General features: G+C 34.3%; 3 protein-coding genes, 1 long non-coding RNA gene and 5 other non-coding genes across 10 annotated transcripts; 5 read left to right on the plus strand and 4 right to left on the minus strand.

Annotated features, from left to right (window-relative positions):
• Positions 1 to 43,295: 43,295 nt before the first annotated feature.
• Trnap-agg lies at positions 43,296 to 43,367 on the plus strand. The gene has a single exon. It is a non-coding gene; the product is annotated as a tRNA-Pro (tRNA).
• A 4,048-nt stretch (positions 43,368 to 47,415) lies between these two features.
• Positions 47,416 to 47,487, minus strand: Trnap-cgg. The gene has a single exon. It is a non-coding gene; the product is annotated as a tRNA-Pro (tRNA).
• Positions 47,488 to 47,643: 156 nt separating this feature from the next.
• Positions 47,644 to 47,715, minus strand: Trnap-agg. Its single transcript has one exon. It is a non-coding gene; the product is annotated as a tRNA-Pro (tRNA).
• A 156-nt stretch (positions 47,716 to 47,871) lies between these two features.
• Positions 47,872 to 47,943, minus strand: Trnap-agg. Its single transcript has one exon. It is a non-coding gene; the product is annotated as a tRNA-Pro (tRNA).
• A 223-nt stretch (positions 47,944 to 48,166) lies between these two features.
• Trnap-agg lies at positions 48,167 to 48,238 on the plus strand. The gene has a single exon. It is a non-coding gene; the product is annotated as a tRNA-Pro (tRNA).
• A 535-nt stretch (positions 48,239 to 48,773) lies between these two features.
• LOC6643500 (protein outspread) lies at positions 48,774 to 104,020 on the minus strand. Of its 2 annotated transcripts, XM_023176476.2 has the most exons (11): positions 103,993 to 104,020; positions 98,021 to 98,101; positions 63,200 to 63,265; positions 61,305 to 61,893; positions 52,103 to 54,816; positions 51,912 to 52,046; positions 51,707 to 51,846; positions 51,499 to 51,648; positions 51,307 to 51,418; positions 50,811 to 51,138; positions 48,774 to 49,465 (listed from the first exon to the last, which is right to left on the minus strand). In XM_023176476.2, exons 1-11 carry the CDS (start codon positions 104,008 to 104,010, stop codon positions 49,278 to 49,280), a joined length of 4,521 nt encoding a protein of 1,506 aa, XP_023032244.1. In that variant the 5' UTR covers positions 104,011 to 104,020; the 3' UTR covers positions 48,774 to 49,277. The 2 variants fall into 2 exon arrangements, with proteins under 2 accessions (XP_023032244.1, XP_002066455.3); XM_002066419.3 differs by lacking the exon at positions 50,811 to 51,138 and having other exon boundaries at positions 49,402 to 49,465.
• LOC6643501 (alcohol dehydrogenase) lies at positions 68,658 to 70,633 on the plus strand. Its single transcript, XM_015178175.3, has 3 exons — positions 68,658 to 68,757; positions 69,537 to 69,641; positions 69,709 to 70,633. Exons 2-3 carry the CDS (start codon positions 69,549 to 69,551, stop codon positions 70,378 to 70,380), a joined length of 765 nt encoding a protein of 254 aa, XP_015033661.1. The 5' UTR covers positions 68,658 to 68,757; positions 69,537 to 69,548; the 3' UTR covers positions 70,381 to 70,633.
• On the plus strand, positions 70,701 to 73,076 carry LOC6643502 (alcohol dehydrogenase-related 31 kDa protein). The gene is made up of 3 exons (XM_002066421.3): positions 70,701 to 70,910; positions 71,921 to 72,325; positions 72,386 to 73,076. The coding sequence occupies exons 1-3, from the start codon at positions 70,815 to 70,817 to the stop codon at positions 72,704 to 72,706; spliced, it is 822 nt and encodes a 273-aa protein (XP_002066457.1). The 5' UTR covers positions 70,701 to 70,814; the 3' UTR covers positions 72,707 to 73,076.
• A 31,280-nt stretch (positions 104,021 to 135,300) lies between the features above and the next one.
• LOC124460406 lies at positions 135,301 to 141,141 on the plus strand. Its single transcript, XR_006954319.1, has 2 exons — positions 135,301 to 135,506; positions 140,527 to 141,141. It is a non-coding gene; the product is annotated as an uncharacterized LOC124460406 (long non-coding RNA).
• Positions 141,142 to 144,179: the final 3,038 nt, after the last annotated feature.

Here is a 144,179-nt window from a genome sequence, read left to right on the forward strand (position 1 = left end):
CTACTAGAGAGAATGGTAATGGAATGAGAATCCACAGCCGTACAACTTCTCTTCAGCCTTCTCTTCAACCTTCTTCTAGTCTCTGTTCTGATTGGAAAATCAAGTGTGCTGCAGAATTGTTGCTGTTGTTTGCCAGCGTTTTAATGGCCTGAACTTGATGGCTGCAGCGCTCCGCTAATTGCGAATGCTTGACGCATGTTGCAGGCACTCAGCCCAGACACAGACATGGACACGAAGCGAGTCAAGTCAAGTCTTTTGCTTAGACAGCTCAACGCTCCTTCAAGTTGAAGTCTTCTGCTTGGCGCGCTGCGTGATTTTTAATTAGTTTTCTTAGAAATTAAATTGTTAATTTGATCGACGCATTTTCTGCACTGCTTTGGGGGCTTTTTCTCTTGCTGCTGCTGCTGCTGCTGCTAAGTGGCCTGTTGCTGCCAATGTTGTTGCTGTTGATGTGTGTTGCTGTTGTTGTTGCTGTTTGTCTGCTCATTAATGCCAATTCTGGCGCGCCATAGTTGACGCCTGCCGTTGTTGCAGTTGAGTTTTCCCCTTTTTAACCCCTTCCCAACACACTTCATCTTTCTCTCTTTCTCTCTGTGTCTTTCTCTTGTTGGTCACGGTCATCGGTTTTAAGACACGTTGTGCATTTGCGACTGTCGTTGACTGTAAGTGAGTAAGTAAGTATTTATACGGATCTCACTAAACAAGAAAAACTTTATCATCCGTAAAAGATCATAAAATCTATTGTTAACGTCAAGTTGTAAATTTAACTAGGTTACCAAGATCAGGAATAATTATTTAAACAAGTTGGAGATGCAAATCTTAATGAATTTTCGAAACTAGGCTAACACTTTGGCTGAATTCTTAAACACATCATGATTTAAAATTAGAGTTGACTACCTATTTAAAAAGAGAACAGCAAACCAAAAGCGCATATGTTCTGCAAGTCAGTTCTGGGAAATTATTTATTTCCTTTAACGAATGGATTTTCCAAATGAAAATTAGGATTATAAAAAGTTTTTATTGAAAAAATATACCTGGCAACAAAAGCAAACGGAAATGGTAATGGCGATTTGTATAAATTTTCTTGAGCAATAAAATTTTTTAAGTCCAATTAAACTTAAAAAATTATATAAATTTTAATTTGATGTTGCAATTAAGGAAACTTTTGATCTTTTGCTTATTTACTGAAACATTTACTTTAAACACTTTTCTGACAAATTCTTTATTGTTTTCAGTAAATGCTATTTGTTTGGGTTTTAGTTCATAATTTTAATTTATTTTGATGAGTTTGTTTTTAAAGTGATAAAGGTTAAATTTAATTCAATAAGGTGAGTAATGTAGAGTTAAGAGGGAATACATACATACATATGTCTACCTGATCCACATGAAGCCATCAAAAGCCATGTTCTTATATCCATGCCAGGCCAAATAAGTCGTGTCTGAAATAAGTTAAGTTACAAGTCTATAGGAAACTAAAGTTCAAAGAGGTTTCCGCTGCTTAATGTATCATTTAATACTATTTATTAAATTATTTAAAATTTTTTAGTTCCTTTTTTTCTCCATCAATTTTGTAGACTCTCAAGCCCAGACATAATTTTAGTCAAATGGATTTCTGAAGTTGTCCACATTAATGACTTTAGCTATCTTTTGGTGTTATTTTCTTTGAATTCAATATAGTGTACCAAGGGTTAAAATACGCTTTTGCCATTTCATGTATGAACAAAAGGCTTAATGCAGACCAAGCTAAAAGAAAGGGGAGCTTGTCAAAGAGAAAGCCCTCGCCATTTCACTAATCAAATTATATTGGTTTTAGGCTTGCCATATAGTGGCTTGCCAATATGCACTTTATAGTCAGGCTGAAAAACCATTAGGCCGCATTCTAAGAGACGTGGCCACTAATGTCAGACCATGTACTAAAATATTTCTATAAAAGGACTTAAAAGGATTTGACAGAGTTGTTGATAAGACTAATTTTTTGACAATTTCATTTAAATTCAACCCTTGTGCACTTTGCCTGCACTCAGTCAGTCAATCAATCAATCAATCAAGCTGACAACCTCAATTTGATTATCTCCGCCTCTTGCAGTTCCTGCGTTGCATGGTGCATGGGGCACGTTGCATGGTACTTGGGTGCATGCCGCATGTTGGTGGTGGTGGTGCAACCGTCGCACTCAGTGGCAATTAAGCCAAAAATGTATAAAAGAAAATGCCAATTAACCTTTACATGCCATGCATGGCCACGTAGCTCAACTGCAGGTCGAGGGACTCCGCCTCTTTGGCTCACTACAGCCACTAGCCAACGCCACTTGCCATTGCTTCCCCATCCCCCCCGCCCATACTCTCATCCCCCGATGTGTGAGAGTGTTTCCAGGGGCCAAAAAGATAAAATAATTACCCAGACGCATAACTCGAAAGTAAAATATAAATTTAATTTATGCATGCACACACAGGCGAAAAAGGCGATTGTCGAGTCGAGTTGAGTTGAGCTGAGGCCCGGTGGGCCAATGCAATTTATCTCACGCGGATCGGCCAAGAGCTTTCCATATCTATCTCTGTTGCTCTCTACTAGTTCGATATGCCAGATACACATACATTGTGTGGTGTGTGTGTGTGTGTGTGTGTAGAGGGAGAGAGGGGAGACATAGCCCTAAATATGAAATAATTTATGATGCGACATTTTCATCAGCAATTCGTTAAAATTCATGCATGCATGCATTTTTTAAGCAGTATTGCAACCCGCCTGCGCCTTCTTCGTCTCCTCCGCCCCTCAATCCTCATCCTTCTGCTCCCCTCTTTTGGCGCTGCTTTTTATAAATTTATTAAGCCGTGTGTGTGGAAGGAAAAAAATATATAAAAAGGGGTCTCCCTGCACAGACAAAGCCAGGCGACGACAACACGAATCGCATGTAAAATTCTTATTTTAATCGATGCAAATATGCAACAACAGCAACGAGAATAAATGTTGATGACGCTGCTGCATGCAGCCACTCCAATTTTATATGACACAATGAGTTGGTTGACGTGGGGCCAGAAGGGGCGTCGATTGGCCTTGCCTGTGTGAGAGTCGTTTGGGGAGGCATCATAAAAATACATACAAGAAGGAGGAAAAAAACAAAACAACAACAAACGAACGAAACGAAACCCGGCCATCGCGATAATAAATCAATTTTCACAATAAACAGTTGTGCGGTGGCAGCAGGCGCAACATCAGGCCAAAGCAGAGCCACAGTGGTAAAATCTATGCAGAAAAATGTGGCAAAAATTATATGAACATGCATATATACATGCATATCAATCTACCAAGTTTTTATTCTTTTAAAGACTTGAATTCGTTGCAATTGAATTTTTGTGCCCCCATAAGTATGCAACTATAATTTATGGTGTGGGTGGAAATCCAAAACAATGCAACTTTAAAGCGAATTAAGGATTGGAGAAGAATCAAAAGGGACTTTAGTTTTATGGCAACTGATTTGATTTGAATAGCTTTAATATAAGTTAAATATGCTCTGAATACATACATATGTTAAATAAAAAGAATATTGGCTGATTTTCGTATAATATTTAGTAATTTTATTGATAAGCTATTATTCAACCCAAGAAATACAAATATAATAACTTATATTGGTTATTGTCTCGACATATTTATATTATGAATTATCTCACTCAACATAAGTGATTAAATGATAAGAATATAATTCTAAAAAGGGTCGTAAAAAATTCTAAAATAAGTCGCATACAATTCAAAGTAAGACACAAAAGAGAATCACGCACATTCAAAAAATTACTCACTTACGATACAAAATATTATGCTAACCAACTCATCATGTGGCTTATTTCTCACATTTTAGCATGGGATATAGTGTAATTATATATTTAGTTGCTTTAAGAATCTAGAGAGAATGTTTTGTTTTATTTTAATGGGGTAGAGTTAGCTAGGAGTAGTTCAATAAACAATGGAAAAATATGAAAAATAAAAAGCACTATAACTAATCATTAGTCAGTAGTTTATGGCTTTATTGTTGGCATATCTAAATATTTATTACGATTTACGATTTATTAATTATTGGAATATAGATTTTTAAAATCATTTAATCAAACTATACAGCAGAAACCGCAGCCATTCTTGCAACTTGTCTATGTGCAAACAATCAAAAAGGTAAATTTACCATTTATTCAGATTGCCTCTCCGCCTTAGCTATATTGAACACCAACAAATAGAATGTTTGTCAAAATAAATGACCAACAACTAACTAGGAAACAAAAATATAACCCATAGCCATAGCCTAACGTCCATCTATATATGTAAATCTCCTCCTCCAATATGTACGAACTGTCAATATTTTACATATATTCATTAATTGTTCACAACAAGAAAGATTAAAATTCCTCAAAACAATAATTTAAGAAATAAACTCATTCCGAAACATATAAAAAGCCATTAAATTTGTAAACGCTACAAAAATCTACCACCTAATATAGTAATATGTACAAATTCTAATAATGACACCTAGTTTAACTGAATTTTAAATATTTAAAATATAAATTTGCGCGAAATTATTATTTTGTGTTAATTAGTTAATACTACTCACACATTTCTTTTCACTTAAATGAATCTTTGCGTATGAAAATAAGCATAATCATTTGGTTTCATCTTGGAAAAATCACACTATATATAAGAAAATATCATATTTCATTTATAATATAGGTAAATCCATCTTTTATGTGAATGTTACTCCAATTAATTAACTAATTTAACTAATTAAAACAAGTTAAAGAGAAACCTAGAGTAAGCCTATAAGTTTCAGAGGAAGGTCCACAGTTTTAAGTCATCAGCGTGTTCTTAATGTTACAAACAGATTTTTTATTCTAGCCCCATTACAGACAACTATCTTAAAAATAAGATAAATTGTTTTTAAGACATTTAATAAAAGCAAACTAAATACAAGAAAAAATATTTCGGTAGAGATAAACAAGCATAGAGCTCTTCAAAAAAAAAACCTAGAGATCTATTAAACTTTGTTTGCATAATTTTGATAACTTTTTAAATGGGTTTTGACAGTTTTGGGGTATAAATCTTACTTGCCCACTTTTGTCCCACTGTGACTGAATGGCTCAATGACTGCGATGGGCTCCTTCAACAAGACTTGTCCGGGAGTCGAATGCAGAGCTAAGAGAGGGGTATAATACGTCTCACACTCATTCATGTCTTGGCAGCGACATAATAAATTAACTGCACTGCAATTATTTTCGCATTTTCGTAAAGTGAATAAGAATTATAAAATTATGTGGAATTCATGAAAAACGAGGGCAGTGTGAGATGCGGCGCGAAAGTGAGAGCAAACAAATATATATATAAGGGATTTGCATTATAACAGCAACAGCTGACGCTTGACCCCTGATTGGATCTCACCTTGAATGAAAGAGAGAGAGTAAGAGAGAGGGAGAGTGAGAGAAAGACCCCAAAAACATGGCATATTGTTGCTAGCAGTGAATCAAAATATCAAATTAACTGTCGTGTCTGTATCAAATAAATCAAAATAAAGTCCCCTTCCCATGCCAACGAAAATGTGTCTGCCATCCCTGGGCATAACCCAACACAATCAGCTCAAACTGGTGACGCTTCCCTTATGAAAATTTCATCTACATATATGTATGTATGTGCAGACCTTCGGTTTGATGATGGGTGAGTTAAAATTTATGATAGGCTGGATGAAATTTACTCGATTTTATGAATGAGCATTATCAACAACATCGCTGTGCAGGGAAATGGAAAGAGAGTGAGACACAGAGAGAGAGAGAGAGAGGGAGAGGTGTATGTATCTCGTCAACGCATTTTGCGGTGATTATTCAATGTCAGAACTTAATGTCTCCAAATTGCAGTTGCCGGTTCCCGTGGCCCGTTTGTTAGCGGTCAGCCATGAAATTGAATGTCAGCAGCAAGTGAAAGACTTCCCTCACAGATGTTGCATAGTTTTAGGCCCCCTACCCCTTTCTCTCTCCCTCTCTCTCTCTCGCTCAATCCTCTACTCGCCACCCAAACAAACAACTTTCCATTACAAAGAAAATGCAAAAAATGCAGCCGGCAATTTTGTGTACAACAACAACACAAAACAAAAAGCAAAAGCTAACTCCAACTGCAACTCATTTGCAAGCAGCTGCCATGGGGCATGTCCAGTTAGCCAAAAAAAAAAAAAGCCAAAAACCAAAATAAAAAAAGAGGTAAGAGAAGCTTGTTACCATAAAATTGGTGTAAACGAATTGCAGTCATCGTTGCCGCCGTCGTTGGCGTCGTCGTTGCCGTCATTCAGGCGGCTTGGCAGGCGGCAAAGTCCAAATCGGAAGAGGTAACAGAGAGGAGGGGAGAGGGGGCGAAACAGAGCCCCATCTCCCCTCGCGTCATTGTGAAATGTCTGTAATTTGGACAATTTGATGAATGGTTATTTGCCACGAGATGGCAAAGTGGTCATTATTCTTTATCTCCTTCACTCTATGTCTGTGTTTTTTTTTTGCTTTTCTTCTGCTTTTTGCACTCTTTGTCGTACTTTTTTTTCTCTTTTTTTTTTGGATTGATTGTTGCAACGTTTTACTTACATTGCACATTTTCGGTGAGTTCACTGGGCACTTCTGCCTTTTGGGTTTAAAGGGCATAACAATGCACAAACAGGTCAGATGGTTATAATTTCTGATATCAGATTCCTCGAAAATGATAAAGGATCAAAAAATAAATCAAATTATAATTGGGGGATTATTAAATAATTGACAACAATTTAGATTTAATTTCTGATACGAAATATTCCTTTGTTATTGAGTGAAGAATTAGTCAGTCCGCTTCTTGGATGATATAATCCTCTTCTTAGGCTATATCACTTATTTAAATATTCATCATCTACAGAATCCATTTTGTTTGTTTTTCAGTTTTTGGTAGATAGCTTAGAAGGCAAAACTTTTCAATCGAATCAACCAAAATGAATGCATTTTTCTGCTGGTTAATTCCTACTACTTATGCCTAATAATTTAATTTTGTGTAACTATATTAATTTTTAATATAAATATAGAAATCTATTCATTATATATAACCCATACATACATGTTTTTTTGTTGAGTGACCTTTTCCAAATTATGTGAGATGAAGTGGAACAGGCTCGTGGTTAATTTTTAAAGTTATCTGATTAGAAAACATCTAAAAAAAAACTCCAAATATTTCTTTTAGTTTTTTTCGATACATTTCGTCTTCAGGGCGAATAGATCTACACGTCTGCACCTTATGATGTGGAGTTAAATATAGTAAATTTAAAAATATTAATGTTTATTCGACATGGAATGGGAATAAAATATTAGTTAGTTATTTAAATCCATTAAGTAGACAATCTGAAAATATTCAAAGTGGCGCAAATTTATTCGACTTGGCGTACCTAAAACAGACATATAAAATGTTAGTTATTAAAAATTTTTTATCAGTTTTTCTGATTGCTGGTTTTAAAGCATATTACAATTGGATTAGTTAAAAATATCAAATGTTATAAGTGGTTATCTGAATGTTATTTGATAAACTCTTGATGTTTATCTCAAGTTATACAATTTTAAAGAAAGAGTGAAGTTCATGTGATCCAATTAAAACATGAAAAAAACTTAGCCCGAAAAAAAAAATTCAAATTTATTTTTGTTTGTTTTTTAACTCGTTACAGAATATGGAGAATTAGTCTTTGTTTTTATATTTTATATACCAATTCTATACTAATTCTGTACAGCAATTTTCATTTTAGGAGCCCTTCCAATAAAAATGTTTAAGGATCGTTACAAGTCTCTTCATTAGTGTCAGGCTTGGGATCCTTCCCGATGAGAAAAGGTTGAACTTGTGTTTCATTAGATTTACTCATAAATGTAATTTTATTTGTCTATTAAATTTTCTTTTCATTAGGCAACACTAGATATATGTTATTCCATTCAACTCTTTTTGGAATGTTTTTAAGTAAAAGCATTTAATGTTTTTGCTTTATGGCCCAAATGAACTGGAAAAGGCAATTGCTTTGCGGTTCATGACCATTGCGGTGTTTGCGCGTTTCCATAATTCAATGAATTTTTTAGAGGCGTTCACCTGGCGAGTTGGCGTATAATATTGTCATTATGTGGAATGAGATGGGGAAAAGAGCCACCGAGTCAGCAGCCAACATTCGTGACCCGTTATCATTTAGCCTAAAATTGCAGTCCACAAATACCAACACACACACACTAACACACTTGGTAATTTCACAAACTGTGTGTGCGGTCAACTAGAAGCCATCTGTTTCGACTAAAGGAGAAGAGCTAGCTAAAGGAAACTTCTCGCTCTTTATGTGGCCCTCCTCCTTTAACCCTTGGGGCCAAAATGCGTTCCACATGGCGGCAGGCCTAATTACATTTCTCTGGCCGAATGGCAAATGGCGAATGGCGTGATTGCACACGCAAATGCTCTTGGGCCGGGAGTACATACATCCATCCATCCATTTTGTCCATCCACTCGTCCGTACGTCTTGTGTCGTTCCCCACCTTTTTGGCTTGGTTGTTTATATGCGTAGCAAATAGATTTATGCGCTCGTATTTTACACGCTTAATTCCTAAAAGCAAAACCCCGCAGCAACAGCAACACCAACATCAACAACAACAACAACAACACCAACAACAACGGCATCAACATCGTCAGCAGCTGAAACACTTGCTGCACTAGCCGCATTGAGCTCTCCTGCCTGCATCTGCCCTCGGAGCACTTCCTGTGCGTCTGATTGTGCTCGTCTCGTCTCCATTGCAATGGGTCGACGGAGAGCGTACGTGAGATTCGCAACCAACGACCAACTCGTGCAAGTACTTAAATTACAAAATGAGTTATGCCCTCGCAAATATTTAACAAATGTCGAGAAAAAAAAGGAAGGAAAATATACCAAGCGAATGACAGCCGTTAAAACAAAGCACCAACAAGAGGAATACAAAGCAACATTTCAGTTGAATAAAATGCAGCTGGGAATACCCTATAGCAATTTATATCTACACAACAGAACTAAATTTTTGGTACAACAAATTAACCCATGGACATTTACCAATTACGAAAGAAACTATAAAATACCCATAATGATATTTAATCTATATACATATGTATTAAAGTTTTTTTTGCAGACTGTTTACAAAATATTTTGATTTTCACATGTTATGAAATCTATAACTTTTTAGGAACTATCAATATTATTTTAATACTTTGGCCCTTGAAGTAATTCAACATTAAATCACAATTTGTCAACAGGAAACGTTTTCTTAAACATAATATTTGTTAATTATAAGCTCTCCCCATGAAGGAACATGATCTAGATAATCAAAGGGATAATTCAAAGGGAGCCTCTTTTCAGTTTGAGGAATTATTCAGGCTGACTACCTACTAAACAAACTCGGAAAAGTAAAAAGTGATGCAAAATATCAATATTACCAGGGGTGTCCCAGACACAACCACCTGAATCAGTCTATGGAGTTCTCAATATCCATTTGAAGTTAACAAGACAAAATGGCCACCACAATAATGAAACACAAAACAAAAAAAATTGAACTAGGATTGTATCCTTCATCTGTTTATTGCCTACTTTAGGTAACTAATTTTTCTCATACTAATTTTTAAAAACACATTGTCACATTTTCGCTCCTTGCCAGACAGTCGTGTGTGATCATCTTATGAAAAAAACTGCAATATATTCATTAAAGATCACAATATAAAATTCAATTTCGATTTCGTTTTATTCTTGCTTAAAATGAGCCTTGGTATTTTTACTCTTTTTTTATTTTTCTAATTTGGCTCTCACAAAAAGACAATTATAATAATTATCAACGCACGGGACTCTCTTATTATTTTCAATTTTATATTTGATAATTTCATTATTATCAGTTATGTCGTCTCTTCTGCTTTCACTAAAAGTTTAATTTTAAAATATTCGTAATAACTTTTAAGTAACCAAAGTAGCTTCCTAGCCTTTTATACCCCACTCATAAATGGGTACTGACTGGTCAAAAATTTGCAATTCTTATAGCTTCAATAAACAAAAAAGGGCAACGAGAAAAGAACGAGCGAACATTTTGAGAGTTTGAGTCATGACCAGCACTTAGTCTCCTGCCACCATACAAGTTGCCCCTGCCATTATTCCTTTAATCACCCTTCCTCAGTTAACTCCCCTTGCCATATTTTACCCTTACCCTTTGCCCATGTTGTTGCTGTTGTTCTTTAATTTTCAGAAACGCTCATTAATCAAATTTTTGTTTTATTTGCATTTGCCTTTTGCTCTCCCAAAAACGATTCGCGAGTTTTATAAATGGCCTACGAAATGGCCTAGACATGTCATTTCCCCACCTCTTGGCCTCCCTCCTATTTGCTCACCATACTGCCTTAATGTTCGCTTAATTTATTTGTAAATATTAACGCATAAATTGCTTATGGAAAATGTTTTTCGTTATTATTTATTTTTCGCTTTTTTCATGAAATTTTGTAGGCTTTTGGGCATTTATCAATATTTTATTGGCACAGCTATAAGGCAATTAATTATCGTTGTTAACCTGTTGTTGTTTTTTTTTTTTTTTGCGAAGGGGGTTTTTATATGTAAAGTGAATTGTTGGAGGAAAATTAATTATATCACAATTTTTGAGGCCCATTGTAATTGCAAAGAGAGACAGAGAACGAGAGATGACAGCTGAAAACAGATTTTCTCTTTGAACATGGAAAATTCTCAACCGCTACAATGACAACAAGAGCAACAACTACTAAAAATGGATGATGATGCCTGCCCATGACAAGTGCACTCGAATGAGTTTCATCAGCAAGAAAGACTATCCAAACCAAATGTCCATATTCCAAAGGCTAGCAGATGGACCAGGAGATAGAGTTCTATCAGTGGAAGTGAAAATCGAATACCCTACTCACAATTCACAGAACAGAAAGATACTAACACGATGCACTCCAAATCAGAAGTATTTTGAAATTAATATATGAGAGTTTTAAGTTTTAACAGAGTTTAAATATAAGTAAAACGTGGCATAAAGTCACTTTGTTCCTCTCATTACCAAATAGAAATGATTCGGCCAATGTTTTCGATTAGTTTTATCTATCAATAAGATAAAGAAATAACAAAACTTAATCGTTCTTATTAACCCCTCAAATAGTTAATATTTCTATCAAAATGGCTTTATTTTGATAAATCATACAAATATCTTTTAAGTTAGTTTCCTTTAAGTTTCGCTGATTACAATCATTTCTGTCCAGGATATAAAGCAAAGAGCAGTCCATAGAAAAAACAGTATATCCCATTTAAAATCCCAAAAAATATTTTGTATAATAGAATTCATTAAGTCTCACCTAGATTCATTAGGTCTCACCTGGAAAAGTATCTTATAGATTTCATCACATAAAAGTATCTAAAAAGGATTTATAGAATAAACTCCACGATGTAGTACATAGCGACAGACAGAAACTTTAAATTTCACACATTTATATATAATTAAAATAATTTGTTTAAAACATAATTAAAATAATGCTTTCTTTTCAGCTAAAATTTCAATTGAAAAGAAACATTTGAAAGTCGCCTAAATATTTTTTCTTTACACATCTGAAAGAGTATCCAAATTATTTAAACTCCTGGCTGAATAAATGGCAGTCAGCCTGACTGAGTGACTGACCAACTGAGTGACAGATGCTTGGCAACCAAACATTATATGTGGCTGAAGCTATGCATTCGTTCATTTTGGGAGTCACCTCCGCCTACATAATTCGGACACATGAAAATGACATGACTCTGGACCTCTTTTGTCCCCAGTCTCCCAGTTCTAGCATCTGCCTTACTGTGTGTGTGTGTGTGTGTGTGTGCGAGGGAACAACTCATGCTGAAAAATCCTGTTGACGAGGATAAAATGCAAAACGCAATCCAAGAGGCAACAACACCAAAACGTAGGAGTAGAATATGATAGTAGAGCAACAAAGTGAAGTTGAGTGGGATTAGGGGAAGCGGCAGTGGAAGGAGTGTGCAAGTTAAGTGAAGTGTAGACACACTGTCAGAGGCCTTTCGGGCTTTAGGCCAAGTTTATTCTTGTACTATAAGGCCTCACGAATTGTTTTCTGGTCAAATCTGTCACTCGGCCTGTCCAACTGTCACTGTAGGAAACTGTAGCTGAGAGCAGAGACTCTGGCACAAAGCAAAAGGAAAGGACATGACAGGAAAGTCCTTTCTGAGACCACAGGCAGAAGTTTTTGAATTAGATTGATGATTGTTTGGGCCGAGAATAATCCAGAGAAGAAGTGTGTGCCCGCTTGAGGGGCACAAAACAGAATTATGACTTCTATATATATATCCATATGAATGCATGAGAGGGCATGAATGTAACAAAGAGTATGAAATATTAGTTCTTCCTGATTAAATAACTATTCGAAAGTAATATTTCAGTCCAAAGATTGTGAAGTTGGTAAATGAAACCACTTGCAATATGAGGCCCTAGGGTTACGTGAAGCATTTTTTTTTCTTCTTTTTTTGTAGGCTGAGAAAAGAAACCCCCGCGGCTTATGCTTATAACCGATTACACACAAAGATATTTGCCGACTCTCTGGAATTGCCTCATGCTGATTTCAATTTCTCGCAACGCAACATGAAACGCTACAAAATAATAATGATGACGAGCCGATTGGGTCTGGGTTTTTGGTCTTGGTTTGTTGATTCCAAGTTTTGTGCATTTCTTGACGTATTTTTCTCCTTCTTTTTACTGTCGGCCTCTTTCTTTTTAGGATTTCTTTATTATCGATTGAACGACCGACCAACCGACCAACCGATCGCATGTGGCTGAACAGAAACCGTTGCGTTGATTTCATTTTCAATTCATTCATGAAAAATCCAATCGTCGTTGTCGACTAATTCAAGTTGAAATGTGTGAACAACACACAAAACTGCCTGAGAGAGTCGCAACTCATGGGATGTTGGATATTGGGTCTCTCTGGTCTCTTTGGGACTAATGATTAATGTATGAACATATTGAATGGAGTCTCTTCTGGAAATTCAGTAGCCATGCTGGGCTGTCGATCGCACTGAGTGTCATTAGGGTTGACTTGAGCGCAGCTGGAACTATTGTGAGTGTATTCCTTGTGACTCCTAACTAAGTAGAACTCAAACTGTCAAATCGGTTTTTGCCATTTGGCATAACTCAATACGAAAGAGTACAGCTCCAATTTCAGTTGAGAGTTTTTTTTTAGTTCCTGCTTTCGGTGAATTAAGTCAATTTCAAAAAACATTCATGCATCATGCATGATCATCATCCACATCATCATCATCATCATCATGATCATTGGAATTGGAAACGGAATCGATCTTTGCTGACGGGGCGTAAATAAATCCAATTTGTTGCGCGCGTGAGCGTTTGACTTTAGCTACACCTCTTGCCCCATCGACACCACCTACTCCTCTCTCTCCTTCCTCTTTGTCTCCATTTGGATGCTTCATCACTCATACTTATATCGTTTACGCTTTCCGGTTGCCACAACATGTCAATCATTGTGCCTTGTGACAGCAAACCAAAACGCATTTTCCATTGTTCACTTTTGAAGTTTGTTTTCAGCTTTCTATCTGTAAGTCATTATGTGCAATTCGTTTTGCAGCTTTGGCTGATGATTTTATAATGGGATTTGTGTTAAATGTATACAAGATCATTATAGAATATCGCCAAGAGCATTAAATTTAAAGTCACAGAACAATTTCTCATGGCAATACCAAGAAAACTATTTCAAATTTTTAAATGGAAACGTTTGTTTACAGATTTGATTGTGATGTCATCCAGGTCTTCAATCTATAGAATTAACCAGTCGAGTGTTCAAATATTCAACTGAAAGGGTTAGTTTAAGATTCTACAAAATTTAAGAGTGTTAAAATTATTCACTTAGTTGATTTCCTATCAAAATTAAAGTTGTTAGTTGTTGTTTAAATAGCTAAGAGTTACTCAGATTGGATTTAAAGGAAAAAAAGTACTTTAAGCCAACTTTTCAAAAATTTTGTCATTACCATAACTGAATTGAATCAACGGGATAAAATGTTAATAAGATTTAAGTTCGACTAATTGGAAAAAAAAGAACCCCAGGTTTTGACTTCCTAGCAAATTTTGATACCTATCTTGATCTTTATTTCCAAGGATTTGATCCTTATTATTAAATAGGCTTTAATTTATGCCTTTGTACAACAAAATTTCTATAAAAAACTTTTAAAATTTAAAAATCTGATTTCATCCAAATAATTTCAATGGCAAATATTTCGTATATATATATTCATAATTTACCCAAAACAATATTCAATCACGCCCTGGCGAGCAGTTAGACACTGGTGCTCGATTGCTCGATTTCATTGGGGACTCATTTTGATATATAATATTTTAATTAAAATGTAAATCGAAATGATTAAGTGTTTCCAATTTATATATAATTTTTCATAAAGCACTGAAAATTCGTCGGTAGAATACAAAAGAGGAATAATTAATTACACACTGCCCCGAGCTGGAGCTCGAGCACGAAACGAAATGAAACAGAGCTAATGACAAACGTAGTGAAGGGCACAATCGGGGCGATCCATGGCAAAGAATGGCAAAGGGAGGGGGTATGGAAGTAGGCTGAATGAAATGAGAAACGATGTTTGGGAGCAGCAGCTGATTAATGATGGCCAGAGAGGCAATGGCAGAGACAGAGGCAGTAAAATCGAGTAGGAGACCTGAAACTGATGAAATGAGCACAACAACAACAACATCATCATCATCATCATCGTCATCGTCATCGTTATGAACATCGTTGTCATCGTCATTCTCATCATGATAAATATAATCATGATAATGAGCATTATATGATAAATCAGTAAAGAGATGATGGGGTATTGAAGAGTATGGGCGAGGGGAGGCAGGAACCATAATGAACGCTCTGTTGAAATTTCTGTGGCACAATAATAAATTAATATAAATGATACTTAATTTTATGATTAATGATATTGATGAGTTACCAGAGTCAGAGTCAGAGCCAGTCCCAGACCCAGAGCCCGAGAGCCATGGCCAGTTATTTCTCTCTCTTCACTTACCGCTGGCCATTGCCCATTCGGACTTCCCTCATAGAGGAGGCGAAAGGGTCGAAAAAGAGAAAAATTTTCATAAATTTATCAACGATAAATCAGTTGAAATTGCGGGACCAACCCTGCGCTCTCTTGTGCCGTGAATAATGTCCAATAAATAAAAAATAAATAATACATAATTACATTTCTTTCTTCTTTTTTTTTCTGTGTCTTCTTTTTTCCATTTTCGATTATTGGGCTCGGCTGCCGCCTTTTTTTTTTTTTTTGCCCGAAATTGATGAGTTCTACCCACTTCCACTGACGCCATTGACGCCTTTTGATCCATGGACATGCAAACAGCGTGGTGGAAGGGAGGGGAAGTTGCTCCCCTCTGCATGTTGTCTGACAAATGATGAGCACAATTTTCTTTTTCGGAAGAGATACATTTCAAAATGATTGAAATGTGTAATTAATTTACTTTTGTTCTTTTCATTTTTATGATTTTCATGCGCCTTGAGCACTTTTTTTTCTTTTAAGCCATTTGGGACAATTTGCCTTGGTTCTACATATTTTTTTTTATGTTTCCCCCTTGATAATGAAAACAATTTGTCAAAATTATCTTCACAAAAAGCGGGTAATTTTGAAAAATAAATTGAAGTATAATTTAAGTTGAGCAAGTTAAGTTTACAATATAGGAAGATCTTATAGATCTTCTATAGTAATTTTTAGTTTAGATTAGTTTGTATTAGAGTTTTTGGTTTTCAGAATTCTATGTTCTTCAAGTTATTACCAAAGTTACTCTATTGATCTTTCGAACATTAAATACTTTGTTCTATCTACGAATAAAATAAGTTTTCTTCCAAAAAACCAAAATATTGACTTAAAATGACTGATTGGTATGCCTATGCAAATATAAAAATCTCTAATTAAAAGATTTTAAATTTTGAGACGTGTTCTTAACTAATAAGTGCACGCCGATTCTGACTGCATACTCGGTTTTTGCCAATCAGGATATCTGGGATTGGAGAATAGGCACCCAAATGTATACTATAGAAAGTTGAAAATTGTTTTTCTACTCTTTTAACAGATTTTTGAATTTGCTGTTCAAGAAAAATAGTATTATTAGAATAGTAGAATATTCCAATAATTCTTTAAAATTATAAAGATGCAAATTTCCTATAGTATACTTTTTGGTTCTAGTCTTACTGATGTTAGAACCATATCCAAAGTGTAAGATATTATGCATTATAACAAAGGAACCCCTTTTTGACATTTTGTAAATTGCTAATAAATCATACCTAATATATTAATAGATTAAAATAATTATGTTTTTAGTATAATAATTTGTTTATATTTACCATAAAATATTGCAAATGAGGTCATTTTGAATAATTCTAACAAATTTTCGACGAATTGATGTGATGGACAAAAACTAAGTATAGAGGGCCATAATCAGCACCCCCAAATTACTATAAGATACCTATTGAACTTAAAACACTTTTTCATGACCTCAAAAATAAAAGCCTGTGTAATTAATTCACTAATCATAATTGTAAAAGAGCATTAAAAAGTATTTGACTTGTACAAAGTAATATTAGAAAAGTTTTCGTTTGCAAAACAAACTGCTCAGTTTCATTGGCATTTGAAAGGGTAAGGATTCAATGAGTTTCTGGGTCCACAAATCATCGTTGGAGAGTCCAAGTCCTTAAGGAGTAAAAATGACAAAGTTTCAAGCAAACTGAAACTCCACTTTATTACCATTTCCATCAGGATGAGTTGTCAGAGAACTCCATGGTCATGTCATGGCTACTGTTTTAGCCCTTTTCGGTCTTTCTCTTTCTCTCTATTACTGGGGAAAAAATATTGGCTAACATAAATCTTGGCGGCAAGTAGTAAATTTTCATTTTCACACCTTTCAACACTTTTCACGCTAACACAACCAGAAGGAACATTTTGCTGTCAAAAATAAAAAGCAAACTATATGGAAAGGGTCTGACCTAACCTCGACTTGCAACCAAACCTCCTTTCAATTTCTTTTTCTCTTCTTTCTCTCTCTCGCTCTCTCTTTCTGTTTCTCTGACAGGCAACACAAATACTGTCATATGCAGTGTGGAGAAGGCTGGGATGGGGGAAGCAAAATAAAAAAAAGAGAAGAGAGAGGAGAAACGGAGAAATGAGGAAAAAGAGGAGCCTTGGCAAAAGCAAAGCAGACAAAGTGCCTCTGAGCGTAAATAAATTGGAAATGTCCTTTGCCCTGGCACTGACTGGCGTTAGCCTTCCTCTTCTGAAAAGTGCAAGACAGAGAGTGAGCGAGAGAGAGAGTGAGAGAGAGGGAAGAGAGCCAGCGAGCGGGCAAAGGTCCTTGCATTGCAATGCGTCGCTTGTGCCTCAACGGACAATTGGACGAGCATGGGGCAAAGGATGAGAGGAATGGAAACGAGATGGCGATGCTTCCATTTTAATATTAATTTTACCCCAAAGCAGCAGACGGGACCCCGGACACTGAAAAGTTATTGCCTGTACTGTGGAGCTGGCAGAAGGCATCAGGCAGAAGCTGTAGCCGAAGCCGAAGCCGAACCCAAAGCTGAAGCAGTAATCATGGGGCAAGGTCCTGCCACTGCAGTATCTCTTCAGTTTTACCGCTTCGCTTTTACCCACTTACCCTGCTCCTGCCGTTGTCAGTTGAAGCAATTTATGTCAGTGCATATCCGACAGCCTGGCAGTTGCAAGCCATGTGCGGATCCCGATGTGCCACCCATCCACTTGCTATCTCTCTCTCACTCTCTGTGCGCTCCTTAAAAGCCCAACACCAAAGTGTCCTTGTTGGCAAGACCAACACAGCAAGAACAACAACAACAATGCAGCCTGCACCTATCAAGTTATCAAGCTGGCAAAAGTTGCCTGCCCACTGCACCTCAGAGCAATCCGTTTCAGCGTGTTTTCCAGTGATGACACGATCACGAAAAATCGGTAAGCCGTAAATACATCTACTGAGTGAAAATGATTCAAGATCAAGGATCTGATTTCATAGTAGACAAACTTATCTTTTGTTTTCATTAAATTAAAGAAAGAAAAAATAATTTAATTTTATCATTTTACTGACTTTGATTTTTTATCCACAGAAACTTTATTTTTAATAAAGCAAAATAAGGATTTTATTTAATATTTTGCCTATGCTATAAAAACTTTTTAGACAAATCAAATTTATTACATATTTAATGAATTATGTTGAAACTTTTTAAGCTGGAAAATGGTATAAAGCAAGTAAATAAAGGGACTTTTCGTATAGGCTTTTCCCCTCTTTTTTCTACTTATGTATTTTTTAAAATTTGGCAATATTTTTAGTCAAAACTCATAGATTAAGGATTCTAAAATTTAGAACATCGTTAACTGATTATTTATTTGATTTATGGACCAAAATTAACACTTATCGCTTTATCAGTTTATTGGCAATTCTTCAGAGAATAGTCAGAATTAAATCTAATTTTTTAGTTTAACTTAATTTCAACACTTTGATTGATTTAATTTGATTGATAAATAAATTTTATTTTGTTATATTTTTGAAAGTGGTTTCAAATTCATTTCAGTTAGAAATTCGATCTTGTTATTTGTACTTCCTATTAAGAAAATTGATTCTTCTTAAATTTTATTTTTTATAAATTTCTGTTAAGTGCATCCTTTAACTAGCTGTAAAATCGAAACTATTGAATTTCATTCGACTACCCATGATGATTTTTAGTGAGCTTATACAAAAGTTCACTCACGTTCGAATTGCATCTCTGAGAGAGCTGAACCCACTCCGGGCATACTCATCGTTCTTGTTGTTATCCTGGCAACGACATCGAGCAGGCCAAAGTTTAGTACAACCTTTGATTTATATTTCCCTCCTCTCGTTCGTCTCTCTCATTCTGTTTATGGCTATCTCTGTCTGTCTCATTTCGCAGCAGCCGAAAGGAATTGCTCTATTTTCAGCAAGCATATCCCCGGCCCCCAATGCCCCGGTACAACCCTCAACCCCTCAGCAATCTTTTGGTCCAGAACACCGGAAGGCGAAAGGAAAATATTTATTAGTTTGTTAAATTGTGAATTGGCCAAAAGCAAGCGTTGTTCCGAGTTCTCGCATTTCGATTTGTGTCTGAGTTTTGCCTTTTATATTGGCAAGGGATTGTGAGGTTGGACTAAGGGTGGTGATGGAGGGTGAAGGGGGGCTGAAGGTGGGACTCCGCCATTGCATTTTGTTTAAACATTTTTTTTTTTTTAGTTCCATTGTCCCCTTTGACTTTTGGCTAGCTCGTACATCGTTTGTCGTAACGACTTCTGAACAGAATGAATGAGCATCGTGTCTGCAGGCTAAGGACCAAAGGATTCCATTATTATTTTTCATTGGCATGCACTTTGACACCCAATAGTTGTACATTAAAATGGCGCCTAGGTTAGCCATTCGGCTAACCTATAGAAAGGAGCATCGAAATAATAGCAAAGAGAAACAACAAGATTTCTTTGATCCTTGCTGGGTGAAATAATTCAATTACATTGAATGAAAATAAAATGCTGATATTAAAATCTGTCCATAAAAATTTAGAAATTTATCAAAATGTTTGTTAACATTTCTGTATATTTTAGTCTCCAATCAGATTATATTTTAACATAAATTTTTAGAATTCACAGAATCAAGATCATAATCTGATATCGAAAGCTAAAACTAGTTGAGAATTGCATCCAAATGATACATCTGTGAAATATATTTTCTACTTTAAAATTAATTTTACAGTTTTTTATTTTCGTATATTGTAAATTTCGGACTATATTTTAAGGTATAAAATTGTTAAAAAAACGAAGGATTAGCTATTAGTATGAAAACAGAGACATTTTGCTTCTGTCTAGACGTAAAAACTTATGTGGACCTTAAAATTTATTGAGTCATATGTACTTAAATTGATTAGACTTTCCTTAACTAAATCATTTGTTTTGCTTTCTTAGAGACTAGGAAATAAAGTTATATTGCCAAGACGATATTGGCTTAAAAGGCGTCAACTTTTCATTCCGTCACTACTTCAAATAGTCAATACATCAACTTAATGAAGAGTTCATATTTCAATACTTATAAGTATAATTTATTTCTATTGTTGATGGGAAGGCAAAGACAGAGATAAAGCAGCAACCTTACTTCTAAAATATCTGCTAGACTTTGTTTAGTTTCCCTGCTGAACAAAAGTTCCTTTATCTTGGAAATCCTTCAATTAATGTGTCACCTACATCATATTTTACGACACGAACTGAGTTCATGTAACCTGCACAAGATCATAAATAACGACGCCAACCAAAAATAAAGTAAAGAAAACGAAACAAAAAGAAAATTTGTTGTCATACCATAATAGAAAATTGCGCTAAATGCCAAGTGCACACCCCAAAAAAAAAAGACGAATAAATGGGATAAATGAGAAAAAATCTACAACAGAACCGCAGAGAACAGGAACCACTTGTTTTATAGCCAGCAATATTTTTGCATCTAGACGGAGCACCAAGGAGCAGGAGCAAAGGGAGAATGAGTTGGATAGACGCCACCACCGACTCAGCACTCCCGAACGACCAGAGACCAACACCGACACCGACAACGCCGACAAAAAGACGTTAATCACGTTGAGTTATGTGACATTCTTATATCTCTGCGCCACCAAAGTGTCACGTACGCATTTGTTCCAAGCCAACTGGTTCGAGTTTCTGTTAGCCAGCGGGTTAGTGGCAACAAGAAGGTGGAGAAATGGGTGGAGGAGTGGGTGGAGGCTGTTGCTGTTATTTGCTGCAATTTTTTGCAGTTTTCTTTTCTTTTCCATCCAAGCTGAGTCGTCGTCTGACTGTCTGTCTGTCTCTCCATCTCCATCCGCCTACTGTGGGGTATTTTCCTTCTCTCTTTTTTTATCGTTCAACTCCAGCTTGCAGAAGCTTCTCTCGTCCTCTTCATGGCTCCACATATGCCACATACTCCAGCTCCAACTACGAACTTTTCTTTCCAGTTTTGAAAAGTATTTTTTTTTGTTTTTCTTATTTTTTGTCGAAACACAAAAGAGATTTTTATTTTTTTGTTTTTGTTTTCTGTTGCTTTTGTCATGTGCTCGCTTTTGTTGTTAGGGCATTGTCAACACTCGTCGTCTTTGGTTCTTGTTTTGAGGCTGTTTTTGGGTGCAAATTGCACTTCTGTTGGAACAAAACGCTAGAAAACAATGCCAAAAGCAAAACATTTTTCCACTAGACTCGTACATACACACATGTATATATATGAGGAGGGCTGGGACTGGAGGGCTGACATCAGAGACCAGGACCTTCCTTTTCATTTTGCTTAACTTTTCACTTTTTGCAACTTGTTCTGCTGTCTGGCGTTGACAGTTTGACTTATGCCATCTGGAAATTAGTATTTTTACTAGTCTGCAGTTGATTCGTCTACAAATGAGATTGTCAGTCGTTATTTTAACACTGAATAGTAATCCCACGAAAAGACAACACATATATCTATTGATGGGAAATGAAACAAGACCAAAAATTCTGATGTCCTGATAGACAAACTTATCTTTGGTTTTCATTGAATTTAAAGGAAATACATACATTTTATTTATTCTTAAATAATTATTTTACTCATATTAAGATTATTCCTTGACTTAAACTTGTCTTGTCTAATGTGTTGAATTTTTCATCAAATGCTGTCAAATATCTCACATGTATAAAATAAAAATTTATAATGTGGAAGAGTGTGAAATATTTAATAAATATAATAATTAATTTCAATTAGGTCCATTAGGTTCAGTAATTAAAATTTCATTTTTAACTTCATAAGAACTGCTTAAGGAAATCTTAACTGTCAAAATTTGACTTATTGCTTTCTATAAACCATGTTTTAGAGGTTGATAAGGGAATTGCACTTAAGAAACAAGAAGAATTATTAAGAATTATCCTTAAAGAAGGGACTAAAAAAATAAACTGATCATTCGCCGTTCATTATTATGCTCATGAGTCGTTTTACTGAACAAATTTTTATAAACATTACAAATTATAAAAGAGAATATAATTATCTCCTCACCTAATTTTGGAATAGGAATATGAATTAGTAGTTGCTTTTTTTTATACTTTTATTCTTACTTTAGCTACTTGTTTATTCAGTTATTTATTGGGTTGAGCGATTGGGAATTTTAACAACTAAACAGACTTCCAACTTTTGTTAAAATTGATTTTGAAAATAAATCTAATAAATCCTCTCTAAAGTATGCAAATGCCTTCGAAATGTAATTGTTTTCACAAAGTTCACATCATAAATCAAAAATTTGCAAATGTTGGAGTAATATCATTTATATTAACTGAAAATCTCATTGTACTCCCTCTATATCGATTTGCACACATAAATTGTTTAGCACAACAACTGTCACTCGGTGTGTCATCGATTGGCATGCTTAGTTGACACTTTGCCCAGTGGCAACACCGGGGCAGGACCACGACTAGTACCAGGCCAAAGACGAGGGGGAAGGGTAGAGGCAGGCCCAGAAGCAGAGGCGATAGAAACCAAGTGAAGGGGCAAACAAGCAAATCTTTCTTCAAGCATCCCTGACACGCACATGATAAATTATTATGTGGAAACTTGGCGATGAAAGGCAATGAAGTTGAACGAGAGTAGGAGCAGAGCCAAGTAGAGGGAGAGAAGTTAGATTGCCAACAACTCCCATGGACTAGAACATGCACTTCGCACTCTGCACTTTGCACTTTGGCACAATTTATATTTAAAAGGCAAAAGGACAGGCAAAGGATGGCAAGGATTGCTGCCAGTGGGCGGACAACATCGAGAAGAAGAAAAATGTCCTGTAGTTTTCAAGTGCGACGCGTAAGTGGAGCGGTAAACAAGTGACCCTAACCACCAGCCACTAGCCACCAGTACAACGCCCATAACACGCCCACACCCACACCGACACCCAACCCCACCAAGTTTGCTGCAGTTGCTCAACGGGCGGGCGCCATTTACCAAGTGTCAAAAGCAAAGCTAAAGCTATTGTCGACATGACTTTGGACAACAACAACAACAAGAACTAAAAGCAAAAGGAGTATCGTATGGTAGAGGAAGAGTAACAGGAGCCGCAGCAGCTCACCCAAAACTGAAATGCTTTGTTGGCAATTGCTGAGGAGTTGCCCAAGAAGAATTACCCGAAGAAGGAGCGGAGAAAGTATAGAACCCAAAAACCCAAGTCCAAGTCCTTGGTGACTGGCTGGCAAAGCAGCAGCAGCAGCAGCAGCAGCATGTGTCAACTTCTTTTGCAGACCGGCAAAAGGATTTTACTCTCGAGACACTAAAGAAAAGACGGCAGCAGAGCGAGGGGACAGTCAGGAGTTGAAGGGGATCCATTGGAAAAGTGGGTGACAAGTAACCGGAAAATGTATTTTATTGTTTGCATCCGGACATTTCGTTTTTCCGACCTCTGCCTCCGTCTCCGTCTTCTGACACTAAATTTGTCGAGTAATTGATGATATTGCACTTTTTTTTGCGCCTCAACTCAATGGAATCGAGAGCTAAAGCTGAGAGTAAGGCATTATTGTGGTAATGCCAGCAAAAGGAAAGAACACAAACAACCAGTCTGCGACTGGACCAAAGCAAAGTGCATTGAAGTTGACATCAAGTTGAACTAGTTCATATTTAGAACTTGCAAAACAAATTTTGAATCATTTTTATGATCTAGTCTCCATATTAAAAGTTTGTCCCAGAAAAATTCATTCATTAATAGAAAATCTATCCCTCTAGGCTAGACTAATTTAATTTACAAAACTCATTAGTTTTTGTCTTTGTCAGTTAATTAGTTTAAATAAATGTGAGCTGTCATATCAATATCGATAAACTCAATTGTAATTTGTATTATTCCAAGTAGTTAATGATGAAATCAGCTAATGATGATGGTCAGAGACAAAATCAAATATTTGTAGCCCCCGGATCTTCGTCGAAATATACAAGGTGATTTTTGCTAGTGTTATGATGTCTTGTTTATTTATAATCAAAACTGAGACTTACAATTAGACGACAAATTTACCCCCTTCGTACAAAGTTAAGTAAATCTATTACCAAATCTGGGTTTTAGCCGGCTTGAGGTCAATAAATCTTACTAATTTATAAGATTTTAAATCAAAAGCAGCACAAAAGGTGAGCAGGTTGCCTGTATAGCTGTTTCAAGAGTCACCAAGTCTATCATCAGCAGACTTCGCTAAAGAATCCACAGCTGTAATAGCCACACCAAATCTTCAACGCTAAAAGTTGTTGGGAATTCAAACTATATGAAGCGAAAAACAAATGGCAAAGATTGCAACTGCAGATTCCACCTTTTTATGTGCAAACATAAAAAGTATTTTCTGGTTTTTAAACAGACTTCATCCTAACTATGTATTATGCGATTCTCCTGTTATATAAAACCATTATTAAAATTTATTATAATACCTAAAGAGTGACTTTGTTTATCTCTTGAAGTTGTGAGTTTAGTGACTTAATTCATCAAATTTCACATATTTTAATAAATTATGATTTAATATTTATGAGAATTTATGTGATATCATAAGTAAAGTTGCATTGGAAATCCTAATGTTTCACTTTCTGCCACTTACTCTCTCTCCCTCTCTCGCTCTCTCTGTTTTTCCCTCTGACGGGCTATTTGAGGCATGCTTACTTGATAGATTGTCTAAATGTGCTGCGTATGAATGAATGACTGAATGAATGAATGAGCCAGAATGCTGATGCTGATGTTGCTGTTGCTACGTTGTGCCTGATGCTTCTCTGAGATTGATGGCCAAAATGGCTGTTGAAACAACGAGAATGACGACGAGGACGACTAACACAAGGATGAGAATGAGGACTGCCGCTCAATGAAGAAAAATAATCACCAACATCATTTATTTTCCGTTTTGCCTGCCGCCGCCGTACAGCACACATCAATCTTTTGCAACAACCAAAAGCAACAGCCATCCCAACTATCGACCATGACCATACCGAGCCATGCCCACATCGAGAACAGTAGAGAAGAAGACGCAAAAGGTGGAGGAGGAATCATGGTTTCGGTGGGGGGAAGCCAAAGTGATGTATACTTTTTGAGCTTGACAGCTCCTGACATGACTGGGGCAGAGAGAGAGAGGATGGAGACACGGACGGGAGGAGCAGCTTTAGCGCAGCTCTGGCTGACAGACGACTTTTGACGTTTGCCTGCAATTAACGATGCCTTCACAGTGTTGAAAAATGACTGCAGCTGCAGGTGAAAATGGCACAAGAGAGTGTTGGTTAATGACATGACAACAGTTGGACACAAGTCTTTGCCCCCCAGGTAACCTACCGCCTACATTCTCCTAAAAACTAACCCGCCAACCCCAGCCCCACTTGTTCTTCACGAGTCATTTAAATCATTAATTCCAATGACGACCCCACACATACACACCCACACACACACGCATCACATCAGTCATCAGTCAGTGAGAGCAAGAAGGTAAGTTTGAGGCTAGTAGTGGAAATTAGGGGGCAAAATGTTTCGTCCTCGTTTGCTGAGACTAATTTGTGGCTCTCAACTGGGACGCCCACTAAGTCAGTTGATACACTGTAAAAAAATCTATCTGACGACTGCAACTGATCCAAAATTATACCAAATACACTTATATGTAATTCCCAACTGGTTTTCGCCAATTTAGATTTATATTTTTGAAAGAAGAAGATGAAATTAGTTTGGATTCTTGTATCCACATCGCCATTTTTCATTATGTAATGCAATTGCTTTCATTTAATTTTTAAACAAAATACTTTGCATTATCCAAGAAAAAATTTCTGTCAGTGTATTTCGGTTTTTAGGAGCCATTTTGATCCTTTGCTGAGGCAGCTCGTTATGTGACTGTGACTTGGGTTTTTGTAGCCAAGTCACTTGAAAAGTCATTAATCATTTTGGTGGGGGTGCGTCGCCTCCCACTTTTTTTGGGGGCGGAGCCGCGATACTGGAAGCCGAGTGAGCCTTGAGTGAGAATCTGTAGCTGCGGCTGTTCGAATTGGAAGTTGAATTTTTGGGCAACTCGCAAAGCTGCAAAAATCCATCACGCACACAAAACGATGGGGCACTCAACTCACATCAACAATCAGCAAACAGGCAACATCAATGTCAACGTCAGGCTCTCCTCTGGCAACTGGCAACTGGCAGGATGCGGCGGACAAGGCGAAAACGACGCAGACGTCTGACAGGCGGAAGAAAAGCCACCCATCAAGTGTGTGGTGCTCTAGCTGTGGCTGATGGCTGTTGGCTGTTGGCTGATGTCTGATGGGTGAAGAGATGAGTGAGCGGAGTCAGTGAATGGAAAGTGCTTTGTGATTAGAGGAGCCAAAGCATATGCTTTTTAATTTGCATGTCAAGTTGTCCCTAGATGGTCGGTTTAGATTAAATGTACAAGAAGTTGTTAACCGAAAGAAAGATTACACTAAAAAAGTTGATAATAGAATGTTAATGCAAGCTGGTTGATAAAAAGTTTTGGTCTAATGTGAAATAATATTTATATAAGTTGAGCATAGTAATTGTACTATAGAAGAATTCTTTAGTTAATCTAAGTTTCTAGTATAAAATACAATCTGCATTAAAAAACGCATTCTGTGTACTTCTTTATTTGACATTATGGTCCAGTCAGACACTTCTTCGGTATTTCTAATTAATAAGTAAAGATTTTTACCAACAATTTTTCTACATTTAAATAATTTGATTTAAAGTTTATTACTGCAAACTTAAAGTAATGATAGTTCCGATTTGTTTTATTAAGATTTACTATTATTCCGTATTTCGTGTTAATTTTCTTAATTTAAGAATTATCAGTTATTTGCTATGAAGATTTGAAATTTTGAATTGGTTACACGTTCGCGCAAAAGTATGCAACGCTTTTTGGTGAATACTTGCTGTTATTTAACAGTGCTCGAAAAAGTTGCTGTTAAATTAACAGTTTTCGAAAAAGTTGCTAATAAATTAACAGTGTTCGAAAAAGCTTCTTTTAAATGAGCTTTTCAATCGGATTTTCTAGCCGTTAGTTAATCGAAAGAAGCTTAATTCAAACGTCAGAAAAAAACTCACATCATCGCAATTCTAGAAATTTTTTTGAATAAATTTATTGAAAAGGGAACCAATTTGAATTTCTTGAAGAATAAATAGCCGCATAAAATCTTATCTACGATAACAATACAATGTTTAATTCACTTACGAATACATATTTTAATGGTTGTTGTGTTTTTTGAGGTGGTAACGTAATACTACAAAATTATATATCGTTTGAGATCGATTAATCTTATTTTCATAGACAATCATTATTGTAGCTTTAATATTTTCGACAAGTCTTTGACCATTTTTATGAAATTTTCTTTGGTCCGTTTAAAATAAAGCAATTGGACAAATAAATTCTCAATTATTGAAGTAATTTTTTTTAAAGATAATCTCTTTTTACAATGAAATTGCTTAGACAAAGTAACTTTATAAGGTAATTCGCTTGTATTTACTCATTATACTCATATTCATAATAAGATATTTGAACAAAAATTTTGTGCCGGGCCTCGTGCTTTTAGACCAAAATAGCTGTTTCGATCATTTATTTATTGCTCATTTATTCACCAAAATACATTTCAAGCTAAATTTATTGCAATAAATTCTGAAAAAACTTGAAAACACTTGTACCAAACAAGTACCAACTCTGCAATTTACCAAATATTAGCCGATTTTCAGTGATATCTCTCTTTAATGTAATAAGATTCAATTTTTTATCATTATGTCATGCACATTATGAAGTTATTATTTCAAGGGAAGAAAAAAATGTTAAAGTATTTCATAATATTTCACTAACCCTTAATTTTATTAAGCTATAATTTAATTAATTAATGGAGTATTCAAACAATTTTTGTCTTCATTTTTAAGTTAAAAATCTCGAAACTTTTTTGATCAGTTTTTCCAAAGTATTGTGATCTATACATAAAATTTTTTTAGAAAAATGAAATGTAAATTTTAATTTTAGTTGCGATTTAATTGAGTTATTTTTTTTAATACCAGTTAAAATTTCGTATATTTTTTTATACCAGTTAAAATTTTGTAAAGTTCTGTATCAGTCAGGCAAAAATTTCGACAATACAGTCTGTAAAAACGAAATATTGCTTATAGAGTTTTGTATTTTTGTAAGTATTTTATATTTTAATCTATTTTCATTCATTTCCAACGGAAAGTGATCTTTAAATTTGGATTAAAGACCCACAACGTATATTTTGGTTTTTGGATTTGATACTTATGCCAAGTTGGGTCTTAGACACAATCCGAAAAATTGATATAACTATAACTAACCGATTTTTTTTAAACCAATACTAACTTCAGCCATAAATATTTTACAACCAAATTAATTTATTTATACCCTTTTTGTTTACGCTACTTAAACTGAACTTGATAAAAAGCTACAAAAAAAAAAACTAATATTTTTCAATAAATGAAAATATTAATATTAATTTTGCATAATGAATATTTATCTTAGAGTCTTAACCGACTGAATGTAGTAAATAACTTCTCGTCTAGTTTAACTACCGATTTATGGTCCAAGATTCCTTGCTTGGAGGGTGGGCAGAGGGTAGTTGGAAATCTGAAACGCATGCAAGTACGTAAGTTAAGTATGCCAACTTGGCGATCTATTAGAAGATATGCTAAAAGCCTGGACCAAAGTAAGTAGCCACTCTCTTTGCCATCAACTGGGAATTGCCTTCAATCCTCCTTCGCTCGTTCACTCCTCTTGCCGCAATCTCTTCACATCTCTGTGGCAAACACTTGAGTTAATGACACTCGTCTTAGACAGAGAAAGAGAGAGAGAGAGTGTGTCTGCTCCTTGGTCCAGTGTTAATTTGCGGTCATTAACCAAGTTCTTTGGAAGACTGAAACTCTGAAACTCCTTCGCGGCGGTGTTCAATCAATTTGCGTCTTGTACGCTCACCTTGGCAAACTTCTTTCATTTGTTGTAAGTAAAAGGCTTTCCACACACACTGACACAATGGATTGTTAGTTCACAATGGGCTTTTGTTAACGGTTAAATTACACTTGATGCCTGCCAGTTACCTGTGTGTGTTGCCTGTAGTCTCTTTGGCTAATGATGCGTTTGCAAGAATATAAATGCTAATTCATTTGCACTTTGCCTGATTTATTTATGTAAAATTGAAGACGTTAAACCAAAAGGGGCAAGGGCATAATCATAAATTATGAGCGAAAGAATAAGCTGAAATGGGTCAGGCAGGTGTTTGGGTAGGGGTTATGAGGGGGACGTTATCAGTTAAATTAAAAATCACCACGATGATATATTAAGTGAGTCTTTAGTGGCTGCTAAAAAGGAACCGATACGCCCATTTTCACACTTGGCCTAACCCAATTTTCAAATAATGAAAAACAAGCATAAAAACTGCCAAGTGCGAGGGCGGTTCGGTTTTGGGGGGGTGTGTGGGGTTCCAACTGCGTGCGAATCGAATTTCCTTTTCCTTCAATGACCAACTCCAACTCCAAACACCTGCCGAGTGAGGCCAACAAATTTCACTTATTGCCAATTTGCTGCCAATGAAATAAAATACTTTTTTTTCTCAGATGTTGTTGTTGTTGTTGATGCCCATAGCCAAAAACCTGACCAGGACAGCGACTGACTTCATCCAATCCGCACAGCAGCAGCAGCAGCAGCAGCAGCAGCAGTGGCAGTGGCAGTTGCATGGGGCACAGTACCGGGAATGGGGAGCGGGGGCACCACGACGATGTAGACTGGGCAATAAATAAATTGCAAAATTTATTTGGCGGCATTTTATGCGTTGCTGCCTCTTTTTCCTTCATCTTCTTACTCGGTTTATTTTTTTCTCTTGTGCTGCATCGACAGCATTTTCCATATTGATTTATTTGCATCGATTGGGTTATGGCAATTGAGAAGGGGTGGCGGGATGACGAGCGGGAGGGGGATTGCTTTAGAAAATATCAATAAAAAAATAAATAAATATTCTAGGTTATGGCCCATGTTAGAGATGAGCCGAAACAAATCTCAGCTTAAATGCGACTCTCAGTGCACGAGTTGTTTCGAAATGAGAAAAACCCGAAAGAAGAGACAAATTAGATCTAGGGCTGTGAAATGGGGGTTGACTTTGCCCCTTAAAGTAGGCAAAGTGATATCAAAGTTTGTAAATTATCTATAAACAATGACTATTTCCTTTAGCTCAAGGCCCAGTAGCTATAGCTAGTAAGAAGATTGACTGTAATTTAGAATCACTTCCCAATAACATTATAAGTAAATTAGTAAATATTTCCGAAATTTCGTTTCGGTGTTTGAAAAAGGACAATTTTGAACTGCTTACTGCATAATTTAGGGTGAAAAGTTTCAATTATTTCATAGTCCTTGGTCTGCTACATTATATTTCCAATAAATATCATAATGGCCTTAAAGATCAATCCTTAGATCAATTTTTAAAGTTTTTTACTTACTTTTAATGAAGTTCTTAAGTAGAAAATTTGTTTACTGCAAATTTAAAACTTTATCCTTGAACAAATCATTTTTTTTCGAATATACTTTTCCCGTGTTCATATTTTTGAACTAAGAATCTAGGGAAGATTTATTTCAGTTTTCAAAACTACATTTTCAATCATTAATTTGGAATACTGTTTTTTTAGTAATCAAATTAAATGGGATTAGTTTCGACTATTTTTTCAATATTCCAAGAAGTTTCATAACAAACTTTCAAAACGTTGGTTATAACAATAATTTTTTTTTTTTGCTTCCATAAGTAGTAAATATTTTATGTTAAACAACATATTTCCATGTTTCTTAAACCTTAAAATAAGTCTGAGAATCCTTGGAACACATGAGCTCAGCAAGTGTTGCTATTTTTAAGTTCCCAGGTGCATATCCAAATCCAATCTTGACTTTAAACATAAGATACAAAAGGTCTAATCCAGAATTAAAATATTGAAACCTTGAATCGTTTCAAACCTCACTGTGAAATTTGTACAAGTCTAAACTTTCATAGATTTAGTCACACTTTTATTCAAAGAATCACAGATTTTGCTGCTGTGGTCAAGTTCACCTGTCAACGCTTGGCCAAAAGTCTTTGGCTTTTCGCCCATCTGCAGCACTCAGCGGCAAGTCTTTTTGGCCTTACTGACTGAAAACAGCTTCCAGCTGGCTTTTCTGCGAATCTCTCCCCACCAGTGGCGCATCGGGCATTGAGGCTTTCGGGCATTTTCAATTGATTTTCGAATTTATCAAACAGGAAGCATCTTTTGACCATACGCAAAATGCACATGCAGAACTTGTTTTATGGAAGTAAACGTGTCCATTTAACGGCATTTCCACATACTGCATACATATTTACTTATATATGTATGTATGGATATGCATAAGACAATCTGAAGTCAAGTCGGCAATAGGCATAGTAGTGATAGATGTGACGAGTTTTAGCTTTTCTTGCCATTAGATGACAATTTGTCAATTGCTCGCCCCGCTTGACTGGGCTAATTTAACTGTTGCCTTAATTAGTAAGAATAAATTTGTTTTTCTGTTTGTAAGAGAGAGGGGAGGAGAAATGCATTTGATTTGATTAAGTGAGTGTCATTAGGCTTGAAAGAGGATGGATTAAATTCAATTGCTTTCTCAAATTCCTTTTCACTTGCTCTTCCCGCCATATTCTCTCTGGTCTGTCTTGCTTTGCAAGTTAACCAATTATTGTAAAAAAAAAAATACATACATACAATACATTCCATTTTCCTTTTTGCCAAATTGCTTGTGTGTAGGCTTAACCAATTGTATACCCTATTTAAACCCACAAGCTAATCGGATATATAGAGTTCTTTATAAAAGACTCAAGACTTTTTTAGGTGCTCTATTAGTTGATTCTCTGTCCAATCTTCTCAGGGGTTATGACACCAAAAAAAGACGATCAACGACTAACAATATATGGAAAGGCTACTGACAGTCGTTGAAAGGGTATTTAAAAGTCGTAACAACAAGTTGTCATATGAAATTCGTTGCTTTGTTCTTCCATCTATTCCTATAATTACCACAAATATCGTATAACAAGCAACAGCAAAAAATGTAACAAAAAAAAAAGGAGAAAAAAACTAAACTGGGTCACTTCACTAGCATTATTGGTTTAGTGGATCAACGACAACAACGACGACGACGACGACTACGCAAAAGGCAATTTGAGTTGCAGAAGAAAAGACCGAAATACTCCCCAGCAACAACATTTATTAGATCAATGTCTTGGCAACCCACAAGAGAGTCAGCAAGATGCATTAAATTGCAGAGGCTGCAGCCTACTCAACAAAAACAAAAAAAAAAACAAGAAAAAACTACAAAAAAATAGAGGCAAAATCAAACGAATGACTAGCATGGGGCCAATATATAATAATGGTTAGACGCCCAGGCAGCAGCAGGAGCAACATCTCTAATAACAGCAGCAACAAACTGCCCATTAACTTAGCAGAGACGATCCAAAACAGAATTCTCTGTGGCTGCTTGCAACAATTTAAATAGAATTCGCCAACATCAATAAGGAAATCGAATTGAATTTGTTGATTTTGCTGCCGTTGCTGCTGCTGTTTTGGTCGTTGCATGTTCATGTTAAAACGAAAGTGGAAATTGTTTATACCCTTTGTTGCAAATGTTGTGGCAATTGTTTAAATGAATTGATTAACTTCATTTAGAGACTTTGTTTTTATTTAAAGGGTATGGCCAATCCGGCAAAAGGCAGACACAAATACACAGACAGACAGACATACACTTGTTTGCTGTTTATTAGAAAATTGTAAAAGCAACTTGTTGCTGTTGTTGTTAACCACATGAGCAACATTTTGCAGCAGTAGCAGTAAACACAACACAAAGTTTCTCTGGCGGCATCAATATTGTTGTTGTTGTTGTTGTTGTTATTGGCCTGGCTACTGGCAACTGGCCTTGCCTTGTCCTGGCCTACCATGTTGCAGTTGTAGTTGTCAGTTGGTTGCTGGAAGTTGTTGTTCCGCCTATTGCTGCCTGCCTCTGCATATTAATTTATGTTTGGCTTGAAGAATTTCTAAAGCCGCCCCAGACCACACCCATCTATCGACTTTTCGACTTGGTTTTAGGTTTTTACATTTTCGGTTTTTGTTTTTTTGGTTTGCCTGACAGGCGAAAAAGGCCCAAAATTCAATTAAAAATATTATGGCCCCAACTACTGCTTATTAGAGTTTGGGTTTTTTTTTCGGTTTATGGCATTTGATTTGCGGTTTCTTCTTAAGCAGAGTAGAGAATCGATTGTGTGATCGACTGATTGATGTTTATCTAAATGGGTTTTCTTTGTTCTAGTCTGGTAGCTACTGATCAATGATTATACAGAATTCTTGGCTCAAGTCAGGAAGTTATGAAACGAACAGCACTGCTTATTATTATGTATTAAAAATTTGTTTAGAAATTATAAACTTATAATTTTAAGCAGAGATCCCTTAGGTCATAGAGCTTATTTTCCAATCGATAATTAAATAATTTCAACCATTTTCTGCGTTAGAAACCTTCAATTAGGGTAGGATAATTTTCGAATGCGAAACGTTTTTCTAATAGCCAGTGTACATAATTTTTAAATTAAGTAGGAAGTGGACCTGTCAGATAGTTAAATTTAATACTTATTACGCACTTGTTTTTTTAACTGCTTGATTGTGTTGGTATCTTACAGATAAATGATCTGTTCTGATTTGTTGTTTATATTGAATGAAGAATAAATTCGTTAAGAAAAGTAATGCATTATGTATTATATACACATGTAGTTAAAGACAAATTTTTCATTTATACAAAGTAGTACTTTTAATTTTAAGAATCTTCTTATATATTTATGACATTTTTATATTTTTAGAGTCGTATATTACCTCCATATTTTCTTGTATTCGAAAGATTTTAAAACTTTCCAGAATAGTTTCAAAAATCCATTAGCAGTGGAAAATATATTTTTATATATTTTTATTCTAAGTTTGTTTTCATACCGTTATGACCACGCAAATAAGAAAGGAAATCGTTCGCAGCCAAGAAAGTATCACATCCAAAAAGCTTTTTATTTTACTGGATAAGTCAAAAAACAGTGAAAACGCCACTGAATATGACTGTTCAAAAAAATCCACACCATTTTAACCAGAAGAGTTCGAAGGTCACAAGTAAACTATAGCCAATGCCATCCTTTCGTCTCAGAACAAATTTAATAAGTTCGAATCAAGTTACAAAAAATATAAAATAAGCCCTTAAGATTTTTGCATAGAGCTTAGAGATGCTCTGACGAGTTAAGACACCCGAAATGACTGTATGACTGGCTATATTGATTAAACTATATTGGTTACCATTGACTGGTTCAAAATGTTTCTTGCCAATACGAAAGGCGACCCATTTAGCTAAAGGTTTCTATACATTTACCATGTCAAGGGCTATGACATTATCTTGACATTGAGTTGATAAAATGTTAAAATTTGTAAGCTCAAATATGTTGCTCAAAAGGGAACCTTTTTAAGGGTGAAATTTAAAGAGAAATTGATAATCAATCATTAAGTACTAATAGGAATGTTTCATAGTTTAAGTATGTACAGTGCCGGATTAGACCAGTAATAAAAATCAATCAAAATCTATATTGCCTTTTTTTGGTCAATCGCTCGTTTTTTAGACCCAAAAGTTCTAGAAGTGATATATCAATTTACTCGTAATTTAGCCTATTTTAAAATGGCATCAAATACTTGTAGCAAAATCATAGAAATCATCACAATTTTTTGCAAAAATTAGCAAAATATTTAGTTCCTGAGATCAAGCAGATTAAAAATAATTATTCTAACTTGAAAATATAGACATGATTTTTGCAAGCTTCAAGAACTTCAGTTTTTTTGGAAAAATGTTGTGTTTGTTGTCAATTATTTTCTCGTTTCAAAAATAAGTTGATAATTTTAATTTTAAAATTAAATTAAAAGGTATTCAAAGGTTTAAAAGGGCAAAGTTACAGATTTTTAAAATTAAAAGTTTTCGGTTCTAAAGAATTTTTCCAATAAAATTTTTACCAAGTTACCTATTTTGCTCGGACTTGTATTTTGGTAAAAAAAAATAGCAATAATTATACCTTTAAATAATACAAAACTTTATATTAATATACATAGGTAATCCCTCACTGAGGATGTACGTACATACATAGGTAGATATCTTAGAAAAATGCATTAAAAGCATAAAATATATTTTTAAAAGATAAATTGGTTAAAGTGCTCTAAAATAATAATAAATATGTTTCTACTTTGTGACACTTGAGTCATAATTTGAATAATTTTTTTTTACCAATTTGATAACTGAAAAAAGTTGCAAATATGTGATTTAGATTTTGCTAAAATATCAAAAATTTCTATTGTACAGTAGAAACTGATGACAAAATTTTAAATTTTTTTGGCTAAAGTACCATAGGTCATTTCCATTCCCAAACTTGAGACACAATGAAAAACTCATAATCATGCAGATGATCTTGACCATCTTCAATACCCTTGGGGTATTGCCAATAAGATGCGTGTTGAAAAGAAAATCTTCTAAATATTCTATACTCTTACCAGAGAAATCTATGTCGCAGAGTTGTAAAATTTAAATTCGAAAGAGTCATTAGTTATTAATTTTACATAACTCTTCGATAATTTATTTTAACAAGATGGGTACAACTTTGTTGGCAAGATTCCATATACTTATTACTATAGAGTATATAAGTATACGAAATCAGCGCCAACAGTGTACAAATTTATGACTTCACAGTTTCCCCCACACACGCACACACACACACACACACTTACATTTGTCGAACCGGTAAGATGCCGAAAACCAAAGTTGAGGACCTTTTTTTTTTCTTTTGTCCCAACTACCGCACAATTTACGATCAGTTCATTTTCATTTAGGTGGCCCATTGTCCCGGCCAATGTTTATGCAATGTTTCTTACCCGTGTTTTTTTTTTTTTGGTTTCCTTTGCTTATCAAACCAACTGGGAATTTGTATCGGCAACGCCTTCGCCTTTCTTTGTGGGCGTCTGAGAAAGATTTCAGCCTCTCTCTCTCTCTCTATTTGTATCTGTATTTTCTTTTTTTTGGACACCATTCTTTTATCCTAGCCAAATATGTGCTAGGAGAGATGAGAAAAAAACGTGAGGCGAACAAATTGTTATAACCTTAAATAGAAAGAAATACAGATTTTGCTACCAAAACAACGAAAACTGGCTGCGTTTTAAGGCAAGAAAAGATTCTCCTCCTATTTATTCCCATTCGAATTCCCAGAGGGTTGAGCTTAGGTCAATTTTGTCTATGTTGCCATCGCGAGGTCCCCAGGAGCATTTAAAAATCAATTTTGGGCTCACATTTATGTTTCACACGACCAGCTGGCAAAGAGGGATAAACAACAGAGAGAGAGAGAGAGAGCGAGAGAGAGAAAGAGAGGCTCAGCCAAGGATCCCCCAGATGATTATCGCAGTCTTTAGTTCAGTTTTGGCTTTGCTTGGATTTGCTTTGCTTTGCAGTTTTGCTGTGTGACTTTCAATTTCCACACAAGAGACAAAATATCTATGTCACCAGGTCTCCATGTCTCTCTCACTCTACCAGCTAACTGAAAACCGAATTACAATTACCAATTGTTTATTTGTTCTTATAAACCAGACAGCACAAATAGTGTTTCTCCTTCTCGACTTTGCCAACTTTTCCACCGCCTTCATCAATTCGCAGTTATCTTGATCTTGAGGGGAACAAAAACTTTCCTTCCTTTTGGCTTCAAGAGACAGACAGCTTTTAATTTCACTAATGACAATTAATGATCGTACACGTTTATGAAAATGGAAAATCCCCATGTTATTTTCCACTGTCATGGCCAAAATGATGTGAAATTGAAGACGACTTGTCAATTGTTTGTGTAAAATCCATCAGTTAGCTTAACTTCCAGTGTTAATATAAAATGTAGGGTATCTATTGCAAGGCCAATACAACAAAATTCATACCTTACTTATGTGAACTTTACTGAAACTTATTTTATATACAGTCAGAAAATACTAGAAGTCTATTTTTACTGCCAAAAACACGAAGTTATCCTCGGCTTTGTCTTTTAACTAGTTGTTAACAATAAACTTAATTAACACACTTATCATTTATATAAAAAAGTTAGTTAACTGCTGCTAATTATATTAAATTCTTTCAAATAAAGGAGTTAATTTCAGTGATAATAGAAAATTTGTATTAACCAATATCGTTTAATAAAAAAAGTTACCAAAACAGTTTTTCTAATCAAATTTTTTTATATTTTTACCAGAGTAGATAAGGGTATTAAGTCTAAGAAAACTTCTTGAATAATTGTTTAAAATATAATATAAACGATTTCTTTTTAATTGCCTATAAAACTTCTAACTACAAAAATATCATTATTATTTTAATTTAGTTCATTTTGAATTTTTAATTGCAAAAAACATAAATAACATGAAATTCTGATTTATATTTTATTAACAAAGTAGCAATCAATAACAATTAATATTTAGTTATAAAAATAAAACGTAATTGTTACGTTTCCTGATAAGAATAATAGGAAAATTTTAAATAATTTATAATATTTCACTCAAGTTCAAGGCTGATTAAAATTAATAAACTTATCAATATATAATCAAAATCGTCTCAAAACGGTGCATAACGTAGTTACTTTTTCTTATATCTTATATCTGCTTAATGTTACGCATACGTCTAGGTTGCTATAAGACCATAATACAATGTTAAAAACATTTTCAAAGTAAGGTTTTAGATTTTAGTAGAAGAATTCTACAAACTATTAAAAGTTTCTTTTAATTTTGTAAAGTTTTTCCTTAAAGTAAGGTCTAAATGATATTGTTCATTATCACCTTGGAAAACTTTCTAAAGCTTCGAAAACGCAGAAAATATTTATCTGTGTTATTGTAAATTTGTCGCAAACTTATCAGAAAATTGTTGATACTATCTGTGTGTTTGCAGAGTATAAAAAAGTTGTTTCCACACATTTTTATTTGTTCGCCTGGCACTCGTAAATCCCAAGGCCTAAAGAAAACAAACATGGAAAAAAAAACTTTTCTCGCGACCAGCCCAACAAAATGCAGCAACTGCTGCAGCAACTAGAAAAGTATGCCAGCAACGAAGATTTTGTATTGCTGCTGCCGTTGCACAGTTGCACAGAAGTTGTCATCGTCAATTAGTTTAAAGGCAGTATAAATTTATGTTAACAGCCACCAAAACATAATATCCCCTTGGGAGAGATGGCCGACAAGGAGTAGGAGGAGGAGGCGGAGGTGAAGAAATGGCAGAAGCGAAAACGAAACAATTTTCCCTTTTCAACAACAAACTCAAACCAAAGGCCTGAAGAGAAGAGAAGGCGACCAAAAGGCGACTGTTTCTGCCACATTGGCATTGTTTTTAAAGACTGTGCGCTCGTTCAATTTTCGTGGCCGTTATAACAGATATCCAAAGAAGAGATCCCCAATTCACAATCCCGAACCCCAATCCCAGTTCCCAGTCGCAGTCGCAGTCCCAGTTCGAACATTATGCCTCAATGAAGCTGCTGGCCAAGTGGGTCGTGGCTTTGTCTCCTGCTCGTGTGCCTTTCAGCCAGCCTTTGATGTTGTCGCTGTTTTGTTAGAACGAAAAGATGCATCCAACCAAATGCAACCAACCAGTGGAGGAAGAAAGAAGGCATCTTTGGCGTTATTTAATGTAATCGATCGTGATGGGTTTGTTCTAATTTGCGGTGATTTTGTTTTTGGCGCTTGTTAAGCTGCAAACTGCATCACAAAACACCAGAGAGGAATTTAAACCTTTTTCAAAGATTTACTGTTTCATATGTGGTATTTTATTACAATTTATGACTTTTTATTTATCACAGATAGGGCTTGATAAATGTTTCGCATGTAAGATTTATATATTTTTTATCAAATTTAAAAATGAAATGACAAAACAGAATATTAACTTGGCCTAAAGAAAAATATGCAATTTTGGGATAACATTTAGCGAACTGAGTCTAGTCACTTACTTTCAGGACAAAGACTTCATTGTTACCTTATAGATTCAATATGATCACTCAAGGACTAAATAATAATGATTAGAGTGCTGAATATCTCAGTTGAATTCTAAATTGTTTGACTAACAGTAGTAGTTGACTGATTTAATTGTATCCTAATCTCGTAAGCATAACTAGATGAAGATGTCAAAATATATTTCAAAATTTTAGATATTAAATTTTTTAGATTTAAAATTTTTTTTTTTAAGATTGGCTGTAATAAACAATCACTGCCCAATCACATTATAAATAAATAAATAATAATATTTCCAAATTTTGAATTCTGTATGACATACAACTTATGCTAATGATTTTTAAACTTTTGCAAACTATATATAGTTATTACAAAATCGCTCTAAGTGGGACTTCAAAAGGATGGCTGTTTCATAATTTCATTCCATTCATAAGTTTTATACACATTTATGCCTTATTTATTCTGATTTTGCACTAATTACATTTAAACCTTGTAAAAATCGAGAAATCGCATATCTTTTTTAGATGGTTTGGTTAAAAAACAAAAATAAAATTATTATTTATAGAGTAGAAAAGAAAATTATAGTCACTAAGTTGAAAGATCAAACGTAAGCAGAACATATTCCAATGCCTAATTAAAGCTGACGCCATTTTTCTCGGATATCTATTGCCTTCGATTTAGGAAGATTAACCCCCAAAACCATTACCGGCGCATAATCCTAGTTATAGGAACTCTATATTCTTATTTCTCCAAATATTTAACATCTGATCTTAATACCATAAACTGCGTAGATTTCGACGTTTTTGAAGTAATTGACTTCAAGCTAAAACTCAGTTATAATCAAAATTACAATTTTTTTTAGCTTATTAAATTACGAAATTGAACAATTGAAACTGCTGACAATGTTGGAGCATTCAAGTCAAAGTCAAGATAATTCTAATGTTCGATCTTCTGTCAAACTTTTCGTGAAACTAAGATAAGCTTAAAGATTTATAAAGTCGAACAAACTTAAACCTGCCAAATAGAAGTCGTACTCATCAAACAGAACCTCACTTACAATTAGACATTTATAATTGTGTACTATAATTATCCTAAACACTTGAAAGACATAGAACTCATTATAACCAATTTAGGTTTGACTTTTTAATGAGTTTAAAACATTTCTATCGATGATATTGCTTCATTTGCCTCATATGTGAATTCTAATACATCAATTGGATTGTGTGGTAAATTAGACGCTCAACTAGATTGTAATTGCATATTGGCAAGCCCACATGGTAATGATCTCTTGTTGTGGCCAATTGAAGTGATCTCATTCGTAGACTTGATTATAGTGAAGCAATTTGAATGAACTGATTTGCATTCTGAACTGAATCTCTTGCATAACCGGCACGATCCCATAGAAAGTTCATTGGACTGCCACTTTGTGTTCCTTACAGTCACCTGCTAAGCAATTTTTCCTTAACATTAACCCCCACTTGATCTCAATGGTTGCTTTCCTTCTTTCTTTACTACCAATTTATTTCTTTTTTTTTCAATCAAACGAATTAAGTAATTTCCAATTCAGCGACAAGCAAACAGTAAAACCCCAAAAGAGAGACAAAAAAAAGCTAATCAAATAAAATGGATTTGTTAGTAATTTCAAGTTGAAAGAAAAGCGCCCACAAAATGTTTTTCGAGAGGGTCAGGGACAGATGAATAAAACGCTGAAACAACACCGAAAATATCGTATCGATCGGCTGTTTGCCAATGAAGTTGAAAATCGTGATGGAAAAGTTAAACAGCGGCCTGTAATTTTCACTAATTTTGCCAACGTTTCGCGTTTTTGTTTTGTTTTTTTTTCTGTTATTTGGTTTCGTCAACATTTTGTCGAATTTGCTTCCCAAGTAGCGAAAGCAATTATGCTGAGTAAGTGAAAAACAGGAAGGGGAAAGAAAATGCCACTTAAATGCTTATCGAAAAGTTGAAAGCAATTCACCATTTCCCTTCAGATGCAATTGTATCTTTCAGTTCAAGTGAAATCCATAGAAAAACACAAACGAGAATCTTCTTACGTAATGGAAAACGCTTTTAATTATGCGCAAAACAAGATGTTCTTGTCCCACACAGTCAGTCATCACAGCAATCTGTGGAGAAGATGTCAAGACCAAGTCTGGCCAAGTCAAGAAGTCAAGTCTCGTCCCAAAGTTCTCAGGAAAATGTCCATAACAGCAAATAAATTTCTGCATTTTCAAATAGGAGAGCAAAGGGTTCGTTTTGGTCTGTTCTGTTCTTTTCTTCTCTCTGACCATCTAAATCTTCTGTGCACGTTCCCCAAGGGAACGTTAGGTTGACATTTATGGAATTGTACATCTTTTTTCTTCCTACAATCGACAGCAGCAGACAGCATGGAACCAAAAGCATCTCATCCAAGTCAGTAACGGATTCAGGTAAGCCGAACAGAAGCAGTCGAATGCAGGTAGCTAAACAAGTTTTATATGTAACCTTTTTTCTTTTTAGTGACGTAAGCATTTTTAATAGACATTTAAAAAACCAAAAATTTTAAATTATATTGATTTCAAAATTTTTAAAATTTAAGTAAAATTTTCTTAACTTCCATCTCTTTGAAAATCTTTTAAAACATTTTCTTATTACAGTCGAGTCTTGATAATACAAAATGGCAAGGGAACATAATTTTTTACAAATTACAGAAGTTTTCAATTTACCGGGTTTTCAGAAGTTTTCGATTTACCGGGATTTTCATTCCAATGAAGTTTTTTCAAGGTATCAGCCGTTTTTACAAAATATTGAGGTTTTCGATTTAGCGGGGTACGAATTCTCGAGACTCGAATGTATTTACTCTAATTTTTATGCAAAAGGAACCAGTCCTAAAATATTCCTTACAAAACGAAAAACAAAACCATTATAGAAATTTATTTTATTTTAATTAAAAAATATAACATTTTTTTGCCTGATAGTTTAAGACAACATTTAAATCACATTTAAATAATTTAATAGCTAATCAAAATTGAAAAAACAACCAAATTTTTTAAAGTGATTTATGTAGTCGTAAATCATCAGTCGAAAAAATGTGGATTTGATTCCCAATTTAGCTATTTAATATTATTTTTTGTTCGTTATTTTTGTCAATTTCGCTGCTTATTAAACACCAAAGCAAAATAATTTAATACAAATTTAATATCGTATGAGATGCCTAATAATCATATTAATACAAAATGTATATTCTAATTAACTGAAAAAAATTTATGGACTTTCACCTTTTCCCTTCAAAAAACGGAATCCGCCACCGATTTGTAGTTGATTTGACTTCTTTAGGAAAATTGGCTTAAGCATGGCGTTTTAGTTGCGTATTAATTTCTTTTTCTTTGTTGGCGTTTGTGTAGATTCGTGGAAAACCAAAACTGTTTATCCACTTTAATTTTATTGCAATTTACTACACAATTCTAAATTACTATTGGGATATGATAACTGAACTTCCAATCAAGTCATTTGAGGTTTAGACTTCCTTTTAGGGGATAACCCTTTGGAGGGTCACGTATCTTATTGTTAGTTTGCATTAACTCAATATCTATAGGGATTATTAAATGTCGCTACTTATGTCCAAATAAATGTTTCTAAATGCTAAGACCATTTCTTCTTACTATGGATGCAATTAAGTGGAACAAGTTGATTGGGACGTATGTACATATGTATATGTATGTACGTTATAAGTAAATCGGATAGAACCGCTTAAGAATCAAATATTAACTTAACAACAGAGAATAATTTATCTCGACATCTTCTAACAGGTTATTCATCTTTGCATCTTTTGATTTCCTATCATTTCTCTCCCAACTTTTTAATGCCGCCAACAAGTGGAGAACCATTTTTTGTAGCTTTCGGCTGGGCATCAAGCATCAAGACACCTTGTCCTGTTTCCAGGGCCGTCGAGAAGATATCAGGGCCCGGTGGTAGTAAGCTACGGTAAGCTAAGTTTTTATCTAAACTTTTCCTTCTTTCCTTTTGTGCCTTTTGTGCTCGATATTTTGACCTTTACCTCAAAAAGAATGTTCAAAGGTTCGACTCATCGGTTCGATGTTCGATTCCTCGGTGCGATGTTAGCATCAATCGTTGCGGTTGCATTAAAAAGCTCGTTCATTTAAATTAGCTTTTGGCCATTAATGTGGCAACTGGCTCGTTGGTCTAGGGGTATGATTTCCGCTTAGGGTGCGGGAGGTCCCGGGTTCAAATCCCGGACGAGCCCAAGTGAAGTTGAATTATTTTGTTTTTTTATAATGAATTTTTCATAAAGTAGTCTATTATGAAACAAATCGGAGACATCGGAGTTGCAACCTAAACTTACAATTGATTTAGAAAATTTGTTTGGACATTCATGAGGAAGTTTATTTGGATTTCGGTTTTTGGCCTATTTTTGCCTAGAGTTCATACTAATTTCCGAGTTTTTAAGCTTATGTTGTTTTGAAACCGTCACAATTCTACTTTCTAATCGCTTACTGCAATTTTCCATTATGAATTATAAGTGCAATTCAATTTAAACTTTGTCTTTCCTAAATTAAAAATGTTGCCACAATTATGTCAAGATAATGTCATAATCCTTAATATACTAAAATGTTTAAGAACCATTAACTAAATGAACAACCTTTTGCAATGGCCAGAAACAATTTCCAGCGGTTATTGGTAACCAATAAAGTTTCGTTCATCAAAATAGTCAGTCATGTTGGGATTCTCAAGTTCGCAAACTATCTCAAAGATTTCTGCAAAAATCTTAAAGCTCTATTTCATCTTTCTAACTTACTTGGGTCTTGTTGGATTCGGTATAAGACATAAGGATGGCGTTGGCTATGGCTTACTTGTGACCTATGACCGCTTCTGGCTAAAATGGTGTGGCATCTTTTCAAGAGTTTTGTTCTGTTGTATTTTCTTCTGTGGTCACTTGGCCTACATCGGAACATTAGATAACACATTAGAAATTGTAATTAACTGGCTTCGAGTGATATCCGTTCTTATCTGCGTGGCTATGGGTATTTGGAAACAAATTTGGGAGGAAAATAAAATACTTTCTACGGCCAATGCGTTTTTAAAACTATTTTGGAGAGTTCAAAACCTTTCAAATAGAGCAAGTTCCGGTTTTGGAGGTGAATTCGAATTAGTTTTGTTGCTTTTCCTTTTCCTTTGTGTGATATATGAAGTATGCACAAATGTTGCATTCTTTGTAGAGCAAAAAAGCACAATTGACTGTGTGTACCAAATAAGTTTTATCTTTCTTAACATAGCAACTAGTTTCGTTACACACATGTGCGCTATTGGTTATCTAAGTGTTAATGTTCTTTACACCGAATTCAATAATTATGTGCGCTACGAATTTGCCGATCAAATAAAATCCTTGGAGCAATCAAACCGCAATAATAAGATTAGGAAAGCGGGTAAACTCCTTGACAAGTGCATAGCTCTTTATGAGGATATTCAAAGTGCAGCCAATAACTTCCATCGACTTTTTGAGCTACCCTTATTCTTTGCAATGGGGTGTTGTCTGTCTGCCATTGCTATAATAAGTTTTAAACTCATTTTAAGACCATTTTGGTGGGACAACTTCATTTGGGCTATTCTAGTTAAGCTTGCTCTAGATGTCATTATTCTTTCTGTCGCTGTGGATAAGGCAATTGCAAGCTCCCGAGTAATAAGAAACTTGAGTTTTGAAAACGAGTTCATCTGGCAACACCGCGAATTGGTAATGAAGGTGAGTACGTATTTATGTATTATGAATTTCTTTCAACTTTAACCAATTTTTACCATTAGATGGAAATGTTTTTTGGACGTTTACACCTAAAACAGTTTCGAGTTCAAATATTGGGACTTTTTGACATATCCAATCGATTTATTTTGATCTGTTTATCTGCTATAATTACTCACGTAACCATCGTCTTGCAAATTAAACTGGGAGAGAAGAAAAATAAGTAAACATCATGACATATAGACACTTTTCTATTCTTATAAGAACAACTTTTATTGAATGTAATCAAATATTATAATCACTATTATTTGTCAAAAAATTGATTCGTTTCAATTAAAATTAACTATGTTGAAAATAAAATAAAAATTTGATTGTATTAAAAAAAAAGTATTGGAATAGATTCAAAGTAATTTAAGAAATAGATTTTAAACTTTAATTTTATTAGAGGCTCGTGTAAAGAAAAAAAAACAATTAAATTGGTTGATTCTTTTTCTTATTTTAATTGATTTTGCAGTTTTGACAGTTGACTGCAAATCTGACTGAACTGAAAACAAATCCAGTTCATAGCAAAAAATGAGAAAACTCATAAAATTCAGGGCTAATCGGTTTCTGTGGGGAGTTTAACAATCAGCTGCTTCTCTTATGGTATCATAAAATTATATTGTATCCAATTAAAAATCAATTTTAATCAGGCAAAAAGTGGTGTGCTTGATCCAATATAACGTTTTCCTCTTAGCTGTTTCTTAATTTGCTACCAATGTAAAATTTCATCATATTAATGTCAAGATAAAGTCACCGATCTTATCGAAATTAACATTGGTAACAACCATTAACTAAATGAAGAAACCTTTTGCAATGGCAAGAAATTTTAACCAGTTAAGGGTAACCAATATAGATTCGTCCATCAATATAGTCAGTCATACAGTCATGTTCGAAATCTTAAGTCGTCAGAGCATCTCAAAGCTCTCTGCCATAATATTGAAGGTGTATTTCATCTTTCTAACCTACTCGGGACTTGTTGGATTTGGTGTGAGACGTCAGAAAGGTTTACTTGTGGCCTATGAACGCTTCTGGTGTAAATGGTGTGGCATCTCTTTAAGAGCTTTATTCACCTGTGCGTTCGTTTATTCTTATATCGATCTTATAAGTAATACTGATATGCTTTTTGAAGTTGTATTTGGTACGATTCGGATAATCATTACCGTAATCTGCATCACAATCATCTTATGGAAACAGATATGCTATGAAAAGCATTTTCTCTCTACTGTGAATACTTTTCTTAAATTATTTGCGAAACTTCAAACCTTGCAGAACCAAAGGAACTTGGGATTCGGAGGTGAATTTGAACTGTTTCTTTTGCTTAGCCTGACCTTGATCGTAATCTATGGGACATTCTCAGATGTCGTTTATTTTCTGGAAAAAGTTAACAAGTTCAAAAATGTGTTTTTAATTTCTACCATCTTTATGAACTTTGCATGCAGATCGATGTTGCACATCTGTTTCATTGGCTATTTAAGTGTGAATGTTCTTTACACTGAATTCAATAATTATGTGCGCCACGAGTTTACCGAACAAATGAGATCTTTGGAGCGTTTCAGTCGTCCTGATCTAGTGAAGGCTGGAAAGCAACTGGACGAGTGTATAGCTCTTTACGAGGATATTCAAAGTGCAGCTACTAAATTCCATCGACTTGTGGAGGTTCCACTTTTTGCTTTGTTATCTTATACCATGTATTTCATAACTCAGCCAATTTGCAAGATAATTTTGCTTCCATTTCTATGGAAGAAAACGTTAATCGGTTTTGTAATGTTGCAAATCATCAATGTGGTAATTCTTTCGTTCGCCGTTGATAAAGCAATTGTCAGCTCTCGGGTTATACGAAATCTTAGTTTCGAAAACGAATTCATCTGGCAACACCGCGAATTGATAATGAATGTAAGTGCAATTCTTTTTATTTTAATCAATTTGTAAACATTTAACCAAAGTTTATTTATAGATGGAAATGTTTTTGGGACGTTTGCACTTGAAACAGTTTCGTGTTCAAGTATTGGGACTTTTTGATATATCCAATCGATTTTTATTATTCTGCTTATCGGCTATAATCACACATATTACCATCATATTGCAGATAAAACTCGGTGCAGTTAATAAAAATTGAAATTCGATTTGTTTTGTTTCAAACAGAATTTTTACTTGCCTACCTTAAATATTCATAATACTAACCTATACAATGATACCAAATTAATGCAATATTTTTTCTTTTCATGTTTAAATAAGAAGTTAACATATTTTTGTTTGTCGAGTTGTCGTTTAATAAGGATCTCAAAGTTTTGAAAACAAATTTGAAGATTAATCGACGAAGAAAATCTAAATTGGCGTTATTTGTTTAGCACTTATTATTAGCAAAATAAATTCTGAATCGTATTAAGATACATTTCTTCAAATTGACCGAACAAGTGTTTAGCTTTAACCACACTCCACAAATATCAGTGGAAACAAAAGATAAAAAATATATTTCGATGTACATATATTGTTTTATAAAATATTTGTAAACCCAAAAGGGCTCGTCCGGGATTTGAACCCGGGACCTCCCGCACCCGAAGCGGAAATCATACCCCTAGACCAACGAGCCGGTTATGTAATATTCTGAAACACTTACTTAAAGAAGTAAGTTTTAAAATAGTTTTATTGGAAAAAAAATAAAGTTGTAATAATGAAGTTAACAAACTTATTGGCAATAATTTTCAAGGAGAGCAAAAAATTTAATGAAAAAAAAGTAACTCCACTTGGGCTCGTCCGGGATTTGAACCCGGGACCTCCCGCACCCTAAGCGGAAATCATACCCCTAGACCAACGAGCCAGTTTACTTTCGGCTTACAATCACGATTGATTTATTAATTAATTTAATTAAAAAGGAAGAAAAAACAAAGCTCTTGTTAATCTGAACTTCAATTTCGAATCCTTTCGAGAGTTCCATTGTCATAAAATAAAAAAGGAAGCAAAAGAAACTTCACTTGGGCTCGTCCGGGATTTGAACCCGGGACCTCCCGCACCCTAAGCGGAAATCATACCCCTAGACCAACGAGCCAGGTGATCGAAGCCGGCCAAAAATAGGCTCCAAAAGTTTCCCTTTCAGAAAATGCTAATTTATGTTTCGATAGTTTTAATTTATGTTAACAAATAGCCTTCATATTATGTAAGTTGCCTAATTTAAATTAAATATTCAATTTAATGAAGTTGGCTAAAAGTAAATAAACCAGTTTGTGCTTGGCTATGAGCCAAATGAACACCCTGCCAGGCCAACATCAACTGGCTCGTTGGTCTAGGGGTATGATTTCCGCTTAGGGTGCGGGAGGTCCCGGGTTCAAATCCCGGACGAGCCCAAGTGAAGAAAATTTTTTGTTTTCAAATATATTTTTAATAAACATTTATAGATATTTATTGTATTCTTTTTTGTTTGTTGTTGCACAAATAACGACTTAAAGGTAAATTATATTAACAATTGTTGGGCTTTGTGTTGTATTCATTTTTCTTGTTGTCCCACTTATTTAGTTAGTTTAAAAATTCAATTAATTTAGATAAAAGTATTTGATTAAATGACCAAACGAAATGGTTAACAAAACAAATATTTCTTTTAATGATCTTCATATGTATTGTATATATATTTTTTATATGTATATGTATTAATGTATAATATATATATGTATATTGAAAACAATTTCGAGACCTAAAAACTACATAAACATAAATAAATGACACATTTTGTGGACATAGAAAAACTTGAATAAACGTACAATACAATAAAGAATAACATACAGAATACGAAAGATACAGTTATATAAAGATGTATGTATATATGTATATGTATGTATGAATATATCCGATAAATACATGAACTTGTTGTTGTGTTGTTGATGACGCCATAATTGTTGTTGTTATTGTTGGTTTTGTTTGCTGTTGGGGCGGGTTAGTTGTTCATATTGAATTCATTGCTCGACGTCCTCTCCACAAATGCCTTGGAGGGGGGTGAACAGTCGTTTACTTCCGTGCTCTGGTTCTCATCTCCTGGGGGAGATGGCTCCTTAGGTCACCAACATCATCATCATCATAATCCATATCACTGTACATCACCAACATCATCATCATTATCATTATTATCATCGATTTCATTATGATCTTGGACCAGTTCTTTTATTGTTGTTTCTGTTATAAATGTTATTCGCATTATTTACATTAATTTTCGTGCCGTTTTGGTTCTCTTTCTTTTTTTTTGTTTTCATTTATGTTAATTATTTATAATTATGTATTTAATTAGGTTATTTATTATTAGCACTAATTATTCTTTGGTTGTTCCACTGGTTCGGGTTTTTGTTTTGTCGCTTGGTTATTGCATTTTCTTTTTATTTTTGTTGCTTCATTTGTTCATTGTGCTTTTTCTTCGGGTATTTGTTGCTGTTGAATGTTAATTACGGCAGCCGTTTTAAACAATTGCTTTTGACTGGGCTTATTTGTTGTTAATCTTTCTGTTGTTGTTATATCTGATGATGCTGGTGATGTCTGTGCAGTGGATTTTCTTAAACTTTTCCCAAATGTGGAGTTCTCTTTTAAACCTGTAAGAGAAAAGCCAATGCAAAAAAACGAAAAAAAGGACCATAGAAAATATAAAATTAATATTTTGTTTGCAATTTTTTTTTTCTATTAGTGTATGTGTATGTTTAAAAACCATTTATAATTTTTAGTAATGCCATTAATGATATATGTGAAACAAAAATTTGTAAGTTTTAACCTAATCAACGTATTTTAGATGTGTATCGTATATAAATTATTAAAGATTTTACAGTCATCGACATGAGGAAACTACTAGTCATAACCAACTAAATTAGTTTTAAATAACAACTAAAAAATTTTAATTTTAGTGTTAGTAGTTTAATTGATTATAACTCATAAATATTCTTTGATATTGATTGATTGTATTTGCAGTTAAAAAAGAACCTTCGTTCAAAACTTAATTCAATAAAATTACAAAGTGAAAAGCATATCCATATGAAATGGACAAAAGTATTGGCAATTTGACCAAACCTTCTACCTTATCATACACTGATATTAAATGAAATTGGAGAACAACCATTTTTTGTGTTCTAGAAAACTATTTTGGACAGAGTCACCCGACGCCGAAAAAATCAGTACGAAGATTTATCCAACTTATACAAAAGTCGTGAGCTGTCGTGAAGAGAGCTAAGAAAGTTCAAAAATTATTTAAAAGACTAATATTTCGGGGATGTCCAGACCCCCAGAATCCCAGTCATTTTCTATCACTTGGTTTTTCTTTAGTAAAAAGTTCCTAAAACCGACATTAGTCGAGAATATTGAAATTATTTCACTACTTTAATCCGTAAACACAGGCTGGGCACTAAGGAGAGAGTTGGCCTTGCTTAAATCTTTTTAAATAATACCCAAAAAAAAAAAAACAATTTTTTTTGATAACAATACTGTCAGTTTATGAACTATTCTTTAGAAAATCAGTTTCCTCTGATAAAGTTGAGTTCAAATTAACAGAAATACATTTCCATTCCATGTTAGAGAAATCTGTCGATCTCTGCTCTAGCTTTTACTAAAAAACCAAGGTTGGTTATTGTTAGATATGAGATCTTTTAAATTGTGTCCTATTCCTTAAAATTAAGAAGTGTGTTTTAATGTTTAAAGAACTTTTTTTTTTTTTTGTTTACCAAACACCTTAACCACAAAGAGCGAGATATGTATGTGCTTATGTGTGTGTATGATAGAGAGAAAAAAGTCAAGAGACAGCGAGTGAGTGAACGAAAGACAGAGACAGAGTGTGTGTGAGAGAGAAAGAGAGAGGTCGAATCATATTGCTGCTGATTTCTGCTTTGAAATTATATGGTGCACTGCCCCAAAGAGAAAGTTTTAGAAATGTTATAGTTGCATTTCGTTTACCTTGAAAACTCAAACGATTCTGATAGATCTCAAATATATCGAATGTTTTATAGCATGGCTCATAGCCGATTGCATCAATGTTATCGATATCGATTTGAATTTGTTGACAATCAGAATTGTTAGCAGCAGCAGCAGAAACTGGGTTACAATTTAGCATATGGGAGGGTATCACAAATAGGTTTTGCTCCATTATCTCGGATGATCTCGGTTTGGAAATGTTTACGTTAACAGTGTCACTTGCTGTTCTCGTACAGGTTGTTGGTGTTGCTCTTGTTGTAGCTGCTGTTGTTTCAGTCGTTATTGGTTGTGCACACTGTACAGGTACATTCTGGGGGGTTTCGATTTTATTGGTTGATTTGGTTGGTTGGTCGGGTGTGTTGGAAAATGTTTATGATTAGTGTTAGTTACGTATCTTAAAAATTTCCATTTTTTAATTTGTGTGTGGTTTTTGTTTCATTCTAAATGCATTTGTATTGAAGAAATAATTTGAACTTACTTCGCTATCTTCACAGTCAGCATCATCACGAGAATCGTTTGTTAGCCCCTGCACAAAGTGGACATCGTTGCTTGGATCATCTGAGGCCAAATGGGCACGAAATTGTTTATTTCTATGGGATAGACCAAAAGTGCAAATTGATATAATTTTTCGATTAAAAAGGAGTCCCGAAAGAAGGTTTGGTTATATTACCTTAGCTCAAGCTGTTGCATTTGCTGAAAATGTCTCAATTTGCCATTGGCCAAATCCAATTTCTCCTCAAGGGCAGCATTTTCCACACACTTGATTGTGTATTTATCAGAAAACGAAAGAATTTCCAAACGCAGCTCTTCCAGTTCCTCTCTGAAAGAAGAGTCGGTTATATAGACTAGAGCCATTAAAAATTGTTACTTGAACTTACTCTCTCAACTTGGTTCCATCACCACGCATATGTTCACCTCGTTGAACTTGTCGCAAAAACTCCTGTTTGAAACGTGCCACCTCGCGCTGAACTTCGCTCTGGTGAGCCTTACGCATGGCATCAAGTGCCGCCAGTGTTGCCTAAGCAGGTAAATTAATTAACTAACAGTCCATGGACAGTTTTTCTTTTTTGTGATAAGGCCTACCTGTGTTTCTTCAGCCAAGGCGGTTTCTTTCTCTGCCAATAGACGCTCGATTTCCGATTGATGCTTTTCCTCTATTTCGCAAATGAGTCTGCGATGCGATGTCTCCATAGCACTTAGGCCCTTCTCGCAAAGTGTCTATTAAATTAAAGAGTTTTAGCCTCTTGAACATTGTAAAGCCTTTCTAAACTTACCCTCAATTGTTCTATTTCCAATTGATAACGCTTACGGAAGCTCTGCTCATCGGCCACATTAGCGTGTTCGTTGTGATAGACCTCCCTAAGGCATTCCAATTGCTTGCCATGCTCTCGCTCTAGAAGCTCCAGACGTTTCTCCAGCCTCTTGCAGCGCTCTTGCTGTTTACGCAACTCTTCGCTTAGCTCAGTGCGCTGCAGCAAGAGCATCTCCTGTTCCTGTTCCTGTGTGGCACATTTTTCCAAGGCCGTGGCCAGCTCACTTTCCCTTTGCTCCAGGAGCAATTCGCTACGCTGAAGATCGCTTTCGGTTTGCTGCTGCAAGGCGGATAACTTTTCCACCCGTTGCCTTAGCTCACAGCACTTGTGGCAGGCATCTTGAAGGCAACTAAGTTCCATTTGCTCGGTCACCATCACACAGGTTTCGGCTAGAGTTCTTTCCAGCTGTCTTAGACCATCCTTGCGTTCGTTCATGGGAGAGACGGAACGTCGACTACGCTGACCAGCGCGCAATTGTTGCAATTGGGTTAGACTCTGTTCGAGTCGCTCTTTGCTGCCCAGGAGCACATGCTCGAGACTGTGCAGCCGTTGCAGCAGGTGGGCGTTCATGGGACTCTGACTGGATTCACTGCTGCTTGACGACTCTGTGCATGGGGTGCTGCTGCTTTCCATTGATTTGCGTTCAACAGTCTCCCGTTGAAGTTCACTGAGTTTGAGTTCCAACTGCTCTTTACCCTTCAGTGAGAGGGAGCGACGTCTTTCGGATTTGGCTAGTTTTTGTTTCAAAGCTCTCACTTGACGCTCTGAACCACTGTACTTAAGAGTTAAATCTTGTATACGTGCCGCCATCAATTGAAGCTGGGCTCCATCCTCGAGTTTAGAGCGTTCCAGTTTCTGTTGGAGAGCTGCTTGGGCCAATTCCAGGGCATCGTATTGGTTTTGAGATTGCTTCAGCTCTCGCTTCATGGCTCGTATCTCATTGACAGCCTTCTCGAAACGTGAACGCAGTTCATTGTACTCTTCGGCCAGCGAATCTCTCTGCAGACAATACGGATCAATGTCGCTAATGGTGGTTAGATCACTCAGCGAATCCATGCGCTTCATTTTATGACGTTGCAGATTACTAAGACTAGCCACTTGATTGCTATCCGCCTGAAGTTCTCTCAGCTTTTTATACAAACTCTCATTCTCCTCAATGCCTTGGGCCAGACGATCCTCCAACTGCTTGATTTTACACTGACTCTCGGAGAGTTGGAGGCTCAGACTGTGCATTAGTTCGGCAGCACTTTGCTTGGCATTGGCCAGTTCCCCATTCAACTGTTGCTGTTGCTCCTGCAGACGAGCTGTCAGCTGTTGTTCGGTACGTTGCAACGTGCTTAACAGCTCCGACATGCGAGCCTCGCGTAGAGTGGCCTCCGCTCGAAGCGTTTCGCATTGCTGCTTCAGTTCACGATCTGGTAGATGCTCTTCGGGAACCACCAATAGTGGTAGCTCATCGCTGGCCACACTATCCACAGTGCTGCGACGTGAACTGGGCGGAGAGCTGCGACTACGTTTGTGTAAGCTGGCCAGACTGCGATTGCGCAGACAGCTGCGCAGCACCGGAGGCGATGGCGACAGAGGCGAGCCCCAGTCGAGGCTATCTCGACGACCACCTTCGGATGCGGTGCGATATTCCTCATCAGAGGAGAAGTGCGGTCCAGCTGGTGTTCCGGGTGTCACGGGACTCGACACCGCCGGCTGTAATTGAGCCTTAATGAAGTCTTGTTCAATATCTGTTGGCTTTGTTGTAGCTGTCGGTGTCTCCACCAGCTGTTGGGGTAATCCAGCTGCACTTCTCAGCACAGCTAGCCAACTGTTCCTTGAACTTGGGGAGAGACTGGCCAATAGTAGACGTTGCTTATCCCAGGTTATCAGCTGGAAAGCATGTTGTTTGGTTGCATTAGGTTCGGCCAGCACATTGGTCAAGCTGTTGACATCCAAGACGCCATCAAGAACACCCCGCTCTTCGCATAGTGGATCACGGTAATAAAACAGAGCAGCTCCACTAAGAGTGAACCAATGCTTTGACCATTCACCCGTTCGGTTATCCTGCTTCATTAGCCAACCCTTCTTGGCATTTAACGACTCTTCGGCATTTGGTTTGCCCGACGATTTGCTTGGGGTTGAAGCTTTGCTACTGGCCACCTTACTAACCGATCTCAATTCATCCGTTTTGGCCATATAGTTGGCACACATCTCATCTAGATTACAACCACCGTCGGGGTCACCACGTTCATGTTGATAATGCTTGGCCGGTTTCAATTGAAGCTGCAATCGTGGTGTACATTTGCTTTTAGCCTCTACTTGCTGCTTCTGTTGTTGCTGTTGCTGCTGTTGTTGTTGGGATACCATAACCGTGGGTATCTTCTTGACTATGGCGGATACAATTGCTGGCGTTGAATTGGCTGCCAATGGCAATGACTTTGGTCTCTCGCTGCTGCCCGTACTCTGATTTGATTTGTTCGTCGATGTCACTTGAAAATCGGTCTCATCCCGCGATGCCGATGAAAACTGATGATAATGATGCTGATTATTGAGGACATTATTAACAGCCGCCGACCAACGTTTGTTCTGCTGTTGACTTAGGTTCGTTATGGTATTGGCAATATCTTTAATGGTCTTCTCATCACGTCGAATATCTTCAATAAGCAGACATGTCGTGGGTTGGGAAACTGTATTAAAGAATTGAGAAAGAATATTCGATTAAATTTAGAAATAAGAATAGGTTCATTTATCTCGAATTTAAAAATTATCATCAAATAGGGCACTAACGAACCAAACTTCTATCAAATTAAATTTACCTTAAAAATTATTTTCTTATCCTGGAGCATCCATGCTGATAGTAAATTATAACTAATTTAAAGTTAAAGTCATTAACTAAAGTTTTCTTTACGAGCCAAGACAAGTTAATTTAACCTCAACTCAACTTTGTTTTATCGATGATAGCCATTGCCTGCAATCATCTGTAGGCGAACTAATGAGTTCTTTTATAATTGAAGGAGTTTCTAAAGCAAAATGGGTTTTATTCCCACGTAAATGACTACGCCTCAAGCGTAATAAATTAGCCATCCTTATCCCAAATAAACGCAAAAAGGCAGACATTGCAATGCAGCCATTTACTTTTAGCTTTAGTTTGCTTTCATCATTATTGGCAAAAACGTCTTCATTAAATTCTGTGAAATATGAGCATGTATTTTTTGTAATTTCATTTTAGTTTTGATCTTCCACATAAGCAAACCATATCAATGCCATTGACTGAAATTAACTTAGACACTGGATCTTTGTGGCAAACACACACACACACGCACACACACACACACACACACCCCTAACAATATTTATGTTAGCCATAAAACCATAAAACCAATGCTGGCACGAGAGGAGACTACCAAAGTTATGTGCGCGCAAATATAATAAAATTATTAAAACGGAGAAAAAAAAGGGTTGTAAGTGGATCCTTTTTTCGCAGAATATACATGGAGGCGAAAGAGAGCCTAGGAGAAATGATGGTGATCGGTTGATAAGAACCACCAGAACCACTGACCACTGTGGTTAGAGTAACCGAGCCAAGAGAGGGTCATAATTTTATTAACACCCAAACGAAAGGCATCAAGGGAAGGCAAAACTTGAAGTTGTCCCATAAAATATATGATTACAAAATATAAATTTAGACTTCACTTTTCAAGTTCTTCACATTTAGGTTTATTATGATTATGAGATGCACAACACAACAGCGCAAAAGCCAAAGCCTGGCAAAAAGGCAATGGGGACTTCTGAGTGCGCGCATCAATTCGGTCAGTCGAACAGGTTCGTTCTTGCAGGTTGGCAAAAGCTTTTCGGTCGCTTTCTGTTGGCGTTTATCTTGATTATTGAGTACAAAAAACAAAAGAAATAAGAAAATGGAAGGCAAAAAAAAAAAAAAACAGGGGAAAAGGGAAAAAATAAAAAGCGAAAGGAGAACACTGGTGAACCCTCGGCGTCATCATCATCATCAACCTACTACTCTACTACTACTACTACTACTACCATCGCCATCAACACGATTCCAAAAAAGACATCGCCAGACAACGTAGACGTAGATGTCCGCCTCTGACAGAGAGTGACTGACTCACCGGGCAGGTTCAAGGTTACTGTGCTAAATGATTGGCGTCAAGGAATTGTGTCTGATATGGGGTAAGGGGGGATTTGCCTTTAATTGGTCGACTTGTCGGTCGATTGCCAAAGAAAAGATGACCAAAGTGGCCCTGGCGACGCATCGTCGATTACGGCTTGAACGGGGGGGGGAGCCTCCTCAAAAATCATGAAACGACAAGCGACTGCCTGACTGACTCTACGAATAGTTCGTACGTTGAGTATGTCAGCAATGGAATTTATAATGCTTATGATATTACCCATATATACTCGAATGTTGCTTACATACATTCATAGGTACATATGTACTATGGTGTAGATGGGCGGCAAAACATCAACATTACGAACAAATCAGTTCAACTCTCTCAACAACTGACGGGCCAAGTTTATTATAAACTGATGTGAAGTATCACAAAGAACACGCAAGGAGTATCAGTTAAGAAGGCACTTGAATTGCTTTAGGGGTTTTGTTAAACCAATTAGTGATCGAAAGTTAACTAAGCTGATTTTTGTACCTACTTTAATGACATTAATTTTTCTCATCTTCACATTTTATAGTTAATGACTGTAGAACCAGAAATATGGTTTTTACATATTTTTCATCAAAAATGTGTTTCGGTTATAACGGTTATCGGAAAAGCTAACTTTTGTGGCTATAGTTTATGGTTAAACTGTGTAGATGGGGTTAGAGAAATATTGTTTTTATGCTTTTCTTTCAAAAAAACTTGATTTGGGTTATATTGGTTATTTATAGAATTTAAACTATAAGCTACATTTTACAATTAACAACTTTGGTTGTTTCCTAATCCGAAAATGTACCTTTAATTTTCAACATTTTTGCGTATTAATCATACGTTTACGATTTTAATCACTTTCGGGTAAAGATTTCGGTTGATGCTTGCTTTTTGGGAGGTTCGCTTTATAAAATTTATTGGCTAACCCCATGACTTCCTTTTAATGCCTTGTTTTGTTTACAGGTCATCAGGGATTCGTGTAATAAATACCGTAATAAATTTGTAGATACACATACATTACACATATTCGAGCCTCTTAAATCGTCTTGCTCTTATTTTTTATCTGGTTCTTTGTTTCGCTTTTTGTTGCCCTGTTGCCCTTGATGTGTTTTGCACCATTTAATATTTATTGTGGCTTTTACTACGCGCTTTCAAGTTCAAGATCAAATCTGCCTCTGCCTCTGACTCTGCCTCTGATCACAAAGGCTTCAGAGAAACAGCAACAGCTAAAGCAACTAAAGAAAATAAACCCTTGCCCGGTATAAGGTGCTAAGTGTAATTAAGTTGATAAAAACTGTGTTTTCTGATATATGAAGAGAAGACAACGATGCACCGCATAGTAGTTCAGGCTCTATAATTATAGTTTGCCTTCCATAAGGATGTAGTGGAGAAACAATGTGCAAAACAAAATGCAAGAAGCTGGGAAATATCTGCGGAGGGGGGAGATTTTAAAAACAAATTTAGTTTTTTTTTTCTCGCCCCCCTTTTCTCATTTTGTGTCGCTGGAATTGAAGCGTTTTTTCATTTCTTTAATTAACAACATTTGATTAATTATTGGTACAATTAAGCTGGCTCAGAACAATCCACTCAATCATTGAAACCAAAAGCTCCGCCTTAACCATAATAAATAATCAAATTGCAAGTTGATTTGCCTTTTGCTGTTTTGCCCCTCCAAAAGGGGGAAAATAACGACGGTTTTGGGCGAATGAAAGCGAAAATTGCCTCTCTGTGTCGGACAACTATCAGTATGTGTGTGTGTGTGAGTCTTATCCCCTCCCACCACTCTTCCTCTATGTCTTTCACTGCCTTGTTGTCTACCCTGGGGCCCCCTCACACGATGACTTTGAATAATTTCTAACTGGCTTGAGAAAAGAGGCAAAGACTTGGACACCAGCCATCCAGCCAGCCAGCCATGTTGCATAAATTTTGCTTGCAAGTCGTTACACTTATGAATATTGATTGGTTATTGGTGGTGCTGGTGGTGGTGGTGGTGCTGCTGCTGCTGTTCTTGCTGCTCGAGATACTGGTGATGCAAAGTGTGGTTAGTTCTGGCTAGTCTGCAAAAGTCTCGTAAATCGTACAACTTGCATCGTTAGCTGCCGACGACGCCTTCTCCTTCATCTCATCTATAGAGAAACTTATATAGTCGGCTGTCATTTTGCATTTGCCCAGAAGTTGTCCGAGCCACCAATATACCCACCCCAATACCCCTCTCTCTAAGAATATAGAAGAAGGCATGATTGCAACGAGTTGGATAATCCTCTGAGCTTCAAATATAATTAAATTCTAAATGGATTTGCTAATTGTCTTTCCTTTTCAATGAATAGTTTATCCCTGATTTTTGGTTGCCAGAGATTTGTTTTCTATTATTAAGAAAGTTCTACAGCCAACCGAGAAGTATAGAAAAAATTAAGAAAATGTAAAATTGAACTAAAATTATAAAAAACATCTTTATCAATACTACTTTAAATAAGCACCAATTAGTTTACATTTTTTTAATCGCAAGATGTGATCTTATAACTTTGATCAAAATGTTTTGGATTAAATTTGTATCAGAAATTATTCTAATAAAATTTCTATTAAACAATAGAAAAATAAACATTTTCAGATATTATTACATATTTGGCAACCGAAATCTGGAAAATGTAGTAATTTAGAAATTTAGATATCTTATAGATATTTTACTTAATTATTTTTATATTTTATATTTTAATTCGAATTAATCGGTATATTCTGAGTTATTGATAATAAATAAAAGATTAAAAAGCTTCATAGCCACTTTTGTAGTCATTATATCGATTAATAATATTATTTTATATCATATTTTTTCCAATTTCTTTGCCCTTTCCGTTAAAAAAGAAGGTTTTTCTTAAAATCTCTTTGTAATTCAAAAAAGCATTCCCCATTAATGTTTTGCTACTCCTTTCTCGTCTATGTTAATATGTTCCTTTTAGGGTCATTTTTATCAATCGTCTAAGCAACAAAGTATTAAATGAATTACCTTCTCATTTTTATGTAGTTTTACTAACTGCATTTCGTCACATTTTGTGCAAATTTTTGCACTCAAGCCAAGTCAGGTCTTCAATTCATTTTCTCTGGCAGCAGTTTTTGAGATTTATTTGCTGTTATTCAGTTTGCTGTGAAACTTTGCCCATTACACCAAGAGAGTTCTTCAAGAGACCAAGAGAGAAAAGCAAAAACCTATATATTTCAACCTGGCCCCCTGTCTGACGATGGCCTTAACTGGCCGTCGGGCTATTAGGTGTAGACAGTTTTTTAATCTTTGTCGTTAGGCTGAGGCTTTTCACTCCATACACACACACACTTCCTTGGCGAATAAGTCACTTCTGAGAGCCCCCCAGTTGAATTGCCTCATTTGCCTTATGCACAATTTTCCTTATAGATGGAATGTAATTAGTCTATGTCAGCACTACAACATGAAAATGCCCTAAAGTCCTTCTCTTGCAGTCTTTTGGTAACCGATCTAGCGGACTTGAAACTGAATTCGATATAGAGTGAGTTGTAAGGTGAGATTTTTAAAATGGGTTTAAAGTTTAAAACAATAACATTAAAGCATAAGAGGGTAAATTAATGATTCATTAGTTTCTTTGTACGATTTTATGCAAAGACTTATCAGGTCTATTATAGGATCATCAGAATAGAAGTTTTCTGTGTTAATATCGATAAGTCGATTAGTAATTCTCAATGGTAGGAGAGCTTCTTTGATTGATTGAACTTTTTAAACGGCCCTCGCATATAGTCAAGAGTTCTAATTCTTAGGTTTTTACATTGTATAGTTACTTTTCCTTCCCTCCCTCTCTATGGCAACTATAGCCAACGTCATTGTTGTTAGTCTACGAAAACAAACGGGTTGAAGGGGTAGTAGACACACTATAATTTAAGCGTGAATATCATTTTTCCATGAACAAGTATCCTGCAGCAATGTATGTGAGAACATTCACAGTAACTGCAATTACCAAGCCATTGAAGACTTCGCGGCCAGTGAGGCGATGCCTTTTGAACGGACGATTCTTTGGCCCAGACTGTTGGCCAACTGTGGCCAAAAGACTGCGCCTCCGACTAAGGGCCATGTGACTCTGTATAGCTGTCTGTGTCTGTGTCCATACTCTGCGATCTAAAGAAAATTTATGAAGCCTACCATTATACGATGTTAAGTAGTGGAGAATCCCCTCCATCTCACTGCATCTCTTTTGTCCCCCTCATTCAGTATTTATGTGTGTGTGTGTGTGAATTCAAGGTTAATTTCGTGGCTGTAGCTTTAACTAGCTGCACGCACTTCCCCTTAGCCAAGATCCCTTCTATACATGACTGCCCTATCTTCTGGCCCTTTTTGCAATCCTTCAACTTTATGTGTTTGTGTGTGTGTCTGGGCCATGGTTGATAATTTTGATTGCTGCAAGCCATAAATGATCATAAAAATTATAGCAGCCGATACAAGCAGAGCAACGGCAGCAAAAAAAAAAAACCCACCAACAACAGCTAAAAATATATGGCTGTCAGATGAGAGACCAAAATACAGAGCAGAATATGAAAGATTGTTTAAATAATTGGTAAGAGGGTAGCGGTTGGCGAGTTAGGCAAAAGTAAAAGTCACTTTATCAACTTTGGTTTTTATTCTTAATACATAAATACTGATTTTTCTCTCTTGTGAATTTCTTCTATCAGTTTCCTATTGCCTTACGTTGAGTTCACTCAAAAGCTGCTGGGTTTGTCTCTCAGCTAAGTTGAATGAAAGCTTTTCTCTTATTAAACTATAGAAATATAAAATTTATTAGGGGGATTCTAGAAAAGAGGTACTCAAAAACAAATCAATTCTAAGTTCAAGCAATTTAAATGCGAACTTAGCTTTTATTCTCAATGGATTGAACGAATACATATCAAATATAAATCAAAAATTCTCATGTGAAAGAATAGTGGCTACGATTAGTGCCCCACTGTTTCATCTTCTTCATCTTTTGTTTTTTTGATTATTCCTGTATTAAAAATTAACTTACCCCGATTTGTGATCTCATTGCCAGCATTACGATTATTCTCATCCTGTCCACCCAAACGACTGGCATCTTTTGATTTTCTGCTGGATGAAACTTGCTGCTGTTCTCCATCTGCATCATCATCCTCTTCATCATCATCCTCGCCAGTTTCGACGCCATCGTCTTCCTCATCATCTTGGCTCGGATTTGTTGTTGTTGTGACAATAGTGTTTGAGCTACCAGTTGGCACTTCCAAATTGCTCAACAAATTTCCAGCCGATTGGGACGACGTTAGTGTGTCCTTGTGATATGAACTATGACGATTGCCCAATTTGGTTGATAAATCTGTATTATTATTATTCGATTGTCGCAGGCTCGTAACCACTTGGCCACCTGGCAATGTGGCACTTCGCTTATGTCTTCCCTTCGATTTGGGAAATGCTGCCAATATGTTAAGCCACCATTGCGATTCCTCTTGGCTGGTGCCCTTGACAAAGGTAACCCTTTCCGGAGTGGTTATGGCAATGGAATTGGGATGACCAGTTACCTCTACAGCGCTGGTCACCTCAATCACTTTGGTCATATCGATGCAGGCCTGCGGCACCGTTTCGGGCTACAGGAAAAGAGATTGAAAAAAGGAAACATATTAGTGAGTTGTAAGAAAGAGGATTAGATGTAATATTAATTAAAAAATACCTAATATTATTCAGTATGTTTTATAAGCAATTCATTCCTATTTATGTATTCTTTTCAATAGTGATTTAGGTATGGCTTAGAAATCGAAATCCATTATTACAGTTATAGGTGATTTTTCAGTAAGATTCTGAAGAATTTATCGAGTTCAAAATGCTAATGAATATCTTTGGAACGCTGAACTAACTTTTACTTCAGTCTTATGATTAAAATTGTTGTGAACTGCAACTAAAATACACTTTATTGTAAATAATATTTTTAATAAATCTTCATCTACATCTACTCAATCAGCAAAAGCTATCAAATTAAATAATTCTCCTGTTTCCCAGCAAATTCAAACACAACAAAAATTACGTCATTGACACAAAAAACATGCATAATCTTAAACAAATTTATTAATAAAATCGGGGGAAAAAAAGTAAATTTATTTAGCTGTTGTGTCGCTTTAGTTTAATCAATTTGTTCGCACGCGCCAACGCTTCAAGTTTTGCGAACTTGTTATGTTACCTTTTGTCTGGCCTTAACCGATAAGATTTCATATCTTCTTCGTTGACTTCTTTTCAGATAAAAAAGTAAAAAGCAGAAGCTGAATTTTAATTTCTTGGGATGTTCAAATAAATTTATGGTGCATCAGTAAACAAGTTTATATAAATGAATAAGAAAAGAGAGATTTTAGTTTCTATTCTAATAAGATCAAAATTTTGATACTCTTAAAAAATGACCCTAACTACAAGGGCAGAAAAAAATATTTTAAAAATGTTTAAAAACATATCAAAAAAATTTATTTATAATTTTAATAATAAAAAATAGCTGGTATTTGATGGAAAAAATATAGTTCTTGTTTGATTTACAACTATTTTCATCAACTTTGATCATCTTTGGTAGAAATATCAAACTTCTTTAATTGCAATAATTTTGAAATACTGAATTAAGTTTATCTGTAAAATTATGTCAAAAATAGCAAATACCTTTTACTAAACCTTTTACCCTAAACTAGAAGGTATTAAATATTTTTAAACCTTTAGTAAAAGAATATTTTGTTCAACAATTTTCAAATATTTGTATCAATTTTTGGTAGCTTTATTTGTTTACCAAATAATGACACAAAATTCTATTCTATTTTATTTGTTTGTATTTTTTTGTTTTGTTTAAAAGTTATTTATTTGCTTTTATCTTTAGTTTATTTTCTGTGTGTCGGTTTTCTCTCAATTGTTTGATTTACTTACATAATCGTCAACAGAATACGTCAGTTCGCCGTCATCATAGAGAACAAACCATCGTCTTTGCCAACGCTGAAAATAGAATAGAGGAAAATTTTTAAATGAATATCAAAATATTTGATTAAAATTTTTTTTGTGAGATTATAAGAAATCCAGTAAACAATGCAAATAAAAACGTTTATTAAAACTAAACAAATTTTATAACAAACCAAACAGTATTAATTCAATTAGAAATGTTAATTAAAATTCGCATTTAAGTGCTGATAATGACACAATTTTTTAGATTTTTAACCTGATTGGAACTATCTTCATAGCTAATGTCGATGAGTTAATTAGAATTGATTTTTCAATGTTTTGGCCATACTTGGCAAGAGTTTCCTTGTCTTAATGGGGATCAAGATCATCTATATTATTGAAACCACTTCTTTTCTTCGTACATTTTGATCAATCAATCATTAACCTGTCTGTATACCTAACACACCCATTAACTCATTCATTGTTGACATATAAAACCCTTTAGCTCTCTCTACACTATTTGCTCTTCATTAAACTAAAGTTTCAAAATGGGAAGGTCCAGGGTTTGGAGGATGAAGGTGCCCAACCACTCACTCTTCAAACTCAATACGTATTTGCAATTTGCGAATTGTGTAAATTATTTACAACGCCTCCGCATCAGTGAGAAATCATAATTCCTTTTATATGCCGGTTGCTGTTACTCTCTGTTGTCATTCTTATGAAAAGCCTTGCAACGCCTTCGCACTGATTCATTGTGTATCTCTGCTCTATATGTACATACATATACGTATGTATGCGAATCAGATTCTGATTGTTATTATTGTTGCATACATAAAATCATAACAAATCGTAGAGTAGAGCGGGTACGACTCTCCTTTGGATATTTATGCAAATTGCTAAAAGTCAAAGCAAATTAAGCTCAAGCTTTCAGTCCAAAGAAGAAGATGACGTTGAAATGTTACCAAAGAAGAAGCAGACTTAAACCAGAGCAGATCAGACCACAGAATACTAGGTGTGTCTTGGCTATCCATAAAAAAAAAAATACGAAAAATAAAAACAGAACTTGCACACGAATAATCAAGAGTCTATTTTTCACTTTACGCTCCAGTTCTTATTTCTTATTCGACCCTCTTTCCATAAATATTTCGTTGGCAGAATGAAGCAAAAGGAATCGCAAATGCCCCACAGATCTTTTAATCAAAAGCTAATACGTCAGCAAATGGATTATGGCCAACAAAAAATCATTTTTCTACATCCTTTTGACATTAGTATTCAAATTAGTTGTACCATATACAGAAAAGCCTTTGGCAAAGATAACTTGTCTTTGCTACAGAATACTTTATGACTAAAGACATGACGTTATTTGGCCGCACTCATAATAAATTTTTATTTGACCATTTTGGCAAGCTTCAAAGTCATAAATAAATTGCATCAGAATTTAGTTACACTGCAACAAATCAAATAAAATCTTTGGTGCATTATATTCGTGTCGTTTTGGGTGAAAAATTTTATAGATAATATTGACATTTTTTTGACGCTATGTAAATTCCATTCAAAGTAATATGTATTATTTTAACTAAAACAGCTTTGGAAGTGAATGCGAAACCCGTCTTAGATTTGTAATATTCATTTTACAGTAAAACCTCGTTTATCTAAATTACTATTAACAAATTTACTAGTACTGTTTCGAGGTAAAATATATTCGCCACCAAGCTCTGAATACGTTTACTATAAAACATGTTTATTTTTCTCACTTTTCAAACTGTCTAAATTGCGTGAAAAAAAGTTCAAATAAATGTTAGAGCAAGCGATATATTTGTTTTTAAATTAAAAAAAAAACTTCGACCCATGAGAAATTATTTTGTAGTAAACAACAAGTGTTCCAGACCTCCAAAACCATTTGCATTCAATTTGTCGAGGGTTAATTGTGGCTTAACTTAAAAACAACTTCAGCTCTATTTATATAATATACCATTACATATATGTATATAGAGCTTTTATATTAAATATTTCTAAAATTTAAGACATGTAGAATAAATGAAAATATGTTTTATTAATTTTTTGTTTCTAAAAATCCAATGCATATGTACTTTTATATTTTTAAAAAATTCACAAAAATATCTCGTCCCGCTTCACCAAGTCCGGCCCTTTCTAAGATCAAAACAAAAGTTTCAAGACTCTGATACAAAATTTTTACATGCATGTGACTAAATTGATACCCTCACATTCTTTTTGACCTGGCTAATTTACATGAATGCCAATTTAAAATAATTTTAAAGATTTTTTTTATATTCTTGAATTCATGTGCAAGAAAATGTCAGGAATCATAAAAATGATATTATTTATTTACCTGTGATTTGATTATAAATTGGGCCATTATATTTTATGAAATAATAGGCAAGACATAAAAAAGAAAAAAATAAAACTAACGACAGAACAATAAAATTTTTGTAAATATAATAAATCAACCAATAAAAATTTACCAGAGTGTGTTTTATTATCTAAACAATTGTGCGGTTTTGTGAACTGAAGCGCAAGTGACCACAAATAGGGAAACATGATCTATTAACAACAACAACAATAATAATAATAAAAAAAAAACTATTATCATTACGCCAATTTAGTCATATATGGAAATATTCTGGTCATTTCCTTAAACAGATAAACACTGAAATGGGACTGAACAACATGGTAAAACAAATTAGATTATGTTACATACAAATAAAGTGTGTAGTGTAGCCTAAATAAGTTACCTTTTACCCCTCAATGCTCTCATCCCTAGCATCATCATCAACCAACCTACATACATACATACTATATACATAGAGAAAAGCCGCTTAGGTTGCATTGCCGTTTAGAAGCCCCACATATTAAATGGTCATTGGTGTTATATGGTGGGGGGGTCTGGGGGTCGTTGGAGGTGCCAAACTAGGGGAAATCGGTTTTGACAGGTATGCTGGCGTCATTCGTCATTCGCCTTTCGGGGTTAAATGTCAGCACAGTGCTCAAGGGGGCCAAATCACCGCAGATAACGCACTGTACTCACTGTAATCGGTGGGGGTTTCGTGTGGCCACCTAATAGGCCTGTCTGCCTGATAACATATACTCTCAGACTCTTAACAATCGTATGACTTTTTTCCTTCGTTTATTATTATTATTATTATTGTTTTATTGAACCCCCTTATGATTATCAGGTGGTAGGGGTGTTTGGGTTTCATTTCTAAAAGGAGTTTGTTATCTTTTCGAAAACGTTTTTGTGGGTCAGTTGTGGCATTAGCATTCACTGGGTCAGTAATGATCAGGTGCATGGCGCATGACCAGAAATTAAATAATTTCTCTATCTATATATTTAATTTTTAATTATATTCCTAACTGATAACCCAAAAAACACCACTTAAAACACTTGGGGTGGGGTGCGGCTAAATGGCAATCAAAATATTGAGAATTCGAATGTGTTTCTTAATTGAAGCATCATTTAATTTTGATTTCCCAGCAGATTGCCAATATGGAGCAAAAAGTAATGTCTAGAAATTTGAAAATATTCCAATCTACTTGCCATCTATTTCATATGCATATGGGTGGGTATGTAGTATATAGAAATATGTGCCATAAACAAGTTCAAGTATTATTTATGTAAATTGCAGCACGCTTTTTTTTCTTCCGCATACTTATCTCTCTCTTTCTTTATTGCTTTACTCTTTCTCTCGGAGCACTGCATGTGCCTTAACCCACTGTTACCCATTCCAATAGAGTGAGGGAAATTTCCAATATTCTTAATAACAATAGGTGTAATCTAATCGGCGTTTCAATTCAAAGTGTTCAATTAAGTGGGATAGGTTTAAAGTTATCATAAAAGAAACTATAATAAAAAATATTGGGAAAACAAACCATTTAATCAACTTTATGTGGTAGTAAATATTATTTAAAATTGAGCTTATTATTTCGAATTCGTTATAAATTTATGTTGGAAATTTGCAATCAAATTTTATTATTATTATTATTATTAAAGTTTCTAAGTTTAATTTTCTATCCTAAATAAAATAAAATGCAAATGTAATACATATATGAAAACGAAAACTAACATAATATAAATAAAATGTTTAAATGGAATAAAAAACAAAATCTAATATATGCAGGTATTCATACGATTTATTAAACCCCAGTTTTGAAATCAAAAGAATTTACAATAAAAAAAAGGTATAATATAAATAGAATGTAAGTAAAAATTATTAAAACCAAAACCAACAATAAAAAATATATAATAAACAGAATCCAAATGAACTCATAAATCAAAATAATGTTATAAAACGTTTAAAATTTGTTTTGCAATCATCTACAAACTTTTAGATTACTTCAAGATTATTTGACATTTTAGTTGTTTTTAATTTTTGAATAAGAGAAATATTTATTAGAATATATTGTTGTTCCTTGAAATAATAAAAAATTAATCTTTATCAATACTAACTATTTTAAAATAAATAAATACATAAAATAAAAATAATTTGCCAAACTTAAAATATAAATATATATAAATATTAGAAATCTTTAGTTGAAAACTTTATATTTTAAATTTATATATGGAAAAAAATTAAACTAAAATTCTCTTAAAAATCTAAAGCATTGCCTAAAGATAAGTTTTCATTGTATCCTATGAGAAACTAAACTAAAACCATAATGCTAAATATGTTAAACCATAACCGAAACGTTAATTTGTTACGGTTTCATGTCTCTCCCCGTTAAAAGAATGCCATATCGTATGGGTTAAACATTTAACTGTTTAATTATTTGCAATTTATTTATAGGTATATTCTTTTTTGTTGTTTCTCTCCCTATATAGAGATAGCCACCGCTATATGTTTCGTGTGTTAGATGGGCTCGGTCTTTATATATATATAAGTTTCTATATGCATTGCTAATGAGCTGCGTTAAGGGGGCGTGTGTCAGCCCCCACAGACCCCACAGACCCCACAGCCCGTTCCCAGCATCAATCAACTCATATATGTACATACATGGAACGTGTTAAGTGCCTAATAGAAAGAAAGAAAAACAAGCTCTTTGCACTCGTGGCGATCGGTATTCAGCCCTCTCTGGTCTTTCCTCTCTCTCCACCCCTGATGTCTCAGCTAACCACTTGTTTATGCAAATTAAGCCGAAGTTCAATTGTAAGTTCGTTTCTCTGCATTAGTTTGCCTATTGCTTTGACATTCAATGAAGGTTAAACCTCTCTCCCCTCCACCCCGCACTATCTATTTGTTCTCAGTCGATCTCTCTCAGTCTCTTTCTCTCTCTATATGTACATTTACTATATTTCTCCGTGCATTTTATGCAGATCATTTGCATTATTGCAAATTATGGCATATGTCGACGACGACGTCGACGCCAACTGCAGCAGCCGCCCCCAGTGATGAAAAGTATTTAAGGCGCTGCACATGACGAGGATTTCGATTATTGCCCCAGTGCAGTGTAGTCAGTGCAGCAGCAGTTCGGACCGGCTTATATAAAAATCACATTTCATTTCTAAAACCATTTTTTTTGCTTCTTAAAAAAGAGTAAGTAAAGTGCAAGTGGTCAGTTCTAATACGAAATGAGTAGAAAGTTTATGCAATCCTTAAGTTTTCCGAGCTCAGTGTGTTTTTAGAAAGAATTTTCGAAAAAAAAATTATTTGTGTAACTATTTAGTTGAAGTTTCTTCAAGTTTTTCATTATTAAACCTTTTTTTTTAAAAAGACTTTGTTTTTCATCGAGAAATTTTAGTGTGTGATTTGAAGGCCCGACAGGGAGACGCGCCCACTTTTCGTAAGAGGCGCGCCTACCCCATAAACTTACGCCTCTGTTAGGGCATAGTTAACAGTCAAGTTTACAGCAAGGCCGTGTGCCTTCGTCAATAAAGAATATATAGAGACCTAGACGACTGATAGAGAGAGAGAACAAGAGAGAGAGAGAGAGCGAGCGAGCGAGCAAACCGGCGCGTGTAGACTACGACATATAGACAAGAAACTTACGTGAGCTTGTAGTAATTTTCCAAAAGAACTCAAATTCTAGACGCTGTCGACATAATTAAGCAGGCAGAGCGCCAAAATAATCATAATCTCCATATGACGACGAGGACGCACACTGATTCTAAATTTAGTTGAGAAGAGAAGAGCCGCCAAAGTTTGCCGGAAAAAAACCAAAACAAAAACAAACCGATCTACAAAAAACGAAGTGTGCTCACTTCGTGTGTGCGAGATAAGAAAACAACGTAGATTATTTTTTAGCGAAAATTCTCCTATAAATAGGTTTGGCATTCTGTGAAAAGACTAACAAACAGTTGAAACATCTCACACAGGTAACACACACAATGGCTCTCACCAACAAGAACATCATCTTTGTGGCCGGTCTGGGCGGCATTGGTCTGGACACCAGTCGCGAATTGGTCAAACGGGATCTCAAGGTTTGTTCAACTTTAATTATTTTGGTTTTGTTTTCCAAAAAACTTACTTTGTTTTCCCGCTGGTTAGAACTTGGTGATCCTGGATCGTATTGACAATCCTGCTGCCATTGCTGAACTGAAGGCAATCAATCCCAAAGTGACAGTTACCTTCTATCCCTATGATGTTACCACACCCTTGACAGAGACTACCAAATTGTTGAAGACCATTTTCGCCCAATTGAAGACTGTCGATGTCCTGATCAATGGAGCTGGCATTTTGGATGATCATCAGATTGAGCGTACCATTGCTGTGAACTTCACTGGTTTGGTCAATACCACCACAGCCATTTTGGACTTCTGGGACAAGCGTAAGGGTGGACCAGGTGGTGTCATCTGCAACATTGGCTCTGTGACCGGTTTCAATGCCATCTACCAGGTCCCTGTCTATTCCGCATCCAAAGCAGCTGTTGTTAGCTTCACTCAATCCATTGCCAAATTGGCCAATGTTACGGGTGTGACTGCATTTACCGTGAATCCTGGTATTACCAAGACTACATTGGTCCACAAATTCAACTCCTGGTTGGATGTGGAGACCCGTGTGGCCGAGAAATTGCTTGAGCATCCCACCCAAACAACTTTGGCCTGCGCCCAGAACTTTGTTAAGGCCATTGAATTGAACAAGAACGGTGCCATCTGGAAATTGGATTTGGGCACATTGGAACCCATCGAATGGACCAAGCACTGGGATTCGGGCATTTAAATTTTAATTGGACCACATCAACAAACAAACAAAAAACAATTCCAGTTTTTAGTCTTACAGGGTAATCAATTACAGAAACCCAATTCTCGTTTTTTCGTTATATTTTGAAGGCTGATTTGATAATCGATCACACACACACATACAAGCATACGCAAATGTATGTATGTGCACATAAACACATTCTGTTATTTTGAATTATAATATTAAATAATAATATTAATAAAATTTTATGAGAAATTTTTAACCCAAAAAACAAAGAAAGATAAACTTAATTTAATTAAATTTTTTTGGACAAAGGAAAAACTGATAAAAGGTAAACACACGCAACACCAATACTAATACCAATACCAACATACATTCTACTTGGTTTTGCAGGTATCTCTTGGTCTATGATTACTTTGGCATATTAGTTTCAATTTAATAGCCAAAGAATTATGTACGATTTAATGGGAAAACATATTTGCTATGTGGCCGATTGCGGTGGCATTGCTCTGGAGGCCTGTAAAGTTCTTATGACCAAGAACATAGCCGTAAGTATTGAATCAATCCATCAAGTGGCATGAGAAGAACAACAATTACAATACATATATATAGATGAAGGCTATTTTCGCTTTTATAGATCAACACAAAAACTAGTTAGTTTAATGCTACAGCAGCTGACGAAAGTCATTAATTTAATGACTTTTTCATGTTTGTTCTTTTAGTTTGCTTGAACAATTAAGTTTATGTTTGTTTTTGTTTTATTATTCAATTTTTTCTTATCAGACCAAATCTACAAATCAAAATAAAAAGTTTGTAAAACTTTTCAAAGTTCTTACTGTGTTTGTTTTTTTGTGGACCAAGTTTGCTTGGGTAAACAATTCGTTTACTCTTCTTTTTTTTTTCTATTTTCAATTATCGTATACTTATCTTAGGTAAATAGAAGCGGTAAGAATTTCACAATTAAATATTTATTTATTAGTCTTTGGCTTGGCATAGAACAAAGTTTAAACCTCGTAGTTTAAACGCTTTGATTGTTTAACTTGGCAATAAAAAATATATAGAAAAAAAACTGGAAAAATTTGAGTACTGAAATAGAGTAAATTATTATGATTTCATGTCTTAAGTCATAGAAAAACGTCACAAGTTTGCATTTGTTTTTAATCCAACTGTTTAGTGTTTATATTAGTAATTAGTAAATCCTATTCCGTTTCTAATTTCAATTATTTTTTAACTGAAAAATTTATAATGATCAAGACATTGATTAAATGAAATCACTTTTTAAACTTTGAAACCATATAACTATATTGACATTTAGAATGTTTAGCACAAGAGACAAACCATTCAAACACAACTAAAACTTATGTTGGTTTTGCCTTAACAAAAAGGTAGAAAATTCATATAAAAAAACTTTTATTTCTTGAATGGTTAACAAAAAAAAGGTTATAATTTAAAGCTTAGTATGTTATTAAAATACCTTAAAACAGTGTTTACTAAGTTAACACGAAAATGATGTAGCAAAGCCATTAAATAAAATGAACATTTTTGTGATTACTTCAAGAAACTGGCCATACTTCACAGCGTTGAGAATCCTCAGGCAATTGCTCAATTGCAGTCGATAAATCCAAATACACAGATCTTTTTCTGGACCTACGATGTGACCATGGCCCGCGAGGAGATGAAAAAATATTTCGATGAGGTCATCGTTCAAATGGATTACATCGATGTCCTGATCAATGGGGCGACATTGTGCGATGAGCGAAATATTGATGCAACAATTAATACAAATCTAACGGGCATGATGAACACTTGTGCCACCGTTTTACCCTATATGGACAGACAGATGGATGGCAAAGGTGGTCTAATTGTGAATGTCACCTCAGTGATTGGATTGGATCCATCGCCAGTTTTCTGTGCGTATAGCGCTTCGAAATTTGGTGTTATTGGATTCACACGAAGTCTTGCGGTAAGAAGAATAAAATATGTTACTTAAACTGAATTTATAACAATTTAATTTTGTTGTTAGGATCCACTGTACTACAGTCAAAATGGTGTGGCAGTTATGGCCGTTTGTTGTGGTCCGACCAAAACATTTGTCGATCGTGAATTGAACGCCTTTCTGGCCTATGGTCAATCATTTGCGGATCGCTTGCGTCGTGCCCCATGCCAATCGACACGAATTTGTGGCCAAAATATTGTCAATGCCATTGAAAGAGGTGAGAATGGTCAGATTTGGATAGCTGATAAGGGTGGACTGGAATTGGTTAAATTACATTGGTATTGGCATATGGCCGATCAGTTCGTACACTATATGCAAAGTGCCGACGAAGAGGAAGGAGAGGAGTGACCTCACTTCCTCCACAAATATTTATAATTTCTATCTATTCTGTGTGCTTGTCGCAAAAAGTAGGCAACTAGTTTCGTAATGAAACATTTGATTTGGGTGTGAATGAATAAAATAACTAAATACGTATAATTGAAAACAAAAAATATGACAGCGCCTAAAAGTATGCACTAAAAATTTCGTTTTTCAACTATTGTCTATTTATGCATGATGGGTGAAGGAGCTAGAGGCGATTCAGCCGGTCAGTAGAATAGCTTTTGTTTATTGTTGAAAAGGGTGGACAAGTCTTGAAAAATATAATTTCACTTGGTTGGTAAGAAATTTTAGTCAACTCATATTTTGTAATAATGTTGTAATAAAACAAAGCAAATAAAGAAACAAATAACTACCCAAGAATTTTTTCAGCACTTTTCATGAAATTTATCATAGAATTAAAACTTAAATTAATAAAAACTTTTCATACTAAGAAAATGTATACTGTAATTACTGGCAAAAAGTAATGAAATAATACAACCAACAATCATTTTCTTGTCAAAAGAAATAACCTGTCTAATGCAATCAATTGAAATCTTTAACAAATATAAAAACTTTATAAAATTGAAAAGACAATTTCTTTTTTAGTTATTAAGAAATGGCGTCTCTAATTAGCGCCAAATCATTGATTTTAAAGCAATTAAAATTAGTGTAAAGTGAGCCCACTATATAATAAATCCTTTTGAATGTCAATAGTGTAATTGGTTATTAACTTAAGAAGCCAATTGGAAAAGTGTTTTTTTGTGATTTTAGCAATTGTAAGCATCTTATAAATAACTAAGAATAAGAGAAGTTGCTCTTTTAATGGCTGTCATTAAAAAGTATTAAAGTTATAGTCTTGTAATTTTAGCAAAATTTTCTTGAAATCAAAACCAAGATAAAATAATTTTTTTTAATGGCGCCTCCTAATAGATTTTTTTTTACGATTTTCATTAATATAAGTAGTTATATTTTAATGGCCGATATTTATGCCATTTTGGGTTAAAATCTTTATAAGACTTAGCATGGATTTAAGATTTATTTCAAAAAATCTAAACTTAAAGGCTCGACACAGATTTAAAATTTGTTTAAGAAAACAAAAGATATTGATTTATTTTAATTTTATTATTTTTTATCAATCCTTAAACATATAAAATAAAACGCCTTCATTTCTGCACTACAGAAATATGAAAAAAAAAACATTTTTTTATTAATTTCATTAATATAAGTAGTTATATTTTAATGGCCGATATTTATGCCATTTTGGGTTAAAATCTTTATAAGACTTAGCATGGATTTAAGATTTATTTCAAAAAATCTAAACTTAAAGGCTCGACACAGATTTAAAATTTGTTTAAGAAAACAAAAGATATTGATTTATTTTAATTTTATTATTTTTTATCAATCCTTAAACATATAAAATAAAACGCCTTCATTTCTGCACTACAGAAATATGAAAAAAAAAACATTTTTTTTCTAATACGAATCTAAATTTATAATTAATGGTGTGCCAAATTACAAAGGAGATGACAAATTGAAAATCGATTACATTTATATAAAATTACTGTATAAATATATCTTGGGGTGTCAAGTTCCTTCTAACTACTTTGGTTTACCGTTGCTTTTTATTTGAGAATTGATTTATTGAATTGGATTTTTATGTTTTCATTGTATTTGCCATCAAAAGCAATTCGCAAGTGTCATCTGCATAAGATTATTTTCCCTATTTGGCCAAGAGAGGCAGGGAAATACAGTCAAACAACAAACAATTTCCAACTATGCGAGAATGGGAATTCAAAATGGAATTGTAGCAATGCCGTGCAATGAACTTTGGCACATTTCCAAACAGCATTGCCAAGGCGGCAACCAAACACACAAAAAAAAACTATTAAATACGAAAGGTATTCCATTCGACTATTAAAATACCCTTTGTTTGATAGAATATACTTGTATAAGTAATGATGTGGAACTGATAGGATGTACCTGCAACATCAAAGTAATTTTTTACACTAGAGATTAGGATTTTCTCTTTCTTTTTTAAATGGTTTAAATATACCCCTTTTTACCTAATGTCTAGAGGGTACACAACTTGGAGACGAACGAATTGCGAAAACAAACAAATCTGCCGACACATTGCCGGGTGAGAGACCAAACCAAAGAACGACCGACCGACCGACTGACTGAACGTCTCAACGGCCGCCACCGCCTTGGCATACTTCCAATTTCTGTGCGTTATCGTTCGACGCTTGTCGCTCCTTAGAGAGCTCGTAAAAAAAAAAGCAGCAACCAACAAAAATCTATAGCCAATGTCTAAGAGAAGGCCAAAACCAAGATACGGCTGGCCCAGTGATGCTGCAGGAGATGAAGATGGAGTTGGAGGTGGTGGGAGGAGACCAAGTGACCATTTTTCCGCATACCAACTTTATTTTTTTCCTTATATTTTTTGCTGCTTTCCATGTGGCGCGCAACTTAATTCCAAAAATCGATTAGTCACTGTAAGCGAACCATGCAATTGTCCAGCATTTTTCATTTATAACTTTAGTTTTTTAGTTGTCGTTTTTTTGTTTTCGGGCACACGCTTGATTAATTTGTGCAGTGAATGGGAAGGAAGAAGAGGCCAGCAAAAGAAAAAATGCAGGAAGTGAAGTAGTGCACGAGTTTTTGCCCAGTGGTTATAATTTGGAGAATAATTCATAAAGTTTCTTCAAGAAAGAGGAAATCGAAAGGGTATATGAGATGTATAGTCATATATTATATTAAAGTTTAGCTACTCCTTTTCGGCTAAATACTTAAGCTTTGTACCCCCTTTTCGGCTCCTCACTTGGAACATGCAAGGCAATGCAATGGAGCTCGCATCTCTGGCAGTAGGTGGAAGATTAATTGGAAAAAATGCTGTGTTTAAATGGCACTACGTGCCTGGTCATCAGGTATTTTACTAATTAACCTGACGGATGCACGCCACAACAGCGAACAGATTATGATTATTATGCAATTGCATGGACGAGCAACTACAACAGCAACAACAACAACAACAACAACAACAACAACAACAGACGACAGAACTAAAAGTTGAGATCTTTGGATAATTCACCAAAACCAAAACGTAAAACTCGGTGGGAACAGAGAGAGATAATGAGAGCTTGTGCAATGATTTTGTATAAAAGATATTTAATATCGATAATGTTATAAGAATCATTTGAACTTTTGAATGAAATTTGTAAATAAAGTTATTATTAAGAAATTATATCTTATGAATATTTCGATTTTTAAAAGATCGTGCATTACTTTATTTGCATTTCAATTCAATTTAAAAATAAAATATTTGTATTTTTCTAATAAATGATAATTTATCTTCTGCAGTAATCTTGAGGCTTTTAACTAAATACATATGGCGATAAAGTAACTTTTGAATTGCAAGCATTAGGTAATAATTAATTCGTAAGTAATTACTTAAGGTAATTAAGGTAATTAATTCAGTGTCCATATGAACATATTTTTATCTTAATATTACTTATTAATCGATGGAAGAAGATAAATTTGGGTGATCTTTCGTTTATTAAATTCGAAAAACATAAGTTTTGTCTACACGAAGGTCCTAAAAAGAAGACTTGTCAATTTAAGGTACTCCTGGAAATGATTTCTTTATAGTTTTTCCAATTTTATAACGCCCACAGAACTGTGTTTTGACATACAGTGTAATAATATTAAGGACGACTGCATGTTGTGGATATTAAGTGAATACAATAACACAAAAACGAGAAACCATTAAAAATTGCTCGACAAATTTGATAGATATGGAAACTTTTTGCTTAACCTGCCACTGCAAGACACTTTAGATAATTTTAAATGTATTTTTATAAGATAATCTCATATAGTAATCCATTTGCAATGTATAAATTGTAAACTTATTTCATTGTATGTAGGTAGGTCGGTACTTTATTATTTTCTTTTTGTGCCCCGCATAATGTCTTCCAATGCGAAACAAAGAACAATCAATATAGCCAATGTTCAGCAACTAATAACAGTAAACGTTGAACTACTGGCCAAGATTGATTCAACGATTGGCTCACATCATCCTCATCCTCATCATTGCCATCGTCCCATCATCTTTGGCAATCAAGTATCGAGTTTGGTAGTAGTTTCTTCTGTTTTCAGTCCCAGCCCAGCAAAAGACTTTTATCACACAATGGAAAAACGTTGAAGACAGAGCAGAAGGAGATGATCGAGTTGAAGGTGGAGGCGGAGGTGGAGAACTCCAAATGCAATTCCCTTGGCAGCACGCAGAGTTTCAAACTATGGTAACTGCTTTTGAGATCGAGAGGATCTGTCTGCCAAGTCTACCAGGCAGCTTGCCGGTTCTGACTCTCTGTCTGTCTCTCAGTCTGCACTGAGTGACTGTCTCAACTGACTGGCCAGATCACTCGCTAGCTGAACGACGACGACGACGATGACGATGACGGCGACACATGCTACGGGTATACATAGAATAAAAATTACTTCCTGATTGTGTTACATGCACCTAGGAACGGACCGGTCCCTCAGTCAGTCAGTTAGTCTGTCTGTCTGTTTGTCTGCCTGTCTGTTTGTTGGTTGGTTTGGTCGTTTTCTTCTCAGCTCTTTTGGAATATTGCTTCGCTTCTTTATTTTCAATCTACCTCTAGTTTGTATGTAGTTTGGTTGCTATTTTTTTTGTTTGTTTTGGTTTTGTTTTGTATTATGTACATACAAAGTGGAAGCCGACATTGGGGCACAAGTTACGTAGTGCGTGGGTTAGGCCTGAGAAGAAAAAGGTGGAGGGGTACGTTCTAAAAAATCATTTTTGGTTCTTATTCAGTTTTGACCCTGATCACACACAACAGCTACTGTCCAGTCTAACAGCAACCATTTTCAGAGAGTGTCCAACTATGTCTAGCTGCATTTTGGCATTTACTCTCGCATATCTGGTAAAATCACCGTGCTGTTATTTTCTGTGTCAGTCAGTTCAGTTCAAGCTACCCCGAAGCACTTGTCGTGATTAGTTTAGAAAATGTTGACTATTAATTTGCTGCCTTGAGTAACACTTGTTATTTTAGCTCTGTTTTTTTTTTCTTCTTTTTTTTTTTTGTTGCTACATAATCTTGTTTGACCGCCTTTTGGCATGTGTGCAAAGTGTACAACTTGGTGTGTGTGTGTGTGTGTGTGTGTATGCAGATAATCTTTAGGAGGTTCAAGAGAGCCTTACAAGTCGGGCATACAAATGGGGCTTAAACTTGGTTTTCTTTTTGGGGCTACATTTGTTATGAAACTCAAAGATTAAAAACTTTGATAAGACAAATGTTTAAATAGTGTTAGAAAGACGACTTCTTTCATTCAAAAACCTTTAACGAATAGCCGCATATGTTAACCATATATGTACTGAATATCATTAAACAAGACATCAAGTCAGGGCGCGGTAACGTTTTTGTTCTATGTCAGGGCTGGAAAGTTTCAGTTCTCTCAACTATTAATCACATTTGATTAGTTTTCAAAATCTTTGTTTTTATCTCTATCAAAATGGTAACTGAGTGCAAATTAAGCATATCTGCATATTTTAATAAGATAATTAGCAGTTAAGTTCTAATAAAGTTATCAATAAAGTTTTGGTCTTGGACAAACTGATCAACGATTCATCAATAAAAATAAGTTTATAAATAGATTTCTAATACATTTGTCTACATTAATAATCAATATGTAGGATGCTTTAAGCTAAATATGTTAATTTTTACCTACAACTCTTTGTTACATGTTTTATAGCTAGGACAGCTTTCAATATTTATAATCTTAATTTGATCAAATAGATAGGCATAAACCGGTTTTATAATAGTTTTGATTGGTCTCTCTTGTTGAACCTTCTATTGCTACTTATTTAACTAAAAAGTATTGCCTTCTAGAAAATTAAAGAAGAATGATTAGAAGAATTTTGACCATTCTTAGCTTAAGTTTTGCCTTATACAAGACTTTATCCTCCATATTTCTCAACAAATGCCATATAATCTGATAATGTTTTCAATATTTTGGAACTTTATTTAGTATAAGTGACTTGAGACACTCTTAAGTTTTAGTCAGTTTCTATAGATAAAGATTCAATACATTTTATATTTCGAATATCAAAGAAAGTTTAGACTTACTGTTAGCATTACACGAAAATTAAAACGAAAACCCCTAATTAAGTCGAAATAAATTATATATTTTGACAAATAAAATAAGGCTAAGGTCTCTATGATTTTTAATGATAACACAAGCAAGTCAATTATCAAATATATAATTAATTCATACACAATAAACCTAAACAAAAGTCATTAAAAGAAAAAATATGCAACTCTAAAATGAATTGCATTTGAAAAAGTTATTAAAATTTTGTTAGATCTGAAATGAAATCGAAATTACTCAAGCTGAACCCAAAGCAATCAAAATCATGACGAATTTTCGTATTGTGAAATAATTTGGCCAATAAAAACATTGGAAATTCCAGGCCATTGAGGCAATGGAAATCGATTAGCGCCACGCTTCGAGTAATTTGGAAAAAATAAAAACCATTTCCTTAACTTAAAAAACCAAAAACGAAAAAAAAGAAGGAGGTTATATTAAGTTATCGACAAATGCTGTGCGAAATGATCGTGAAAGCGCCTCGTGGCGAATGCGTTTATCATCTATTCTCTCTCTCTCCTCTCTCATTCTCTCTTTCTCTCTAGAGAAAACTCATTCAGCCATTAAATGCCGTTATCTGCTGATTACACAATAAATGCAACCACAACTGCAACTGGCAAAAGAAAAGCTACTGGAGCGCCCCAAAGCCAAGAGACCTAATTCGAGGCGCATGCGCATCTGTACGAAAGAGTTGCGGCAACTGCAACTGCAACAGAAACTACAACAACCGCATCCAATAATATAACGTAACGTTTAGAACGTCTTGCATACTGCTACCCACAAAGCATAGGTAAAAGTTGCCGCAACAATTTCTCGCAACATTTTGTTGCTGCCTTGCATCATTTAGGGAGATGCCTCTGCAGCAGCGGGAAAGATGGGGAGAAGGAGGAGGAGGACAAGGAGGTGTGGCAAGGTGTGTTGCAACTGCACAAGATTTGTTGCGTTTGGCTTGTCGGTTTCAGATGTTCTTCTTTTTTTTTCGTTTGTTGCCAAGGCAAGGATATGTCAGAACAACTTCCCGAAACTGCCACACACACGCAGATCTACACACACACACACACACACCCGAAATGCCCCAAAGTAGAAGCAGATGAAACAACAGAAAAGAAGAGATGTGAAGCAATGCAAAGAGAAAAGAGAACTAAACTCGACTTTAACTCAAATGGAGGAGAGCCTTTCACCCATCGAGACTTTGTTGCTCATTCCTAGATGAGAACAATCATGCCACACTAGACCACATACCACAACCACATGATGCTATTACACACATGTTGGCCAGCCTACATACAAATGTACATACAATCATTGCATACAGTGGAATACATTTCAAAGTAATCGAATAAAAAGGATTTACATTCTTTACTATCAAAGACATTTATGGAAAAACCCTCTATACATAAAGCTTAAAAATTACACAATTTTTATATTGAGTAAAACAAAATAGTTACGATAGAAATTTGTATTAATTTTCATAGATTTACATTTTAGAATTTCGTAGAATTTTTGAAACATAAATTTTCGGACTATCTGCCTTTTCTTTTTAGACTTTATTTCGTCCATTTTCAAATAGTTTTCCAAAAGTTATATACCAACTAAATCATTATTTGGTATATTTTGAAATGGTATCAAACAGTTGGGTTTAATTTCAATAAGATTTAAAAAAAAATCATGATGTATAATCTTTTTAAGAAAGTCGGCAGAAATTATGTTTTTGAACTTAAAAGACATAATTTAAAACTTTAAAATGAACACAAGAATTTTTTAAATACTCCAAAAATAAAGTAACTTAGAGCTTTATGAAATTAAGGAATATTGGAATAGTTTGCGGCTCTTTTTTTTTAAGTCTCGCCTAAAAATCTTACTTGGCAATTAGCGTGATATTCGTTCTTTTTAAAAATTGAATATAAAAGCCATAAAATGAGTTAGTACATTTTGAAATTGGATAAAATTTGTTACAGATTCGCTTTGTTAAAAGTTGAGTACTTGTGTACTGCTTGAAAAACTACTCTTAACAACAAATATTTTGAAATTACTATTCAAATACTGTTCAATTAAAGACTAAATATACTTTCCCTCATTTTAGTTGTTTAAAAATTTAGCTTACGCCAAATATTTTAAATGCTTTAAGCTCTATGTATTAAGATCATTAAATCAACAGGCACAACAAAATTCAAACTGCTTAAAAATTTGCTTTTTAATTTATTCAACGACATACTAGAACTGATAGTCTTATTAAGTTAAATGTCTTTAATTCTGATGTATAGAAGCAAGTATCTTGCTTAGAATAAATTTGACTTTGCTTCAATTATATTCCATTACTAGTTTAGATCACTTGTGTATAATTTACTTGATAGTTAGAACTGTAGCCATTATTATGAATATTTAAGTGTTTATTTGTATTCAACTTACTCACTTATTTTTAAACTAACTACAATTTATGTGCACTATGAATAGATAATTACATCAAAATTATTTAATCAAGTTTACAACTTGATTCCTCAAGTCATTAATTGTACCCATTAAACATTCTAACTAATTGAATCGTAACTAACTACTTTGTGTTTATATAGGCTTTGGTTTTCGATGACCACATCTTTAAGTAATAGATAGGGATTTGCGTATTAAATTTTATTTACACAGTTCTAATTACACATTAACTTTCTAAAATATAAGTAAGGTAGGTGGTAAGAACGGGCACATTAGTAAATAGTGTGACTGTACACCTTCTTCATCTTAATTTGCAATACACATTATTTTAGGACCTAGACTTTTAGTTGCAAATACTATTTGAAGAACTTTATCTAGTACTAAAGTAATAAAGCATCACTCTTTAAAGAATTAGAGTGAGGAATGCTATTCTTTCATTTTAATTCTTTAATCCTTATATCAAAAGAACTGAAGTTTGTGTCTGATAAGCATTTTCGATTAAAACTTTCAATTGAACCTGAGTGAACTGTATCTTTAACCACAGTGCCCCTTGATTTGCCAAAACATGAGAACAAGCAGCTACAAGATAACTGAAACAAAACTTAACAAAAAAGAAAAGAAGCAACATAAACAAAAAACCAAACCTTAGAGATCTTGTTCTTACGTACTCTTTTCTCTAACACACACAAAGTAGAAATAACAACAAATAGCTTAAGAGACTTTTGCGGTAGATATTTGGCATGTGGTATTTTTGCATGGATGATGATGACTATGAGGACGATGCTGCAGTAGAAGATGACTATGGAGATGAAGATGATGATGATGATGATGACGATGACGATAATGGGGGAGAGCGGGTGAAGAGATCCAATAGAGACAATGGAGCATGGACACTGGCAGCAGCCTCAGCCGCAGCATGGACAACAACAGGCTTTAAGGTCGTTGCGTCGCTCTCGCTCTCTCACTCTCTCTCTCCGTCTCCCTTCCTCTTGTCTGCCCCCAATGGAAAATGCTGTTAGTCCGAGACTTGAATCTTAGGTGCAAGAAATCGAGTCTCAAATTGCGCCAAAGCCGACAACTGCGGCCAGCACCATACTCCACTTCACCTCACCTCACTTCACCGCTTCGATCCCACTTTTGGCCATTAGTTATTAGAGCTTTTTGGCCAGTATCTCCTTTGTATGTGTGTCTGTGTGTGTGTGTGTGAGTGGAATTTTCAACAAGTTTTGCTTGCCGCAGCGTAAAATGCTAAAATATGATATTACCCAAGCAGGTTGCAGTCAAAAATCGAAAAAAACCAACAACGCAACGATATATATATTTATTTGGAAATGGCGCCCCATTCCTCGGATTTCTTTTTGTTTTTTTGGGTGAACAAACTTAAAGGCGATTTTTGTTGCAAGACTCATAAAAATGCATATGACAGAGTAGAGCAGAGAGCGAGGGGAAGATTGTAAATCGCTTGCCCATTTGATTGACGTTGATTGTTTTCCTTTTCTTGTTGTTTTTTTTTCGTTCATTGAACTTATTACACAGATTTTGCAGCAAAAATGACTTGCCACTAAATTGAAATTTATATAAAGCATATATATACAGATATCTGTCAGTTATCTGTTCTCTCTTCACCCCCCCTCGAAAAAGTAAGGCAATTTTCAGGGCTTCTGCATGAAAAACATTTTGTTGGCTTGACAGGCTTCACAACCAATTGATTTGTGGCCATGGTCGAAAATGAGAAACACCAAAACAACTTGTTAAGATAAGGTCATAATATAAATATATATACATATATATAGGTAGATACATAGGTAGAAGGTACAAGGGGATACCTATGCATTCGCATTGTGCATCGACAATGTCTTTGAAGAGGTTCACACGATTATGAAGCCAAGATAGAGTCGATCATTATGCAAAATGCTGAAGGTCTTCTTCTTCTTGAGAGATTTTGATTTATGATTTTTACAAGAGTTTTATTTGAATACATAAATGCCAATTATGTATGCAAGGTTCATAGATCTGTGTTGTATAGAAACTGAAGCTCATCATTGGCACATTGTCTTTGGTATTGTAAATTCTTCTTAGCCTATAGAATTTGTTATAATTCTTACTAAGTTTTATGCCATTAAATTAAAGTATTTAAATTTTGAGTTTAAGTCAAAACTTAATAAGTTATAATCTAATGAACAGCTAACAAAACTAAAGAAGTTTTGGTTCTTCGGTTTCTATGGAAAGGCGAGATGACACTATTTATTAGATTTATCTTTTTCAGATTAATTTAATAAGTTCTTAATTGAAATGAAATTGAAATGAAGGTGTAAATAAATCAGTTAGCGCGTAACCTAAAAAGAGTAGAAAGAAAAACTTCTAATAAGAACTAGTTCATTACAATCTATGTAGCTCTTTTATATGGTAAGTTTCATTTTAAAGCCACATATTTTTACTATTGGTCTAAAGTGATTAGACTGAACTACTACTTAAAAGTTATGTTTCTTTAAAGAACTAGTAAAGAAATAATCAACACACCGAACTAGCTCCTTTATTAATAAACGTCCTAAATAAAATTTAAGGAAAAAGATTAAACGAAATGCTGGTGAGCATATATATTATATCTAAGTACATCATACATAGCGATCGAGGAGAACACAGAGGTGCAACAGAATAAACTCAACCAATAATAATTATATAAAACATCTCCAAATAGAAAACCATGATGCCTTGCCTTGGTATTTTTTTTTTTGAAGAATACTTAATTGTGAAGCTTCTTGGATTTCCCTTAATTAACATTATTATGATCAATCAAATACTTTAATCAATACCCCGTTAAACATGAGCTTAGCCGAAAAATTGCGCAAGTTCCTATCCATCTATCATGGTACAAAGTATCGAATAATATGCAATAATAAATTGACGCAAATGAACTTTTCGCTAACGAAGGTCAATTGTCTTTTGTGTAAAGTATTATGTAGTTTCTATATGGTGTGTGTATGTGTGTGTTGTCATAGCCCCTAGAGACAGCTGGTCGACGTTCCTCGAACCCAACTCGTAGCTAATTACGATAGGCCCCCCCATCGCAGCATACAAACTAATTGAATTGGTAAAAAAACAAAACGAAAATCGAAGAAAAAAAGTATATAAAATTGAAAATGTATAAGACAAAAAATAGAAGAAACAAAAAAAAAAAAAAACCGCCATAATGGGCCCACTAATTGCTTCAATTAGACAAAGCTAAAGCTGAAGCTGAGACTGAGAGGCTAAGGCAGAGAGGCTGCCTGAGAGCAAAGTCAGCTCAACGAAACAGGTGTGCGAAAAATGGCCGACAAAGTTGTGCAATCGACGGTTTCCCCTACTACTCGGTACTCGATGCCAACTCTATTGTTTTCGAAAGTTCATGATATTTTGCGGTCACACCTTTGGCTTGGGAGCGGAAGGGTGGGGAAGGTGCTTTTGTTTTTCAATTAGACACAAACAATTGACCTTGGAGACGAGATTTCTACTTTGATACTTACACAAACACACGATCAGGTAAATCTATTCTCTAGGGGGTATTCACTCACCTGCAATGAAGAGAAGAAACAAACAAAACATAAATACATTAATAATTTACTTTCAATAGACCTTAATGCTACATATATAGCATTAGGAAGGGAGAAGAAGAAACGAATACTAAAGAACACTTCCTTATGGTGGGGGCCAACTAATCTTGCAAGCCATTAAAAAACAGACTTTTAAGACCTCTCTTGCTCTGTGAAGTCGCCCAAAAACCTTCTGGCCATAATGAATTGTCAATCATTATGCAATCTTCGAGTGAAAAATGATGCAGCAGGTTAGCTTCTTCTAACTCCCATCTCACTCGTCTCACTTCTCTACTTGCTGCTGCTGCGTGGGCTCACTACCAACATTTAGACAGACGGATATGGTATCCCTCCCCCCTCTCTCTACCGCCCCCACTCTTTGTGTTTGGACTGATCCTATGTGTTTGTGTCTTAGATCTTTTGCCGTGTGCCAGAGCCATGTGGCGCTAAGCCAAGACACATGAAAATCTCCAAGTAGATGTTCATAGAAAAAGACGAAGGCAGCGGCATCCCATCATTTATAATACGGACAGCTTCTCGTTTGCATCCAGCCGATAAGAGAAACACACAGACGGAGCAGAGCGCCCTTTTAGACAAACGCACAGACAACACACACACGCACACACTCACACACATGATGATGTATGCCCACAACTTTGCCTCATAAATTGAGCTTGTGTTGTTATTTTCTTTAGTTGTTATTTTTTTTCTTTCTTTTTATTTCATGTTATTTTTTTTTTCATTTTTTGGAAGATGAGTAGAGATAGTTTGGACATTTTGTGGGGGCGTTGTCTTTTTCAGTTTTAGCTTGTCAACAAACTCATCGAGACAGTGTAAAATGTCTATTGAGAAATTTTTTCTTTGTTGTTTTTGGTTAATCAAATAAAAAAGAATACAAAAAGTTCATAAACTAGAGAAGTTGCATCGAATGTCTGGTACACTAGCTAAGAGAAGAGAATGCTATGCTTGAGCAGTTTATAAAATCTTTTGGTTCAAGATCCAAATAAGGTAGGCATATAGAGGAAATATCAACAGATTCGTCATAAGAAAGAACTATACTATATCATTTGAAGCTGTATATCTAGTTGCTAAAATGGATCTAAATAGTAGTAACTAGTTTCAGTAAAACAAGGACCTAATGGTTTTCCGATTCTATAACTTCTAGTTTTTATCAATTTTACATTTTGAAAAACTCACAAATCTTCATAATGTTGTCTGATCCTAACTACTTATTAAATGAATTTTCTAAAATTGTAATTTTAGTGGATTTTTGATTTTATAAAACTTTCTGGAGCACTTTTAATTGCTTTTTGTTAAAAAAATGATATAATTAAAAACTATAAGCTTTCCACCTCAATAATAAGTTGATTTTGGCTAGAGGCAATTGGGAGCTTCTTAATTACTGCCTACTTTAGGGAGTTTCTGATATTTTAAAAATATTACCCAAATATGAAAATTGTAAAATCTATTTCATAAATTTATTAAAAACCATTAAGCGATTTTAAAAGAATTTGAAAGTATAAGTTTTAAAAACCTTGAATTTGATATAAAACTTCCCAATGGTTTTTTTTTTACGATTTTTCGGTGATTTAGGTTTAAAATTTGAATTGCTGGAAAATGAATGTACCTATATTTTATATTTGATTTTAAAGAGCTTCGATTTGAATTTTCAATGTCCCGTTTCGATGGACTTTTATAGTTTTGAAAGTCGTACTTGGCTTATAAAAAAATCATGAACTAGTTCGTCTCAGTCGAGATAATAAAAAATAAATGTAGTGGAAACTAGTTAGCCGGGCAATTAGGAAACTAGTTCAATGAGCTGGTTTCAATTTGTGCACAAAAATTAGCTTAAGCACCTAGAACTAGTTTAGTTATTATTATTTAATCATAAAAGTGTATTAAGAATTGACAAACTAAAAACTAATCAATGTCATAATGATCAATTGCGATTAGATTGCCAAAGACATTAAGACTCAGGCCACAAGGGGAGACCGCAGGAAGTCAATTATTGATTTAGTCATTTACCAAACAGCTTGCAGCTCTCATTTTCAATATTCGTCGATTGATTTTTTGTTTTTGTTAAAGTGAATGCAACTTCCTCTCAAAGAGCCAGAGCACACTTGTTGCTTTAAGTGTTGTTGTGCCCCGTTTGCTTGTCGTCATAAAAAGTTAATAAAGTTGCCTATTAAGTTGTCAGTGGGCTTTAGTTGGCAATTTGCAATGAGAAGGCGCCCATTGCGAAATACACAGAGGGAGAGAGAGAGAGACAACTTAGCCTTCCCGTGGTCAAACAGACCAGACCAGAGCAGAGCATTCAAGTCAAGTCGTCAATCATTTTCATTTCGTTTAAACGTGTCAAATGACGGGCGCGAACGGAAATCATTCACTTTTTATGGATAGTTTATTCTCTGGCACAAAAGAAGGGTTGGAGGGGCTGCTTATTAATTGCAGCTAATGCGATGTATGTTAAAATAGAAATAACACAAACAATTGCCACATCTCTCAGTCAGTAGGCGTTCTCTATCTCTCTCAGATGTAATTAGTGTGAAAAATCTCTAATTTCACAAAAGCAACAAACCAAAAGGTAATTACGCGGAAATCAAACATCAAATGTCTCCCTGGTGATTTTGCGAAAAATCTCAAAATGAGAGAAAGAAAAGCCGTTACCGTTACTGCATGTATGATGAAAAACTTTATGGTCTATGTGAGTTGCACATATTGCACATTGCACACACTCACACACCCATTCGCACACACCATATTGTTCAGTTTCCGAGAGAGACAATGGGCGAACCAGATGACAAAAACAAAATGCAACAAAAAAAGAAACACAAAACTAAACATAATAACAAAAAAAAAAAAAATAAAAGAAATACATATGATATATTCCCCCCCTGTCTCTCTCTCACACATCATAACCCTCCTAACACTCCCAGATCCATAACACTTTGAAAGACTGTGTGTTAAGTAATAACATCATGAAAAGTTGTGCGATTATGGATTTCAAAATACCCTGGAAAATAAATATTACAAAGTGAAACTTTATATCTCAGTTGATGCACTTTGAAAACTGTAAAAGAAAATTATTAATCTAAAAAACTTTTTGGTGTTTTTTTAATCAATTTACAGTATTCTATTTTTGAAATCAATTATGAACTTAAATAGAGTAGAACTCAATATTTTTGTAAATTAAGTTTTTTTTTAAAGCAATTCCTCTATACTGAACGTTTAGAAAATTAGTCTAATTAATTTTTTTAGTAGCATTTTTTTAAGAGAAAAGTATCATAAATTTCTGAATAAATATATTGTCAAAATTCTTAAGTAGAAGATAAACTAAAGATCCGAACTGCTATCTGAGTGATAATGTAGTTTTAACTGATAGTTAATCATCACGTAAAGCATTTGCTATTTTGTTTCGTATTTGTTGAATGCATTTATATATTCTTTTCCATCTTTTGTAGCAATATTTTCGCAGATATGAAGAGAGATAATTAAATTATATCACTAATGCTACGTTGAATCAAGATTTTTTATAAAATATTTAGAAATTCAGTTTCCAATCAAAGTACGTAAAAAAAATTGTTATTTTCCCCCCATTTTAGCAAATTATTTTGTTCTAAGGAAATGGTTTGTTCAATTGACTTCCTTATTTCTTTCTTTAAATTCAACTATAATCGACATTTTAGATTAATTGGTAAATGAGAAAATTACTAATATAAAAAATAATTATAGCTCTGCCTCTAAAGTTGCCAAACTAAAAAGCGATTTATCAATATTGTTTAGCAATTTCTGACGCACATGTGTTAGATAAATCAAGCAAACTGTTAGAAAAATGTTGAAATTATGTATGCAATAAAAATTAATTTTAATTGACAGTAATTTTTGGCTATTAAATGAAAATATAAACATGATCATCAATTTTATTTGATTCAATATTCAAGACGAATAGAAAAAATATTTACGAAATTAACTATAATAAGTCTGAAATTATTATTAAATTTATTATGAATTTACTAAAGTGAATGATTCACCTTTGCTAAGAATATAATTTTCTCTGTGATCAATTTTTTAAATGCAAGAAATTTGCCTTCTATCCTTCAATATCTTTGCATTCTTTCTAGAGTCTTAGTTAACTATGGTTCGATTTGCATAGGCTGAGATGTCTATATGCTAAAATTCATTCTAAATCTTTCAGTTATATTGTTTTGCGGGGTATTTGTTGATGGCGTACTAATTATAGAGGCTGTAACCGCAGTTGGACATAGACATACATAACCCCGATTGTCTATATCTATCTGTCTCACCCTCAGACAGTTCGTCAATGCAACACAATTCCATCTTTCATCTCCCTCTCTCCCTCGCCCACTTACCGTAGTGCTCACAATGACAATGACGGCGTGGAAACCTAATATGTGATCTCGAAGTCAACGTCATTGTCCGTTAGACGTACATAGATGTTTTTTTTCCAACTGACTTCCATTGAGCTCTGGGTCTAACAGTCTCGCACAGTTTTATGTAATGGCTGCTCCATTGACAGATAGCAAAAAACACAGAAAAGCAAAAAAAAACTGGACGCGCATCGTTGTCATTTTGAAATATGACTATGAACAATATGAGGAAGAATAAGACTTTGAATGAGTGACAGGATGCTTTTGCAAAGAGAAGCTAAAACTTGGCGTTGGTGGTCCTCAGATTTTACAGTTAGGAATGAAGCAAACCAAAAGCGAGCTATTAATTAATACAACTTAGGGCCACAGTCAAGATCCAGAGTCAGTTGGGGCCAACCCACGTATGACATTTACAAACACTTCTTCGGACTTCAACAAGATAGTCGCGGAGTGGAAGAGGGGAATCGAGTTGAGATATATGTATGTATATATTATATATCAAAATTAGCATATAAATTTAGAGGTATTACATTTTGTACTCGTATTTATACAATATTTATGAATGAATAAAACTGACAACAGACCAAGACTAAGGAGGTGGAGTTAGACGATTCACACACAATCTAGCCAAGGTCATATTCAGTGACGGCAATCGCTTCGCTTCCAATTGGCAGTTTATGGCTAAGAAGTTAGCTTGACTCTGAGATTTATTGGCATGTTATTCTAATTGCTATTTATTAGTGGCGGGGGCTTACTTGCAGCTGTTTGTCTGTCTTTTCTGCCAGTTTTTCATTCATTCAGTTAGTCATTCCATTCCGCATCGTTCATTCATTCAAGCTGGCAAGTAATCAATGTGCAAATTTGCATTTGCATGTGCTTAACCCACTTGTTTGGTATGTGGCTAACAATCGCTACTCGCTCAATAGCCAACTCGCAACACACAACACACACACACGCAAAATCGAACTGCATTTTTAACACTTGTGTGAAATTTTTAAAAATAAAAAAAAAACAAGTCTTAAATTCGCAACAATAAAATTAATTAACATTTAACCAATGGCATTTAAAGAATTTGTTTGAGCCAACTAAGCCAAACATTTTTAACAAATTTTTCTTAACTTACCCTAACCCAAAATGCTCATATGGTTATTCTAATTGCTACAAAAATATAACTTAAACAATTGAAATGAACTTCTTTCAGCAATCTATCATGAACAATGGGCCATTACTTGTTTTTACAGCCAATATTATAATTAAATATAAACAGGTTTGGTGGGATCTGAAAAGCACTTAAAGCTCTTTTGCAAAATTCATTATTCATAATTTATTCTGTTAAAAACTAATTAATATATATTCAATTTGTCGTGAGGTGGATTTTCTTTAGGTAACTATTATTATTGAACATGTTTTTTTCAACAAATATTTTTAATATTTATATTTTGTCCTCAGGAAAATATAAAAAAAGGTTTTTTACTTACTTTCTTTAAAAATTAATTTACAACTTTTCGTTTTCCCATATTCAAAATGCATAAAAAATTTACAAAGAATTCTTTAAATATACCAGAAAATGCTTATGAGGATACAAAAATATCAAAAATAAATAAACATACAAAAGAAGCAGTAAAAATCATATATATAAATCTAGTAAGTACCTAAATATGACCATTTCAAATCACTTTCTATTCTAAGATTTATTTAAGAACAATTTTTTACTCTCCATCACATTTTATTAGAAGACAATAAACCTATTTGTCTTGTCAACAATGACATAAAAAAATCAATGAAATAATAAATCCGATTATAAAATTTCAAGTCTTTTTTGTAAGATTTGATTTTTGAAAGTTTTATTGATTCTGTTGATGTTTCTCTTACAAATCATTCTATACCATATTTCGATTATATTTTTTAATATCGTGACAGTATTGATCTATTTTTCAATAGATTTCAACACCTCCCTCGCATTTGTATCAGGTTAATTGCATCCGTTATTCACGATTATAAACATTTTCCACCCACACTCTGTTCTTTTTGTTGTTTTTCTTAATGTTCTAAGCTTCAAGCCCACGAGTCTATTGAATGAATTCTTCTTCCGTTTTCATTTCACATCTTCAAGTTAATTGCAACTAATGAATTTGTTTGTTTTTGTATAGATGGCGATTTCATATTCTAATTTCCCAAACGATTGGTAATTAGTTTTTATTTCGTTGAGGAAATTACAATAAAACAACCACAAACAACTAACAGAGTGTGGACTGTAGGCGTTATGTCTAACCAAAACTCAATTTGGTTCCCTCTTTATTGAATAGAGGAATGGAATGGCGAGTGTGGCTGGGGGTGTGGCTAGGCGGGAAGCTATCATCAAATATCTTTTATAGCGGATTCTGTGGCTATCAAAAGACCATAAACTTAGCCATACCGCAAATCGTAGCTATTACCGCTAGCTGGAGAGTCAAGAGAAGAGGAAAATTAATATGCAACATTTCGTGTAATTCGCCCACCGCGAAAACACTTCCTTAATGGAAACGGTTTGCTAGGTAGACAAGTCAGAGGGGAGCCAGAGGGGCAGCTATATCCAAGGAGAGCCAGGGCCAACTAATGCGTGCATAATTTTTAATAAATATTTTTCAAGATCTCAGCACAGCTGCAGGCCGCCATTTAGGGTGGAGATTGGAGACCAACTCAACATAGAAACGGGGGGGGAAACGACCTGTGGAACGCTTCCTGGTTTAATTATTAAGGCAGACGTTTGCATACAGTGGTACAAAATATACTTAAAAAACAATTTACTCTTTACTATTTTATGCAAGTGAAAGTATTGTTTTTAATGTTTTTAATTACAGAAAAAAATTAAAATTATTGCTTTCAAAAGTTTTTTTTTAGTTTTAGTTTTAAACAGGTCTTTAGTTAAAAGTTGCTTTAAAGGTTTCGTAAATTATTAATTTACGGAGTTTATAATAGTTACAATAATAAGAATACATTTTTTTCGAAATTGTTTTCTCATTTAATATATTGTCTAAAATCTTTAGAAAGATATTTGGAAAATTTACTCTAAATCTTACAGATCATTCTAACTCATAGTAAATTTTCCAAATATCTTAAATATTTAAAGTCTTACAAATCATTCAAACTGCAAATATTTCTCCAAAATGTTTTAACTTTCGCTTTTCAAAAGAAGGATAAGGAACTTAATCCTTGAAAACTTGTGTTCCCTACAAGTAAGATTTAGATCATTTTAGTTATAATATTTTGCCTCTTAATTAAAGATCCATAATTGAAATACATCTATATATATAGAAATCTATCTCTTAGGTCTTCAAGCATTTTCACAAAAATTTTTATTCTGGTTTTCCAAATAAGCCTTAAAATTTTTAAATTAATCTATTTATTATCAAATTATTTATAGATTATTGAGTAAACTTAACGCCATTATGCAAAATCTTTCATTCCACTGTGGCCCACTTTGTTTTTGTGGTGCAGAAAATGGCCTCTAGACTTTTGCTACTTGTCAATCAACAACATTTCTGAACGGTGGCCACAAGCTGATGACGATGATTATGATTATCAATTTCATTATCAGAGGCAAAGTCGAGTGGAGTGGATGTGGTGATGATGTTGAAACCAGTGCACGCTAAAAACGTGAAGGAGCCTAGCTTGAAAACACTTCCGTTTTTGGGGCAGGTACATTGAACTGGCAACAGCAATTCAAGGCAAAACTCAATTCCAACTCACGCAAAAGTCGTCATCGTTGTTCCCTTCATCCCGCTTTGGTAAACCCATGTCCAAGTCATCTCATCTCCCGGGAGTCCTCCCTCTGGTCCAGCGCTTATCGGCTGCTGCTCAACCACGTGTTTGTCTGTCCAACGGTCTGTCTGTCCTATGTCTTTGAGCAGGTTTTTCTTTTTGAAAATTATGCACTTTGTATGCAGAAAAGTTGGCGAGGCGATAAAAATCTGCATAATTTCAAGTCGTAAGTTTATTGCCGTTTCCTAGCGCGAATGTTGCTGTTGCTGCCGAAGAGCAGTTTCCCCATCTTTTATCCCCTTTCTGGTGAGCGTATATATGTAGGTATATAACATACATATGTATATGCCCTTTCATAATCGTAATCAATATTAAGTTATATGATAAATTATCGTTGCCAAATTGCAGCATTTAACTTGTCAAAGGAAATTATCAGAAATTATGCTAAGAAGGGTTTCAACATTCAGATTTCATGCAGAATCCAAAAAATAAAGTTAAACTCTTCTCTGCGGGGGAAATTTCGCTTAACTGTCAATTTATCGCTTAACTGGTTATGGACCAGTGATTGGAAGCCAATTTTCATTTGTGATTGGTTCATTTTAAAGAGCAAGTTTTATATATCAACTTGGACTAAAAGCGAAACAAATTTTTAAGTTGTTAAACATTTTACGAAATTTTCCGTTTAGTATTTTCCATTTATTTTATATTGAAAGAATTTAATCAAAGAAACAAAATTAAAAGTTTTGCCAAATTAAAACATAATATAATTAATTTCAAAGTTTCTTAGTGGTGATTGCTAATTAATTTAGTGAGAAGAATAGAAATCATTAGGATTTGGGGTAAGTTTCTACTGATTATAACTAAGTTTTTGTATTTGTCAAGTTTATGTTTTGAGGAGAGAGAGAATTTTGTATATATTAGTGACTAAAATTTATCTTTGCAAAACTTTTGATTTATATATTCCAAGAATTGTCACTTTTTCACGCTAACATAGATTAAGTTGATTGATTTGTTAACCCGTTTGTTGTTGTTGCTGTTGTTGTCCATTCACCAGCCACCCACAAAGATTTGCATATTCAAAACTTAACCCAAATATCATGGAAATATGGAGCTAACAAACACCTCCAAGGCACATGAGGCATGAAGCCTTCAGGGGGCAAGGTGTTCAGCAGCATTCAATTATTTTCAGGTGCATGGCCACTAGACAAAGCAAATGAAATCCTAATAACTGCCAAACGAAAGACACAAAAAAAAAACAGAGGAAGTAGAATAATGGACAGCGTGAAGTTATATGTAGGTATTTATATATATGGGGAGAGCTCAATAGACAATAACAAATTGGCTGCACCTGCAGCTGATGATGATGATGAGAAGGAACGAAGACGACGATGAGGAGGCGGACGGGTGGCCAGAGGGAACGTGTTGAGTTGCCGGTGCACATAATTGCTCAAGTTGTGTGGGGCAAAAAACAAAAAAGGGACCAAAAACGAAGCGAAAGAAATCCCGCATTACTTTTTTTCTTTTATTTACTAGGTAACCCAAAGCCCAAAGCAACATTTTTTTTTTGCTGCTGCCGGCTAGGAAGGGAATTGTGTGAGTTAGTTAATGGACTGACTGACTACCACTTTCTAATGAAGCCTAAGACACGGTGGAGAAGGAGGGGTTCCATTCACAAACTCAATTCACTTAAACAAATCAGCAAGTAGCAATTCTAATATGCAAATATCGTTCAAGTGCTACCAACTAAGTATCATAAATTATGTAGAAAATCAAATGAATACAGAAAAATGCTTTAAATTAAATTTAATCAAATTCTTGAAAGTGAGCTTTGGAAATCGTACCTGAAGTATAAGTCTTATACAATTAAGATTTTTGGATCAAAGAGTAGAGATAAATGACAAAGTCCTAAAGATAACATCAATTAGATAGTATATCAATTATATTTTCAGCAAACCAATCAACAATCAATCGTCTTGTAGATATTTAAACGATTTGTAGTACTTCTCAAAGAAAAGATACCTACAAACTGGTACGGATGTAGGACAGGGACGTATCCAGAGGGGGGTCCAGGGTGTCCGGATCCGTACCTGATGTAGGATATGTCAACTAGGTGGTGAGAGGTCAATTCGTAATAAATTAACCAACCCAGCTAAGAAATGCCTGAATAAAAGGCAATTAACTCAGAAATGTCTATGAAAAGCAGCTCGAGTGGGCCCTAAAAGTTGTGAATAGTGAATCAATTAACCTCAATTGGTACTATTTATATTTTCTTTAATCATCAATATTCAGTCCATTACAAAAAAGAAAGCTAATGGCAAGTTAAAGCTATCGATAGATTTGTCTTTATAATTCTTAGCTACACCAAGATCTAATTATTTCAATTCTACAACATTTGACTGCCTAGTGGAAATAAATTCTGATACATTAGTTGCTACTTTTTCCTTTCTTTTATTTTAAACGTCTTTTACATGAATTGTTATTAATTTATTGTACTTTTATTTAGTGCCAAGACAGTTGAAATTCTTTTCATTTCCTTTGGGTTATTTTTTATTGACTCTATTTGACTGTTTATTTTATTGTCTCCGTAGAGTGTGAAACATAAACACCAAGAACCTTTTTGCAATATTGTATGCAAATTGTATGCAATTGATAGTAAATTCTATTTACGTCTTTTTATGCGAAAGACTATTAAAATAGAAAATGGTCACATAAAAAAAAAGAAAGTACATATCGTTATTTGACTATTTTTTTGTTGTTGTGTTGTTGTGCCCCGCCCTCGATTTACGATTATTATTATTTTTGTTAAGTTGGTTTTGCTTTTGTTTTTAGTCAGTTAGCTAGCACAGCACATCCGGTTAATGGTGGTTAGTTGCTGTCCACAACAACAGCAACAACAACTAACCACCATCTAAGCAACGAATGTTAATTAAATACCTGTCCATCCATTAAAAAACATACGTAAATTTATGTTGTTAACAAGGAAGTGCGCGGTGAGCATGCGCACACTTTTATTATTATCATCGTCGTCGTCGACGTCGTCGTCGTTGCTAATGCTGTTTCCCCCTTATGGACGTCGCTCAAACTTCAGTCGGAGCCATTTCTTTGGCCCGTACCCGGATCGCTTCCTTCCAAAACTAAATGTCTTTCTCCGTTCTCCGTTCCGTTCCGTTCCTCCCTTTATGTTACAGTGGTACAGTGGTAACTGTTTTGTTGCCATTTGCATATGTCGCGCGAATGCTAGCTGCGGTTTTAACGATGCGCTGTCGCCACGTCTCTACGTCATTCGCTAATTGGTCGAGATACAAATCGCCACGAGACAGTGAAGGAAGAGGCGTTGCCTGGACTTGGTTCAACTAGTACTACCAATGTATAGGAGCTAGAGTTGGGGCTGGTGCTGGTGCCATACCGTCGTCACCATCATCAGCATCATCATCATCATCATCGTCGTCGTCGTTATTATCGAGCCTCAGTGGCACTTTCTTTGCCAGCCAAGCAACAAATCGGCTGCTGCTACAAAACTGAAAAGAGGCTGTCAAATATTTGCTCAAGTGTTTTTTGTCGTTTTGCGTTTTTTTTTTTTTTTTGTATTTTGTCTTCCCGGTAGACATGGCGACCAATTTGCTTTATGGGATTTACTTGTAAGATAGGCTGGTTTTTTTTGGCATATTTTTTTCTTTTTTTGGTAGAAAGTGGCCATTGAAAATTTGGTTAGCCTTAATGCATTCAAGGTGTGATTTCTTTAACCGACTCCTTTATCGGTTTTTTTTTTGTCTGTCTCTCTCTTGTATTTCCCCATACTGGTTCGCTAAGTGTAATGGCTTAAAATGACCAAACAGAACTAGTTGACTTAGAAAATAAGAGGTGGGGATAGCTCTAGGCCACTTCATTTGCAAACACTGAATATGCTGAATGTAATTGCTAAATTGATCTCGCTTATCTATACTTATGTATTATTTGTGTATCCTTGCAAAAGGTTATCTACCTTGGGCAACGTTAATTTCAACTAGTTAGTAGGAATCAATCAAGTTTAAGTTCAGAAGATTGGAAGAGACTGGTAAAACAAGAGCGGGGGAAATTGTTGTATATCACTTAAATACTGAAATTCTTCTGCCAAGTTCATACCTTTGGTAGTAAAAATATTATAAATTGGCGCCTAAACAAGTTAAACAGTTTATCCTAATAGTAAGTGAATCAATTGGAATGCGCTGTCTGTAGTGGTAGTTACTTTAATTAAAATGATCAAAATTATATATATACTTATGAAACTTTAACAGATAAGATAGAACTCTATAACAACCCTAAAGAAATTGTCTTATTTGTCTTTTTTCTCAAACAATAATGTCCACTATAAAATACATGAACTTGAAGCAAAATATTTTTGTTTTTTTAAATCAAATTCCATTTTATAGATTGATGTATTAATTTATTGCTATAAAAAAATGGTTCTAAAAGCTACTGACTACAACAAAAACATGGTAAATCTTTAAGAGATAAAATTTTTCTATAAAAAATTATATGTTAAGAATAAAACAAAAGCTATACAAAATCGTCTTAATATATCAAGTGCTAGAAATGTTTCATTTAATTGATAGCGTTTATTTTCGATTTGACTATATTTATTTGTTAGTATTGCTAATTTATTGAGTATTTCTATTAAAACGAAGGATCAAATTCAGTTTGTTAGCAAAAAATTAAATCCAAAGTGGAAAATTTTCAGTGATTTCTGGCATAAGTTATCACAAACAATAAACACCACTCATTCAAACAACGGAAAATATCTGATCCCAATTTTGTTTACGAAATTAATATAAACATTGAGTAAATGAAATTTGGTCAACATCTTAAGTTCATTACAAACCATTTGGAATTCGCTTAATGAACTAAAAACTGCTTTATGAACTAAGACCTGCCACATTTGCCAACAAATCAATTAAATAAATGATCAACTTAAAAATTTGTCATCTCATCCATTTTCAATTTATATTTACACAAAAAATCGATTTATTTCTGCTTACCTTTGTTCTATATAATGGATTACTGAAATCCCAATCGGGTGCAACAAACAAATATCCGCATTTGGAGACCTTTCGCGATGCCTGTAAAAAATAAAATTGATACAAGAGAAATTATTATTAATATTTATGCAGAGAAAAAAGAGATGAGCTAATTTGGTTAACTAAGAAACGAAATATGATGAAATGTTTGCATGCTAATTGACCAAAAAATAAGCAATATATTGCATAATTCGAACCGATTTATGACAGTCTTATGTAAATATTACTAAAATCTATACTTTGCCTATTCATTAATAACAAAACGAAAAAAAACAAACTTTTGCCAAAAGCAAACCAAAATTGTTATCACATTTGGCTTATCGTTTCAGCCAAAGCAAAAAAAAAAAAATAAATAAAAAAATTCAAATGTATTTTTAATTAAAAATGTCAATATTTCTTAGCTCCCTTTTGTGTTTGGCTTTTATCATGGTTTACTTATCGCAGAATTTTCCCTAGTGTTTTAACCAAATTGCTTGTGCTTGTGTGTGTGTGTGGGTATGGGGCACGTGTCACAAATTTGCTTGGCTATTTTGGTTGATTTTTTTGTTTTTTTTTTCGGCTATCCATTCCCTCTAAGCCATGACTAATGTTAATGACATGAGCCAATTTAACTGTCGGCGCGGTATTTTTTTGCCTTTTGTCTGCTTCTATTTTTGGGTAAAAGCAAATAAAATAAATTACAAGTACAAGCAAGACAAAAAAACCGCAAAAAACAAATACAACTATAACAACAATAATTGGAATAAGTACGGAGAGTGCTGGAGCGCGGGAGTGTTTATTTTTTTTTACTTTGGGGCTGGTTCAGGGAATTGTTGGCCTTTTGCACACCTTCAAAAAGTCAACCACAACAATTGAGTTTGTTTGACTTAAAGTGGATTTGGTCGTTAGTCGTAGCATAGTTTCGGGTAGGAGGGTAGGTGGTTGAGTGGGTGGTGACTCCAAAACAATGCAACCACCCAATTGAACCCAACTGAACTGCGATTAAATTTATTGAAATTCACAAATCGCTAAATCACTATGAGATAGGATTCGATTCCTTATAGACCGCGTGCAGTTATCAGTTTGAATTTTAAATGTAAAATTTTCGAAAGTATACATAAATAAAATTGAAGTAAAAATATACATAAATAAAATTTAAGTAAAGATATATTTAAATATATTTAAATGGTTCACCAGCTATAACAAAATTTGTATTGAAAACAAATCCGGCAATGCATTCGAGAATGAATATATTTGAATCAATTGCACAAAGAGATTTTCCTAAGCTACATCGTTAAATATTTATATTTTAACTGTCATTAAAGCAACAAATTCTCTGAATAATCGAACAGAGTTTCAAAAATTACACCCAAATTCTTTAAATATTCGAGTAATAAAATATTAAAATCCTTTTAAATGCTAATTTATTTGATAGCCAAAATACTCGTAAATTATTATAGCCAACTAAGAACTAATATAATATTAAAAACATTCTTTAATATTAAGCACATTAATTGGATAGATAAACCACTTTTACTAACTAGAACTACAGAACAAGTCCTAATTTTTCTAACTAGAACTCTACAGCACAAGTCTTAAATTACTAATGATTAGGCTAAACAACGTAACATAAATCAAATCTACATGACAACATAAACAAGAAACTAGAAACTCTTTAAAGAATTTAAAAATTTATAGAAATTAATAAAAAAATACAAAATCTATGTCAATTGTTGGCAATGCTTGTGAATAATCAATTGGGGGCTTGCATTTTATAATTAGCAGCTTTCAAAAGCCTTTATAGAACAAAATGATTATCCTTAATTACTTGAAAGGTGATTAATTTCCTATATAATTAATATACAAGTTTACACTCTTTTATGTATTTTCGTTCTCAGCCTGCATCCTAGAAATCAGGTTGTTGCAAAGGAACTTCTCGGAGACTGAATAATTCTCCTATTGTTAATATTTCGGGAACTTCCTCTTGAGTCATATAATGTCAGGAGACTAGGTATCAAAAAGTCTCTATCTGACACAAGTTCTTTTTTTGAATATTCCTTTGTTGAATTCTTTGTGGTTTAGACTATCATGGTATCTCCTTTAAGTTTTGGCTACACATTCTAAGTGTTTCCTTATTGGGTCTACATACCTTTTGCCTTTAGCTGACTCTATGCTAATCTTTGCCATGACGTTCATGTTTAGACATTTCTGTCACTTTGTATATTGCTACACTTTATGAGTTTTCATAGAGCAAACAATTAGGCTCGCCGTTTACAATAAACTTTTGTCACCCAAACCAACTGGGCCAACTGGGATTCGACCCCCGATCATGTCTTGTAAGCTGACACCATGGAAACTTCAAATTCAAATGCCAAAAACGAAATGTGTAACACGGTAGTTCCCGGTGAGCTGCTAGCCAAGCTCAACTACAACAACAACAACAAGCCGCATAAGCAAAAGCCAACTCCAAATGTTTCGTCTATATCTCTCCTGCAACTCTGTTTTTGGTTTTCCTCTGACTCCATTTACTCCCCCGAAAAAATTGAAATTCAGCTGCTCTGTTTTAGAGTCTCCCGTGTTGCACTATGCTGTCTCGTTTGCAATTACGTTGGCTAATTTTATTTATCTCATTTGTGTTATTTTTTTTCTAGATATTTTTTTTTGTGGATTTTCTTATTGTTGGTGTTGGTGTTGCTGTTGTTGTTTGTTGTTGTTGTTGGCAGTGGCGGCGGGTCGTTTAAATGCGCCATTAACATTGATTTATGTGAAAAATCGCACGTTTGTATTCAAATTGAACTAAACAGAAAGCAAGACAGAGATAGATACGGGGAACAGAGACAGAGTGCAAGTGTTAGAGTGAGTGAGTGAGAGAGAGAGTAAGAAAAGATTAACAGACTGTTGCAAGTTGCAGTTGCAGTTGCAACTATACAGTAGCCAGGTATTGCTGTCAGGCTTTCATCAGGTTTTAGTCACTCGGACACGTTTTTAACATAAATTTCAATGGGCTAACGTTTTGTAGGTAGTTTGGTATTTCTTGGCACCTTCTAAAAAACTTGCCACACGATCAACCTGAACGCGATCTACTTTTGTCACATTTAAACTGTGCTCAACGTGTGTGGACCCGAGTCTAATGAGAATTGTATGAGCCTCAAGAAGCCAAGGGCTATTTCTGTTTCTATCATGCTGTGTTTTGGCCCCTGGCCACTCGTAATACTCCACCATGCAGCTTAAGCCTGACTTTATGGGACTTTGTTGCCTCACATATACTCGGGCACACAGAAATTATCAATGCCATTGTGTGATTTCAGCAAACAGAAACCGAAACACAGAAACAGAAACAGTAACGGAACGAAAACAACAAAAATCGTGACTTAATGAGTCACAATTGTCTTCCAAATTGTGCGAACTGTTTTCGTTTTAAGACACACCATACAGACAGACAGAGTCATACTCTAGAGCCCAAGAAAACCTACCTCCCCATAATGATTGAATTAATCAAATCAAATCTAAAGTTAACATAACACTTATTAGATGCTCTACAAAATGCTAACGAAAACACTCTAGAACTGAAGGTCCCCAAACCTAACAAAAACAAAAATCATTCATTCTGTTTGGTCTCTAAAATTTGGAAGTAACCAGTAACCAATTGAGGGCTCAATGGTGATAGTTGCCCTTCAGTAAATGACAATTAATTAATCGACAAGTTGCCGATTTATATTTATTTAAATCATACTCAAATTATTATCAAAATATGGTTTTAAATTTTATAAAATATTTTTAGTTTTAAATACTATTTGAAAAATAAAAGATGATATTATTTACTGGAAATAATACAAAAGATAAATAAGTGAATATATAGAAGGAACTTTTTTGATTTTATTCAAATAACTTCACAAAGGATATAAGAATCTTTCAAAAGAAGTCACTAACCTGATATACAATATAGATTTTTGATTTATGTTTTTCAAATTCTTATGTAAACTGTCTTAGGAATTTTTATATTTGAATAATATATACTAGAAAATATTTTTAAGATCAGAACTCTAAAGATAATATCGGTTAAATAATATAGATAAATATTGAACTGGATTTCATGTGCAGAAATTCAAATACGTATCCTAATCTAATCTACTAGTCCTAATAATATCCTAGTCTTAGGACTAGAATAGGATTAGTCCTATCTTTAAATTTTTATATTTTTTCTTGAAATTTTTGGATCTCAAATTGAAGTAATATACTTTGTATAAACGAAAAATTTGTCCGATATACCATATCCCATAATGCCTATTTGTTCAGTAAGTGTATTAGCAACAACAACAGCAACAACAACAACAAATAGCACATGCTGGAAATTTATGCATCGCGCATGTCGCTGCTGACACACAAATGAAGCAGGGAGAAGGCCGCGTGCAGAATTTTGAGTGAGGCGGCGGTGGCGGCAACAGTGGGCGTGGTGGCCGCCGCAGCAGCACTTGGGAGGGGTCCCGCCTGTTGGCTAATGAAGCCAAGTGCTTTTGCTATAATGTGGGCAGATCGAAGCGGATCAGCGACAGCAAAATAAAAAAATAAATGACTGAATAAAAAATGAGTATGCATGCTGATGACAAAACAAATCAAAAGAATTGAAAATTGAAAAATACAAAAATCTAAACGGCATGAACCAGATTGTGATCATAAAAGAAACACAATGACAGTTATAGGAAATCATTTAACGAATTTAAATCTGATTGCCTAACGGTACATTTTTTTTATAACATTTTGAATCCTGAGAAGCGTAAAATGTGTCTCTATAAATAAGTGTTGAGAAACCCTTAAAACTAAAATGGAAACAAAGACCGAAGTCTGATAAACAGAATCCAATCTAGAAATAATAGTAATTTTTATACAGAAATTAACTGCAAGACATATGAGTAATATATTATAATATAAAATATGAATAATTGTTAATGTATGTATGAAGAAATGATAATCATAAATAATTTTAAAACGACATACAACTTATTAATAATTCTCACAGCCAACAAAACTAAGGCGTTCGCCCTAGAACTAGAGATCAAAGTATTCTAATTTATAATAGTTTATGGTGCTGAATCGAAAGTGGAATTATTCAGATTGTCTCTAATTAGTGAGATATTGTAACTTAAGAAAACAGTTCAATTTAACATATAAAACTTATAACAGTCATGGTATTATTTACAGTTAGATAAATAATATTATTTTAGATTGTTATATATGGAGTTATAGTAGCTAAAAGTGAACCAATTTTTGAGCTGAATGAAGTTTAATTTTTAAAATTTTAAAATTCAGAAAAAATTCGTGTGTTTATAATTAAAAATTAATCTATCTCCATATTTCAAAACTTAGTTCATACTAAAACCTAAAGCTCAAACTAAGTTTGATGGACGATCCTATATATCAAATCTATCGTTGATATAGTCCAAAACTAAGTCACTAACTAAGTTATGGCTATAAATATTCAAATAAACCAACATTTATAATTCAGGTATTAGTTATCTGTTCAACAACAGATTCTGTTGTTTTTTTTTAAGTAATAAGATCGAAAAAGATAATCAATTGTTAATTTAAATGCTTTTGATAAAGCTAAATCAAATTTAACATATGTTTGAGAAAAGAGAATTTTGAAAATGATTTTGGAGCTTTTCTTGGAAATCAAAGAAATGTTAATGACTCTAAATAAATCTAAAAAAAGTTGAAAACAAACAAAAATCAAGAGTCTGAAATGAGACAACTAGTTATGACATTAGCTACTTAATGGACACCAATACACTCGAAATGAAGTCATGCAAACGCAATTATGTATGACAGACAGAAGAAACAATTTCTATAGATACAAATACGAGTATATCTGTTGTGTGTGTGTGTGTGTGTGTATCTGTGTGAATGCGACTTATAACTCATACTTATCCTCAATATAGATGCTTTTTTATACTTACTGGTTCTGCCATAGACATGGACTATTGCGCAAGCGTGCAAGATATGAATAGAGAATTGCATTCGGTTAGTAATAGAATTATAGAGAGAGACAGAGATAATTAAATTGACAGAGAGAGAGAGAGAGAGGCAGGTAGAACTGTGGTAAATCCAAAAATGACTCAATTAATAGAAGATGATGATGATGCATTTTGACATTTAGCTACATTCGAGATGACATTCAAGACATCCCAGATGAATGCCTGAGAGACTGCAACAGAGACTAAAACTAAGACTCTTAGACCAAAGCCGAGCCTTTTGCTTTAGACCAGCCAAATGAATTTAAATTGCCGCCAACTTGTTTTCGATTTAATTTGATAACGACTTCGCATACTTATGACTTTATACTGTGAAATGTCAAATCAAAAAGTCACGTTTTCCACGATCTTTGCTCATAAATCGCCGTCTTCAAGAGGAAAATTTCACTTTTTTTTTGCCTTGTATTTGTATTTTCTTCTCTTTCTTGCTTTTATTATTAGTTTTCGTCTTCTTAAAGCTGCGGCAATGGCTAATAAGCTAAAAACCGATTGACAAATAAACAATTTAAAAGAGTGAGAGAGAGAGGGAGAGATAGAGACACACGCACACGTGGGCCATGTCCAAGTCAAAGTCAAAGTAGGAAAAAAAATAAACACACACACACACAAAATAAAACTTGTCGCCGTCTTTAGTTTGGAGTGGAAAGTTGTTTGCAGCTGAATCTGTTGAATCTCCTGGGCTTTTAACTCAATTTCTGTCTGGTTTTAGCCAACATCTGCTGCTGCTGTTGTTGCCACTTGAGACGCAATATCTGTGCGGCTTAATAAGCTAGCTAGCTATCCAATATAATAAAACCCGCATCCTCAATTAGACGAAACAACTAACTAAGTTCGATCACATACATATAATGATGAAGCATTCTGCCAGAGCGCAAATAATATTTCCAACCAAAAAAACCGAAATTGGTTAAACAAAGTTTAGTCAATTGCCAGGAAATGAAAATGAATGTGAATAATGTTTCAGTTGTAACATTTTGATGGTTTTTTTCGTGTTTGTTTGATTTGGGTTTATTCGAATTTGTAGTATTTGCTTTAATTTATTTGTTTTATTCTTAAATATTAGAATTACGGTTTCGTTTATCAAAATGTTGATTGATCTTTTATGTGTTTAATGTAGAATTTGAAATATTTTTTATTAATTTACTTAATTGTTGATATAAAACTTAAGTTTTTTGACTTTTTAAAATCTTTTTGTATTTGAGGACTTTTTTTTAAAAATTTCTATGTATTAATTGATCAACATTCAAAAAATCTCAATATTGCTATTAAAATTCATATTAATTATTATTTTACTCACATTCTGTTCTTCAAGCCACTGCTTTAGTATATAACTGAATTAAATTTTAAATCATATTTTACTTATGTATAATTGTTGTTATATCTATTATATCTATCACAATTATACTCGAAATTTTTCTTACTTTAAGTACATTGTACTTAAATTTATCTACAGATAGATACGTAGAACAACATTGTTCTACGATGTTTATGACAACATTTCAAGTCTTTAAGTCTCAATACGTTTTAACCCGTGTTTTATTTATAAACACTTTGTGTTTTTAATATTTATATTTTTTTTCTTGTAATTGTACTAAATTTGCAATTAAAATGAATGTTTCATCATACTTTTCTTTACGGAAATTCAATCTAAATGTTAAAATGAACGTCGATTTCTGACAGTCTTATAGAATTTGATTTGTTCAAATAAATTAAATCAGTGTTTTTAGATATTTATTAACAACCCAATCAACCCAAGAATATCTTACATATTTCAGCAGTCATCTATGATATTACTCCGTCATATCGCTATTTGAATTATAAAACTATTTCCACTTATTTGAACACTATCATTCAAATGTGCTTCAGCAAACCTCAACAAGTTGTTGGAATATTAAATAGTTTGTTGTTTTGCTATTTATATATCTGTGGTTTATCAATAAGCAAGAAGGGGAATTTTTGTGTGGAATTCCGTTTAAAAAAATGCTAATTGAAGGTTTCTCAAAACAATTCTCATGAAATTGTTAAGCATATGGAATTTGAGTCAGTTCCATTCCCGCGAAATTGGAGTTTCCAAAAATACCAACATTTCGAAGTTGAAGGATGTGGTCTTTATATTTTTTTTCAGAGATGCCTTTTGCATAACTGTGATCTTGCTTTCGGCGGCCCTTCATGTAAATTGCAGGCTATCAATTCCAATAATTGAACCATCAAATTGTAACCTTTTGGCATAAGTGGGCCAGGCCAGGGCAGGAAAGAGATGGAGATTGAGTGAGAGAGAGAGAGAGAGAAGGAGGGGGACATGTGTCCAAAATGATTGAGTGCAACAATTGAAATATGTACATATATATTTTCCAACCACATACAAAAAATTCGTATAATTAATGTGTGAGAACAACTTTCTTCCGTTGACCATGACGTCGAAAATGAAAGTGCCTCGGCTCTTTTTTTTCGCTCACCGTCTGAGTGGCAGTCCGTGGCTTAAACGAAGGGCCATGGACCATGGTAGATGTATTTTGTGATTTTAGGCGGGCGATTAAGCCCATATGAAGGCTAATCTTTGCCTCATTCATAAATACCACACATCTGGTAAGTGGAAACGCACAGACATGAAATATGATTAATAAGTTTCGCACGCTTATTAAAGTTTCATCCCAGCTCCCTCCTCCGCAACTCTGGCTAAGATGAGGGGTGGCGGTAGCAAGAAGAAGAAGAAAGTGGTTAAGTCTCACACAGCATAAACAGAGAGACGGACAGACAGACAGGCAGACATACAGGTTGAGTGAGTGACTGACTGCAATGTCGCGCGATGGATGGTCGAAGATTTTAGTTGTTGTTCCGAGGTCGTTCCCAATCCATAGACCGATGGGGCATCGAAAAGGGTAAAAGGCAGCCACAGAGAGAGAGACAACGATCTGCCTCTGGTAATTTATAAGCAACGACGAAGGTTGTGGAAGCAACAGCATCAGCTCAGCGGGTAAACAGAAGGAAAAAAGACGAGGGGACACCAATATAAAGTAAAATAAGAGCAAATAACGAATTGTAGATACCTTTTGAAAATGTCTATTAAGAACTAAAAAGAAGATGTACATGGTGGTGGTTAGAAATAATCTAATCCTTTTTTATTATTCACTACTCTTGTGATAGATATTTAAAACTGATCAAATACTTAAATATTGGTTATTAAATCGATTAAAAAACAAACAGTAAAAAGTATTTAAATTTTTTATATTATCTGATGAAACTTCTTTACTTTACGAATTTACAAAATTGTTTTTAATGTTTTTGGGATCTTGATATTAAACTTTAAAAAGATTTCGTAATCTTCATTTAGGGCAAAACTCCCTTAAAATCCCAAGAAATCCTTATTTGAGTTATTAATCATATATGAGTTTTTGAATCTATTTCAATAACTAAAGGGGTTAAGATCTATTCAAAAACAGAAGCAAGAAAATTCATCAGATTTTCTCCAAAATAACGACAAGGTTTTAACAATTAAATATATTAAGATTTCGTTGTCTGTTTTATACAAATTTGTTTGTCTTAGCATTCGGATTTTAAAAACCTTCGAATAATTAAAAAAGTACATATTTCGTCTCTATTGGCCAGCTGAAGATACCTTTGCAACGTTTTCTTATTTTTCAAGGGTATAGAAAATCGAAAGTACAAAAGAAATCGAAAGCGAACCGCTGCATTGCAAGTGCAACAAACCAAAAGAGCGGCGTGGAATACGCGACGGGAATGGATGGCACAGCAAGAGGAGACGGAAAAGGTGAGCAGCGTGTGGCAAAAGCAGCAGCGGCAGCAGCAAGTGCATCGCAGGCAATGGCACGGCATGGAACGAAAAGATGCAAGTGTGACTGACCAGCGCAGAGAAGGTGCAAGATGGCATGGGGACGGAGCTCGGGCTAGAGCGGGAGGGGAGTAAATGAAAGCGAATGTCGCGAATGGCGTTTTGTGGTTGCTGGTTCAGTTCAGTGCAGTTCAGTTCAGTTCGTCGCCCGCGGTGCGGTCGCGCTTCAAGCTCCATTTACGAAAAAAACAAAAACACAAACCAAAAAAACAGAGCGGATCCAATGATGCAGCGCCAAACAGAGACAGAAAGAGAGAGAGAGTGAGATGGGGAGAAAGACTGCATGTCTGACAATGAGTCTGTTTGTATCTGTCCGGGTTGTCTCTGCCGCAAGCGATCGAAGTATTGACCAGTTCTGTGTTGCATGCCAAGAATTTTGTTTACTCCTCCCAATCTTTCCCCTCTCCATCTCTGTCCGCCCAGCTCTGTTTCCACTCTTTGTTGTTTTTTTGTTCAACGAAAGTTTTGGAATCTTGTTATTGTTTCATCATGATCTTCATCATCATCATCTGTAGAGGAGTTATTAACATAACATAATATTGACTTCGATGGGTTGGGCACCCAATACCATTGTGTAATACTTGGAAACAACTATGTGTAAGAGAAATGAAGAGAAGAGATATTGAAAAATATTTATTTTTTATGGGCTTAACACATTTTCACTTTCATTGACTGACTCTTAAAATGCGGGAGAATCACCTGTTCGTAAGTAAATGAAAAAGCAAACGAAACCAGCCTAATGAATGATAATTATGGATTGAAATATTATACGAGAACTATCCAATACTACAACATAAATTTGGAATCATTTATGTCATCGATTCTATAGAGTTTCTGTTCTTATCCCACTCAAACATAGGATGAATAGATTCCAAAGCTGCTTATACTATAAAGTCTCTCATTTGAATGAGCTTAGAAAATCTTAAGAAATGCTAAGAAGGTTTTTCGTTGATTATGATTTATATTTATGCGGTTATTTAGGCTAAAGCTATTTATTCTACAAACTGTTTAAAAGGCTTGTTACGTCAATGACAAGTTTGTCGTACTTGGCTTTAATTTTATCTTTAAAGAAAGAATAAATGTCGGACAATGAGTTTTTTGAATCAGTTAATAGCTAAAAACTATTTGTCAATGTCTTCAGATGGTGATTAACCAGTCAAGTTTTCGATAAATAAGCCTCCTAATATATACAAAATTCTACAATGGTTTAACACTTAACGAATGACCAATCAAAGCAACAAAGCTCTAACCAAACAAAGGCTAAAAGTAGGTATTTTAGTGTGACTTAACGACTTGTAGGCAGCTCCATTCATTGATTAATTACTATTTTGCCAAGAACTCGGTTCTCTTGGAAAAAAGTTCTTTTATTTATACAAGTTCAGTTTAGTTTACTGAAAATTAATCTCTTCCACAAATAAACAAAGCCGGGGGAAAAATACCTTATAAGTTAAGAGAAACTAAAGTTAGTTGATCTATATTACTTTACATTTCTTAATATTTGTTATGCCTATTTATTGCCAATAGTTTAAAAGGTAAACTAAAATTTATTTAAGTATTTCAGGAACCTTATTTATTGGAATATAATGAAGATACAAGTAACCAGAAATCAGTGTTAGACTAATTATGTTAAAAAAAAGTAATATGTTTTACAAGAATTAAAAACTCATAAAGCAAATTAAAATTTGTTTAAACTTTCCAGAAACACAAAATTCTATAGTTGTTCTAATGGTTAGAAAGATTAGGTTTTAGACCAATTATGTTAAAAAAAAGTAATATGTTTTAAACAAATTAAAAATATATGCAACAAAACTAATTAAAATTTGTTGAAACTTTCAAGAGACACAAAATTCTATAGTTGTTTTAAGAATTAGAACGGTTTTGTTGTTTGAATAGTCTTTCGATAAATGTAGGAATTTTATTAATTATATCTTAAGGCATATAAGTACCAGTTATTTTTTAATTCCGAAAAAAGTTGACAAAACTGATTGGCTAAAAACTATTTACGCTAATTTAAAGCTTAATAGCAATCGGTGTGACCGAAATCTCTCATCAATTTTCCACAAATTAATCGAATAGTTTAGTTTTATGGCTCTGGTCACACTCTACTGATTGCTTGATCAAACTTTGTGTGTAGAGCAAAAAAACTTTCCATCTCATTTTCGAATTCTTTTCGCTTTCATTTTGCACATTTCTTTGCTTCGTTCGCCCCGCATCACTTCATTGCAAGTCACTCGTCGGTGGTTCGCCAAAGTTTATTTTACTCTATGTATTTTTAAATGCATTTCTAAATGAATTGTAATACCCGATGGGCTGTCGGATGGAGTCGCGTTGCACGACACAAGTGCGATGTCTATCGCCAAAAAAAAAAAAGAAAAAAACCTACAAGAAGTAAAGTTTGCTGCAAGCTCATGTGCGGCAATAAAAATAAAATGCAAACATATGCGATACGATGTGGTGCGGCAGCGGCTCTCTTCCAGAGACAACATGTGAAGCCAAAGTAACCGGCGAGGTGATTTTTACTTTTACTTAACTGAAATTCATGTGCACGATTTTTCCAACCATACGTTCAGACATACACACACATCGATTTCAAATGCTGCCAAGACTTTCAAATGAAGAGGCAAAAAAAAAAAAAAAACGAACAAAAAACCAAGCAAAAACTCCACGCAGAAGTCAAGAGATGATGAAGCTACCAATAAAAGTTCCCCCAGGCGTGCCTCCAAACTCCATTGAAAGTGAAATGTTGTTGTCTTAAAAACCAACCATTGTTTTCTGCTTCAGTTCAGTTCCCCTCCCCCAGCCCACAATTTTTTTCGAATTTTTTTTATCATTGTCTTGGCGCTGTGCGTTTTTCATTTGAAAATCAATTTCTGACAAGTTTTTCTATTGTAAGCGATTGCAAACGCATTTTCATTCACCAGGCCTCAACTCCTTTGTGTGTGGCCGCCTTCAAGATGACTAAAGGGTTTTATTTTTTTCTTTTTTTTATTGTATACGTGAAATTTTAATTAGTTGTACTGAAAGTAATCTTGAGGTTTTTCGACAATAATAAAAAAAGATGAAAAAAATACTCTGCGTTAATTGTTGCATTTTAAGTTGTAATTTTGAGTTGTAATTTGGTTTTGCGGTTCCTCTTTTGTTCATCGTTTGTAAATGTAAAGAGACTTTCGGTTTTGATTTTTTTTTTCCCCCTTTTTTGGATCATATCAAGTTTTACTTACAATTTTTTGACCCCAACTCTAGTGTGACCATTTCTCATGTAAATGATCATACAAAAATTATCATTATTTATGAGCGACTAAAGCAAAAACAAGGAACACCGCAGGACCACCCTAGATGATTGTCTTTTCGCTATACTCAAATTAATCATCTGTCAAAAAGCGCAAAAAAACCTAAAATACCCAATTCAAGGCAGACAACAGATAGACGGAAAGACTCCAAGACAGACCAAGGAGAGGAGTCGATTTGTTGTCGTGCCCTTGTGTGTCAAATTCATCATTAAATGTCAACGCTTCGGGGGACCTTATGCGAAAGTCGGGATCGAAGACAGCAAAAAAAAAGGTTAACAACTCTCTGATCACAATTGAGTAACTTAACAAGATGGAGCAAAGACCACAAACAACACAACAAAGAAGTAACATTCGCAAAAGGTCGACCAAGAAATACTCAGGAAAATTAAAAACAATAAAATTAGTCATGAATTATAAATTGTGGGAGGTTGGAGAATGGTTTGAAATAGTGTTAAAACCCTTCATCAACCTTGACATCATTGTTAGTCTTAGGCGCATACATGATGCTCTAATAAGGCGAGAAAATTCAAGTAATAACAACAATAACAAACACAAAAGGAAGACAAAATACCACCAACAACAACAAAAAAAAAAGGTAAAAATAATAATTGCGCGACTGCATAAATTTTCGCAGTGCGATGGACATATGGATAGATGGATGGTTCGTTGGTTGGTTAGTTGGTTGGCTGGTTGGCTGGACGTATATACAGAGTCTACTACTCACAGCTACTTTCGTTTTTAATTTAAAAAATACAAAATGTAAGTATGTATATACAAAATGTGGTATGTGTGTGTATAGTAAAGGAGGAAAAGCGTTTTGCGGTACAATCGCTGATGGTCGATCGCCGCTGCTGTTGCCGTTGCCGCCGTCAAATGGCAACGAACCTTCGACAGGCCCCAAGTCAAGTTTTGTGCTTTTTGCACATAAATTTTCGTGGCAATCGATGAATGGATTAAAGGGGAGGCGACGAACAGATGGGACGGTGAATGGGAAGGGGAAACAGCGAGGCAACAACGATTGCGCCGATGAAGATCGATGATTGTCATCGTCAGGCTCTCTGTTGACACTAAGTGAAAGTGAACTTGATGGGGCCACGTCATGATCGAGTAGATCTTAAATTTTCCTTAACTCTGCTATTGCTGCTGCTTTTGTAGAGTTAGTAGTTGGTAGTTTTTTTGATTTTGTCCAATTAGAAATGTTTGACATTTAACATTGTAGGCAAACACACACACTCAAAGAAATATCGACAAAGTTGTTTGTGTGTTTGGGGCGGCTAAGATGAAAACTAAAAGAAAAACTCACTATCCATACAATTTAAATGGAATTTTCATACATGTGTTGCGGCTGTTTGGGACGGGCAATTTGCGTTCGATTTTGGCGCATTTTCATAGAGGAAAAACATAACAAAAAACCACAACAACAGCTAAAAAAAAAAAAGGTGAAAAGTGAAATATGGCATAAAGGCAGCCAGGCACACAGCTGCATGCCTCCATTTCCATCTTTCTTTCTCTCTCTATCTCTATCTGTTTCTTTTTGGTCAGTTTTGATTGCACTTGGGCAGATTAGATAAGCAAATGTTAAGTTATGTGATCATAAAGTTTAGCTACGAGTTTTTCTTCTATTCAGGCGATTTAAAAAGCTGTTCTCTAACAGCAAAAAAAAAAAGTAACATTGCATTTGACATCAACTTTTATTGATCGTTTTCTAGGATTAGCATCAATTGATTACGATTGCCATTCAATGGCCAATAGAAAGTTGATAGTAAAGAAACAACATTTATTGACAGAAATTAAGTCAAATAAAAAAAAACTCTAATATTTAAGTTATTTTTTCATAGGGACATACTTTTTGAACATTGCCAAAGACCTTGAATTTTATGCCTATGTCTATTTTATTATACTCTTCTTCTGCAGGGTACACAAAATGCATATAAATAATCTCTAACAGCGCCATATAAACTGTTAAACAGTTCATGCTTTATTTTGTACCAAAGTATTGAAGTAAAATACAATAAAGAAATTAAATAGTTTATTATGTCCTTTATAGTAATTAATGAGAATATCACTTTTGGAACAAGAAAGGTAAACCTTGAATGAAACAGGATAAATTTCCAATACAAAAAGATTTTCCAAGACCAACACAAAAGACGTTTATATTTTATTGTCATTGCTTGATTTTGTTCTACGATTCTAAGGATATTTTTTAGAACAGTTTTCTTCTTAGGATATTTGTTAGGTACAGGTCGCACAGTGGTCCATTCGTGGCAAAACAGAACTTTAGTAAATCGAACTTCAATTTTTTTTAACAAAAAATTAATTGGTATTGTGTCTGATGTTTGAAGGAAACCGTTAAGTAAATTAGTATGTATAAAATATTCAAAGATTTGAATATTTAATTCACTTTTTGCTTTACTTTATTATCTTTAACTGAAATTTGTGAAAAATTCAAAGCAAATTTATTTTTGTTTTTCATCCTAAGTTATCAAAACTAATATTAAAGCACTCTAATGCTTGACAAATATAGTACTAAACTAGAGAGTCCTTTGGAGGATGAGGACGCAAAGTCTATCATCTTTCTTTAGAAGGATATCCAAATAGTAATGCATTGAGCTGAAATATTAATGATGTTTTTCTATCGTGTTCTTGCCTTAATTTTTGCATATGCATTTTATCTACATATTTTGTTCTGTTTGTTGTTTTTAACCAAAAAAATCAATTTAACTTTTAAGGAGCAGTTAAGTTTAGGTCAATTTTAAGTACAGATTTTTGCCACAAATTTTTAACCAAACAACTTATTAACGTTCTTTAACGCTTTCATTTTATTTTCAGACCCTTGTGAACTTAAAAATTTTGTTTAATCAAAAAACATTATAAAATGTTATCTGAAGCAATTTAGCAAAATTAAAACAATGCGCAATAACTTGAGATATTTTTGGTATTGTTATTTTGTTTCAGTGCTAGTTATCGACAAACATAACTATTTAGTATTAAAAGTCGCATATATCTGCATTCCTATACCCTCTTTGAGTTGGACAATTGCATAACCTTTGTCAAAATGACCTTCGCTTAAATACAAATAATTCTTTTTTAATACCTCCCAACTTTGAGATACTGGTTTTATCTTTACTTTTTTAGTACAAGTTTTTTAATATCTAAAGCTTACGCATTTCTTCACTTTTTTTTGGCTTTTTTTTTGACCGACATAGATTAGGAATATGAATGGCATTATCGCAGATTGTGTTGAGTGTTTGCTGCTTACCTGCAAAGAGATAAAGAAAACAGACGAAAAATGTGAAAGAAAATTAGTTGTTTTTGTTTGTTTGTTGTTTTTTCCTACACCACTTCCTACCCCACCAACTGCCACCCCATTGAGAGTGTGTGTGTGTGCATTGAAAAACTAGCACAAATGACTGTATTTGTGGTAAGTGCACACAACACACAATCGACGAAAAAGGTCTAAAAAATATGGTTTTGGGGCCGATCCGGATTTGGCGTCTGTTGTTGTAATTACAAAATTGGAGAGTCTCTCTTTCGAACCCATTGAAAGTTGATATGTATTCCATTCAGCCGTCAATTTCTTCCACCCTCCCCGCCTGCATGGCCCCCCTCGAACCATTTTGATAATAAGTTTTATGAATGAAAACCAAGACCAGATGGTTACCATGTTTTGTTTCTATTTATGGTTTCACATTTCATTCACTAGAAAATCTCCGTTTGATGGTTGCTCAATTAACAAGAATCGACAAAAAACTGGGCCAAAGCTGGCGTCGGCGTTAGACAGAGACAAAACGAAATGAGTGCAAGCAAGATAGAAATATGCACTTCCTTTTTGCCATTTTCACTATAATGATAATGATGGCAATGATCACTGTGAACGATGCTGATGTTGATGATGATGATGATCGTTGTCACATAATTGCTTAAAATAATTTCACAAGTGCCAGGCACGTAAACACGTTAACACACATTAACCCAAAAGTGGGCGGCTATAAGGGGAAAAATAGCTAAAAAAAAAAAATAAAACTGAGTGAAGAGTAAAGCTAAGCTCACTTGCCATGCTATTTAACTGCTCTTTAACATAATGTGGTCATGCCGCACTACAACAACATAAACCAAGAGACACATCTTTTATTCTCGTAATGGTTAGTAGGTACTTGGTTATGGTTGTGCATTGTCTTTCCGAATGGGGTATATGGCACATGTAATGAGGTTGGACATGACTCCCGATATGTCTAACAACTTAGAGACTTGCCAACAGTTTAGTTATGGACACAAAGAAAGTTGGATTTTCCCTTTGCACAAACAAAATTGGGAAATTTGTTGTTGCATTTTATGAAAACCAAAACATTTTGGCTAAGGCATGAAATTATTATTCAGATTTTTTTGTACTTATTATTTCACTATAGTTTTTTATTAGGGAGTATCGAGTTTTCCACTACTCTCTTAGCTCTTCTACTCTCTTATTTCAATATAACAACAATTTTGGTTCTAGGAGCATTTCAAAATCTTAATTTTATTTGCAGCAAAAGCGAGAAATGTTTTTAAATTTATTTCATTATGAGTTTATTTTCATTTCAACTACTTCTATGGGATGAAAGAGTATTTCAAGTTCTTTGAATCGTATGTCATCTTTGAGATACTTCCCTTTATAGTAGTCAAGTTTTATATCTATACGAGATGGGTGTAGTTAAGTAGGTGTGTTTGTGTGTTATAGTTTTGGCCATACCATTGTTTGTAGAGGCAGTTAGTATGTCAGTGGGACAAGTGAAATGAAATAAAGCGAAATGAAACTATTGCTGCATTTTAGACTTTGGTTTTTAATGACATTTTAAAACCTAGAGCAATAAACCCAACAGCCAGTTACATAAACCCCAAGACATTTGGGTGTCAAATGCAACAGAAGTAAACTGAAAACGCACACACACGCAAACAGAGCGAGATGGAGAGAGAGAGAGAGAGAGAGAGAGAGAGAGAGAACGAGAGAGAGAGACAGAGACAGAGACAGAGAGATGGAAAAATATCGTATAAACTTAAACGTGGGTTTTGGGGGTCTTAGCAAAGCAGGCTTCGCCTTATAGTCTCATACTTTCGCTGTTATTTACGACCACATACTAATTTTCAAATCTTCAAGGCAATAAAGATTAGAGACAAAGTACCGCTAGCATGAAGTTTGCGCGCGCCAAAACAATTTCAAACTTCACTGACAACGGGAAAACAAAAAAAAAACGAAGGAAAAACATCCAAGAATCGTATAGAACGAACCGTACAAGAGCAGCAAAACAACAAATTTTCGCATGTGACTTCCGTCATTGACATACAGCATTGACAGTTGATTTCTGTATTTGATATGCCAGCCAAAGTCCAAAAAGAATGTGTGATGAGTGTAAGACAGGAGGAGCCTCCAGTTAGTACAGCCCAGGAGGCAGGAGCAGAGTCTCTTCAGTCCCGTCCCGTTCCAAAGACCTTCCTTGTGTGTTTGGGGGTTTTTGGGGGAAGGAAAACTCTCAACGAGTAGAACCGTTAAATGGTACAATATTGAAATTTATTTTTATGCTGATGATGATGATGATGATGATGACGACCACAATGATGATGAAGATTTTGATGAGAAACCAGTTCGCCACTGGCACTGTCAATGGTCATGGCAATGCGCAATGCCGAGAGATGCCAACGACAATTGGGCAAATGTCAAAGCAACTCAAATTCATCATCAATGTCTGAGACAAAGATACATGGTCCACAAATAAGTGGAAGTGGTAGGGTCTATATTGAAAAACTCTAGAAACTAAACAAATGGTTATGGAATAACGGAATTCGTAAATAGTGGTGGAATTGGAACACAAATATTTATAATTCCAATAGAGATCAATATAGATCCATTTGTGTATAGAAAATAAAGTCGCTATCGATGAGGACTAAGTTATTTTCCACAATGTACGTGATGGTTTTGAAACAAAACTTTGAAGACTATTTTTGAGTAGCCCAAGTTCTACTATTTTGCAACAGAAAATTCGATCAAGAAGAGAAAATAATATATGTGTGTATGATCGCAGTATAAGCAGTAGTAGAGATGACTTTAAGCAGGAAACGGTATCGATAGAATATCGATATGAAATAATATACGATGCATGAGGAATAAAGAGTCTAGGAGTCAGTCTGTGGAGTCGAGTCTGGAAACTGAGTATGTGGAGTTGCAGTTGAAATTATGTAGGTACAAGGTTTAAATAGTAGGTACAATAAAAATAATAAAACATAACCAATGCGTGAATTGAGCTCAATACAATTGTGTAATATTATAATATTTCCATTTCCGTTTCATCCTTGTCGACTTGTCATTTTAAGATGAAAATACAGTGTTCCATTCCAACATTCTTGTGAAAACACTTGCAGTGCCAAAAAAAAGTATTACCAATATTGTAGGTTACACACTGCCAGCTAGCTGGCCAAGTAGCGTGCTACTTATCGCTAGCTAGACGAAGAAAATTTTCAAGTATAAATTACCAAACCGAGCAAAGAACCTGCTACCAAGACTTATGACCGTATTTGATATTGCCTAATGGTTTGCTGTCGTTGTTGTTGCTGTTGGTGCTGCTGCTGCTGTTGTTTACCTGGCTGGTTAGTTGCCGTTGATGTTGTTTTTTTTCTTCTATTAAATGTTTTTCTCTTTAGATTGTAAAAACAACTTGGCTACTTTTCAACTAGAAGTAGGAGTTGTTGACTGGAATTGCTCAATTTGTGTGAGCTGCAGCGGCAACGACGACGACAACAACAACACCAACAGCAGCAGCAGCAGCACAACTTTGATAGAAGGCAGAAGCAGCAACAGCAGCAGCAGCAGCAACCCCCGACTAAATAACAAGGCAACAAAAACTCAGTCTCTGATGACTATGACGACTACGACTACTACGAGATGCTGCTGACGTTTGGTCTCTCTATGGTTTTCTTTTGTATTGTTTTTGGTGACGGCATTGCCAACAACACCGAGACACCAATAGCAACAACAACAACGACTTTGCAGTCAAACACCAACGTCGCTAGTTGTATAATTTTAGTTTTTCTTGAACTATGGTTAGTCTCAGTGATACACTCTAAGTAAACAATGATTAAGCAACAATGCTAAAAGATAAAAGAAATATAAGAATGTCACGATAGAATAAAACTTTTTAGGTGAAAAAAACGCTTAAATAGATATAAATTCATTTCAAAAAATAATACTATATAATTAAATTATTTTTTAAATTTTTATATATCTATATCAAAGACCCAAATTCAAAAGAGAAGACTAAGTTTATAACTACTTAGGACAGAAAAACCAAGAAATTTACAAAATAAATATATAATTTAGATATGTTTTAATTATTGTTAATAAAAGTGACAATCTATAGCATTATTTTAATTAAAAATTTAACATTTGCAATGTGTATTCCATTGAGTTTATATCCCTATTAAACTGAATATACTTGGATTTTGCATATCTAATCTAAAAGTTGACGTCGATCTCAACAAAACTTCATTATCATCATTCATTGAGTAAACAAACGCAATTTTCTTAAAGATTTAAGTTAAAGATTTACAATATCGCAAGTGAATTTGTTGTATTTCTAAACCGATGACGTTCCACTGTGTCGTTATCATGGATATAAAAATAACTTTCTGATATTATAACTAACTGACCTAAGTAGCTAGTCAATTGAGTAAGGGCATTCATTCGACACATAGAACTTTAGTAATTAATTTCTTTATCTAGTTATTTCTGCTTAATATTTTTTTCTCTCTCTGTTTTTTTCAATTTTAAATTGTATAAGAGTAAAGAAAAAGAGAAGAAAAAAAACTAGCTAGTGCTTTTTGCTGCTGCTGCTGCCGTAGATCGATTCAATGAATTTAAAATGCATTTAAGTTGAAATTTAGGTCAAAAGTTGTTGCTGTTGCAGTTGTTGTTGTTGTTGTTGCTGCTGTTGCCAGTACCTAGTGGCAGTAAGCAGAAAAGTTGCTGCTGGTGGTGCTGGTGCCTGTTCATCAAGTCTTGGCAAAAAAAATATTCTTTGCGTGGCATTTGAAAAAAAAAAAAATGAAAAGAAAAGAAAAACAACTTGCACGTTAGAATTGTTGGTTACCATGGGTTTGGTTTCTTCGGGGGCGAGGATGAACCACAGTGGGCTTGATAACAAAAAAAACCTAGATACGAACAGTGAAACAAATTGAATGTGAAACAAATTCGTAAGACAACTTAGGTATGTAAAGTGTAGGCAATCAAAACTTGATTATTTTTGGTATTATAAATGAGAACTTTTTTTATTGGTACAGGCCAAAAGATACTATATATTTGATGAATATTTATTATCTGCTGATATTAGAGAGTTATAGGAAGAAATTTGTATCTATTTTGGATCCTACGGCTACCATTCTCAAAAGTTTCATTTGGAACCCAACGATTTTTTCTGCCTGATTTTGACTAATTTGTTTGGCTTGGTAAGAGGCCCTACGACTTCCAAATCCCATTTTCCCCTCTTTCTCTCTGTCTAATTCTTCAACTTTTCTTTTTAGCTGTAACTAAACAAGTTTACACTTGACGTAAATATATTTATGACTTTGGTCTCCTACAAATCAACTAATTGTATATATATGGACATCTCTTTGGCCGATTTTGGCATCTGGGGAGACCGACCGACAGAGGTGAAAATCTGTTAATTAGATGAATTTCAAGTTCTATATATCAAAACTAATTAGTCGCCAAACAGGCGGCAACTTTCACACTTTCCATTTTCACACTTTGAAAATTAATCAAAAAGCGAGAAAAATTATTATCGGACACTTTTGGAATGCATATTTCAAAAAAAAAAATACATTTTTCTTTTTTTTTGATTTTTTCTACTCTCTTTTGTTGCTTTTGCTGCTAGTGTAAATTGTTTTTGGGGGCCATAAATGAGGCCAAAAACTGAACAATAGGATAACATTGTGGACAGACAAAACAAAAGCCATTGAAAGTAAAAAGTGAAAAGAATTAATGACGAGCAATATGTGGAGCAGGGTGATATCATTTCAATTTTCAATATTTATTAATTAAAAATTAAACAAAGAAAAACAACTGGTTTTCATTTAAACTTTTTACATCAAAACGCATTTAAAATAAAGTTCTCAAGTTCTCTTAGATTTGAGGAAATTTTGTTGTTTGGAGCTGGCCCTCATTAAAAAAAAAAAGAAGAAACTGAAAGCAGTTTATTGTATTCGTTAGTCACTTTCCATATCATTTTCCAACAATCACTATAAGGAAAATCAAATTGATTTTCATTTTCTATACCAAACAATCTTTGGAATTGGCAATTTTAGGTATTTTTTTGTTTTGTTTTGTTTTGCTTTGGTTCTAATCTCTTTATCGTGATGGTAAATCATTTCGCTTTGATTGGATTGTGTGTGCTCTGGGGTGGGGTAAGAGTGAACACGCCAATACCATTCTTTCTGGCATCCATTTCAAAGACACAGCCCTAAATTCAAGAGAGACATAGGCATACCAAAAATAGTTCACTTAGAACAAGACACGAACTGGCCAAAACGAAATGGACGAAAGTCTCTGCCTTCTCAATTCTCATTCTTGTAGGCAGCCTTCTTCAGCTTTGGCATTCGGAGTCCATTTAAAGTCCTCTGTTCTCAGTTCTTGATACTTGTCCTCGTCCTCGTCCTCAACTCTTTGGGTACAATATGGTGTGCGGAATTTCCATTTAAACCAAATTAGGCAAAGGAATAATTTTTTTCGCTTAAGGCCAAGAAGAGTAGTAGTGGAGAAATGCCACAATCAGGCTCGGCTCTCCACAGTCCAGATGATGATGATGATGGCACTCTGGAACTGTTTTAGTTGCGACTCCTTTAGCTTAGATAGCATCGTCATCATGATCATCATGATGATCATGATCATGGCATCGAGATTGTCTGCGGATTTTGTGCAAAAGTCAATCGTTTGATTGACAAGTCGTTTCGTCCGTTTGCTTAGTTTGTCGGTTAGTCGTGATCACTACGACGACTACTACGCAGGCAATTCTGTTTTTGATAAAGTTCTTTCTTACTGATCTTGTCTCTGTTTTAGCTCCGATTCTGATTCTAACTCTGGTTTTTAACTTCCTGCTCACTCGCCAAAAACGCAAACTCAAACACAAACACACACGGGGTTTGAGACTCTGGAATGCTTTAGCCTACAAACGAGAAAGTTTTTCTGGGATTTATTTTTCAGTATATTTTAGTTTTTGGTGTGACTCTGACCCAGTTGGTTGTTTGTGTGTGTGTTGTCTTTTTTCGGGGATTCGAAACAAAAAACATTTGTCCACACGACACAACACGCCTCCACCTACTCCCATTCCCCCACACCCTTCAAAAAAAGAGAGACATTCCCCACTTTACGAGTTTTTACTCGTCGTAAACAGTTCAAAGCATTGTTTCCATTGAACAAAGAAGAATTCTGGTGAAAACCACTGTATAATGAAGGGCATACAGGAGGGAGAAAGGGGAGGTAGAGGCGTTTAAGGGCGAGGCACCCACCATATGGATAATTTAATCGTATTGCATGTGTGTGGAGTGATCTGTCCTATATCTGATGACCTAGCTTTTCCAGGTGAAAAAAATCCATTACAAAAAAATGATGTAGGCAATTTTGAAATTTATTCATACAGAATTGTTCTCAATTTCGTATTTGTTATACATACATTTGTGATTTTTACTATGAATTCAAATTTATTGAAGTTGTTGTTGTTTTTTAGGTTGTTAAATGTTTATTATATCATTGAAGGGATTCCCCATCCAACCACAATTTCATTGCAGTTTCTTGGAAAATTGTGTCGCTTTGTGAAGTTTTTATTATGGAAAAATGTTGATTTTTACAAGCAATAAAATTTCATTCAATTTCGTAATTTCCCTTTGATAAATGTTATGATGTTCGCTTTGATTTTAATTATGTAGACTTTGTAAAATCTAGTTTCAGATTATTATACGATACTTTTAGTTTTAGATTAGAAACTTTAAAAAATCAAACATTTTCCAAATCTGTCAAGTGAAGACAGTTTTTAAAACCACAGAAAGAGATGCTGGATAAAGTAATTCCTAAGAAATTCGCAATGTTTCATTAAACAAAGCAGCTTTATTTTTGTTTCAGTTAGAAAACAATTTGTCTTACAATTAGCTAAAATATCGCTCTTGCCTTATTTCTTATTTAAAACATAACTTTTCTTCGTATGGTCTAAAAAAACCCTCTTGCCGATTGGGAGTTTTAAAATGTCTATTATTATCAACTTTTCGGTTTTCATAGTTTTTCAGTTAAGGATGTAAGTGAGCTAAGTACCAAATAAGACTTTAAAATTCAGTAAATTTTTGGAAACATTTAACTGAAATAGTCTTTAAAATGATTTTATTTGATATAATTTAAAGAAGGATTTAGTGTATTATAAGGAATAACTTGCTGAGCAACCATAAAAAAGAAGACCCTATTGACCAAATTATTGGAATAAATGTTGTGAATCATATTAAACAATAATCAACTGTTGATTTAGCTACTTTTGATTTAATTCTTTAGTTTCTTCATTTGATCAAGTTTTGCTAAATTTAAAATCTTCACCAAAACCTTAAGTTTTTTAGAGATTTTGGGCCACCGAAAAGAGAGAACAATTTGAGTGACGCACAGCAAACAAAGACTGCTGCAAAATTTTTGCAATAAGCCGGGGAATGGAATATGCATACTTACACATGTATATATTGGTAGTCAAGTCAAAGAGCAATAAAAATGCACTTAATTCCCCCATCCGACGAACAATTTTATGAACGGTGCCATATAATTTATAACATTTGGACAAACAAAAGTAAAAGTCCGTCCCTTAACCACACATTGGAAACTTTAAGACAGATTGAGATAGCTCCACACGAAGTATGGCACATAAGTCCATACTCGTACATAAACTATATGGGATATGGGGGACCCAATCGACGCATGTGACGCGGGTTCCCCACATTTGAACTTTAACACACACACAGACAGACAGACAGACAGACAGACAGAGTTTTCGCGACCAAGATCGAGCGCTTTTGGGCGGAGGTTTGTTGTGTTTTTTTTTGGAGTTGAAGGCAACAAAATGTGGAAAAAAATTTCAAGTTTGCCAAGCGACATATGGCAATTCATTTTCCTTTTTTTTTCTTGCTCTTTGTTTGTTGCTTTTCTGTTGTTTTCAACTGAACCGCGGGGTCAACATTATAAAAATCGCAGACGGGGGACAATAATATAATACTTAAACCAAAATGCAAAAAAAAAAAGATAAAACAACAAATAAAGCGAACAACAAGCAAATAATTTATGATCAACTTGATGCATGGTAGCCCGCTCTTCGTCTGACTGATGGTGAGTGTGAAGTGCCCGATCAGCGCAATTGCAGCGAAAAGTTAGGGTAAAACAATACGAAAAAAAACCGATGACGCATCGTCTGTGTCTGCATTTGCCATAATGCACTTTTCTACTCCTTCTCTGTCTACTACGACTACGACGTCGTCGTCGTCTTTTTTGCAGACGAACTGTCTTCTCTTGGTCTTGACAGGCCGACAGATCGGACAGATGGACAGACCAAAGAAACACACACAACTAAAGAAAGGGAGATGCAGCAGCATTTGTTTGTGATGGAGTAGAAAACAAAAGAAGGAGGAGGAGAGCAGTCTTGTTGCTTGGCATCTTTTTGTTTTTGGCTAGTTGTCAAAATCGTTTGGAGACGACGGCTAAAACTGACAGTTGCAACGAAATAAACAAAAGCCAAAAACAAAAACCAACAACAACTGGCTGGTACCCCAAAACCAAAAGGTGGGCGTGTTGGCCAGACTTTACTTAGACACAATAAAGTGAAAATTTCATAAGACTTGCAGCAACAACAATAAAAGAGTTAGGATGTTGCAAGGTAAAAACAACAACAAAAATTACGAAAAAGAATTTGTTTTCATTTCTAATATTTTTATTGTTTTCTTTAATTTAAGTCTTTTATTCTTTGAAATTTTTCGAATTCTTCTGTCCAATATTTTTACTCTACAACTATTTTAATGTGAATTGTAGTGTTTACTTATTGTTACATTTTTTTTTGGCAACTTTTGTTAGAAATTAATATGAATAGAATAAAGTAATAAAAGAGATTACCCAATGCAAGATCCTAAGAAATATATATACATATATGTATGTTTATATTCACTAAATTAATGAGAATAAAAGATATTATGGATAGATGAAACAAAAGTTTAAAAATGAATTAATGTAGAAAAACTAAAAAACTAAATTGTTATTAATATTAAGAAGAAGGTTAGTACATAAGATGTTGTCAATATGTGATGACCGGTCTAACCGGTGGTTTAGTTTAGACCCAATCAAACTATAATACTTGTACTATGTACTTAAACAAATGTTGTCGATTTTAAGCCATACGTAGGTTATGTTACATAGATATATAGACTTAAAGTAAAAATCGTAACAATTTTAGATTTCTAAGACTTTTTTTTTTTAAGTGAATAAATGGTTAAATTGCTAACTCCAAGGATTTTCCAAAGAAAATCTCTAGATATCTTAATTCAGTTTGAAATGCTATCCAACATATAATGGGCTCCATTAAATTCCCATAAATCTGCTTAGCTTTAGAATTATGCAATTTATGTTTAAAGCTGGATGGAAATCCTCGAAAGAGTAAACTATTTCTGGTTACACAATTTTTCTCTTAGCCATTTCCTCGCCTGTTTTATTATAAATTCCATCTACTTGGCTAGGTGTGTAAGTTGTTTTTTGTGCCTTTGGGCCCAAAAAAATATTTTTTTCATACCTTGGCAAATTTCTGTTGCACGAAAAGCCAAAATGAATTGCAATTTTATTCAATTATCAAACATATCGCACTGGGTGGAGTTTTCAGTTTGAGTTTAGTTTTGTTGTTTCATGCTTTAAGCAATTTGTCAAAGACGTAAACGCCAAAAACAAAAATCCGTAAAGACGAAACAACCGTTGAACGATAAATCTCGGTTGGCAAATTATTTGCACTCGTTTTATAGATAACGAGGCTTTCAATTTATGAATGACAATAATTATGCCACATAAAAAGCAAAAAAAGAAATGAGGCAAAAAGTGTGCTAAAGACGTCGCGGCGTCACGTTGCATGTGAAAATCAATTAGGCGCAGTCCACGTCGCTACCTCCCTCACCATCTGGTCCCCCTTTTCCCCTCCAGGGTCCCCTACAAGAAAGAAAAAACGTATCTTATGGATTGTGGGCTATCTGCTGGTTTATCTTTTACCTCTTAACAGCAACAACAGGTTCAAACTTATCGCGATCGTTGGCTGTCGCTTACGGTAAATGTCCAAAGTTATTACTAAAAGCTGACAAATTGCGATTCAGGTTGCCCCATCGTCCGTAGGAGCAGAAGAAACTGCGGCGTCTTAAAGATGCAACTCAGGTCGTTTTTTTTTTCTTTCTTCCTTTTTTTTTTTGGTGCTGAAGATATATTTCTCCCTGTCTCCCTCTCTCTCTCTCTGTCTCTTTTTAAATATGCGGAAATGCTGAAATCTGTATTCTGTTTCTGTCTAGAATTTGGCTCTGTGTCTGCTCTCGAAGCGTTAAATTAAAAATCACTAATCATATCAATGTCGAGAGTCTAGCGGTTGCCTGTCAATTGATGAGAGTCTCAACTTGAAACTGGAACCGCCATTGGCTATGGACAGAAACGGAGAGCTGGTAGAAGGGAGATAGAAGGAGAAGAAATAGAAGCCTCTTATAGCTGCTTAAGTTAGCGCCAAGTTACGACATTGTCGGTGTGTTTGACTACAACTAGACCAGAACAGGGTACCTTGAAATAGGTTAACCCTAAGCTAGGCAAATATATTAATATTCCACATAAACTTTCAGTCAATTTATTTATTAAACTGTTAACATAACAATCTATTTGAACCGTAAATCTTGGGGAAATTAGAGTATAGACTAAATCAAAATCTTTTTTACTTATTGTTAGACTTTAAATTTTCAGTTGCCTTGACAACACTGTTTACCAGTTATTCTTTACTACTCAAATTTTCTCCTATTTTATACATTTCGAAGAAAATATATATAGTCTATGTGTAGGAATCTGCAAAGTGGGTCACTTATTGTTAGACAAATAATGCCGTATTTTTTATTCAAAAGTACCTAATTTGCTTCAAATGCATAAAGAATAAATTAGTTTTTAACCGTTTGCATATATATATTATACATACATATACATATAAACATCCCACCAAATAAAAATTGTAATATTGATTTTAATTTATTTTAAACGAACTTTAGTGTTGAGATCGCTAATAATTAGTCACTTTTCTTATTTAAAGCACAGAATCTTGCTTAAAAAACGTACAGTCTATCTAAAATAAGTTATATTTTTTTTTAGTTATTGAAATACTTTTCGATATTAACTATTTTCTTTTTTTGACTTTCTTTGCTACATCAAACTTTTCTTTAAGAGAGCTTTTTATGTTAATTTAAAAAAATGAATTGGTTGAATTTAGTTCTGTTTAGCAGAAAGTTAAGAAAGGCTTAACCATCTTATTGATTTAAATCATATAAGTAGATATTTTATAAAGACATTGAAGTACCAAAAAGCGAACTTCAACTCACAACTATAAGAAAAGACATAAGATGTTTCTATTGTATATTGATGAACCTTCAATATAAGGCAACTGAATATGTTTTGAGTTCATTCCAAACTTTTGACACTTTCAAATTGTGTAAAAGAAACCTCGTTAGTTTTGAGACTAAGATGCTAATCGAATAAACGAAAGTTTATGATATTGAAGAGACCAGAAAAGGCTGTGTTGGCCTGAATATGACCCGTTTGGCATAAGGGTTAATTGGACAGACAACTCGACAATGGGCCACTGGCTCGACCACTGTCAGCTCCAACAACAACAACAGGCAACTGAGTAGGAGCAACAGGAGAAGGAGAACCACAAAGTGGTAAAGCTAAAGCTGGAGGTGGCAAGGGATTTTTTTTTTTTTTACTTCTCGACTCAAACTTGATATCTTGCATCAAATAAAAATAAAAACACAATTTTTTTTCTTTTCTTTTTTGTTTTTTTTTTCTGCTGCGCCAACAGTTATTTCTGTTGTGTTTTGTTTTGCAGTCAGCACTGCATTTGTTTATTTATTTGTTCTCCTTTATTTCTTCTCTTGCCTCTTTGCGTTTATGTCCAAATTTGGCAATTTGGCAAAAAATGAAGTTGGCCATAGCAATAAGAAGCAAGTTTATATATTTTTTGTTAAATTTTGTCTGAGATTCCTTTTTTTTTGTGAACCTGTCGTCCACATCATCATCATCATCATCGTCATCATTTGCTGCCAGGCAAGAGAATGACATTTTAATATGCATTTTGCACTCATTTCCGAGTACAACAAAACTTGAGGCAATGAAGTGTGGAAGGGGAACATAAAAATAAACATTTTGCCGCCAACTGCCAAAATAATTAACATCAATGTAAATTTTGTGTTTTTTTCTTGGCACAGATTCTGTAAAGTGAAATGCCAGCAGATGCCAGCTAATTAACCCAAAAAAAAAAGGCAAGAACTGAATTCAAATTAATCTTCATTAATTAGAAACTTAATTTGTTAGTTTCTCAATTGATTTTCGATATATTACAATTTGACTCATCATCAATTTTTCCATGCTTTTTTTTTTGTAAGTTTTCGATGCTCTATTTTCCAACTTCGGTTTTAGATTAATTTTAGTTAATTACATCCAAATCATTGCAATTTATTTAATCACCATTCAATTTGAGTGTTAATGGAGAGGATCTATTTTAAACGAGAATTAATCAAATGATATTGAGTAATCGGTGGTTCGAATGCTTAAAAGTTTTCAAAAATTTGGCAGACTTTTCCATATTTTTCTCACTTTTAGTCTTTAAAGAAAACACTTTATCTATATAAATCTTCAATCGTTTGTGCAATCAAATTGCTTGAATGGATTTTTGGTATTATGTTGGGAACCGATTGGGATAACTCAAGTGTGTTATATAATTTTTATGTTCAACCAAGAAAGAAGCCAAAAAAATGTTGTGTCAAAGATCACACACATGCTTATGTAGATACATGTAGGCAATCTGCACATCTTCCTTCTTGGAAAAAAAAAAACAAACAACCCACAATCTTACTCTCTCACCCATTGATTACAACCCTGTGTTCGAACGAAGGGGGCAAAAACTAAATATATTTCAGGTTCCCCCTTCTTTTGGTGGGTTGCAGATGCATTTGGTTATCGCCAAAAGTTCATCTGGATTACACAATGAGCCAATTGCAACAAAAAGGAGAGGGCCACAACCAATCAGGCAATTGTTTTTTCATAGTAGTCGTACTTTCTATACCCTTGTGAAAAAAATAGAAATATCTAATGATAATCTTATCATAGAATAAAATGCCGATGACTAAATAGTTATTGATCTAGATTTCTTCTTCTAAATAGAAGTTTATACAACTTGGTTATCCATTTTGGATTCTTAATCCTCAATTTGAATAAAATACAAATTTCATGTCTTAGTGAAGACTGATGAAGGAATAAAGAAAAGGTTCCATGAAAAAAAAAGTAGATTTTTCTAAAATTCTAGACTGTTATTTAAAGTTGTACGCACTTAAATAAATACTTCAAAAAGTTTTGTAAAGTTAGCTAAATTATTCATTAATTCTATGGTCAATATGTGTATAGTAACAGTTTGTCTAATCGGATTTAGTTTGCCAAACTCATTACAAGAGATATTAGTTCTAATTTTTCCAAAAGTCTCAAGTCTCATTACAATAATCATTATTTACCATCTAATTAGTTAACACATCACCAATTAGAACATGGTTTAATTTTACATATTTTTGGCCTGCTAACATTAGCCTAATTTATTTTTGATTCTTTTTTTTTAACAACAATTGGCCAAAATTTGTTCTAAAGTGCTATGCGGTCAAGTGAAGTGGGCTAAATTTTTGTCAAAGGACAGCATCCAAGTCTGATCTTTCGTTGAACTTTATGCACTTTTTTGAGCATTCGCTTTAGTCTCCGCTTGGCCAAAAATGCATCGACCCTTTTGCTCATGGAAAGGGTATGAAAAGCAGAAGGAGAAAAAAAAAAATCGCCGTCCAACATTTTGTAAATATTTGCTGCATGTGGGGCTTTCTTTTAAATTTATTAAGTTGGTTTTTTTTTTCTTGTGGTGATGGTTGTGGTGGTGCTGGTGGCGGTGCGGTGGCTGCTGATGTTGCAGCAACTTTGGACAATTTTCAATGTGAAAAAAGAGTCAAGTGAGGTCGAATCTTTGGGTATGAACATTTAGTTGTTGAGGCTAATAACAAGCGACAACCTCCAGAGCGAAATTGTTGTGGTGGCTGCAATTTTTTGCTACCTTTTTTTTGTTTTATTTTTTGCTTGTACTTTAAATTGTTACTTGTAATTGTTGTTATTATACAATTCAAAAACAATGTAAATGGTGGAAAGCAAAACAACAGCAACAACAACTACAAAAGAAAGAAAGAAAAAAAAACGTAACAATCAAATTTTACAAGCATTTTACAGTGGCAAAATGCACTTTTTGTTTTTCTTCTTCTTGTCTTGTCTCATTTGCTGTTGGCTTTAGGTTGGTTTTTGGATTTTCGAAACGGTTTGCATATTTGACATTTCACTTGCGATTCAATGATATTTTCTGTGCGATTTTTCATGGCGAAATACGGTGAATTTTGTTTTGTGTGGCTAGATTTTGGCTGACAGATTAGGCCAAAAACGCTAAACGACAAGTCGCAACGAAGGCTTTTGTTCAGAAACTTTGATTTATTGATTTTTCCATACAGATAATGTGTGACTCTTTTTCTCATAGACTCCTTAATGTGAGAAAATTTTTGTTTACCAGTGTGTCAAGAGCTTTAGCATTGTTGTTGTGATTTTATTTTATATTTCTTTTTTTTCCAGCCGCTGCTTTTGTTACATAATGCATAGCAACGACGTCAGCGCAACTTGATCTTTAGTATCTTAGATATCATTCAGGTGCACATATGTATATAGCTTAAGTGTGTGTGTATGTGTGTAAGTGTGTGTAGGTATGCATTATGTGAACTCCAAAGGCAATTTCCCGGCATGCCTCGTCGCTAAAACCCAAACTCTTTTCAACAGGCTAATATGACAAAAATTTCAGACAGCTTGTCTACAGAGTTGAATTGAGGCAATGTTCAACAAAGGGAGCCCTATATAAACGAGGGTTGGGCATGAAATACGTAAAAAATATACAAAAATATCTTTAAAATCTTTTTAACCAGCACTCAAAAATAAATGGAAACATTCTGTTCTATATTAAGTCCTTAATGAAGGGGCTTGTTTATTTGAAATCGACTTCAGTTTATACTTTATAGGCGTTGAACATTAAATCCTTTAAAAATGCCACTGTTGCCTTTTTTGAAAGGGGGATCAATGGCTTTTATTATCAATTAAAAAGTCAAACAGTCTATTACTATTTTGTGGAAATATGTTTAAATTTTCATGTAAATTACTTGAAGGCTATGACATAAATTTTCATTACAGTTTACCTTTCTATTTGGAAACTAACTTAGTTTAGTATACATTCTTGTTTATTAATATTGAGCATAATTAAAAGCAATGATAAAAACAACATTACATGACGACTGTCATTTAGTGATTAATTAACATAATTACACAACACAAAAACAAATAAAAAAGTTTGTAGCTTAAACGGTTTATGAACTGTTTAATGTCGTCTTCTGGTTAACCTTTGAATATTTTAACGTAATACCAATTAAATACTTTTCATTACATTAACGTAATACCTTTTAAATTTGTTTATAGATATGTATATTCTGACGGATCTTATTAAGCTTTACTTTTAATTAAATATAAAAGATTGCATAACATGAATTAACATATTTGAATATGGGACATAAAGAAAACAGTACTTCATTTAAAATAAATTTTGAATGATCTTGAAGAAGATGCTGCTTAAACTCTTTAGATAGAGAACTAGATAGAGTAGATAACAAAAAAGAAATATGCCAAATTCAAATCAACTAATTGACCTAGACCCTAAATTTATGACAATGTGTAACTGAAATTTATACAAAAACATAAAATAATATTAAAAAAATACTCAAAAAAATACTTATATCCGTTTCCCAATGTCTGTTAATAGGCTTTACAAAATACTCACAAATGTAAAAATATGCAGCCACACTATTTTTGGATTTAATAGTGTGGCAGCAAAGTTTTTAAAAGCGAATTTGGCGCTGAACACTCAAACACTTGACATATTTTTAGAACTTAACCGTTCAAAATAAAGTGCTTAGTTCTCATCATTTTTTATTTGTAGGTTCTTGTGGCGAAGGTTGGAATACTGGTAACTTACCTGCAAATAGACAAAGAATATGAAAAATTTAATACAAGAACAGAAAATGTTAAATAACTTTACAAAACATTATATTTAGTGTGACCTGCATATTTGGAAAGAAAAAATACTAAAAACAATTTCAAAGATTTAGTAAAAGTAATAACTATAAATTCTACACTTTACAACAGTCAACTAAGTGAGGTTGAGGCCCTCGTCGGTTGAACTCGGGGGGGCGTGGAGTGGCGTAACACTGTCGTAGTCTCGGAAACTCGAGGCTAGCTAACTAACTAACTAAATAACAAAATGAACGAATGAACAAACCAACATACTAACCACCGACCTAAGCTCTAGCCATAAAACGTCATTTGCATAATTTCTAATTAAAATATTTTTACAACGTTGAGACGGAGGGCCCGGGCTGGGGCTCTATGGCTAGGCCTGAGACGCGGTAAGTCTTTAGTGCGATCGCTACAGGTTTTTCTTTTGGGCGTAGATAAAATTTCAATTAATTTAAATTTGATTTTTATAGGCATTCACCTGCTGGTTTGGTTCCATGTTGGCTAGTTGGACTCTATGCATTCGTAATTAATTAATTCGCTTCGAGGTTTCTTCGATTTTTCGAACTTTTCCTTCCTTTTTTTTTTATTTTCTTCTTTCTTTGGTTTTTGTCAATTATTTTTTTTTCTGTCTTTTCTGTTGGAACGTGCAGCTAGGCCCGCGCAGTGTAGAAAAGTGAAGTGAAAGTTGTTTCAATTTCAATTTCAAAATCAAAATCAAACTTAAACTGTCTTTCTTTCCAATTTCAGGTGGAAAAATTAAGTAATTTGTGTAAAAATAATAAACAATGTGAAGTTTTTTTTTTCTTGTGGGCTGTGTATGTGTTACAGTTATAGTTTTAATAAACCACAATGAAAGCAAAAGAGACAGACAGGCAGAGAGAGAGGGAGAAAAAAAAAATCAAATTCAGTTCGCTGATCATCATTTTACCTGCTTTTTGCTTTTTGTTTTTTTTATTTTTTTTGTTTCCAACTTTTGATTGTTATTATTATTATTTTTGTGCTTTTTGCGTATTTGTTCAATGCTATAATTTTGTATACGCAGATCTCTTCCCCAGTCTCCTCTTCAGCCCACCACAAATGCTTGTCGATCCCCCCCAAACACTGATAATGATCACAGCGACTCACTCATCCGGACTCAAACTCGTCATCAGCCGGTTTTTCGTTCGCTTTTGTCAGTTGGGTCAGTCGAGTCTGTCAGTCAGGTGTATTGAAGCATTCCAAAATTGTATCGAATTATATCGACTGCAAGTGTATTGTAATCATCTCGATTTGAGTGCAGATCCATAATCAAGGGAAACCGAATGTACTTATATTGAGAAGGGAGATTTTGTACCCAATGTTTTCGCTTCATTTAGATATTTAATAATCAGATGATCAAATTCAATAAATTTACAATCAGTTATAATAATATTCATTAATTAAGCCACAATTAGTGTGGCTGCATATTTTTTTGACAAAAAAATACATAATAAATGTTTTTAGTAAACTAATGTTCAATGCTAAAAATTCTTAACAATCTGATTTTCAATAAGAAAACATTTTAAAATTAAGTGCCTACATCTTAAGTGTAAGATTCCAGTAGAAGCTTTATATATTTCTACCTATCTATCTATCTTCTAAAGTGGAAATCCCAAAATGCTTTGTTTAAAAAAACACGAACGCAGTTGCCTGCTGCTCGAATAGATGATATATTTTTCTATTTCGAAAATCTAAAACAAAAATCTAAGTTATAGAAAGTCAATGAAGAGTATAAGCCATTCGTTTCTGTTTTTAAATCGTTTCATCCGTTTCCATGCTATTTTGCCATAATTATAAGCGCCCCTTTTGCAATGCAATAAATGCAATTTGCTACCTCGATTATAAACCATCTTTGCGTATGTGTGTGTGTGTGTGTGTGGATCAAACTTTAGAGGTTAGCAATTACAAACACATGGGGGCCAGAGAGGATGATTGATATGTAGGTATGTATGTACCTACAACAAAGATCAGGGGTACACATATAATTTAATGGAATCACTGTAAAATGTTTGCTCATTGCGGTTTCTGAGGTTTGAGGTCGCTAAATGGGCCCTAGTACAACAATAATACATGTATGCATAGTCAGTTGTATTTGGATAATTACGCATTTTATTGTATCCAAATTTTTTTTGCACAAATACAAATGAAATACAAAACAAGAAGCAATTTGCATTTCTAACGGCGTTTACGCTGACCAAATATGGGAATTTTATGCTCAACACAATGGTGAATGTTTTTTCGGTACAATTTGGTTTTACCTGTCTTACTCTCCAAACTGCCTACTTACGATTATTTATTATTGCAGGTGAGACAATAATTCATTCCATTTGCATTGGCATTGTATGTGCATATGTGAAAGTGCAGTGCATTCGATCGTTGGGCGAAAGGTATGAAAAGCTAATTACCAGAAAGGTAAACCTATTAGAGATCGGGATCAAAAAAGTAAAAGCCGAAAAAACAGATCAACTTCAAAAGCATTGCAGCGGCATTGTTAACACCACACCAAAATGGAAAAATCAGTGGGTGTTCTTCGTCTCGAACCAAAATGGGTCAGGGCTACATCTCTCAAGCCTGTGGAGCAATTATGTCAATAGTCAACGGGCGGTTTTTTTTCTCCTCTTGCTTTTTTTTTGGGGGGGCAGAGCAAACCACGCACTCATTATGCCCGCCCTGACACAGTTTTTTCTTTCTTTTGTTTTTCAACACAAAAAGATCATGAACTCGCTTTCGGAAATTGGAGCAAAAATCGGCTTAGTTGATATTCAAATTGAAAAGATTATACAAAAACATAAAAAGAGCCTCAATCAAAAGTTGATTGAAAAAGAGAAGGAAAATTTGTTCAATTGGGGCAGAGAAGTATTCTAAAAAAATAAACAGTGTGGTTGTATATTTTTATGATGATAATACCAAAAAAAACTTGTATTCTCTATTACATTTGCTAACGTGTTTAGCTCTAAAATGTTGAAAATTTCATACATGTATGTATATATATAGCTAGAAGACGTATCCTACCACTAGTTATAAGTTCGACTCTTAGGATATCAAAAATTACCAACAGTTAGTTTATCTTATTGTTAGAGTTAGAGTTAGACAGTTCAAAAATGAAAAGAAGTGGACTTTAATCTTCAGTCTAGGGCATCCTTTTTGTTATACGCTAAAACTTGTTAAGAAATATAGATAAATAAATTAAAAAGAGGAGTCGTTTCGCTCGATGATAAAACTAGTTGCGAATTATAGGTAAAAGTATTGAAAGTTAATAAGCCTACTTTTAACCATTAAACCGATAGTCTAAGAAACAAAGATATGACAAATTTAGATACTTCTTAAAATAAAAATTCAGTGTCAAATAATAAGTTTCCATTTGACTAACATTTATAAATATCATTTTTCATTGGCTTCTTATTTTTTTGCCACTTAAAATTCCTCCTTTAATTACAGTTAATGCTTAGTTATTTCAACTACAAATAAATTATTTACGCAATCTGGAAAAATAAACGCAAGAGACTCTTTGAAACCAGTAGGCAGATAATATGCCTGTTAAATGTTAGGTTTCAACACCTTGAGTTAATTTTGCATTCAAAAACTTGAGACAAACAAACGCACTTGGGCTTAAATTTTCACTTTCTCATTCAGCAGATCGAAACGAGTTAACAAGTGTAACATTGGCAATTTGTTAGCTAATTTGCCAGAACAACGAACAGAGCGAACAAATGGCAAAACTCTGGAAGATGAAGTGAACTCCAGTTGGCTACTGAAGCGGGGGCAGTGACCACATAGCAAAACAACAAAGGGAAAAATCAACTTAATGACAAATAAGGAAAACAAAAGCCAACTACTACTACTAAAGGTAAGAAAAATTATGCAATGTTGGAAAATTGTTGTCGTCGTCGTCGTTGCTGTTGCTTGTTGTTGTTGTTGTTGTCGGCAAATCTTTTGAGTTAATTTCATTTTCCGCTTTGCTAGGCGACGCCTTCAAGGGGCAACTAAAACTTCCAGTATTTTGTTCATAGATTATATGATTATGTTTATTTTCCACTTCATTAAATCGCACGATGACTTTTTTTTGCCGTGCCCAGCACATAGTGTGCCTGCCTGACTGAATGCCCCTAATGTTATGTAATTTCCTCGAAATTGTAACTACTTTATTTTCCGTTTCAGTTTCGTTTGCTTCGTATTGCTTTTTTTTTTTGTATTTGTTTAACATGTTGCCTTCTTTTTTTTTGCCGCCTTTGCGCTGCGCTTTCAAATGCGTTTTGTCTCGCAATTGGAATTGAAATTGGTATTGGTATTGGATTCGAATTGGGAATAGGAATCGGCATCGGAATCGGGGCTTGTTTGTTTGTATGTTTGTTGATTTGTTTGGCTTTGGCCCATTACTTTGGCTTCATTATTCAATCAAATGCATTGTTATTGGCTTTGCCTCGAGTGCGTTGTCTGCTGCGTCGTCTCTGCCTTTTTATTTGTAATGACTTTTTGTTCATTTTATATTTCTTTATTCACCTTTACGTGTGTATGTGTGTGTGAGCCAATACCTTAACTGTTCGAGCGATGCTATGCGGTGCGGTGCGTTCTCAATGAGTTTTACAGTTAAATGTTTTTATTTCGTTTTCGTATAAGAATAAAATGGTTAGGGAGGAAGGTAGGGGGGAAATGAGTTAGTTGAATTGCCGTGGTTACTATCATCATTTGGACCACGTGTCGGTAGGTTGGTCGAATTGTCCGTTGGTTAGTTGGTGGCCTTTTCCTACCCACCCTTTTCCTGCACCCTATGGTTTATTTTTTTTTTTTTTTTAGATTTCGACACGTTTTACGAATCGTGGCAATAAATCATTTCTCACTCACAGTGGGATACACATTTGCCAGGTTTTTCTTTTTTTTGCCCAAGACAAAGCCAATAAATCAAATTGCAACCGTCAATTGCTGTTAATTTCTTTCGCGTTGCAGAAAAATTTTCATACATACAATTTGGTTTTTTTCTTTTACAATTTTTTATTGTATAAAATATATAAAAAGAGAGATAGAGAGAGAGAGAGAGAGAGAGAGAGAGAAAAAAAAATGCAAAATGCATAAATTATTTATTGCTAAAAAGCAAAATGTCATAAGTGTCTGTCCCCTCTGTCTGGCATGTGTTTGGCGCACTGTGGGAACCATGGATTTTTGGATTCGGGTTTGGGTTTGGGTTTGGATTGGCGCGTTGTTTTTGTTTGTGTTGTTGTTTTTTTCTCTCCTCTGTTCAATTGTGTTGAAATGTTTCGTCGTTTTGTTGTGTCAATTGGTTGACCAGTGACCAGCTGGCTGGAGTCAACTTGAGTTAGTCATGAACGAGAGAAGGAAGGCGGAGGAAGAGAGGGGAGAGATCAAGCCAGCAGCTTGTTGTAAATTTTGATGTATTGATTAGAGTTTTGGCATGGCACTCGGCCACAAGGGGAAAGGGTTCACTGCACTGTGGGGTCATAAAAGTCTAAAAAGGTTTATGTTATATCCATAAAGATATCCATGCCATAAAAATGTCATATATATACATTTGATTTTCCGAAATTGTCCTCCTAATTATTAATTAAACACGTTAAAAAAGACATTCCATAACTTAATGTTGGACCATTTATTGGTTATTTTTCATTTTTAATATTTTTGATTTTACTACTTTCTTAAAATAATTAAAATTTATAAGAAATCTGTTGATCCTCCGTTTTAATAGTAACTTTTAGTAAAATGTACTTAAATAGCCCTTAATAAATCTGTTGATTCTCCGTTTTCATATTAACTTTTAGTCAAATATATTTAAGTAACCCCTAATCCATTAAGCTTTTTGAAAAGTCATTAAAACTAAAGAATTAAATTACTATAATAGATAAAGTAATTATATAAAAAAAGAACAAAAAAGGGTATTTAAAAAAAGTAGTTAAAGGATTTTGATCATTCCAATCTATCTACAATTAGGTCTAAACTCTTCATTTCATTTCAAATGTGGCTCTTACCATGAAATTTATCTAGTTAAGGAGATTAATACTTTTATTTCATCTCTTTAGCGGCATATCTTCAAAAGTGAAGCACACTTTTCCCCAAAAGGTTTTCAAAAGTAAATCATTTTCCTTCATCAAAAAACAAAAACAAAAAAAATTAATTGCTTCACATGTTTCAGACACCAGAAAACCTGTTAGCGCCGCTCTGACCAGGTTCAAGCCCTCCCCACAACAAAAACAATAGCAACAAACAAAAAAAGGTCAACTAGCAAAGCATTTTTTATTGACCCAAAAAAATAAAAAACAAAAAAAATAAGAGAATCGCCCCCTCCCAACACAACAACATTTCAAGCATTTCTAGTTTAGTATGGCAACAAAAAAAAAGAAGAATAACAACAACAAGAAAAAACAGTTGATAATTATTTTAATGTCTGGAAAGGTCATTCGAGAGCATCATCAACGGCGAACTGGAGGGGCTCTCCAGCTGATAAGACTTGTCTCTGAATGTCGTTCAATTATAGACAACACAAAACAAAGCACACACAGAGCACATCTGGAATAGGAGATTTGTATATACATATACATATAGATGGCCTGGTCTGGTCGCTGTCTATTTAATTTCAATTGAATTAATTTGGTTTCTCTTTTTTTATGGTTCACTTTTAATGGATGTCGTTCTTATGTAGAGGGGCATCATGCTAATTGAAGAGCTGATAAGCTACAATAGACACTGGGCGAAATAATTGAAAAACATGTTAATAGGATCCTACGAAACCTAAAACTAGCTTTTTGTGGGAAACCATTGAACATTTGCATTAAACTCTTTTAACTATTATTTAGGCTTTAATTACAAAAAGTTGCAACTTTTTTAACAACTAATCAAGGGTTAATCACTCTTACCTTCAAATATTCTAACAACAATTCATTGCTTGAGGGAAAAGAACATTTCCATTAATGGTTAGAACATTTTCGTCCAACTCCTTTAGTTGGGTGTTCCGTCGATAACTAGATAACTTGGCAGGAGATAGAAATACCAATTTCCGAAAAAGCCTTAGGAAAAACTAAACGTCCAAAATGACAATAAATTGAACTTTAATACAAATATTTTATTTAATTTTTATACCCTTGCAAAAAGGGTATATTAATTTTGGTCAAAAGTGTGCAACGCATAGAAGGAAGCATTTCCGACCATATAAAGTATATATATTCTTGATCAGCACGACGAGACGAGTTCAAATCGCCATGTCCGTCCGTCCGTCCGTCCGTCCGTCCGTCCGTCTGTCCGTCCGTCTGGATCAACGCAAACTCCTCCTAGACCGTAAGAGCTACAGAGTTGAAATTTTGCATGTAGGCTTGTATATACTGCAGGCGTTGTATATCTCGGATTCAGCCGGATTGGATCACTATATCATATAGCTCCCATACAAATGGCAAAGTCACGAACAGTGACTTTTCTTAATAACTTCGTTATTTTCTGAGGTATTGTCGTGAAATTAAATATTGGTGAGTTAATTACACATATAAACGACAATGCCAAATTTGATCAAGATCGGGTGACTATATCATATAGCTCCCATAGGAACGATCTTTCGAAAACAGTGACTTTTGTCAATAACTTCGTTACTTTTGACGCGATTGCTTTCAAATTAAACATTTGTTAGTTTAATATATCTGTTAATGACTGTTTTGAATTTGATAAAGATCGGGTGACTATATCATATAGCTCCCATAGGAACGATCTTTCGAAAACAGTGACTTTTGTCAATAACTTCGTTACTTTTGACGCGATTGCTTTCAAATTAAACATTTGTTAGTTTAATATATCTGTTAATGACTGTGCCAAATTTGATTAAGATCGGGCGACTATATCATCTAGCTTCCATAGAAACAATCGGTGGTGAACAGTGACTTTGATCAATATCTTCGTTATTTTCTAAGCCGTTTTTTCGCAAATATTAGACCTTTTACACAAAAAACTTGCAAGGGTATACAAACTTTGACGCGGTCAAAGTTAGCCCCGGCCCTCTGGTTTTTATAAAAGCTAAGTAAGTTCCTAAAGCATAAGTTACGGGCATCAAAGTTGGTTTTGATTTAGTTAAAACATTTTGATTAATAAATTGTTTCATTTTTATTAAGACTATCTGAAAATCTCACTTCATTCTTGTGGTCTAACAATTGGGTTTTGTTGTGATATAAATGAACCTTAAGTTCAAAACCATAAAATATAAATTAACTAGTTTTAAATAACAGAGTTTTCTGTAATAGGCAAAAATTATTCCACATCTATTTTTAATCTTTTCATAGCCTTCTTCTTATTAAGACCCAACTTTATCCTTTTAGTTTTGTTCGATAAAAATATTCTTTAAAACAGTTTAACCCAAAAATGATCTTAATTTTTTTCAGTTGTTCATTTCCTTGGGTTTTTTGTTGTTAATTTTAATTTTTCGATAAATGCAAATTGTTGTAAAATTTCACACTTTGCGTGCAGAGACTTAAATGATGGAAGAAACCCTTTTTTCATGTTTCCTCGAATAAACTAAAAAACTCATTTAAAAGAACAACAAAAATGATCTTCTGGTTTTTATCTACAGCAATTTCTCAAGAATTTGCCAAACAACATTTTGCTTCCAGTTTTGTTTTTTCCCTCATTTTTTTGGTGATCGAACATGAAACAATAATTTTGAATATGCCCCAAAGGAGAAGAACCAGATTTTCAGCTGATGTTTTTCTTTATATTTTTTTTTGTCAGAGTTATGAAATTTGCATAAGAAAACACAGACACACACACCACACAATGGATGTATATATGTAGATGTAATAACAGTAAAAATAATATAAAGAAAGAATCAACTAGAGGCAAAGTGGAGTACCTACACATAATAATAATATAATTTTCTATAATAGGGAACTCTCTTGGAGGGAACCCAACTGATTGAGGGAAGAACAACAACAGCAACAAGAAAGAAGATGAAGAAGAGAAAAAAAAATTGAAATCAAGTCGCAGTGAGGCAAGTTCAACAACCTGAAGAAGAGCCATCCCATACCCCAGACCCCAGAGACAGAGACAGAGAGGCAGACAGAGAGAGAGAAAAGAACATGAGAACAAACATTTGAGGCCAAGAAGAGGCTTTGCCTCAAAACTGGCGATTACTTCACTCACACCATCTTGGCACCGGCATCGACATCATTGTGGATGTGGATGTCGATTCCGATCCAAGATCATGATGACGACCACGACCAAGACGAAGACGAAGAAAACAATGATGATGATGATGATGATGATGAAGAAGATGCTGCTGCGGCTGCTGAAGAGACTTTGGCGAAAATTGCCCACAAAAAGGGCGCCAAGAAACGGTACCTGGGGTAAAGGAATCTCATGCCCCACTCTATTACCGGCTCCCATCTTCTTACCTCTCCTCATCCCAACTCTCAGTAATCTTTACAATTCAAATCAAAATAATTTACGCGCCGGTGCAAATTGTTTTCTTCTCTTACATATAAACATTTTATTTCCTTTAATTTCAAGATTGGTTATTGATATATGTTTGAGGAGCGCAAAAGGAGGAAGGGAAAGAGAAGAAGTTGTATTTGAGTTTGAGTACATTGTAAACATGAGAAAAAGGTCTTCCACAATGAGTCAACGGAAGTTGGTAGCTCGCTGAGTGCGTTTGTTCTTTCACCGCATGGTATTTACCTCATCTCTTTTCTCCAAGTACTTTCTATTTTAAGTGCAGAAGCACTTTTTCTTCTTCTCCATCTGCTCACACAAAAGACACACACTTTAGAGATACAGAGAAATACAGTCACCCAGAATTCGATTACCTTGCTTTTGCACAACATTTACCACACATTTATTCCGGTGGCTTGTGGAAAAAAAGATTACGCCATGAACCAAACTCTATTCGTGGTTGGGGGCTAACTCTCTGGTTAGGCACTCAATGACATTTCGCTTGGCGCGTGTAAGAAATTCAAATGACAGCAAACAACAAAAATTCAAATCAAAAACAAAAATCATATTCAAATCAATTGTCCAACTCTCCATCTAAATGACAGCCGGGCTGCACCTAGACCTTGTCAACAGTGGTTCACCAAACACCGTCGTTTCCACCACCAACAACCAACAACAGAAAACGATTGCGACTTCAATTCGAAGGCAGAAAAACAATGAGAATTGATTTTTAAAAAGTTCAAATTACCAAATGCATATATAATAAAACAAAAAAGAAAAAAAAAACAATTCAAAATACACTTCAAACGATTATTACGATTATTCAGTTCAAGTGAATTTTTTGTCGATAATAAAGAGCGAATCAATTACGAAAATGTGTCAAAATCAAAAGCTTAAAAAACCAAATGAAAAATAATTATATAATATTTATTAAAGTCTAAAACTAAAAATTTAAAAATATTGAATAATATAACAAGTATTGAACATAGTAAAATAGATTCAATGCGGTAGACAAACAGAAAAGTAAACTAAAGACTTTTTAACATATTTTGAAAACTATTTTCTAAATCCTATCATTCTAACTAGATCTTTTTATCTTTATCTTTAAGGTATTTAGAAGTTTTCGAAACTATTTTTATTAAAAAGTGCTCTAACTAAATTAGTCTTGTAATTTTTAAAGGGATTGAAAATTCTAGAGTCAAAACATTGTATTATTAAAATGCTATAAAAATCAGCTTCAGGAAAGGGTTTTATTAATCAATGTTATTTATAAAATTTTATAAACCAATTAAAACTGTAATATTTAAGACTTCAAAACATTAATTTTTTTGTTATATACAGTTGAGTCTCGATAATTCGTACCCCGCTAACTCGAAAACTATAATATTTAAGAAACTGCTGGTCCCTTCAAAAAAAATTCGTTAATTTGCTAAACGCGGTAAATTCAAACCCTCCGCAATTCGCAAAAAATTCTGTTCCCTTTCCATTTCGAATTATCGAGACTCGTCTGTATTATATAATAATTTTATTGTATTATTATTTTATACAATGTATTATTAAAAGTCCTCTCGAAGACTTTGCTAAAGAATCTTGCTAATCTAATAAGAGTAGCATAAGAAATTGTTGTTCTTGTGATAAACCTTTTTCATTTTATGTATCAATTTTAGTGAAAATAAATATGGATTAACGAAGGTTTTTATAGGAACTTATTAAGAAAAACCATTGAATTGAGTTTTCTAATAGGTTACAATTATTTTTTCAGCTAGTTGAGGACCATGATTTGTGTAAACAATTTGAACAAACTTTACTTTTTGATCAAAAATAAACTTTATATACTATATACTTTTGATCTAGCTAAAGATAATTGAAAATAACGGTAGTATAACTGTAAAAAAGGAAAGAAAGACAACTATATATTGAAAATAGAGAAAAAACAAACTTGAAAATTGAAATAACACACTCTCTCAACAGGTATAAACCAAAAGTACAATATCCTAGGCCTTTGTAGTCTTTTTAAACATAATCAAAGTTCCAAAAGTTAGGGTATTTTCATATAAGACTCGCATAGTTTGCTCTGTGCCACACATTTTTACATCTTGTTAGTAGTTGAAACATTTTTTTTCCCCATCCCTTTCCAGTGGGACATAATCTAAACGAATTGAATGGCCATAAAGTAGGCCACACACAAACACAAGCGCACACACACAGAGAGACTCTTGGAGCCACTATAAACTCATGTTGACTGCCACATTTGTCAACTCAAATGAAAATGAATGAAAACGCAATGAAATTGTATCGAATGTGAGTACCCAATCAAGTCAAAATCATTGGGCTGGGCCCAACTCAAAAATCTATTTGATTTTCTTACTTCAATTCGATGCGATTTCAACCTCAATCGGGGTTTTACGATTTTTTTCTTGTTATTGACGGCTAGAAATTCATGTTAAATGCAAAATAATTTGATTAATTAAATGAAAATTACTTAATTTGTGTGAAAAGTGTGATGATAATAATAATGATGATGTTGTTGATGATCATAATGAGGAACCAACTTTCACACACAAACAAAACCGTTGATGAAGCGAAACATTAGCCCAATTCGCTATGATGATTTATTAGATTTTTTCTAGGTTCTGTAAATTGTTTTTTTTGTTTTGTTTTTTCTATTTGACCACAGTTTTTTTAAGTTTTTTTTTTGCCTTTGCAAAATTAATTTCTCTTTTTTTTTCTTTTTGGGTTTTTGGCTTATTGCGGAAGTGGGTTAATAACTGATAACGCGGCGAAAATATAAACATTTTGCAAAAGAACGTGAAATTCTGTTCATCAAGACTTAAATGACTCTCTGAGTTTGGTCATCGCATACTTCTTTTGGGTATTTCTTTTTTATTTAAAGCTCGTCTTAAGTTGTTTAATTAAAGTAAATGGCAATTTGTAAATTCTCTTTATTGTCACATAAACGAAGCACATATGTGGAAGAAAAAAAAAATAAATAAATCAATTTGTAACAATAAGAATGACTTTAATTAATTTTTATGACTGTAGTTTGTTGCTTTTTGAATTTGCTTTATTGCTAAAATAAACAAATATGGAAATTTATTGTTTAATCTTT

The sequence above is a fragment of the Drosophila willistoni genome (assembly GCF_018902025.1).
Source record: "Drosophila willistoni isolate 14030-0811.24 chromosome 2R unlocalized genomic scaffold, UCI_dwil_1.1 Seg200, whole genome shotgun sequence".
Classification (NCBI taxonomy): domain Eukaryota; kingdom Metazoa; phylum Arthropoda; class Insecta; order Diptera; family Drosophilidae; genus Drosophila; species Drosophila willistoni.

Excerpts from the sequence above, each read along its gene's own strand:
- LOC6643500 (XM_023176476.2), bottom strand. Across the intron at positions 51,847-51,911 it reads CCTTGGCTGAAGAAACACAG|GCAACACTGGCGGCACTTGA; the intron begins GTAGGCCTTATC and ends TTACCTGCTTAG. Across the intron at positions 51,649-51,706 it reads GATGGAACCAAGTTGAGAGA|AGAGGAACTGGAAGAGCTGC; the intron begins GTAAGTTCAAGT and ends CTCTTCTTTCAG.
- LOC6643501 (XM_015178175.3), top strand. The coding sequence starts at position 69,549 with ATGGCTCTCACCAACAAGAACATCATCTTTGTGGCCGGTCTGGGCGGC. Across the intron at positions 69,642-69,708 it reads TGGTCAAACGGGATCTCAAG|AACTTGGTGATCCTGGATCG; the intron begins GTTTGTTCAACT and ends CCCGCTGGTTAG.
- LOC6643502 (XM_002066421.3), top strand. The coding sequence starts at position 70,815 with ATGTACGATTTAATGGGAAAACATATTTGCTATGTGGCCGATTGCGGT. Across the intron at positions 70,911-71,920 it reads TTATGACCAAGAACATAGCC|AAACTGGCCATACTTCACAG; the intron begins GTAAGTATTGAA and ends GATTACTTCAAG. Across the intron at positions 72,326-72,385 it reads GATTCACACGAAGTCTTGCG|GATCCACTGTACTACAGTCA; the intron begins GTAAGAAGAATA and ends TTTTGTTGTTAG.